This window comes from Magnolia sinica, chromosome 2 (assembly GCF_029962835.1).
Source record: "Magnolia sinica isolate HGM2019 chromosome 2, MsV1, whole genome shotgun sequence".
Classification (NCBI taxonomy): Eukaryota; Viridiplantae; Streptophyta; class Magnoliopsida; order Magnoliales; family Magnoliaceae; genus Magnolia; species Magnolia sinica.
Genome location: NC_080574.1, coordinates 22898082 through 23042260, shown reverse-complemented (window position 1 = coordinate 23042260; position 144179 = coordinate 22898082). Strand labels below are relative to the sequence as shown.

At 38.8% G+C, this 144179-nt stretch overlaps 6 protein-coding genes across 14 annotated transcripts in view; 1 reads left to right on the top strand and 5 right to left on the bottom strand.

Moving 5' to 3' along the window:
* The window catches only part of LOC131236646 (ferric reduction oxidase 6-like), a 24679-nt gene extending 23434 nt beyond the window's left edge, over positions 1-1245 (bottom strand). The window contains exons 1-3 of the mRNA XM_058233961.1: positions 892-1245; positions 689-779; positions 230-427 (exon numbers count right to left, since the gene is read on the bottom strand). Coding sequence (XP_058089944.1) covers positions 230-427; positions 689-779; positions 892-1123 — 521 coding nt within the window. The 5' untranslated portion in view covers positions 1124-1245. The remainder of the gene's footprint in view (positions 1-229; positions 428-688; positions 780-891) is intronic.
* Positions 1246-14550: 13305 nt separating this feature from the next.
* Positions 14551-36244, bottom strand: LOC131236645 (putative DEAD-box ATP-dependent RNA helicase 29). Of its 5 annotated transcripts, none has more exons than XR_009166817.1 (12): positions 35741-36236; positions 33684-34845; positions 33397-33454; positions 25089-25193; positions 21465-21516; positions 21018-21094; positions 20714-20766; positions 19675-19756; positions 19535-19591; positions 18339-18474; positions 14858-15180; positions 14585-14703 (listed from the first exon to the last, which is right to left on the bottom strand). XR_009166817.1 is itself a non-coding variant. In XM_058233958.1 (11 exons), the coding sequence occupies exons 1-11, from the start codon at positions 36105-36107 to the stop codon at positions 14957-14959; spliced, it is 2373 nt and encodes a 790-aa protein (XP_058089941.1). In that variant the 5' UTR covers positions 36108-36236; the 3' UTR covers positions 14585-14956. The 5 variants fall into 5 exon arrangements, 3 of the variants coding, with proteins under 3 accessions (XP_058089942.1, XP_058089941.1, XP_058089943.1); XR_009166818.1 differs by having other exon boundaries at positions 14585-14700; XM_058233958.1 differs by having other exon boundaries at positions 14585-15180.
* Positions 36245-54663: 18419 nt separating this feature from the next.
* On the bottom strand, positions 54664-62520 carry LOC131236644 (ferric reduction oxidase 6-like). 2 transcript variants are annotated; one of them, XM_058233956.1, is made up of 10 exons: positions 62496-62520; positions 61651-61885; positions 61232-61322; positions 60293-60490; positions 59846-60080; positions 58072-58399; positions 56982-57222; positions 56583-56838; positions 55771-56209; positions 54664-55062 (listed from the first exon to the last, which is right to left on the bottom strand). In XM_058233956.1, the coding sequence occupies exons 2-10, from the start codon at positions 61841-61843 to the stop codon at positions 54893-54895; spliced, it is 2151 nt and encodes a 716-aa protein (XP_058089939.1). In that variant the 5' UTR covers positions 61844-61885; positions 62496-62520; the 3' UTR covers positions 54664-54892. The 2 variants fall into 2 exon arrangements, with proteins under 2 accessions (XP_058089939.1, XP_058089938.1); XM_058233955.1 differs by having other exon boundaries at positions 61651-61888; positions 62499-62520.
* A 14326-nt stretch (positions 62521-76846) lies between these two features.
* LOC131236643 (ferric reduction oxidase 6-like) lies at positions 76847-119167 on the bottom strand. 3 transcript variants are annotated; one of them, XM_058233954.1, is made up of 10 exons: positions 84123-84278; positions 81329-81569; positions 81112-81202; positions 80827-81024; positions 80518-80752; positions 79912-80239; positions 79230-79503; positions 78579-78834; positions 78050-78476; positions 76847-77276 (listed from the first exon to the last, which is right to left on the bottom strand). In XM_058233954.1, exons 1-10 carry the CDS (start codon positions 84201-84203, stop codon positions 77107-77109), a joined length of 2301 nt encoding a protein of 766 aa, XP_058089937.1. In that variant the 5' UTR covers positions 84204-84278; the 3' UTR covers positions 76847-77106. The 3 variants fall into 3 exon arrangements, with proteins under 3 accessions (XP_058089937.1, XP_058089935.1, XP_058089936.1); XM_058233952.1 differs by lacking the exons at positions 76847-77276; positions 78050-78476; positions 84123-84278 and adding an exon at positions 119075-119167 and having other exon boundaries at positions 78495-78834; XM_058233953.1 differs by lacking the exons at positions 76847-77276; positions 78050-78476; positions 84123-84278 and adding an exon at positions 81680-81697 and having other exon boundaries at positions 78495-78834.
* On the bottom strand, positions 106003-119215 carry LOC131236642 (ferric reduction oxidase 7, chloroplastic-like). 2 transcript variants are annotated; one of them, XM_058233951.1, is made up of 11 exons: positions 119075-119214; positions 117870-118005; positions 110517-110759; positions 110307-110397; positions 109991-110188; positions 109636-109870; positions 108986-109313; positions 108378-108651; positions 107702-107957; positions 107182-107617; positions 106003-106437 (listed from the first exon to the last, which is right to left on the bottom strand). In XM_058233951.1, the coding sequence occupies exons 3-11, from the start codon at positions 110746-110748 to the stop codon at positions 106268-106270; spliced, it is 2220 nt and encodes a 739-aa protein (XP_058089934.1). In that variant the 5' UTR covers positions 110749-110759; positions 117870-118005; positions 119075-119214; the 3' UTR covers positions 106003-106267. The 2 variants fall into 2 exon arrangements, with proteins under 2 accessions (XP_058089934.1, XP_058089933.1); XM_058233950.1 differs by lacking the exon at positions 117870-118005 and having other exon boundaries at positions 119075-119215.
* Positions 119216-137527: 18312 nt separating this feature from the next.
* LOC131236641 (glutathione S-transferase 2-like) lies at positions 137528-144160 on the top strand. The gene is made up of 10 exons (XM_058233949.1): positions 137528-137644; positions 137760-137862; positions 138772-138828; positions 139826-139911; positions 140042-140113; positions 140357-140410; positions 140793-140868; positions 141907-141968; positions 142915-142974; positions 143929-144160. The coding sequence occupies exons 1-10, from the start codon at positions 137588-137590 to the stop codon at positions 144028-144030; spliced, it is 729 nt and encodes a 242-aa protein (XP_058089932.1). The 5' UTR covers positions 137528-137587; the 3' UTR covers positions 144031-144160.
* Positions 144161-144179: the final 19 nt, after the last annotated feature.

Here is a 144179-nt window from a genome sequence, read left to right as displayed (position 1 = left end):
CCATTTGGGAGCCTTCAACTAGTAACAACTGATGGACCCTCCACTAGAATAGAAATCCTAGAATAGCCCCAAAATCCACATTATTTTAATTCTTATGGCAGATGATCTGGGAAAGAAACACAAATTTATAGGACTTTAAAAGCATCAGACTATAAGAAATAACACCTAAAATGCCATGTTTGTCTGACAAGCAAAATACACGACTGATTGACCAAGTTAAAGAAAACACCTTTTCTCTTTGAAAGGCAGGGGAAATTTAGATATTCGTTGCTGAATTTGTATTGCATAAGCAGAAACTGCCCAGATAATGTATGCAGAAAACAGGAGTATCCCAATCAATTCTGCAGCAGAGACGACACCAAATGGTCCATCAACAATGACAGGAAATGTCCATAAACGGAACCTTGGAAATTTCGGTTTCTTCATCCTGTAAGTGAAAGGATGCTCTGTGAGTAACGAGATCGTGTCTAGCAAAGCTTAAGCAAACATATTCATGCTGTATAAAGATGTGATTCTTCTCATCCTTTAAATAAATAAATAAATAAATTTTAAAAAAAAATTTCAAAATTTTTTTAAAGGCAAAGAGGATTCTTCTCGTCCTATTCATTCCTACAAATAAAAAATAGAACTGATGCAACTTGGAGAATTTTATACTGCCAAGTGCCAACTAAATGATGGGAAACCATACTCTTCATTTTCACTTGGGAAAGCGGTTACATAGATGAACGCTAGAAATGCAACAATGAGAATTGGAGCACCGAATATCAGGAATATACTTCCTGCAGTGCAAACACAAACAAACATTACCAGTTAAACATAATTCTGTTCAAGGCTCCAAAAAAAAAAAAAAAAAAAAAAAGAAAAAAGATGAAGAACATCACTGGTGCCTACCTGTGACCCCAAAGACAGTTTCTCTGGTTGCTCCAAGCCATTTCTGGTACAATCCTCGCACAAACTCACTAGGGAAGAAAAACATAAGAGCAATCCATGCAACGAAGATCCCCCACATCAAAATTTTGAGTACCCATTTCGCTAAAGATGCTGAGAAGGGAGTCCTCTTGGTGATACCATGCTTGATATCTCCATTCAAAAGAAGAGGTTCATGGGATGAAAGTTCAGCCATGGGAAGATCTCACTATTCTGAGTGTCAGAGTAGAATACACCAAACTTATCCTTCCCCTCCTGATCCTTTCACCAATTCCTGACGGCCCACATCCCATTAAATACTTATAAGACTAGAAAAAACAAATTCCTTGGATAAAATTACCATTTCAATCATGTAATTCTATATCACTAGCAGATGTATTTTTTTTTAACCCAAGTGAAAGATACTTGAAACGTAGTAATGGGTGTTCATTAGTTCACAGAGAGGAGAATTAATAGGTAGAGATTTTCCTCTTTTTCTCCAGTTACTTTCAACCATCGATGAATAAATTAAGTTAAAAACCAAAACCCCAGTTCAAGAGAGAGAAATATCTCCTCTATTTGAGTCTTTACTGCCATTGAAAATGACAACTAAACAACCAGAAACCTTGGAAAAGCAAATCCTTCACAAGGAAAATTTTCGATCAGTACCCAAATTTTCTCAAGGCTCCTTCAATCTCTATCAATGGGGAGAGTCCTTGTCCAAATAAATGCATAGCACCTGTCCCAAATTAATACCATAAATGCCAGAAAAAAGAAGAAACACTTAGCCACAGAAATTCCAACCAAACCAATAGGTACAGCTTAGTTGAAAACTGCTTATTTCATAACTACCCAAAAAGAAAAGAAAAGAAAAAAAACTCTCACCAGTAAGCTTTTTTCCTGAATAGCTATCACCCCTTTCTCTTTGGAGATAACCTTTTCGATATACAAATTAATAATGCACACCACACATTCTATAATTAACAAGATAAATACTGGTAAGAGAGGGAACAAAGAAAACTACAAAGACACTCCAACAAAATCTAAGTACAAAATTCAAGAAAAATGAAGAGGATATATGAAATAGGTATCCCTCAAAATTTCTAATTTAAGATAATAATAGAAGTAAAAGAGGGTAAGAACTACAAAAACATTCCAACCAATCCAAACTACATAATTCAAGAAAAAAGAAGAAAAAATATGAAATGGGTATCCCTCCCTCAAAATTTCAAATTTACCCACGAATTCAAATTATATATTATAACAACAAAAAAAGAAAAAAAGAAAAAGAAAAAAGAGAGGAGATAATTTCAGAAATGGGTGTACCTCAAAATTGAAAACCATCAAAATTAAGAAAAAAAAAGACAAAAATCTCTCATCAGTAATTATTTTGTCATATACGCATCACTCCAATCTATCCAGTGTATTATATCTGATAGGAATCTTTTTATTAGAAAAAGGAGAAAATGATAGGCGTCTATCACCTCTGTCAGTGGTGTCCATGTAAATGGGATGAGTAAAAGACACTGCATTGAAAGAGATGCAAAGGAAACGAGGCAAAGAGAACCACATGAGTGTAGAGAAGATGGAGATTTCATCTGGGTCTGTTTGGCAATGAAAATGAAATGGATTGGAATGAGCGGTTGAAATCTGGAGAGAGAGGGAGAGAGAGAGAGTGGAATCTGATAAAGAGACAGTCGCTTTCCTTAGGAAGTCAGTAGAAAGATCCATCGTTCTGAAGCCGTACGAGTTTGTGTTTGCATGGGACGCGAATTAGCTACTGAAGTGACGTCACCAAGTTCTGTGGGCCCCACCATGATGTATGTGTTGTATCCACACCGTACATCCATTTTGAGAGATCATTTTAGCGCATGAGAGAAAGAATGAGGCAGATCCTAAGCTCAAGTGAACCCCACCACAGAAGAGAGTGGGGACAGTGACGCCCACCGTTGAATCCTTCCTGGGCACACCATGATGTTTATTTGAGATCCAACACGTTCACAAGTTAACACAGACATGGAAGAATGGAAAACACAAATATCAGCTTGATCGAAAACTTCTGTGGCCTCAATCCCTACTGTTTTCTGTGGCGGGGTCCACTTCAGCTTTGGATGTGCCTCATTCTTCGGTTCTTGTCATAAATGATCTCTCCAAACGGATGGACGGTGTGGATACAACAAATACATTATGGTGGGGCCCACAGAACTTGGTGACGCCACTTCACTAGCAGATTAGCTACTGATTAGGGGTCCTTACTCTTGCTCGGGTGGTAGACTCTCGGGAGTTTCAACACCGGGTCAAGGGTTCGAGTACCCATAGGTGGTGAAATTCCACTACAGTGTGTGTGGGGGTATGTGTGCGTGTGTTTTCTTTTTTATTTTTTTAAAAAAGAAGATTAGCTACTGATTATGTCAGTAGCTGAAGTATCAGTGTGCTTGGTTTTTCAGGTGAGACTCATCAGACCCATTGTTCAGTAATCCAGACCATTGGTCTGTTGGGTGCCATCGTGGATGGATTTGATACAAAAGTATAGATGATTGAAAATCCTACACGTTCATTTTCTGACCTATTAATAGACGGTTGAGAAGAGAAATCCATTGCAAGATTGGTGGGATTTTTTGGGTATTGCCCACTAACCGCTGTACACAACAGAACAATGGCGTGGATCACTAAAACACGGACCCCACTTTTCGGAACTGAAAACCCAAGACTTAAATTGCTCTGAGAATACAAAGTGGTAGTTGGGTGTTCATTTCGACGTCTTGTCGATGGGAGTTATTTGTTACTCTGGCAGCGTACGACGTTTGATACACAGGCACTTAAAAGTTATACACGTGGCATGCGTTAATGCAACCTAAACTGATTAAATTGAAGAACTAGGACATGCTGGATACCATGTCCACGCACTCTCCATGTGTATGGACCGTTGATTTGAATGGGCCAAAAAACAAAAATTGGAGAAAGGGAGGAGATGGTAGTGATAGTCTTGTTTTGTTATAATTTAAAACTATTTGGATTGTGAATTACAATTGTAATGTAATAAAAATATTATTATTATAATTTTATAATATTTATTTAAACACATAATTTAATGGTTACACACACACACACACACGAGACAAGTAAAAGACTTTATAATAACTATAAGTTTACATTGAATATCAAATTAAAATTCTCATATTCAAAACATGCATTAATGTTTTTTCTTGTTAATTTAACATTTTAGTAATGTTAAAGTGTTATTATTATGATTTTTTCACACCTATGAAAACATAAGAATTATTGATTAAATTATCTATTGTAACGCCCTGAAATTCGGGAGTCGAGTATAACTCAGCTCCCGAGTTTCGAAACATCACTTATGCAACATACGTAATGATGAATGTATGTTGTCTGTATTAGTGCATAAAACATGAAGTAGATTAAGCCAAACTGCAATCATAATCCAGGGACAGGTAAAATATGCAAGCGGAAGACTGAATAAATATATATAAGTCCCTGAAATATGTATGCTCTGCCAGGTCATAATTACAAGTGTTTGTTTCAAAATACATGTTTCAAAATGAAATAAACTACTGCAACAATAACCCTGAATCCCCGTAGCTCAGGACACGGCTCATATGAATCCGCCTGAGAACTGCATAAAGGAGAACGCTTCCTCGTCATCCTCATACTCCTGCTCTACCTCGTGGGTCGCATCATCATCTGCATCTAAGATAGAGTCTGGTTAGTGTTTAAACACCGTCCCAGAACGTGGGAGTGAGTAATCAATTCAGTGGAACTATACAGTAAAAGTTAACATGTTATCAATTTAATCAAGCACTAATGATAAAGCAATACAATCAAACATGTCCTAATTACTCTTGTTGATGCAAGGATGTATGTAGAAATGATACATGCCCTCGCCTGCACTCCCTCAGCGTCTTCACTTACGGTACACATAACAACCTCCCGCAGTGCTCCACAACGCCAAGGCATATGCAATGCGGTGCATGAACATGATTTCCAAGTTGCTATTAGTCCTTTTCATACAGCAGGATTGAGAAGCTAAGGTACCTTCCTTATATCAATCCCCAAACAGTGATCCATTCTAGAGTCGTCAGTTCTAGACAATCTCATACGATATTATGGTTCTAGGTCGCTGCAAAGGGCTTGTCATCAATCAATGCATACCTAATCATACCTTAGTTGCTATAATAAGGCTCATCTCCTCAATGCAGTATCAAGGTATGCCCGAGGTCACTACAAAGGGCTCGTCACCAATCAATGTAGGCCGACAGCACGAATATAGTGTCTCATAACACCATAATCGGCTCACGAGTCTGGATTGCTCACTGGTCATTACGGGGAGGCTCGTCACCCCAGCGTAGGCCGACAGCTCGACCACGGTGTCCCATACCACCATGCCCAGCTCATGAGTCTTAGTGGATCAAGGTACCATGGTTAACGGGATTGCATTGGTAAGTTTGGTACCCTAGATTCAAAGAGTAGCGTTCATATATGGTGAACATCCACCGGGACAATCGGGTTACTTGACGAGCTCGACTAGCACGAGCGCACGTTGAGTTGAACGATATGAGTGCGCAAACACTCCGTGTGGCCAAATCACTGCCGACAACTCTAATACGACTCGGGTTCGTCAAACATGTCCTACGTGACGAAAGCGACCTTAGCCACGAACTCAAAGCTTGTTACCGATTGCCTAGACCATAACGTGGCCCCAAACACATTCAACCATAATAGCAAACATATTATAAAATGCAAGATAACGAGAATCCATTCATAAATAAGGCGGTAAAATTAACAACTTGCATGAAGGAAATCAAACACATAGTTAACATGGATAGTTAGACTAAGAAATTGATGGAGGAAATAGTACATATAAGGAAGTAGTTGGGATTTTATATCTCAACTCCCTCATAATTCACACCTTACTAAATATGAACTTATTCAGGCATTTTCACAAGTACTTAGACTACACTTGGCAACATACATCACATATGTCAGCCGTATTACATAATAGGACAAATCCTTTTGACAAGGAGTTATCGCATAAATAACAATCATATTCCTATGACAATTAATCATGGCAATCACAACGCCAAATTTCAAATGTATACAAACATTTCAATAAACACATGAATCACACTACTTAAAACATAGATTATCTATATACGTAAAACAAAACAGATATCGCATTTGGCATGTGAAATGGCACCCACGTCAGTAATAAATCATTAACTGACATTGAAAGCTTTGAAAACCATAACCTATATGAATATAGTCCGCACCTTAAACCAGAAATTGCGCAACGGATTCGATTTAGACGATAAGTCTTCGTCAACGGCGAATAGGTAACCTAAGGCATGAATGAGATGAGCTACATCAACACTTAAACTATTCTAAGTTCCAAAACAGGTTAGGGTTTAATTGACTTATCCAAAAATGAGATTAGAATCGCCGGAATAACAATTCAGATGTGATGGATTAGGTACACAGGGTAACTGGAAAGAATTCCAAGATGATTCACTAACTTCTCTCTCACTTTCTTTCTCTTTTCCTCTCTCTCTCTCTCTCTCTCTCTCTCTCTCTCTTAGATAGGGTTTGGAAAATTCGTATGGAATTTGAGAGTAAGGGTTTAAGGTCTTTATATAGGCCTAAAATTGATGGAATTAGCCCCATGGCCAAGGTATACTTAGGTTATAACTAAATCGGGTCTATTTCGATTCAATGGAGCGTTTTTTGAAGTTCTTTTTCTAAATACGGTCGGACTTAAGCTCACTAATATTGGATCTTAAGCAAGTTAAGTTTTCAGTCCGATCGGGTTTCCAGATCGCTCATGGCGGACCAATTTCAATTCAACGGTCACCGAAACGCGATCAGGGCCACAAGCACTTTGACATGTGTGGGCCATCTTCCTTGATCCGAGGGTGAATTTGGGTCAGAATCCAACGATCAGAATGCTTATAATCGATGCGCAAGCGACACGATTCAGATTACTTAAATTCATATTTAATTTTTAAATAAATTCACCTTTCTCACACTCTTCACTCCGGATTCATGTAAATCGTCTCAGGACATCATCTGGACTTAATTTTCGAGGTGATTGTCAAGCCCAACAAAGTGGTCATAATTGTCTAAGTTTATCGCTATTGGACTTTCGACGTGCGGTCCGGGTCCGATACAAAGTTTCCAAGTACTCCCGAGAGCAATTGAGTTTAGCGTTGAATCCTAGATTTCAGGGTAATATAACGTTAACGATTCTACAGGTTTTGGGTCTTACAGATCTTATTTAACGAGGTTGGTGCTAATTTTCACAAGTAATCGAGTTTAGCGCTAGTTAATTCACATTTAATTTCTAAAAGATTGAGTCCTAAGAGAATTCTAGTTGACGTGGTGCTTGGGTCCTTGTACGAAATTTTTCGGGATGTTACATCTATTTTTCAAGAGAGACAGTAATGCCATTTGTATTCATTACACTTTACATTAAGGCTATAGTTTATAATTTATTTTATCAATCATAATAATGTAAAGAAAATGTATAATAATTATAAATTACTATATTTGATAATTGATTTTCATATTTAGTTTATCAATGATAAAGTTATAATGATAATATTTTTACATTATTTTAATAACAAATCATCACGAAAATACAATGAAATCACTAATAGTGAGTTTTCCTAATAATGCCATGAGAAAGTACGATGATTATAAATCTTTTTAATACATCTACATTTGATTGACAAATCTTATTTGAGTGGTTGTAAAATTATAATAATGACTATTTTACTTTACATTTTTAGAATAATTGATAAAAGAAATAGGCCCCAAATCTTAGTTAAAGATTTTGTGAAAACATAGTGCATAACCTCTGTCTTCACATTGCTTGTAATTCAAACATGTGATGCGGCAAAACCTAATTTACTCCTTTAATCACTAATCCTTTAAACTTCTTAAATTTATTTTTTTAAAGCCAAAAATAACATTTTAAAAATATAAAAGAAAACTTTATTTTAAGAAATTCATTTTTTTTTTGAAAAAATAAAAACACTCCCAAATAATTTTAGAAAATATCCAACATAAACTCCAATAGTAAATAACAAAGTTCAAAGAAAATCATCCAAACCATTCATGGGATTTCAGTGGCCTGAATTTTGATTGGTCTAACTTGTGACCAAGTTACCAAAAGGTGTGAAGGGCCCATTTGCATGCACCCTTGAAAAGGTAGTGAGTATTACTTCTACTTTCATCACATGCTTTGCGTGATGAGCTCGTTTTGCCTCCATCACGTGATGCAGGATTCACCGTGTGTTGCCTACCATTGAGGCCTACATGCTTACTGCTCGATGATCAGAACCATCCACATTGTGGGCTCTATGCTACATGGCCCACCGTAATAAACTTACACTGAAAGGATACTTGTAACCATCACTATCTATATAGATTAACTCACACCAATGAAAGGAAAATTTTCAGTGGCTCGCATTTAACTCTTGAAAAAAATAATAATAAAAAAAAGGCCAGGATAGTCCCTGATGTGTGTTTGAATGATCTTATTTATGGTATAAAGAGAATATGGACGGTTCAAATCATAGGAAATGTGGGCTCCAGTGAGTGTGATCGACGGTGGATCCTGAGCCGGGCCAGATGCAAAACGAACACTTGCCTGACTATGGATACAATATTAAGAGAACTCCACAACGTTTTTAGTTTGTTTTTCTATTTCTTTTTACCAATGTTGTTGTTACGTTATCGTTGGGATCATCTTGCTTAGGTACCATCCACAAGGAATCGATCCATGGGGACCGTACAATTGTACGTCTAGATGATCTGAGCGGTCCATTCAGTGGGCATCATCATCATGGATTGGTAATAACCAGAAAATTGTAAAGATTGGACATCTGGATTGATGCGGATTCCATATAACGGAAAAACTCTGCTGGGCCCATCGGCAACGTGCGACATCCATTCCATCCATCATTTATGCCAAGCTGATTCAAAACTCAAGTGGGCCACACCATAGGGAAAAGTAGGGATGTGAAGATCTACCATTGAACCTTCTTTGGGCCCACCAAGATGGTGCAACCATTGCCGTGGAGCCCGCCTTAATCAATGTATTCTATATCCACACCATCCATCTGTTTTTCCATATCATTTTAGGACATTATATAAACTGAAATTAATCCAATTATCAGGTGGACCATACCATAAGAAACAGTGGTGATTGGCCATTAATGGACGACAAAAGTTTTGGATCAAGCTGATATTTGTTTTTGCCTTCATTTAGACTTATATGATCTTATCAACAGATTGGATGGCAAATAAACACTATGAAAACATTAAGGTATGCCCTTAGAAGTTTTTAATGGCAGGGCATTCAATCACCACCGTTCCCTGAGATATCCTCCATTTGATAATGGGATCTTCTTCTTCTTTTTTTGGATAATACCCTCTGCTAATGGATCTGTTTTATTTTTTGGATTATATCCCATAATGATATGGAAAAATGGAGACGGAATGGATATAAAATACATCAAGGTGGGACGCACCTTAAGGGTCGGACCGTCTTGGGTGAGGACGCGGATCGGTTACTACCTCCACCGGGACTAGGTAGAGATGGTACCTAGTTAGAGACGGATGGTCCTAACAGGGGCTCTGTGGGGTCCACTGTGATGTATGTGTTTCATCCGTGCCGTCCATTCATTTTAATGGATCAGTTTGGAGATGATCATAAAAAAAAAGGCAGATCTAAGGCTTGAGTGGACCACACCATAGGAAATAGTGGTGACAATGACACTTACCATTGAAACCTTCCTAGGGCCCACCATGATGTTTTTTTGTCATATAACCTGTTTATAAGATCAGACTGACTCGGATGAAGGGAAAACATGAATATCATCTTGATCCAAAACTTGCGTGGATCCTAAGAGGTTTCAACGGTAAGTGTTCCATTCCCACTATTTCCTGTGATGTGGTCCACTTGAGCCTTAGATATGCCTCATTTTAAAGATTATTCCCTGAAATGATCTGTCAAAATGGATGGACAAGATTGATGAAACACATACATCAAGGTGGGCTCACGGAGCCCTACATCCATCATTGCAGGACTCACACTATGAACAGGTTGGATGACATATAAATATCATGACGGGCACCTAGAAGTTTTCAACTACAGGCATCCCATCCTCACTGTTCCCTGTGGTGTGACCACTTGAGTTTTGTACATACCTCATTTTTAGGCTCAGGTACTAACATGAGCTGACACAAACGATGAATGGAGTGGATGTCACTCACGCATCATGGTAGCCCCCACAGCTTTTTGTTGCATGGGCTCCCAACAAGCGTGGTAAGAGCTTCTCGTTTTGGGACATATCAGTGCAGCATCAAGTGGGCCCATGATAAAGATGCCCATATAGAAAAGAACACATATCAGTGCAACATCAAGTGGGTCCAGATAAAGATATGACCATATAGAAAGGAACACATATCAGTGCATCATCAAGTGGATCCATGATAAAGATGACCATATAGAAAAGAAGACATATCAGTGTAACATCAAGTTGACCATTTAGAAAAGAACATCTCACCAGATTGAGGCAGTGGATCAGCTCGCATTGTTGGTTGCAATCAGATGAAAGCAATTTGTACGGCGAGAAAATGGGCCACATACCGCACATTGCAGACAAGTTTTTACTTGATCATCTCAGACCATATATGGAAACTTCTTATCACCAAATGTCCGGGGCGACGTGTCGTCCGCGGTGCCCCTTGTTACCAAAATCCTCCTAATTGGTATTTTCTTGAAATAATCATCAGACTAATATCTACATTAAAATATACACAATAGTTTTCAGCTTTTAGCAATGTAGTGCCTGTGTATATTGTATTGAGGTTTTAAGCCCCCCTTTGGTGGATTGAAATTTAAAGACCAAATCTGAAATCTGAAGCTTGAAGTTGAAATCTGAGGTCAAAAAAATTATTTGATAATTATGGCTGAAGTCTGAAAATTTAGTATTGAATTTGAAACAACCTATTTGTTAACAAATATCTTAAATGTCTGAAATATGTTAATTTGACACATTTGCACCTATCTCTCGTTTGGAAATGTTTTATATTATAAAGAAATTATTTTTTATTAAATGAAAATAAAATTATTATATTTAATTTGAATAAACTAAAATACTTATCATTATTCATAAGGCCCTCAGTTACTTTTAACGGGAAGATTGGTGTGTACATGAAGTTGAGCTAACCTCAGCTTGACTCGGCTCGGCCACTAGCTGACCTCAGCTTGAACTCAGCTTGGCTTGGTCCTTGAGCCTGATTGGTCAGCTCGACTCGGTTCGGTCAGCAACTCGGGCCAGTTCAAGTCGAGTTCGAGCCAAGATCGAGCCGAGTTCACCATTGCAGTATTTCCACAAACACCTAGACTGCACCTTCAAAATCCCACCGTTTGTAAAACAGAAGCAATAGTTTTACAGGTATTTTATCAAACACCTACTAAGCAACATAAAAACTAGGAAAAAAAAAAAATATTTGTTTCATGTACATACCTTCCTTGCCACAAGCCACACTTCATGAAGTCATTTCATCAAACACTTGGTGAGCAACATCAATAGCAAAGTAACCGAGTCATTGAATTGGTTCGATCCAAGTTGGATTCGATCCGAGTCGAGTTGAGCTGGGCCAGCTCAAACTCATTTTCGAGCTAAAAAAACAGCTCGACTCGGCTCAAACTCAGCTTCAAACCAAGTCGAATCGAGCTTCTTTGAGTCAAGTCGAGCCGAGCGAGCTAACTGAGCTAGCTCGGTTTGTGTACAGCCCTACGCGTAGGGTTGAGCACTAGTAGCAACAAAACTTTCAAATAAAGTGGATCTTGATATTTATATGTTATCCAAACCGTTTATAAGGTCATTCCTAACTGGATGAAGTGAAAACACCTAAAATGTAGCTTGATACAAAACTTTTACGGCCATAAAAAAGCTTCAAAGGTGCTCACTAAATGCCCACTATCTCCTCTTATATGGCACCCTTAAGTGTTTTATAAACTTCAATTTTAGTCACACGTTCTTAAATGACTTCACAAAACGGAAGGAGGGGTGGATTTCTCAAAAACATTGCCATGGACCCCACCCAACTTTGTGAAAGGCTTTGCAGGAATTCCGCGTCCGGTTACTACTTGGACCGAAGCAAATTGGCTGGTGTACCACAAACCAGCTATATAGCTACTGTAGGTACGTGTCGTGCGAAGGCGAGCACGGGCGCTCCTCGAGCTCCGGGTTGTACTAACGGTTCAAAGGAGATCAAAGTTACATGGCCCCACAGTGATGTATTTATTATATCTACACTGTTCATCTATTTTTAGAGATCATTTTATCCAAAAAATGAATCATATCCGAAGATCACATGGACCACACCACAAATAGCAGTAGAGATAATAATTTTCATTGTTAAAAACATTCGTAGGGCCCACCATAACGTTTTTTTTTTTAATCCAATATGTCCATAAGGTCAAAAATACCTGTACGAAGAGGATAAAAAAATAAATCATATTGATCCAAAACTTCTGTGACCCCAAAAAGGGTTTCAATGGTAGACGTTCAATCCCCCGCTGCTTTTTGCAGTGTGGTCCACTTGATAGCTCTATATGTCTTATTTTTCATCTCAAGCCTTAATATGAGATCTCCAAATGGATGGACGGTTTGGATATAGCACATACCTCATGATGGGACCCACAGAAGTTGCTGACGACAATACAGCATCTATGGGCGCGGATTAGTAACTACCCCCGCCTATTCGGAGCTCCGGACAGGCGGAGGCTCCGAGGCCCACTGAGGGGACAGTGTGATGTATTAATTTTATCCACACCGTCCATCTCTTTTTTCATATCATTTTATTGATATTTGAGAAAAATAAGATAGATCCAAGGCTCAAGTGGACCACACCATAGGAAGAAGCGGTGCTAAAGATGACCACCGTTGAAACCTTATTAGGGCCCACTGTGTCGTTTAGTTTCTATCCAGCCCCTTTATATGGTCATATGCACGTGGATGAAGTGAAAAAACAAATACCATCTTGATCCAAAACTTCTGTGCTCCTTAATAATTTTTCAACGGTAGGAATTTAATCCCCACCGTGTGGCCCTTTTGATATTTAAATCTTCTTTATTTTTGACGTAATATTTTAAAATAATGTGAAAAAATGGATGAACGGTGTGGATGAATTTCATACATCACGGTGGCCCCTCAGTGGCCCTTGGAGCCTCCACCTGTCCGAGCTCCCAACAGGCGGGGTTAGTACCTAATCTGCGCGCAGCAGCTATACCGCTGGTGTGAGGGACACCAGCCAATCCGCATCCAATGGCTGATGGTCGGTGCTATGTGGGCCCCACCATGATGTATGCATTTCATCCATGCCGTCCATCTATGTTTCTAGATCATTTTGGTATGAGACCAAAAATGAGGTATATCCGAATCTCAAGTGGACCACATTACAGGAAAACAGTGTTGAATGAACATCGACCATTAAAAACTTTTTAGGGGCCATAAAAGCTTTGGATCAAGCTGATCTTTGTTTTTTCCATTCATCTAGGTCTATATGACCTAATCAACAGCTTGGATGTCAAATAAGCAGTACATTGGGCCTTGAGAGAATTTTAATGGTGTATATCCAATTACTATTGTTTTCCTGTGGTGTGGTTCACGTGCGATTTATATTCCCCTCATTTTTGGTATCAAGCCCTAAAATGATCTTTAAAAATGAATGAAACACATACACCACGGCAGGCTCAGAAAAGTGGCCTGTGTTAAAAATTGGAATGTGTATTAGGGAAGGGAGAAAATCTCTCTCGCAAAGGATAATTTTGTGTTAAAAATTGGAATGTGTATTAGGGAAGGGAGAAAATCTCTCTCGCAAAGGATAATTTTGGATTAAAAAAATAATAACCCCCGAGTGCATTCTTCGTTCTCCATTAAGCTAGACTCCCATCATGGAAAAATTTCAACATAAAAGACTCCCTTCACAAAAAAATTTCAACATAAAAATCATAGAGCACTTTCCTTATGCGTTGACAAACACCACTAAACATAGAATATTTTCCAAATTCCACTAAGTACAAAAATTCAGCGTTAACAAACAGGCCCTTAGTGTCATGCTTCCTCCTCGCCTTGAATCACGTGACTTCACGTATTGACATGTTTCAGCTACTCCAATAGCAATGAATTTCTCAGCATATCTCATGTTACTCTCATTCCCTCATTACTGTTGTTATTATCATGATTATCTTTGTATGTGTGATCCACCAAAGCTTTTAAATGACACATCAGATCACCAATCACTGATATGGACTGCTCATTTGTTCATAGCACTGGGGACAGGTGTTTGCTGTGAAAATCACATGGATCAGAAGAGACTGATCATCAATAACATGAAAAGTGGATAGTCTAGATTGACAGGAGAACAAACATAGGTCTATTGATCACCTTGAAACTTCTATGTCAAGCCTGGTGGATTGCTTATGATTCGAAAGCACTTGGGTTTAGTGATGCTAACCATCTAATCTATAGAGTAATCAAGTTTCAAAATACTGTTCCAACATACCATATCACCATGTGAATGTTTATTATGAATGATATATGAATCTTGGGAAGAATGCATCTTTGTTTCGTTCAAGTGATGATGAAAACTGACATGAATGATATTTTCCAATGCATCAATGTCTCGATAGAAATGTTTTCATCAGACCAACCAATCAAGATCAAAAACAGCTCGACAGAGAAAGGGAGCATACCCCTTCTGAAACAAAAAAGAAAATGAATACAAAAACAAAAAAGTTGCACAAAGAGTCTTAATTAATTAATAAAACAAAACTTGCCACGATACAGAAAGAAGAAAGAAAGAAAAATGGCCTGAAATGACACGGCCACATGCGAACAGAGTGAAAGCTTACTGCTCATCTCTTTCTAAGGCTGGCTTTGGGACCGTTCCTTTCTCTTTCCTTGCGTTGGCAGACCTTCAAGGCTAGAAGTCACTTATGAAGGATCTGAATCTATGGCTTCGAAGACTTTCTGTTTCCTCTTTTCCCATTTTTTCCATACTTTTTCCCCTTGGCAGATTTGCTCTTCATGTAAGATACTCTATTAGCCTTTTGCTGACGCCTCTTCCGCACCTGCTCGGGATCTCTCAGCTCTGATGGCACATGGGCATTAGGCACTGCATGGTATTTATTTGCCCCTTTGAAGTGTCTGTTATTCCCCTGCATCCGACGATTGGCTGAAAAATGCATACAAGTTTGAGACGGTCACGTTATGCTGTTTCTGTAGGCATTTTCTTTTTCAATATTACAACTTCCAAGAATGTGAATGTACACAAGTATGCGTGTCTGGATCGCAGAAGAAACAACATATGAGGCAACACAAGAATTTATGAATGAATGCTGAAACAGAAATTACGAAAGAAAACAAAGGATTGATGACTAGCTTACAGCCAGTTGCAGGTGGTTGTTCCTCATTTACATCCTAGTGACAATGCCTTTCAGATGCATGAGAAACAGCATTGAATGTTTAAACATATTTCTTGTTGATCAACATAAACAGGATCAAACACACCAATGGTGAGAGAGCTCGAATAAACAGATAGCAAATGAATGATGGTGATCCATAAGGATGCACATAATGGGAAATCTGAAAGAACATGTCAGGAATACAGAGTAACAATTCCCGCAAGTTTTTTATTTACAACTCAGGCTTAACCATAGTTAGCAGAACTCCATTTTGAACTCCGTAATTTGAAAGGCAAAAAAAAAAAAAAAACCCTCATATAATTGATTAAACAGAGGCTTGCACTATAGGGTTGCACCAGGGATTGGCACTGAGCATTACTTTTCGCATTGGTTATGGATGAGTTAATGAGGCACTGGCAGGAAGAAATCACATGGTATGTTTGTTTGCAGATGACATAGTTTTGATTGACAAGATGAAGGACGGCATAAACACAAAGCTTGACTTTTTGAGTGTTTAGAATCTAAATGATTTAGAATCAGTTGGACTAAAACAGAGTATCTGGAGTGTAATTTTAGTAACAAAAGGAGTGAAAACGAGGAATTAGTTAAGATTGCTAACCAAGCAGTTTCCCAAAAATACTGCTTTTGATACCTTGGCTCAATAATTCATAAGAGTGGAGAGATTGAGAAGGATGTTGCCCACAGAATTTAAGCTGGGTGGAAGAATAGAGTTATGCCTTGGGAGTTTTATGTGATAGTCATCTGCCACTCAAACTAAAGGGAAGATTTTATAGAATAGCTATAAGACCAGCCATGCTTTATGGGACAGAATGTTGGGAAGTTAAGGAACAACATGGGATGAGCGTACCTGAATTGAGGATGTTAAGATGGATGGGTGGCAAGATAAGGAATGATAGAATTATAAATGAAGGCATTTGAAGGAACTTTGAACTAGCACCAATAGGTAATAACATGGGGGAGGGTAGACTTAGATAGTTTAGTCATGTGCAATGGAGACCAAGAACTTGGATGGAGGTAGCAAGGAAAGACAACCTAGGGTCCAACTGAAGGTATGGCCCTTGACAGTGTAACAAGATTCATGTTGCCAATCCCAATTAATTGGTATAAGGCATAGACAATGATGATGATAATTGATTACACTTTTGAAACTCCTTTTGGAAAATAGGCAAAAAAAAAATCATTTTTTTGGGCAAAACCAAATCAAACACGGCCCCTCATAAACTCTTCAAAAAAGAAAAAAAAAAAAAGGTTTTATTCCGAAGAATTATTGGAGGCAACTTAAAAAGCAGAGATTGGTGGTCGCCACCATTGATAAAATTGAGTAGGTGTACAGTTTTAGCAGAGATGGACTGACTGATATGCGGATTACTAGAAAAGGAAGGATATGACAGATGCAAAGAACACCATTCAACTATCTACATACATCATTTTTCAAACACAGAGAAATTCTCTTTATAAAGTTTTCTATTTTAACCTTATTTATATATAATATATTAGACCCATATATGCACGCATAGATTATTATTTTTTCTTTAATTCCGTTGTTTTTGAGTCCACACCTTATTAAATCCATACTTCTTATCCTCCAAATTTTCGGGGTTTCCATTTTTTGAATGATATTCCCATATTTTTAACGATTAAGGCTAAATTAAACACGAACATTTCCCGTATCATTTTTTTGCTGTATTCCATTTTCTGGCTAGTTAAGAATGAATACTGTTAAAATACAGTGTAAACCTCTACTCCCTCCCTTCCTTACTAGCATCAAGGATTAGGTCCTCCCTCCCATAATTTGCTCCATTCCCTCTAATGTTACTACATGAGATCATTTTCCTGTTAATGCATCCTCAGCCTGTCTTCACATATAATTTGAGTAGAAGAATGGCATCCTGATACCTAAAGTTTAAGAAACCATCATATGCAACTGACGCGAACAAGTAGCAAAGAAGGGAATTCTTGCAGTGCACATCGGGTAATATATTGTAATGGCATGATTATGGAACACATGCCATCTGAGAGGGAACTAACTAGTGTTATTTGAAGTGAAGCCGACAGATACTTAAGCACTAAAACCAATGGATCCTTACTCTTGCTCGGGTGGTAGACTCTCAGGAGTTTCAACACCCGGTCAGGGGTTCAAGTATCCATAGGTGGTGAAATTCCACTACAGCGTGAGTGTGTAAAAAATAAAAATAAAAAAAAATAATAAAAAAATAAAGAAAAAGGCGCTAAAACCAAGGACTCAGATTGAACCCACATAGAGGAAGCAGTCATACCTCACAGAAAGTTTGCATGCTTTCCAACAAATTAGTCCAATGACAGTAAATTACATGAATGATGATGGAACCAAGCAAGAACTTCGAAGAAATATATGGTTATCCAGCACGGAAAGAATTTTTATCAATAACACATACAACCGAAATACTCATGATATGATGACAAATATATATATATATATATATATATATATATATATATATATATATATATATATATATATATATATATATATATATATATATATATATATAAACACAATAATGATCTCAACCAACAGTTGGCTGAACATTGGCTAATGTATTTTGACTAGCCAACCAAACTGCAGATCATAAACTATATATGTCCACATGAAGGCTTTATTATGAAGAATGTCTAAAATTCAATGAAATCTTCATGGAAAGTTGTCAAACCACACTTTCTATGACATCATTCTTAAAGATCAAAAGATTGATGAAGAGAAATCAAAGAAGACGAGATTCAATGTATGTTTGTATACCAAAAGACTATATATTTCATTAATGAAGTAACATACTCCCAAACCAAGTATTAAAAAAGTTCAGTCAAAGCTCACAAGAAAAGCAGCAACATGCTTCCAATAAACAGGATTTTGTCTGCTTTCAGGGATTACCTGCTAAACCAGTACCCTCAGCATTGCTGTCAGTGGCCATTCCATTAAAAGAGATATTATTGTGTGACCGTTCTTTCCATTTCTTGTATATCCCTGTCTTGCCAGCTTTTACCTTTGCACCACTCTCTGTCTTGACCTACGTTACAGGAATTAAGAGACACAGTAAGGCAGAAAAACAGTTTATGCACTAATAGGCATTCCTGTAGGTAAATAAAAGAGGAACATATCGCGTGGAAAATTTTGCAGAATTAGCTCCCAATAATGTGAAATTAGATTTCTTGCAAAACAATGGACTTGGAAATCATCAAACTATCAAATAACTAGAGAAAAAAGGAGTTGAGAAAATTGTTCCTGTATCCAAACAGCCCCCAAGAGCCTATATTTTGGTTGATGTATGAGACCATTGGGCAAACCAAACATTTCATGCCATCTCCTACCTTGCACAGGGATGAGAAAAAAGGGTTGAGAAAGAGGCTTCTTGGATTAAAAGGAGTCTTATGGGTGACATTGTCAGCAAGTGTTGAAACTAGAACACTCACAAGCAACGTTTAAAAACTCAATGACCCAACTTGAAAGTCTGCTAAATCAACTCAGTTTCGTGTGGATCCAAGTGCAATTGTACAAATCTGCAAGTTATATATATATATATATATATTCACACGCACTCACACACGCCCATGCACTCGCACACCCCACACGCCCGTGCACTCACACCATAATGGGTGCCAGAACCCATGACCTGGTGTTAAAACTCTTGTGAGTCTACTACTGAGCCATAGGGTCGTAGGCCTGCAAGTTATATTCAAATCACACAAAGTTGCTCTATTCAATTTGTAAAAAGGGTCAAGGTGATGCAATTCCTGCAGAAATCACGAATTCATTTCGATGATAGGTTATGCTTCACATTTGGTCGCAACTGCTCCCATAAGTAAAGAAGAATAAGACAAACATTGTAGCTAGCTCTGGAATCAATTGCCCATCTATATTAACCTTGCACCATAGTTCCGGTAATTTCAATGATGAAAAGAAAATTCCAGAAAAAATTTATTGCACCATACTTGGAAAAACTGCATTGGAGAATATAAAGCTATCAAAATATTTATTTATTTATTTAATTCTGGAAATCATAAATCCAAAAACCAAACACAAAATACTGCTTGGTTTGCATTAGTTTACAACAATGTACAAGATGATACCTTTCCAGAGGCCGTCACACGTTCACCATTGTTTAACTTGATGTACTTTTTACCTCTCTGAAACCAAAGTAAATCAAAACTTTACAAATTTGGGATTACTTTTAAGTAAGAAAAGAATTAGGTTTAAGTGTTGAAAATACCTTATCCCAGTGATAAACAGATTTTTGTTTCTGCAAACCAGCACTGTCATCTGCTACTAGATCCAGAACAGCAGCTTCTAGTCTGTAAGAGTAAATAGCATCAATAGCAGCAAACAAAAGAGGAAATATGCCAAACTCTTGATTTACCACTGCAGATCAAAGTATTCCAAAATGGTTATGTAATGGCTGTAATGGAAAAAAAAAAGACCCATAACAGCCCGTTACCCGACCAAATAATAAATAAAAATAATAATAAATAAAATAAAAGAAGAAGAAGAAGAAGAAGAAGCCGTACTAGCCTGCACTGTAACGGTAATGGCAGGGGCCATTATGGCCACCGTTACCGTTATGGATTACCTTGCTCCAGATGTGATCACAGTGCTTAATGGAAAATAAGGACACATGCAACAAAAAGTCGTGCTTAATGGAAAATAAGGACACAATAAACAACATTTTGAAGAATAGTACCCAGAAATTCACAACTATCTCAAGCTCTCGAATGGGATGCAATGAATAGGATCTAAAAGCTCTCCCTCCTTCCCTCAAGTTTTCTGTTCTGGCCTTTGGCCTCTAATGAAATTTCATCTTTCCAAATAAAAAATAAAAAAATTCGATAGATGGAGAAGTGGCCAGAAGTATCAAGTTATCAACAGATACAGTTTTTTTTTTTTAATATAAATTTTAATATTTGTTTTAAATATAATCTTCAGATATTCGTGTATGACACTGTTCACAACATGTGCTTGCAAAATAATATTGAACTCAATTTTTGTATTTAGTCTTCCCACCATCTCTCAAGCTTCTCCTGCTCCACTAAATATTTGTTTTAATCACTGACAGGGCATTATATCTCATTATACTGCTTTGATTCGCTATAATATGTGCTGAGTGATTATAAGTTTATAACTATAGCTGATATCTGACTCTTCAAAACATCACTGTTAATTATTGTAATCAACCAATAGGAGGAAACAAGCAATATTGAAATCAGCCCCTTGTTAATATGAGACTATGGGAGGAATACAAAGCTTTAAATTACCTGCTTGATCCAAAGCCCTCGTTTGCCTTTACTGCTAAACCTGCCTCCAGATGCTGGAAAGTACAGACATTGAACCCTATTATTTATCTTTCCAATGTTTTAAAATAATAGGAATTAAAAATAAAAATAAAAATTCCTAGAGTATCTGAGAAGAAACTAAATATGCGCCATGGACCCTAAACGTGTAACTTGATAAAACTACCAGACATGGTGAAGCCCCAGAGAAGAAATATATTACATGATACAATCACAGGCTTAGCACCATCATGATGAATAAAAGATAATAATAATAAAAATAACCTACTTGATTTGTCGGTATTGAACTTATGTAGTACTCCTCATCCTTAAAGCTCTCTGCCTTTCTTTTAGAACCGCGAACTTCTAATATGGATACCAAGAGAACACAGCAACAGTTCAATTCGGTGTTTGCTTTTCTTTTTCTTTTTTAGAATTTCAAAAGATAATTATCCCAGAAGTACACTAATATGAATAGGAGAGGCCAAAGGATGAAGGGGGAGAAGGAAAAAAAGAAAAGAAAGCCAAAGGACAACACAAATGATGGGGGTTGTTATGGTTCTATGAAGCTTATTCTAAAATCACTATAAAAAAGAAACAGGGCAGTGGAGAGTGTTTACCATTTATCACCTAAAGAACAATACAATAAATGTGGGGAGCCTTTATGAAAAAAAGAAACAAAAAATCGAGGGTCTTATACTTGCACTATCAAGATAAGATTAGGAAAGGACAAAACCTTTTATCTCCCTTTCTTCAGGAAATATGCTATCCGACTTTATGTCCTGCATCTGGAATAATAAAGAAAATAAATTGGTTAATATCAAGTACAAAGGAAAACCCCCTAAAAGATGCAGTAACTTTTCATTTACAAGAATATTCCAATCAGACCCTGCATTTAGATGTATTTTTTGTTGAAATGCAATTGAAGATAGATATTGGCTAGCCATACAAAGATTGCCAGCCATGCCAAAGAGTATGCCAAAATTTTGGAGCTAGGAGGCCTGATCTCGTTTGAATAAATAAAAGCCTATCCTTAAAATAAAAAATTTGACACCTGATCTTATTGATAATACTGCCAGCAAAAGTAATCAAGCAGCTTGTATATAGTTCATCAAAGTACACTAAACGTTCCAAATCTAATGCAGAGAAAAGTCAATGAGGAAAAGTAGTGTGAACTCGATCAATGAATGGAAACAAAATTCCTTAAAAGTTCGACACACAATACTCAGAACTTGAGTAAGCCAACTTGGTTATGACATTGACCAAGCAACACTGATTTATTAGAAACAATCAAGACACCTTTGATAGGTACGGGGTACTGGTAGTGGTACTTCTAGTACCACTACCAGTACCACTACCAGTGGTACTTCTAATAATGCAGAGAAAAGTCAATGAGGAAAAGTAGCGTGAACTCGATCAATGAATGGAAACAAAATTCTTTAAAAGTTTGACACACAATACTCAGAACTTGAGTAAGCCAACTTGGTTATGACATTGACCAAGCATCACTGATTTATTAGAAACTATCAAGACACCTTTGATAGGTACGGGGTACTGGTAGTGATACTTCTAGGACACTGCCAACACCATAAACAAAATGAAATGTTTTGGCACTCATTAATTTTCAAAAGGAAAAAAAAAAAAAAAACAATAATAATAAATCTTCATTGGCTCCATTATCTCGTCATGATAAGCAGAAAGAGTACTAACCTCATATTGGTGTGTACTTAAAACCTCAGATTAGATTTCAGTTTTCCTTTACTGTCAGAAATTTATATTTTGGTTCACTTAATCATGTGGTTATGAGCCTTTGATACAATCAGGCCCCACCATCACATCTCATATCAAAAGATGGGACCCAAGCTCCATACAGATGAAAAAAAGATGGTTCCAGACTTCCACATACGTGTACAAACTGACCCACATCATCCAATCATTGGATTGGTCCCAACCTGTCCAACCAGATTAGTTGGCCCGATATGAGGCCTGATCGATTGTGGACCCCAAACACATGGACTGTCTATGTGAGCACTGAGCACATGTGCCTTATTCACATGTGTGCACTGTACACATCTATACACAGATCGTTTAGAATAAATAGCAAAGTCAGTTTCCTACTTCCATGCAAATTAGTTCATTTCCTTTACTTTTATGAAAATCAGGAGCTAGAGTCAAATTAGGAAATTTATTAACCAATAATCTATATAAATACCTGTATTCAGCCATACATTTGAAACAGATTTATTAATAAAATGTCAGCTCTTTTAGTAACATACACAGTTTCTGAACTGGGTTTAGTTTAAGGGTTCGAGCTCCTATTTGGTGGAGTGATTCCACTTGGGTTTCTTGATTGGAGTGATTAATTTCCAAGAACCTCTTCGTACAACTGTTCTTTTTTGTTTATCTGATTGTTGCACTCAATACTGGCTTCAAGATTTGATTGATTGGAAACCAATGGGGGCTCTAAAGTTCAACCATTATTTTTATTTTTATTTTGAAAGATGATGATATTGAATTAAGAAACAAGAAGAAAATACAGAAATTGGAGAGAGGATCCGCTGAGAAAGCAGACTCTACTAGACTCAAATAAAAAGAAGGTCAAAGCCCTTCAAAAAATCTACATGAACAGCCCATTCTATCATTAACCGCATTGCCTTTGAAGCAACAGCCTCTACGGAGTTCGAAACATCCCTAATGCATCTCCCATTTCTTTCTTCCCAAACCGACTACCAAACTGCAAGGATAGCCATCCTCCATAACCGAGTCCTTTTCTTGCCTATGCAACAACCATTATGCTTAGTGAAAATCTCAATATACAGTAATCATCTGAACTTCCTACATAGGTTCTTGTTGCAATCATTGTTCGGAGTATCCCCGGTATTATCCCTATCTCCGGCTCAGTGATACAGATAACACTGGTAGTATAAAAAATTGCAAGTATCGGTGATGTATCGCTAAGTATCGCCAATGTATCACCAATGTTTTCAATTGTGTAAATTCCAGGTGTCGCTTGTATCGACAATGTATCGATATCTCCAATGCATCGCCAATATTTTTTATTGTGTAAATTCCAAGTGTTGCTTGTCTCGCCAGTGCATCGGCGATATTTCTATAATATCGTTAATGTATTGATATTGCCAAAAGTCCGTTTATTAAAAAATTCCATTTCAAATTTTTTTTTATTGACGCGTGGCTGTATGTAGTGATCAAATTGTCAACAATATTATCATTAATGCATCATGGGCAATATTGGGACCATATTCTTTCGTTCCCTTTTCAGTTATCGACGATTTCTCGGCAAAATATCATGTGTTGTCGATATTATGAAATATTGATGGATATTTGGATGGAAGTTAGGATGGTTGGATGGATAGATGGGATGGTTGGACTAATTGCTTACAAAAACACATGCTTTTAAGCCCCCTGTGAGTTATCATGTGTGCGTTCTTTTTGCAATTTTTTTAATTCCTAACTATGCAAATATATGTATTTTAGCATCTCCTGAAGTTTCACTGAATTTTTTTAAAACAATTTTCCCATGTTTCCCTGCATTTCCAATTATCAGCGATATCGATATTGTTTCTATATCCCCGACCAGCGAAACTTGTAGCGATACCGATAGTTCGAAAACTGGTTGCAATTGATAGCCGATTGTTTGGTATTCTGCTGCATCACGCAATGTTTTTCTAGCCATGCTCACTGACTATGTTTTTCAAAATAAAATGTCTGGCCATGCCATTTACCAGATAAATCTAAAAAGAAAAAGAAGAAGTGAATGCTAAGATTATTTTTGTTCTTTTCATCGTCTAGGAACTGGTCACGCTGCACTTCCTCAACCTAATAAAGATTATCTTGTGAATGACTTAACATGGCTACATACATTTTTCTGTCACATGTCAAATAACCAGTATCTGTACTGTATTCCTTCCCACCACCCGTAATCAACTAATATTGCTATGTTCAAGATGATTCCTTACTCGTGAATCACATAAAGGCCAAGCCACTTTCCAATACTGTATGCGGACAGAGGTCCTCTGGCTGCCACTTTTCCATTCAATGAAGACAGTTGCATGATTTCCACAAGGATCTGGGAACCTTTGCACACCCTAGAACTTGTAGAGATAGTTTGGAAACTAGAACAAAGAACAATGGGAATCATAGTGACAAATGAAAATTGTTGAAGTTCATTCAACCAAAATTATGTTCGGGACATATTTTAAGGTAAGCATCACATCAAAATAATTTCTAATTCTATGGAAGTACTTCATGGGAACATTAGAAAAGTGATTTGTATTGATGAATTTTAGGTGTGAATTCAAATGAACAAGATTGGCACGACAGTTAATAAAAAAAGACCTACCTTTGCCACCTGATCACTAGATCGTTGCTGATGCACCAAATTGATGACCTCTTCATGAATAGCCCTTTTCTTCTTCATGACATCAACCCATTGACTAGAAGGACCCTGTGATTTACATTTATAAAACAATTTTATAAACAAAAATAAATGCCTCTCGTGGAATAAGATTAAGGAATTAATGTTGGCACTCTACTCCAAACAATGGAAATCCTACATGACTAAGATTATACTCACCTGTAAGTATTATCCTTGTGAAGACAAGGACAACCATCATATAGTACAAAGACGCAATAATTGCCCTATGCAATATTGCAAGCATGCTCTCAGTATATAACATTTCATACAATTAACCAATGGATCTTCACTAAGGAAGAGAAGAGTTGAAGACAGTGAAGCAAACCAACAGACAAAAATTTACACTTGAAGAGTTAGTAAATGTTGTAGGAATTATATCATATATCTATCAATCACTCACCCCATCTGGTAGCCAAACGGTTCATGTCATAGTGAGCTTCTCAGAGGATGATGAGATACAATACCCTTGCCGTAAGGAAAGCTCCAGAAAAAAAAAAAAAACATTTCTGAATGAGATGTATAATTCCTCATCTTTTGAACAATCAAGTGCTTTTGAAACCTTTTTGACAACAAGGAGGAAAGAGCAATGGATATTGATTTCTTAATTTGCAGAGGGATATTTTGGACATTTTCTTAACCCCATGAAACTTTCTAATGCTTGTTAATTAGATACTGTTTGGTCTTTAGTAGTCAAAATTATTTTGGAACTAATAGTTTTGTTTATAGTCAATTTAGGACCTTATAGGAATGGTTTAGATGTTTCTGAATTGGATTTTACAAAGACTCCTTTGGAGATTAAAGTACCAACTAGTGAAAGCCATTTAAGTTAAGAGTCTTACTAAATTTTGTTGTTCTAGAATTTTTAGCAACTAAAGAATTTCTTATCTTAGGAAACAATAGTAGAATGGAAGTCTAAGACTGAATTGAATCAAGGGCTTCCTAGAAGATTTTTGGCTAATACGGAGAGTTGCAAGTGAGCATGCTCATGCATGTTCTTTATTGCAGGACATGTACAGAGTTGATGATAAATGAAATTGAGAAATGTAATTTAGAGTTTCCCCTTATTGATTGTTTTGATGCAGTAGACTTGTGATCCTCTTCTTATATTTCTGTTTCTACACTGAATCTTGCGTCGAATTACACACGATTCAATTTTTTTATTTGCATGAGTTGGTATTACAACTTTCCGTCCGAGGGTTGTGATCTCGGTGATTGTTATGAAGGCGAGAAGAGATGTACTGGAGGTGTTTCAAGAGCGATCCTCCAAGAGGCTACCATAAAATGAGGCTTTTGAAGAATCAAGAAGATAAGTCAAGCAATCACTCCATCGTCAAGGCAATTCCAAAACACGAAGACTTTGGTGATGGGTTGTGTTGTAGAGATGAGGGTGTTGAGATTAGTGTGTGGGAAGACCAGTAGGTATTCAATTGAGAATGAGTTCATTTAAAGCAACCTAAGAATACCCCGACAGGGATTGAGATGGCTTGTCCATCCATATGCTAAGAAAATAGGAGCATCATCGTAATGTGTTCAAAAGAAATTAGGACACTTTGACATCAACAACTTTCTAGCTAATACATAATTCGACTAATTATAAGTCACAACTTGTAACATATTGAATTCCCAAATCCTCATTCAACCCCACCATCTAATAACTAGCCAAGGTATTCTGTATCGATAATGGTGGCCGTAATAGCCACTACCGTTACCGATACAGTGTATCGGCATAATGGCCGATGTGGGAGGCATAACGGCTGTTACGCCCTTGTATCAATCAATTTTTTTAATTTTTAATTTTTTAGCCCAAAAAATATGAACAATTATCCAGAAAAATCCAAAAAATCTAAATATTCTAAATATGTATTCATTTTTTGTTTTGAATATCTTTATGGTGGCATAACGGTCCACTCTTTGGTGAGAGTGTTATATTGGGTTGTCTGATAAATTTATGAACCTGTCAACCTGCGATTTGACTACAAAACTCCTATATTTAATTTTCTAACTATTTAATATAAATGTTAAATATATTAGGATATGAATGTAACACCAAAATATCTCACATTGAAATTTTTTAAGAAATTTTGAAATTAATGGTCCGGATGAATGTGTTACAGCTTAGTAGGTGAGGCCCTGATCATGGGGCCCAACCCAATGTATGTGTTACATACCCATGTTGTCCATCTATTTTGCCAGCTTATTATTATTATTATTATTATTTTTACGGATAACTAGAATTATATTGAAAAAAGGAGAAAGGTACAAAAGAGAGAAGAAGTCTGCTGAGATGGCAGACAACTAACAGCCTAAAAAAAGCATATCAAAGTCTTTTTGCCCGTTAACAATGCCCGCCCATTGAAAGATATGAAATTTAGCTCTTGACCAAACTTCTTGGACTGAAGTAGAATTGTCGTTGAAACATTTGTTGTTTCTTTCCTCCCATACTGACCACCAGACGGCGAGGATCACCATTCTCCAAATGTGAGTGATGGATTTTCCTATCTTGATTCCATGCCAAGCCGAGAGCAAATTGCAGGAGGACATCGGATTACACCAGCTAATTTTGTATCGAGAGAAGAATTCAGCCAAGATCTGAGAGATGAGAGGGCAATGGACAAAGAGGTGGTCCACTGATTCCTCATCCTTCATGCAACATAAACAGATGTTGACGATGAACATGCCCCTTTTCTTCAGATTGTCCATTGTGAGAATTTTGTTTTTGCCTACTAACCATGCAAAGCAGATGTATTTAGGGGGAGCATCGTACTTCCAAATATGCGAGGCAGCTGGGTTCAAAGGCGAACGCGGGAGGGATAGCTGAGCGTAGAAGGATCAAACCGAGAAGACGCTGCTTTTGTCTCCAGCCCATAAGATCTTATCAGGAGTAGAGGGGTCAGGCACAACTTTGGAGATGAGGAGAAGAAGCACCGCATACTCTAAGATCTCCCAATCGTGAAGATTTCTGAAACACTTCACGTCCCAGACGATACTAGCGTTAGAGATATAGAAGTAGTTAGCTACTGGAATATTTTTTTTAGGACTTAGACGATAGATGTTAGGGAATCGGTTCATCAGTGGCTCCTCCCCTATCCACAAGTCTTCCCAGAATCGAATGGAGTGACCGTTACCTAGCTCGAAGCTGATATTGAGAAGGAATTCCTTTTTGGAACGTATAATGTCTTTCCAACCCTATGCGCTGACGAGTCTTTGGTCCACCAACCTCCAGGGGAGCAGTCGTATTTTCCTTTGATGATGGAATTCCAGAGAGTGCCTCCTTCCGTTCCCAGTCTCCAAATCCACTTGCCAAGAAGGGCCTGGTTCATGATCTTCAGGTTCTTGATGCAGGCGCCACCTTCTTGGTAGTGTTTACAAACTTCCTACCAGTCGAGAGGGTGGAACTTCTTCTGGTTGTCCTTTTCACACCACATAAAGTCACGTCGCAGCTTATCAATAACCAACAACACTGAAGAAGGGCATTTGAAGAGGGACACAAAATATATGGGCAAGTTGGACAAAGCTGCCTTGATAAGGGTGAGATGGCCCCCTATCGAAAAGTATTTGCATTTCCATCTAGCAAAGGATTTCTGGAATTTGGCGATGACTTTGTCCCACATCAATTTTGGGGGAAGACCGATAGCAAGAGGGAGCCCCACAAAGAAGGAAAAGAAGCTGAGTGGCAGCTCATGGACTCTGCATATCTGGCAATTTCTGAATCCGACAGATTCACTCCATAAAGTTTCGATTTGGCCATATTAATTCTTAGACCGAAAACCGCTTCAAAGCATCGCAGAGTTGTGTGCAGATTATCAATGAAAGCCTGGGATGCCGCGGAGAGAATAAGGGTGTTGTCAGCGAACTGGATATGCGAAATTGGAGAGTGCACCCCCCGGCATCTTAATGCCGCAAAGAATACCTTCCTTCTGACCTTTGTGTAGCATTTGGGACAAGGCCTCACCAATGACTAAAAAAAGCAAAAGGGATAGAGGATCACCCTGAAGAAGCCCTCTGGAGCTGCTGAAGAACCCTGTGGGAGTGCTGTTGAGGAGAACCGAGAAATGGGCTGAACTGACACAAGCGCTGATCCAACTTCTCCATCTAGCTCCGAAACCCACGCGGCGAAGCATATAAAGCAAAAAGTCCCACTCCACATGGTTGTATGCCTTTTTTATGTCCAGTTTACAGAAGACTGCCTTTTCACTAGATTTGTGGCATGAATGAAGAACTTCGTTAGTTATGAGAGCGCAATCAACGATCTGTCTGCCCCTGATGAAGGCGTTCTGGTTCGACGATATGAGTTTCCCCATTACTTTAGAGAGGCGAGTGGATAACACCTTCGCTAATGTCTTATAAGGGCCTCTTATCAGACTGATAGGTCTAAAATCTGAAAAGGAACTAGCACCTGACACCTTGGGGATTAGGGCTATAAAAGACGCACCTAGTCCTCTAGATAATCTACCTCTGTTGTGGAATTCGAACATAAATTCCATAATATCTGCTCGGATGATATCCCAATAGGATTGGAAAAACGCTATTGGGAAGCCATCAGGTCCTGGAGATTTCTCTTCCCAGCTCGTGAATAGCCAGTTTCACTTCTTCTTCAGAGAAAGGGGCTTCCAGAGAATTAGCTTCCATCTCATCCAGCGATTGGAACTGGATATTATCGAGGAGCGGTCTGGACCAACCTTCTGAGGAGAGGAGGGATCTGAAGTGTTGAATAGCACGATTGGATATCTCCTGTCTGTCCTCTATACTGGTGCCATCGATTGTGATGCTTGAAATGGCATTAGCACGGGCACGCATGTTTGCGATGTTGTGGAAAAATTGTGTTCTTGATCCCTTCTGCAATCCATCTCACTCTGGATTTTAGCTTCCAAGTCGTTTCCTCCTGCAGAGCCTTGGTCACTATATCTTGAATTATCTGAATGCGTCTTCCCACCGTAACCGAAGACATCCGGGAGCCCTCAGCGTCCACATCTATTTGTTGGAGTTCCAAAAGTAATTCTGCCTTTTTTGCTTTCTTCTTTCCAAGTTCATCTGCTTTCCATTCCTTCAGTTTCCCCTTTAACATTCGAAGTTTGCATAGGAGTTTGTGGCCAGCGAAACCATCGACCCGAAATGAGGGCCACCATTCTGCTACCCGTAGATTGAAACCGTCGATACCTATCCAGGATGAGTTGAATCGGAAAGGTTTCGGCCCCCAACTTTCGCCTTCCAGTCTCAGTAGGATCAGGCAGTGATTTGAGGTAGTCCTGGGGAGGGCTAGTTGGGAGGCAGACGGGAAGGCCTCCAACCAATCTGTAGAAAGAAAGAATCTATTAAGTCTGGGTTGGATGGGGTGCGAGCGCCCATTTGACCAGGTGAATCTAGCCCCAGACAAGGGAAGATCAACTAATTCATGAGATTGAATCCAATCAGAGAAGTCTTCCATGACTGAAGTGATTCTTCTCTTCCGAGAATGTTCCTCTGCGAACCTAATGATGTTGAAGTCTCCAACAATGCAGCATGGACCTGAGAAGGATTGTCTGATATTAGCTCAACCCAAAAAGCTGGTCTAGCAGAAGACAAGTTAGGACCATAAACTGATGAGATTAAGCAACAAAAATTCGAGGACTTATCTTTTAAGATAACTGAAACGGAAAAGGATACCATGGAGGATGAAAGAAGATCCCATTTGGAAGATTTCCAGGTTAGGATGGCGTTGAGGGGAACCCATTTGGCATCCTTCGCTCTCCAGAGGGTGGCCAGAAGTCTATCGTTGAATAGGGGGACCTTAGTTTCCTGAAAACAGATAACGTCTGGATCCCGTTTGCCTATAGAGTCTTTGAGCAGGCACCTCTTCAGCTTATTGTAGGGCATGATCCAAAAAATGATGCATATACAAATCTCAAGTGGACCACACCACATGAAAAAGTGGTTAATGAATGCCCGCCATTAAAAAGTTCCTAGGGTCCAACGTAATGTTTATTTGCCATCCAACTATTGATAAGGTCACATAGATCTGGATGGACTCAAATTTGAAAGTCATACTACCAATTCAAGATGGTGCTGGAAAAGCTCAGTGGGCCCCACCATGATGTATGTGTTTTATCCACTCTGTCCATCCATTTTGCGAGCTCATATTAGGGCATGAGCCAAAAAGAGACGGATCCAAATCTCAGGTGAACCACACCACAAGAAACAATGATGATTGAATGCGGACCATTTAAAAACATCCTAGGGCCCACTCTAATGTTTAGTTGCCATCTGAACTGTTGATTAGGTCACACTAAATTGGGTGAAGGGAAAACAAAAATATTAGCTAGATCCAAAACTTTTGTGGCCCTTAAGAAGTTTTCAATGGTGGGCATTCAATCACACCATTGTCTCAGTTTTGGGCTCATGCCTTAATATGAGCTCACAAAATGGATGGACAGATTAGATAAAATACATATATCATGGTACGGCCCATTGAACTTTTCCAGCACCGACCAGCATTGGCGGTGTCACTACCGAATCTGAGTCCCTGGGAAACAAAATTAGCAGCTTGATCCAAAACTTTTTGACCCCAAGAAGTTCTTTCACACAGCCCACAGGGTGGCGGCCTACGCAGCTCCAAGGCCTTGTGCCGGCCCACCGAAGATAACAGTGTCCTACCACCCTGATTCAAGCAGAACAGAGGGAATCAATTTGAGGCTGTTAACAGCCCTAGACCATTGACCAGGAAGATAATGTCATTCTACCTATCCATGTTGCTCATAATACCTGCAGACCATTTTCCATAAGATATTGCCAACCTGACCCCATGCAAATGATGCCAGCAACCACCCCATTCAATGAGGCCAGCATCAACAAGGAAATCCCACATTCTATAGGACCCCCACCCAAAGTTTGGAAGCAAAAGGACAGAAGAAACAGGTGATTGACTAATTCTTCTCCTTTGCAACACATAATGCACCTGTTTGGGATTTGCATACCACTCTTCCAGAGATTATCCACTGTTGGCATTTTCTCCAACAAGCAATCAAGATGAAACCCTGAATTTTTAGCAGCACCAGAACATTCCAATTCTCTATGAGGGAATGATGGAAGATAAACTTTCTCACCCAAATGAAGAGTCAGGGACCTGACCAAGAACCGATCACTTGATTCCAAGGTCCATGTTCTCTTAGCAGACCTATCACTGGGGATATATATGCGATCTGGCACTAACACGGGCACTGGAGGGACAGAATCTCCTCATCCTTCAGATTCCTAAAAAAAAAAGGGCTCCAAACTACTCAACAACCCATCCTATTGATGACCTAGTTAACTAGAGGTCCAGAACTACTTTTGTTGCAACCACCATGTACAAGTCTTCAAAGATATTGGAAAGCAGCACACGACCACATAACAAATCCTCCCAAAATCTGACCAAGCCCCATCCCCAACTCTGAATCTTGTGAGATGTTTGCAAAACTCTTTAGCCCGGAAAATCCCTCTCCACATGGAAGACCCATGAACATGCCTTGCCCTCAAAAAGTAGCAACACCGTCAAGTAATCCAGTGGGCCACGTGTATGCTGAATGTAGACCGTAGCCTATCCTTTTTTCTAACTGTCCATTGTTCTCATAACATAGCCCTGATGAGTGTCTAGTCCCAGTCACAAGTTCCTAGAACGTCTCTTACAGAGGGAGCCCATGCAACAAATACAATAGGGCCCATCTCAATGTCTATGACATCCACTCTGTCCATCAGTTTTGCCAACTCATGGTAGGACGTAAGCTAAAAAAATGAGGCAGATCCAAAACTCAAGGAGGCCACAACATAAAAATTAGTAGGGACAGAAACACCCACCATTGAAACCTTCTTGGGGCCAACCATGATGTTTATATACCATCCAACCTGTTCATAAGGTGATCCCCACCAGGAGGAAAATAAAACACAAATATCAGCCTGATCCAAAACTTTTATGGGCCCTAAGAAGGTTTCAATGGCGGGCATCCCAAACTATTTCTTGTGGTATGGCCCACTTGAGTTTCAGAGCATCAGTGCATCTATACAGTTACGAGTAAATGGTACTGAAACATGAAAGGATAATGAGATTAGAGTAATGATGCCTCTTGAACGTTAACTACTTCATAATTCATATAGCAGGAACAAAAACAGAGACTTCATCACTGAAGTACTGAAAGAGATTTCGCAAACAGAAATGTAACAAGTACATCAAATTCATCAAAAACAATTCTAAAGACAAAGTAATCAGAGTGAAAGATGTTACTCGCAAATGCTTTGCTTTAGCAGCTTCGCCTTCAGCCTCCAAGATGGTCTGCTTCGGTCTAGCACATGTTTTCCAGCACCAGATAAAACATTATTCAATAACTTTTGAATTTGGAAGCTACAATTCTCCTCAACATATATGAACCGTCTAATGAAGCATGAGCAAACAAGATGAGGAAAACCAATTTATCATTGCATCATGAACAAACACATTTCAGACGTGAAAATCAGAAATTACCTCTCAAAATGCAAATGCCATAACAATTTTAGAAATCAGACAACGCTTACCTAAAAGCTTTTAAGCGCTCAGAGAATGCCATCGCTGTTAACTCGCTGGATCCCAGCACATTTTTAAAAATCGGGTGCAATCCTTCACAGGACATATCCTTCGCTCTTCTAATGGATTCCTTTGCAGGCAGAGGCTTCGTCTTTGAATACAAGCGAAATGCATTTGTGCACGACTTCTGCAAGGTAATCAGCTCTGTACACCCATCGATAATTTCCCGAACTCTGTCAGCAACAAGATCTATAACAGTCTGGGGAAAACGTCCATAGACTGTTTCACCATTTGCAATTGCCTGATCAATTTTGGATAATACTCCATCCATGTCTTGCAGAACCTCCTCCTCAGTGGGTGCAGGCCTAACTGGCTTTGACAGAAATAGATGAAGATCCAAAAGATAAGGCATGTCCTCTGATGTAACAAATGAATACGCAGTACCAGTTCGACCAGCTCGGGCAGCTCGTCCAACTCTATGGACGAAAATCTTGGGCTTTGGGGGGAAGTCCCAGTTCACGACATTATCAAGCAACGGAATATCAATACCCCTTGCAGCAACATCTGTCACAATTAGCAGCATAGTCTTCCTAGCTCTAAATCGCGAAATGTGAATTTTGCGAGCATCTTGATCCATATCACCATAACAAACAGATGGCTCTATGCCGTCTTCTCGAAAAAGAATATTGAGGAACTCTACATGATGCTTCGTAGAGACAAATATCAAAGTTTGCTGATCAGAACTTATCTGCTCCCTAATTAAATACAACAACGCAGCATGTTTTTCTTCCTGGCGTAAGGTGAAAAAGGCGAGCTTCAGGTCAGGGCTAATCCTTGTGTCCAGATCAAGCCGCACAAGTTGTGGGTCCCGCAGACCAGCCTTGGCAAACTCAGCAAGGGCGCTTGGTAAGGTTGCACTGAAAAGTAGCGTTTGTCGTGTCTCACTCAACTGCGAAAGGATTTTATGCAACTGTTCAGCAAAGCCCATTCCGAAGAGACAGTCAGCTTCGTCGAATACGACATACTCTACAGTGCGTAAAGACATTCCTTCAATCTCAGCCAAATGATGCATGAGCCGACCAGGGGTCGCAATTATAATATCTGGGTTTTGTGCAAGTTCTTCAAACTGACTTTCCATGCTATCACCACCAACCAACAAGCTGATACGAATGTCTGTGTGAAAATAAAATACGCAAAGCAACCACAAATTAAAAACTGAATCATCCTATTGACCAGTTGGGATCTTCCAACTTATGTAACTTTTGGACCATAGCCCATCCATGGTGGGACCCAGCACATGAATGTACCATGCATCCCCATAGAAATTCATGTTATTTTTCGTTCGAATATACTCCTACGCAATCAACATTCTTCATCAAAGAAACTATAATATGAGACAAAGCATTGGACCCTGAATATGTGGGGTAAGGCCAACATAATCCAAAGCCTTCACCTCGTGGGGCCCGCCATTGATTATCCATGGCCCAAAACCCACGCCAGTTCAATGACCCTCACCATTCTATTGGAAAGCTTTTGCTCATTAAATGTGGACCCATTCACATCGGACAGCTAGGATCATCCTATTAGTCATCTAACTTTAAGGCTATAGTTAATCCATGGAAGGGCCCAGTATATGAATGGTCTTAATTTACATCTAAATCCCTATAATTTCACATAAGTAATTTGACTCCTGTGATTGTTCACCAACATTTTTAAAATGGTGGTGACTCTTCAACCGTACACATCATATAGTTGTATGGCTGTCCAGACTGACCAAATCAGCGACTTGATTGCCGATGGACCATAACCAAAACGATCGGCAACAATCTGATTTTTCCATTGGCATTTGGTCCACTCACTACGTTTTACTCTTAACCATCCATTCGACAGCCATCAATCGAATGGTTAGGATTGCTTAATAAGTCTAAGTTTAGACGACAATGTGGAAAGGCAGCAGTACATGAGCATGCGAGGGAGATAAGTCGCCACCATTTTCAAAATGATGGTGAAATATCAACGGAGTACAGCCCATGATCTCATAATTCAGCATTGGCAAAAGCGAACTGACCTGTATATCGGCCGAGCTCTTTGGTGAATTTCAAGGTCTGGAGAGCGAGGTCGCGGGTGGGGGAGAGGATGAGAGCGCGGACGCCGCCTTGGGGGAGGTGCTGGTTGAGGCGGTGGAGCATGGGGATGAGGAAGGCGGCGGTCTTGCCGGAGCCGGTGCGGGCCATGGCGACGACATCGGCGCCGGAGAGGATGAGGGGAAGGGTCTTCCGTTGGATAGGGGTGGGGACACGGTAGCCCTTGCGCTTGATGCCACGGAAGACGTTAGAGCTGAGGCCCAGCGATTCGAAGCCGCCCGATTTCGCTTTCTTCTTCTGCTTCTCCCTCCTCTTGAGCTCCGCCTTCGAGCTCACGTGCAGTGCCACCATCTCTCTCCCTCTCTCTCTGCTGCTACGACAAGGAAGGAAGACTAAAACCTCTACGAAAACCTCTCTGCTGTCAAGACGAGGAAGAAGAAATAAAGGGAAAAATGCCCTATCCCATTGGGAGTTCTATGATACTCGGGATCCGAATGAACCTTGATACGCAGGCACTAAAGAATTGTACACGTCACGTATATTTAAGGGAATTTCACATAGAACTATCTAATTATTATATAATTTACACTCCGATGCCTTTTGAAACAAAAAAAAGGTTTTCAAACGGCTACATATTATAGTCCTTCTGTTAGAATTTTTGAAATGGCTGGTTGGTTGTGCGTATGAGCAAATGGGTCTGTTGCTCGGTGGGTCCCACAATGATGTTTAATGTTTACGTAAAATTCATCCCAACCCTCAAGTGCCTAGTCTCAGATTGGCAATGGGACAAAAAATCACTCTATTTATGATTTAGGTGGACCACACGATTGGAAAATTTGTACACGACAATGATCACCCTTCAAATTATTTTCCTTGGTAGGACCAACTTGGGTCAGAGATAAGATTAAATATGTGTTTCATCTCATGGTTAGAGTGAATTTCACACTATTATCATAGTTGGCCCCATAAAAATCAAGGGTGAAGATCTCTCTCCCAACTATTTTCTTTGGTATAGCCTACCTAAATCATAAGTCATCCTATTTTTGGGATATAGGCCTACACTAGTATTACATGTCTAACTGTCCGAATAGATGTAACATAAACATCACAGTTGGCCCCGCCAAAAACCAATGTCCCCTTATTCCCATTTAACTTTCGGGAGTGTAATAAGAAAAAAACTAATTGCATTGGATTGGGCTCTTAATTTTGACAGGGCCCACCATAGCGTTTATATAAGATCTACTTTGACAATTAGATATTTAGTACCATATAAGGCCTAGAGGAAAAAATTCGGGTTGTTTTGTGTTTATGGTGGACCACACCAGAATAAATAATTGGAAGATGAAAGCTCACCCTTGATTTATATGAAGCCCGCTGGATTATTATATGAAATCCACTCCAATCATTAGATCCTACACAAACATTTAGACCTGTCTCCGAAAACTCATACCTATACATGATTCACATGGGACACACTAATGGAAATAGTTTTAAGGTGAGCGTTACCATGCATGTTGTTTCCAATTATGTGGTCCACCTGAATTACAGATGGAGCTAAGTTTTGGGCTCTTGACCTAACATGGGGTGACACACATGATGGTTAGGGAGATTTCACGTGAACATCACCATGGGCTCACCTAATCCACCCACCCATTTGCTCTCAAGGAAGATAGTGGAATGATAATTACACAGAGCCTTACTTTTTCAAAAAAAAAGAGTACAAGATCGTAAATTCCATATTAATTTAGTTTTTTTTTTTTTTTTTTTAAATTCCATTAAATCAAATAAAACCCACTAGATGCTCCTTACTCGATACTCTTACAATACTATGATTATAGGTTCGAGTACCATTTAGGTGTGGTGTGGGTGGGTGTGAGAGTGTGTGAAAAAATAAAAATAAATAAAATCAATTAGATTTTGCAGATCACTTTGGACAAGTCACAATCCCAAGATCAAATTATTTGTGCAATCTCAACCTTAGATTCATGGACAATTGTTTGTAGAGATAAGGACAGTTGGATTTTCTTCATTTTCAATTGTCCGGTAAATGTCCACCTATCTGAAGTCAGATGATAAAATAAACTTATTTTTCATTTTGCTCATGAGACATCTATAATGGGTACATATAGGAATGTTTAATTTAACTACTTGTACGCCAGGTATACAATTTTTAAGTGCTTATGTATCATCCATCACACTCTCTCGTAATATCAAAGTAACTCTTTCCTGTTGAGGTTTGGGGCCATTACATCCTTATATACTATTATAAATGGAACTTTAATGTTGAACCTGAAGGTGTCTTTCAATGATTCAAACTGTCCATAAGATAAGGCATTCTGCACGGTGGAATGATAATAAATAAAATCTTTCATTTAAATTATCTCAGCCCTATTTGAGAGTTTGGGGTTTTTGTTTTGAACATGAGCAGTCACCATAACCTTCTTATAATCAAAGGTTTGAAATAATCAATTTGAGAGTTTTTGGAGGCATCCCTCATATGCAAATCCTGTCAAAATACTATATTGTCATATACATACCACCTTTCAATTTTTCCATGCACCAAAATACCATATTGCTCTTTCAATATTGTCAGACAAACTACTCTCTCTCTCTCTCTCTCTCTCTCTCTCTCCTTTGAAGGCTAAATTTGACTATTAACTATATGAAATAATATTTTTATTCCCAAATTTGTAGAAATGAAATAAATTTTCATTTGGACAAGATTAATTCACTTGTTAAGTTTGTACCTGATTTAGAACATCTAAGGGTGGACCATCCATGACATTTAATCTACATCATTCAAAATATCAATCAAAGCCATTAAAACACCATACATAACCTTTTTGTGTTTATTTGGGGTAAAAATGAGATTCTCTTATCTCTACAAAGTTAAGAAAAAAAATATTATTTCATGGGATTAATGAATCAAATTTAATTGTGGATGGTTTCTTTTAATGGTCAACTCACTACAACAATTTAGCCTTTTAGCGACAAGTCAACTCATCGCTAAAACCTCCAAACTCGTCGCTAAAAACTTTTAGCGACGAGTGTGCTCGTCACCACGTTTGATGCAGATACGGCGTCACCAATTCTATTTCACAATGGAAACGGCAACTCGTCGCCAATAATTCAACTATTTGCGACGACCTAATAACTTATCTCAAAATATAGTTAAGTAGCGATGAGTTGACACGTCGCCATTGCATATCGTAAAACGTCGCTAAATATGAGACTCGTTGCGAATAAAGACATGTTGCGTTAAGTCCTCGTCGTCGCTAATAAACTCGAATTTGTCACAAAATTTTTTTTACGATGAGTGTTGCTCGTCGCCACATTTGATGTAGATACAGCGTCACTAATTCTATTTAGCGAGGAAAACGGTACTCGTCGCCAATAACTCAACTATTTGCGACGACCTAATAACTTGTCGTAAGATATAGTTAATTAGCGACGAGTTGACACGTCGCTATTGCATATCGTAAAACGTCGCTGAATATAAGACTCGTCGTGAATAAAGACGTGTTGTGACGAGTCCTCATCGTCTCTAATAAACTCAAATTTGTCACAAAAAGTTTTTTGCGACGAGTGTTGCTCGTCGCCATGTTTGATGTAGATACGGCGCCACTAATTCTATTTAGCGAGGGAAACGACACTCGTCGCCAATAACTCAACTGTTTGCGACGACCTAATAACTTGTCGCAAAATATAGTTAATTAGCAACGAGTTGATACGTCGCCATTGCATATTGTAAAACGTCGCTAAATATAAGACTCGTCGCGAATAAAGACGCGTTGCAACGAGTCTTCGTCGTCGCCAACAAACCGAAATTTGTCACAAAAAGTTTTTTGCGGCGAGTGTTGCTTGTCGCCGATGTTATTGTAAATAATAATTATTTGCGATGAATAAATACATTGTCACTAAATAAAGTTTATTTGCGACGAGTTTACACGTCGCCATTGCATATCGTAAAACGTCGCTAAATATAAAACTCGTCGCGAATAAAGACTTATTGCGACGAGTCCACTTATTACTAAAGAAATCATAAAGTCGTTGCAAAAGTCTTTGTGGCGATGATCGTTGATCGTCATCAATTATATCGCAAATACAATGTCACAAATTCTCTTTAGTGACAAAAATAACAAGTCGTTGGTAATGATTTAATTATTTGCCATGAACTAACAACTTGTCACAAAATATTAACGATGAGCTAATACGCCATCATTACATATTACAAAATGGCATCAATTTTTTTTTTGTTTGAACCAACTTGATCAAACAAAATAACCTGTATTAATCAATATTCATCATCATCCATTGAAATATAAAAAGTAACGAGATCAAACAAAATAATTAAATTTATAAGTATCTAGAACATAAAAAAAGTACACATGTCCAAATTGCCCAATAAAAATGAATAATAAAAAAAGAAATGTGCGTCATTGATAATGTGGTGCGGCTTGGGAAGATAACACCAATCTGCAGAAAAATCTGTAAAATTATTAAAATAAAATATTATTAGTAACTATTTTATACTACTTGCATAATTTAAATATGGCATTCAACTTACCACTGAGGATGTGATTGGGGCTGCTGTAACATGAGGGTATGCAACATTTCCTCCAATTGAGTCTATCGTGTCTCATATCATTTATCATTTCTCGCAGCTTAGCCGACGTTGCCTCTGCCTGCTCGGCCCTCCTCGTAGCCTTATCCAAATCAACATGGATACGATGGGTTGATGCAAGCACCATCAGTTTCAATCATTAGGGCTTCATCAGTTTCACCATGATAATAGCACCAAGTATACGTCATATCCATCCCATTATCATATAAATGCGCCTGCACTTTGTTTATAGCTTTGTAGTACAAATTGTTGCACTTGCGACACGAACATCGGGTGCTATTAAGTCCGCCTATATGACGTCTTGTCACCTTTATGAACTCCTCGATTCCTTCTATATACTCTTTTAAAGCCCTATTTCTAATTTGTATCCAACTATTATCCATGTTTGTCTTCCTATCACAAGTTGAATAAATACATTAGTCCCTACATATGTGGAATTCTACACATGTTTAACTAAATGTGAATGAGAACAAAGTCTTCCCAATCCAATTATTCTCACGGGATATTCATTATCCAATGAATAGACAGTGAGAGATTGAGGCACGTGTCCACAATGGACAAATATTCTTTTCCTTTACAACTAAAATTCTCAACTGTCAAAAAATTATATACATGGCAGGCATTAACTCAATAATCAAATTATTTAACTCAATAATCAACTGTCCCATATATATCCGCCCAATCTGATAGACAAAAAATCAATGCCTGTAATATGGGACCCATAATTGGGATGGTCTAACATGAATCTATTTTATTCCACCTATGCAATTTCTAAGTTTTGGGGACATCATCCATTACACTCTATGAAAACGTGGATAAACAAAGTGGTTAAAACTAATACATCACTGTAGGCCCCACAAAGCCTCACACGTTTTAGAATTTTTGGCACATGAGCTGCATGTGGATGTGAAGGGCTCCTGCACGCGTGTGGAATGAGCAAAACCTCTATCTTATTTTGCATTGTGTCGATTATATGGTAATAGGGCTGTACCTGTAACACTATGCTAATTTTACACCATTTAAAAAATGGCAGTGACTCTTCAAACCTGCACATGATGTAGTTGTAAGGCAATCCAGACCGTCCAAATAACTGACTGAACTGTGAAAGAAGCATAACCAGAAAGTTGCACTGAGAAGATAAATTTTTTAACCATCTGATTCCCTTTCAACCATAATTTGATGGTTACAATTGCTTGATTAGTGTGATTTCGGTGATATACTTCATCTACAATGGGGCCCACTATTTGGATGGTCTAGGTGGATGTACATAGGTGCCGCGTTTTAGATGGTGAAAAAGTAACATGAGAATCTAGCCATGGAAATATTTTTAGCTAGCTGTTCATTATTAAGTTTATTAGAGATGTGTTGTTTTTAGAAACATTTGTGTTGTTTGTCCACTGATAGTAAATCTAAAAGTTTCAATTCTGTTCATTGTTTTAAGAATAGTTCAAAGACTAAGGAAAATTCTATATTTGAATAGCCCGAGTCGATTCTTTTATGAAGAACTTGTTTTGGTCAAGACTCAGCCAAAACTCGTCAAAAATAAATAAATAAATAAATCAGCATAACTCCATATTTAACTTGACTAGGCAAAACTCGACATTTTTTATATTTGCTTTAGGCTTTTTTAAATATTAAATATAACTTAAAAAATCATAAGAATTTTCGAGTTTTCATGTTTTTATAATATGGTTTTAAAGGCAGTTAGTCAGATAAACTCTTCATGTTTGGCAACATACATCAGAAGTGTTAGTATTTCTATTGAAGAAACATAGAGTGATTCCTTAGGCTTGGAAGTATCTTGGATGAAGAGCAAGACCAATGACTCAAACGGGCGGGCTTTCTCATTTCATATCATAGTTTTTAAACTCAGTGACATAACTTGAGACGAGAACTTGAGCCGAATCACTAAGAAACTTGCAGACTCGCCACTTGACACAACAATACCGAGTCACTCTCTCTGCCATATGGTTGTTGAACCAAAAGGTGAATGTAGGTGGCGGAAATTTGAACCCAAAACCTCACAGAGGTGAATCAGCAACATCCACTAGCAAGACACGTGCAATTCTTCACAATTTAGTAGGCAAATTTTTTACTCATACTACACTGAATATCTATTATATATTAGTTCTTCATTCTTCCTAGTTTAATTGTTAAACACTGAGTCGAGTGTTCGAGTTGACCCCCATATATATATATATATATATATATATGACTGGTATCTCTTAAAAAAAAAAGGCAAATCATTCATATAGTGGGGTCTTGCGAACATACCTGCCTTGAAATATAGATATAATTCAAAACAAAAACACGTACAGAGATCATCAGTTGAACCTGACCACCGCTTTGATGCTGCCTTCTCTTTGAACTCTACTGTTTAAAGCTTCTTATCTTCTTTACAGGAGGATGGAGAGTTGGATGGATATTTTTCATTTTAGGGAGGATGGAGAGTTGATGAATATTTTTAATTTTAGAAAGTATAAGGAATAACATCTACTCAAACTTGGGAAGCGGAAGAGTCTCTTGTCTTACCATAGATGCTCTTTCCGTTAAAGCTTCTCTCTTTGGCAGTGCACAAACACGGATTGTGTTAGGGATCTGTGGGGCCCACCGTGATCTAAGTGTTTTATTGTAACACCCTGAAAATCAGGGGTCGCGCATACGCTCAACTCCCAAGTTCCAGAGAGTCATCTTTAACAGATTTTATTAATATGCATTCAATCCGTTTTAGTTGCGCAGCCTGGAATTCCTGGAACATGAAACATAATCACGCAAGTCTACTAAAATGAAAGAGATCTATCATATATACAGGTCCAAAATATAAATGGGTCGCACATAGCGTTGCCCAACCAAAACAACAAAAGAATACGATGTCCAAAAAAATAATACGGCTGAGCCCACAGCCCAGAAATCCCGATCCTGCCCATCAAGCCGATGGAGAGCCGTCCATCAACTGGAAATAAGATAGCTTGTCCTCCTCGTCGAGGCTCGCCTCACCAGGCTCCTCCAGTCCTGAGTCACCTGCATCTATGAATGGGTCTGGTTGGTGTGTTAAAACACCGTCCTAGAGTGGGAGCGAGTGATCAACTCAGTAGGTGCTATTAATCTTAAGTTATCGCAGGCATCAACTTTAATATGATCTTAATGAAAAACAGTCAATCATAAACATCTAACTAGTCTTATTAATGCGTATGTATGCAGGATGATATGATGTATGCCCTCACTACAACGCTCCCTCGAGCGACTCCATCTAACGATCGCGTATGACAACACTCCCTCAGTGCGACCTCGACTGCCGAGTCGCCACCCTAGCTAATGTGATGCAATGCGATCGTGTTAACCGAGTTGTTAGTTAGGTCCTTTCATCCAGCAGGTTGGGGATTCTGGTACACCCCACGTATCAACGCCCTAAACTGAGTGTGAGGCCAAGACCCTCCAATGCGTGAGGCCGAAGCCCCGCGGCCCGTGATCTCATTGGGTTCCTCATCCCCGACTTCAAGCACATGAGGAGTGCCGAGAGAAAAGGGATCGCCCGCGGTCACAACGGGGAGGCGCGGTACCCCAGCGTAGGCCGACAGCTCGGACACAATGTCCCATTCTACTATGCCCAGCTCACGAGGCTGTGGACCCATTTCAGGTGGGTTACTATTGAGCTACAACGGTTGTGGGGTGTTCCAGGTTCCATATATGTGTGAGCAAACTGGGTTAACAAACAAGGTTGGTCAGACAGTAGACTAGATTGCACGAGTCAGGCGAGCATTAGGTGAGTGACTTCAGGCACAAGGGACCCATGTAGTCGAACTACAGACACCCGAGCACACCCGCCCAAACCCACGAGTCAAGTCATAGCATAGTCCAACCGATGGGACTACCGCCTCTTCTCAAATTCCTGACCAACCCAAGGTAGGAATAGTGACTTGTAGTATGCCAACAACCAATGCAACATCAAGCATATTCAACACCATGTTCTCATGTTGCTCAACATATAATCCAACTTTCTCTAACAAGCAACTATTAATATCATGAATAAAATGTATGTGTGTGGTGTGGGTTGGTGAGGAAGTTAACACTTCTTTCATGTTGAGAAATCATATGTATAAGAGCAATGATCATACATCCTATGAGGGTACAACACATGAAAAAATCACACAAGGCATGAACATATAATCATCCATACACCAAATCATGTGAGAGGCAAAAACAATCATCATAAGAGTCAACCAACAATTCCATATTATTTCAACAAACCTACAATTTCTAAGGTTTCTCTAAATTCTCCAAATATAACATCCAAGCAATCAAAATCATTAATCTCGTATTAAAATTGGTGTTAGGCCACCTAAGAATAATAGTCCGCACCTTCGGATTCGTTGGAGGCTCGGGAACGACTTAGGAGCGGGGATTTTGGGATCGAATTGCCAGAATCCCTAAAGCATACATTTATATGTTAGAATCCCATGTAAGTCTCTCCTCTACACAGGGGTTTCAAGCAAAAAGGGATGAAGGATCTTACCTAGATGATCAACGGACGATTCTTAGGGTTGTAGTGTTGGGTTTTCCCTTTGGAAGAAGGATAAGGAGATGCAAGATCGGCTTCCTTAGCCCCCCACCTCGATCTAGGGTCCACCTTGAATCTCCCTCCTTCTCTCTTCCTCCTCTTTACTCTCTTTCACTCTCTTTCTCTCTTGGTGGTTGTAGCAATTAAGGGAGAGTTATGAGAGTTAGGGTTTATTCCCTAGACTTGGGCCTTTTGGCCTTAAGTTTCCTCAAATTCTCAAAATAGCCTACTAGGACTCATTCTTGGAGTTGGTGTGGCCCTAATACTCCTTTGGCCACCAAATTTGGTGTATAGGTGCCCTATGGCCCGATTAGGGCCCGCATAAAATTTGGGAACAAACGGATGGACGGTTGTGGGGTTTGAGTCAACGGTTCTGATCTTTAAACGGCCTTTAGGGGTCCATTCTGGTGATTGGGGTGGTTCTAGTGGCCCTCTGGCTATGAAATTTCTATGATAGATGCTTCATGGCCCGATGAAGGGTCATGCAAAATTTGGGGACGATCGGGTTTGGGGTTTGGTCGTACGGGTCCGATTTGTGATCGACGGTCACCGTTCCACGATCGGGTCCTAGAGTCGGTGGACGGGTGTAGGAAAATTCATTAGACCTCTACCATAAATGTGGAAGAGATCCGACGGTTGGATAACCTGGCATCTTGGTTTCATTTGCATGCGCCAGATTTAGGTCCTGGCATTGGTGGGGTGCATTATGTCCGTGCTAGATCCCACTTCTGGGTATCCGCTGGGTCCGTGGTTCGCGATGGTCCACAAGCCCAGTGGGATTTATAGTTCCCTTTATTTTTAGAATTTTCTGACCTTCCTGTGTCACGGTGTAGCCCATACGGGCTGTCGCTAAGGGCAAATGAGCCATCTGGTTCGACGGCCCGCATCGGGTCCTGTCATGACCCGACCGGCTTAATCTAATAGGCTAATCCTAGGTTGATTTGCTTGGGGTACCTCACCAGGCATGGTCTAAATGATCGGTCCTGCGAAAAATCCTACGTGGACGCCCCATGACACTATACTGGTTGGACGGGTTGTTACATTTATCCACGCTGTTAAATGATTTTATCAAATCATTTTAAGATAAAAACTAAAAAAATGAGGCAGGGACACCGCTCCAATGGACCACACCAGATGAAGCTGGTGTGTTAATGACACCCACCGTTGAAGCCTTTCTAAGGGCAACCGTGATGTTTTTTTACCATTCAACCTATTCATAAGGCTATGTAGACGTGGATGAGGTGAAAACACAAATATCAGCTTGATCCGAAACTTCTCCAGCTCCCAAGAAGTTTTTAATGGTATACATTCAATCTTCACGTTGTGGTCCACTTAAGACATAGAGTTGTCTCATTTTTTGGCTAATACCTTAAAATGATCTGAGAAATGCGATTAACGGCGTGGATAAAACACTTACATCACTGTGGGCCCCAGAGAGCCCTACCCCGTCCAGTCGGTGGTAGGACGCAATCCGCGTCCACGATATCAGGGGACGCGGATTTCCTCCGAAAGCGTTTCGCATGAAGTTCCGACGCTGTTTATGAGAAATCCATCCCGTTCATTTCTTTTACCACATGATTTTAGGGATTTATCTCAAAAATAGAGTATAACCAAACCTTAAGTGGACCACACCGTCAGAAACAGAGTGAATTGAACATTTATTGTTGAAAAATTCTTGGGGCCAATCGAAGTTTTAGATCAAGCTGATATTTGTGTTTTCCTTTCATCCATGTGTTTATGATCTTATGAACAGGTTTGATGACAAATAAACATCACCGGGGCCTTAGAAAGTTTTCTACGGTGGAAATCAATAATTCCACTTTTTCCTGTGGTATGGTCCACTTGATCCTTGTACATGCATCAATTTTGGGTTGAACCCTTAAAATTATCTGGAAAAACGAATGGACGGCGTGGATAAACCACATGTATTCACAGTGGGCCCAACAGAGTTTAATACTACTTTGAAAGGCTTTGGCAGGAAATCCATGTCCCATATATACGGGAAACGGATTGGCTACTCCTTGCCATATATACGGGAAACCGTGGTGGGTGCTCCGTGGGCCCACTATGATGTATGTGTTTCATCTGTTCCGTTCATCCATTTTTAAAGATTATTTTAGAATTTTATACCAAATATTAGAGGGATATAAATCTCAGGTGGACCACACCATAGGAAAACAGTGGTGATTGGATATCAACCATTAAAATCCTCATAAGGCCCACTGTACTGTTTATTTGACATCCAATCTGTTGATTAGGTCATAGAGGACCAGATGAGGGGAAAAACCAAAGATCGGCTTCATCCAAAACTTTTATGGCCCCCAAAAGTTTTTTAATGGTCCACGCTCATTTAACTTTCCTGTAATGTGGTCTAGTTGAGATTGGGATATACCTCATTTTTGGTCTAATAGTATAATTATATGGAAAAATAGATGGACGGCATGGATGAAACAAGTACATCATAATGGGGCCCACAGAGCACCGACCACCAGCCATTGGCCAGTGGCAGGGGGAGAAGCCAATCCGTTTCCCCTCTATTTCGGGCGCGGATTGGATGTTAGTAGCCAAATGGCTACTGAAGTGACGTCACCAAGCTCTGTGGACCCCACCATGATGCATGTGTTGTATCTAGAGCTGGGCAGAATGGGACCGATCCGGCGGATCCGACTCGGTCCACCCCGATCTGACTCGAACAGATCTGAACCGAAGGCCACAATCGGGTAGGATCGAGCTGGACCACCAAGATTCGACCATTAATCGGATCGATTTCGGATCAATGGTCAACCCGGACCGACCCGATCCAGAATCCGATCCGAATGGATCTGATCCGATTCGATTCGATTCGATCCGCACAATATTTATTCACCATTGTTTTCTGTAATGTTGTTCACTTGAGATTGGGATATATCTCTTTTATATATATATATATATATATATATATATATATATATATATATATACACACACACACACACACACACACCATAAAATGATCTAGAAAAATAGATGGACGGCATGGATGAAGTAAATACATCATGGTGGGGCCCATAGAGCACTGACTTACCATCCTTTGACTAGTGGGATGGGAGTACCCAATCTTTCTTCTCATACGGCTCGAGGTTCCTCGATCAGAGCTCCTGACGAAAAGCAAGTCTTTCACCTTTCTTGCTTGGAATTTTAGGTGGGTCCCACCGTGATGTTTATGATAAATCCACACCGTCCATCCGTTTTAGGAGCTCATTTTAGTACATACTGCCAAAAATGAATTATATCCAAGACTCAAGTGGCCCTTACGAGAGGAAACAATGTAGATTTAATGACCACCTTCCTCTACCATTGAAATTCTTTTAGTATCAAGAATGTTCGATCCGAACCGTATATAACCCGATCCGACTCGATTTTCCAGACCAAGTCGGACTCGGTTCGAGTCAGGCCAACAATACAACGGATTGGATTGAGTTAGAGGACCCGGACTTGGTCCCGGATCTGATCGGGTTCGGGTCCGGTACTAAAAACTTCGGACCGAAACAAGTTGGGGCCAATCCAGTCCGACTCGACTCGATGCCCACCTCTAGTTATATCCATACCGTCTAACCATTTTTAAAGATACATGTAGCATATTCGGAATTAATAAAGATGGATGATGACACATGTGACATCTTGGAACAAGAAATGCCATGTAGTGTAGGACATGCATTGGCACATTTGATATGTTGATTAGAGCTGGACACAAACCGACCCGATCCAGCGAATCTGACCCGATCCGAAGGCCTAGATCGGTGTTGTTCGAGTTGGATTAGTCAGATCCGACTGTTCATCGAATCAAGTTCGGATCGTGGTTAATCCGGACCGATCTGAACTGAATGGATCCGATTAGACCAATCCGATCCGGAGTTATTCGCATGAATATTTATCACATATATTTATCTTATGAACATGTTGGATGAAAAATAAACATCACCGGGGCCTTATAAATTTATCAGCGGTGAAAAACAATATTGCTACCTTTTCCTGTGGTATAGTCCACTTGAGCTTTGGATATGCATCAATTTTGGGTTCAACCACTAAAATGATCTGGAAAAACAAATGGACAGCGTACGGAGTGAAGTCTGTGGGGTCCACCATGATTTATGTATTTTATCGGCTCCGTTCATTCATTTTACAAAATAATTTCAGGGCTTGAGCCCAAAAATTAGAGATATCCAATATTCAAATGGACCACACCACAGTAAACCGTTGAATTGAACATCTACCGTTGAAAAATTCTTGAGGGCCACAGAAGTTTTGGATCAAGCTTATATTTGTGTTTTCTCTTCATCCATGTATTTATGATGTTATGAATAGGTTGGATGACAACTAAACATCACTATGGGCATAAAAAGGTTTCAACGATGGAAATCATTATCTCCACTGTTTCAAGTGGTATGATCCACTTGATCATTGGATATGCTTCAATTTTGGGATTAACCCCATAAATTAGATGGAAAAACGGATGGACGCCGTGGATAGACTACGTACATTCAAGGTGGGCCCAACTAAGTTTACTCAGTACGATGAGAGCGTACTGACTACTGAGTAACTCAGTAAGCAATTCGATTTGCAACAGCTTACGGGTTGTAAGTTGTAGCCTGCAGCTGGTGTATATATACATGTCGTACAAAGACGGGCGGTGTGAATAGAATTCATACATCTTGTTGGCCACTTAGTGGCCCATCGGAGCCTCATTCATCTCATCCCCCATCCAACCATTTCATCCCCCCATCAAACCATCCATTCATCTCATACAATCATTCAAACATCCATCAATCCAACCATTCCATCCATCTATATATCCAATCATCCAAACATCCATCCATCCAACATCCGACCATCTCGTTCATCAAACATGGTTGATCATCCCATCAATCATCAAAACATCCATCCATCCATTCCATCTATCCATTAAACATGGTTGACCTTGTGATTTTCGGTGATGTGCAACATTCGATTGTTGATTGGAGATTTAATGAAGTGATGCACGATGATTTTCACCATCCGATAAAGGATTGAAGGTTAATTGGATGGTCAACAACACTTTCTATATATCGTTCGATTGTTGATTGGAGGTCGATCAAGCGATTGTCGATGGGTACCATTCTATCGTCAATAAGAAAATTGATAACAAGATTTATGTTGGTTTGTACCATTTAATCATTAATTGGAGGTTCATCACATGTTCAACAACACTTCGTGTCAAAATTAAAATTTTGAATTGGTGGGAAACATTTTAGCGACGATAATTATAGCGCATCGCAAAAACATCGACTATTTGCAATGATTTACAATGTTGTTGCAAGTACTCTAACATTTTACAATAAAACTACGTTCGTCGCAAAAAGTTTCAGTTTATATTTGTCGCAACGAGTTAACCTGGTCGTCGCTAAAACAGCTTAGTTGCAGCAACTTTCATGTCGTGGTAACAAATAATGTTTTGCTACGACACTCAATTCGTCGCATAAAGTGGACATTAACAATAACCATGGAAACGCGTGGCGAAATGTTTTTCCCGCCATGTAATTTTCTCGGGAGAAATTGGTGGGAAATGTTTTTAGTGACGACAATTACAACTCATCGCAAAAACGTCGACTATTTGTGATGATTTACAATGTTGTTGCAAATACTCTAACATTTTGCAATGAAACTACGTTCATCGTAAAAAGTTTTAGTTTGTATTTGTCGCAACAAGTTAACCCGGTCGTCGCTAAAATAGACTATTTGCAGTGACTTTTGTGTCATGGCAACAAATAATATTTTACTATGACACTCAATTCGTCGCATAAAGTGGACATTAGCGATGACCATAGAAACGCGTGGCAAAACGTCTTTCCCGCCATATAATTTTTATGGAAGAAATTTGTAGAAACGTTTTAGCGATGATAATTATAGTTCGTCGTAAAAATGTTGACTATGTGCGATGATTTGAAATGTTGTTACAAATACTCTAGCATTTCACCATGAAACTACATTCGACGCAAAAAGTTTCAGTTGGTATTTGTCACAACGAGTTAACCTAGTCATCGCTAAAATAGACTATTTGTAGCGACTTTTGTATCGTTGCAAAAAATAATATTTTGCCACGACACTCAATTCGTCGCATAAAGTGGACATTAGCGATGACCATAGAAACGTGTGGCGAAACGTCTTTCCCGCTATGTAAATTTTTTCAGGAGAAATTGGTGAGACACGTTTTAACAAAGATAATTATAGCTCATCGCAAAAATGTTAACTATTTGCGATGATTTATAATGTTGTTGTAAATACTCTAACATTTGCCATGAAACTACATTCGTCACAAAAAGTTTCAGTTGGTATTTATCGCAACGGGTTAATCTAGTCATTGATAAAATAGACTATTTGTAGCGACTTTCGTGTCATTGCAACAAATAGTATTTTACCACGACACTCAATTCGTCGCATAAAGTGAACATTAACGATGACCATAGAAATGCGTGGCGAAACGTCTTTCCTGCCATGTAATTTTTTTGGAAGAAATTGGTGGGAAACGTTTTAGTGACGATAATTATATCTCATCGCAAAAACGTTGACTATTTGCAATGATTTACAATGTTGTTACAAATATTCTAACATTTCGCCATAAAACTACATTCGTCGCAAAACGTTTCAATTGGTATTTGTTGCAACGAGCTAACTTAGTCTTCGCTAAAACAGACTATTTGTAGCGACTTTCGTGTCGTTGCAAAAAATAATATTTTGCCACGACACTCAATTCGTCGCATAAACTGGACATTAGTGATGACCATAGAAACGCGTAGCGAAACGTCTTTCCCGCCATATAATTTTTTCGAGAGAAATTGGTAGGAAACGTTTTAGCGACGATAATTATAGTTCATTGCAAAAATATTGACTATTTGTAATGATTTACAATGTTGTTGCAAATACTCTAACATTTCGTCATGAAACTACATTCGTCGCAAAACGTTTCAGTTCGTATTTGTTGCAACGAGTTAACCTAGTTGTAGCTAAAAAAGACTATTTGTAACGACTTTCATGTCGTTGCAAAAAATAATATTTTGCCATAACACTCAATTCATCGTATAAAGTGGACATTAGCGATGACCATAGAAATGCGTGGCGAAACGTCTTTCCAGCCATGTAATTTTCTCATAAGAAATTGGTGGGAAACGTTTTAGCGACGATAATTATAGTTCCTCGCAAAAACGTTGACTATTTGTGATAATTTAAAATGTTGTTGCAAATACTCTAATATTTCGCCATGAAACTACATTCGTCGCCACAAGTATAATTCAGTAATTTTTGCAATGAGTTGAACTAGTCGTTGCAAAAGCTACTATTTGTGACAACTTTTGTGTCGTCGTAAATTTTTTTTTTTACAACACTAAGTTGTCACAAAAAGTGGCTATTAACGACGACTAGTTAAGATCGTTGTAAAAAATTCATACGAAAACTTTTTGCAATAAGTTTTGCGACGATAATTGAAGCTCGTTACAAAAAAAGTTAACTATTAGCGACGATTTAAAATGTCATTGTAAATAATCTATATTTTGCAATGACTTGAAATGTCGTTGTAAAAAATTGCATTTCCCAATGAAATTCGACTCGTCGCTAAAAAAAATTGTTGCAAAAAGTCTAATTTGTTGTAGTGACTCTTACGAAAGTTTAACATATAACCATATACAAATTTATTTTTTTTTCAAAGGATTATTTGGTAATATTAAGAGCAAAGGAAGTTATTTGGCAAATGGCATAAAAGAGAGGGTGGTAAATGTCAAAAACTCAAAAGCTTTTTCCTTAATTATTTTAATATGTTTGTGTCCACCTAAGTTGTGAAATGGCCGGTTTCTTATTCTAATACATCCAAACAAGAATGCTGGTGATCCATGTGGGGAGAAAGGAATGGGAGATGTTTAAGTGGTATTACCAATTCGGTGGAGTTTATTGTTCATAGGGTGAAGCATAATAGTTGAGTGGGCCTCCTCTATTGAAAAGCTTAAGGTATGTAATTTGCTCTTTACAGGAGAGTAGCTGTTTCGCTATCTCAGCTGTTTAGCTCTCTCCTTGTCCTATATTTCTTTTGCATTTGATCAAGTCTACGTCATTTTTCAAACAAAAATTTAGCTAGCCAGATAGATTAGATATCACACGCGTGTTATACTATTGACATGTCGGGCGTGTGAAATTAGCAAACTTCCTTCATTGATTTTTGGTTATGTAACTTATGTTGACCTCGGTGGGTCAGGTCTGACCCGATTACAGTAAAAGGGTTGGGTTGAGTCCAAGTTAGGCCTGAAACATTTTAAGTGGGTCAGGTTAGGCCAGAGAGTAATGGGTCGTGGGTTAGGCTTAGGCTGAAATTCTTGGCTTATTTAGTAAATGGGCCACACTCAGGCTGATCTAGAATGGACCAGAACCCGGCCTTTCAATAGGATGATCCTAACCTTTCAAATTTTCAGAATGCAAATTAATGGTTAGGATCAGAAGTAAACCGTCAGTCCACACTCAACTGACAGAAGGCAAAAGATCAGTGGCCAGGACTAGGATATCTTATTCTGGGATGTCTTTGGACCATGGTTAGGGTTGCAAATGGGTCGGATCGGGCTAGGTAGGGTCCAGACATAACCTATTCAAGAATTGGTCAGAATTTTTAACATATGATGAGGTTGATCACCGTCTTTCTCAAGGATAACTACTTCAAATCTATGGAACTTCTTTGGACTCCTCATAAAGACTTCTCAAATCCATGAGGAAAGAAAGCTAGAAAATAGAAATAAATTATAATAAATTCGAAATTTAACTGATTGATGAATGAAATAAACGAGTTCACAACTCTTTAAATAGGGATACTAAGCAATGAGAGAAAAATCAGAAGCAAACTATAACTAAAACTCCCTAAAATTTGTAACTTACTATAAATAGTAAAATTACATTTATAGTAAGTGTCCTGCGTGGCTTAACCACGCTATTCTTATAATTATTCTAAGCACCTTTTATGTTAGACACAACTCCTAAAGCCCAACGGATGAAGAATTATAATCAAACAAAAACTTACTATTTATAGTAAAAATAGAACTAAATATGGAATTCGACCGTCGATATGATGGAATCTCACAAATTCGGCGTGGGCAACCCAGCATAGCCAGGGTGGTTGGCTAAAGTAGCTCGTCCTACCCCAAAATCATATATGGTACGTCAAGTAACTCATTCCGGTTTACGAGATATGCCTGTTTTAATGTTCTGATGGTCTTGATGACTTCTGCCTCTAATCGGGCCTTCTCTGGTCCATCTTGGGCATGAAAGTGTCCGCGATCTATTCTACATCAGTCCCCTTAACTTCAAAAGAACTCGTCCTCAAGTTCTCGTGCTGCTTCAGTTCATGATACTCGATCTGGTGCGCCGTAACGACACCCGATCAAAAGTTATAATCAATTTATGGTCCACCTTTTGGTCCAACCATGCTAGGAATGTATCTGTGACACGTTCTACATCCATTTTGGACTTAGACCCAGCCGATTAAAATTCAGGTCGGGTCTATGTAGGGCTTAAGTCAGAAATAGCGACCTATTTATTTAACGGGTTGGAACTGGGTACAGGAGGACTCAAAGCCGACCCATTTATCACATGGTTTGCGTTTGGGATGGGCTTGAGTCAGGCCTTGGTTGAATATAGAAATTACAATTGTTGAGTTTTCACATGAGAAATGTTCCAAATGATCTAATTGCTGCTGACAATCAACTAACAACAACTACCCAAATATAGCCAATTCTATCGCATTTGGATATTGCAATAACGAAGCAGGCCAAACCGCATCAGCCTACTGCAAGTTCGAATTTGAAGCTTCAAATGATTGCCACAAGACCTTAGATGTGCTCACAATGTTTCGTTCCCGACGTTTGATGTGTTACTGTTTCTCATCTTTAATATATTAATGGAAGGTTTCTATAACTCAAAGTTGTGGTTGTTGAAGTGGAAGATTGGTCCATTAGATGTGGCCCATATGGTTCGTGATCTGCACTCTGCTGCAACACTTGATTGAAGGCTTGGCGGGCCGCAAGCGACGACACCCACATCGACTTTTCCCCAATGCTCAGCAATGGAGCTGAAAATCACTGAAAATAGAGCAAGAAACACATTCAGCAGTTCATTCAGATGCCACACTAGCTAGCCAAAGTAATGTTGAAAGGAGGACAGTTGGAAGGGCTGAGGTTGTGTTTGGACACACGATCGCATTGAACCACGAATAAGTCTAATGAAGCAGAAGCAACCAAAATGTGGTTACCTTCCTCAGCATTCATATTGTGGAACCATTCCCCAAATTGCAATTGCATTACTTTCAAGTTGGATTTCAAAAGAATCTATCTGTAATTTGAGGGCTACTTTCTCATCATGAATACAAGGAAATCGGTAAATTTTTTGTCAGTTCCACTTGTTCGAAACTGAATGTTTGGAATTCATATGCTTGTGCATCCAAACACAGCCTAAAGGGTGCGTGCCTAAGGGTGCGTTTGGTTGCGCTGAATTTAAAATTTAAAAAAAGAAAAAAAACCTTCATGATATTTCATGATTACCAAACAAGCTCCATACGTAATTTGATCCATGAAATTTGGTGCAACCAAACACACCCTAAACTATTATCTCTAATACGTAATTGATGTTAACTAAAATGAGCTGAACTCATTTTTAAGTGACATCCAAACATGCCCTTAACAAATTGTCTCAAATTCACAAAAGTCATACTTCAAATTAAAACAACAGAATAGAAACCTTTGTGAGTGAAATATGCATCATTACCAATTAGAATTGTATAGTATCATTACCTTGAAAGTTTGGCCTGCATCCATAGTGCAGATTGGTTGTGCTAGCAAGATCTGATTGAAATGTATCCGTTTGCATTCTCCGCTCGCAATACTGTGTTGGGTCATTCTTGTCATTGCTGTTCATGCTTTCCCTGCAGCTCGAAAATCTTGTTTCCCACCGATTCCATAAGAAGATCACTGGACCTCCAAACAGGACAATGCCTGCAATCATGCATGCTAGGAAGAGAAGGCCTTTGAACCACCAGCATTTTGGATTGGAAGGTGTTATATAGAAAGCTTCCATCAAGCCCAACAAGATTAAGAAGCCAATTATCGATGATACGACATAAATTCCAGACCATATGTTACTGCCTGTACCAACCAAACCCGACATACTACTACTTCTGTCGGTAATAGGCAATGCAGAACAGCCCAAACTCTTGCAAAGCTTGCCATCTTCCTGAAATTAGAAAAGAGAAGGGGAGGGGATTAGACAATGTGAGAACTAGTGCGCCATAGCGCGCACATCCACTGTTCTCTGGCTCACTTGTACCTCAATCCATTAGTTCAAATCGCGTTCTCTCTGTGGATTGAGCATGACCCATATGTCAAACTGATCAAACAATCTTAACTGTTGATTTTTTTATTTTTATTTTTCCCATTGAACTTAGGCCTGTTTGTTTTGGGAATTACTTATGTAATTCAGACGGCTAGGATCATTCGATCAGATTCTGGTCGGTCACGTCAATGTGCAACATATGGCAAGTGAGAGGTGGATCTGTTCGAGTGCAATTCTTGTTGTGGAGAAATGCATAAATGGTGTTCAAACCTACCAATCCAGGTTCTGATTCTTGGGTGATATAAATTTGAATATCTAACTGCAATTTATCAGAGAAAGATGGACAGAGAGATTCTGCATCAACCATGGACAGGAGAGAAATCTCCTCAGATCTCTTCACAGCCCAAACAACCAATACATTTTTCGGCGGACAACATTCGTTCTTTCTAATCCGGTGCATGATGTCTCTCAAGATAGCCAAGAAAGGTGAAATCCCAATACCACCAGCTATCAAAACAAGGTTTTCATACCTAACAGAAGAAATTTCCGAGTGGGTAAGCTTATCTTCACAAAAAAAGAAAGGACTCGCCTGATAGCACTGGTGCGGCGGCGCTACTCATATTGACTCAACATGATTATCTAGAGCAGTAGAACAAAGGAGGAAGAGCCGTACCTTAAATGATGCATCGATTCATGCCCATATGGCCCTTCAACAGAAGCCGTTATCTTAGGCCGCTCTGAATTTTCGATATTATCTTTCAGCCTTCTTGTCCAATCTCCGAGAACCTTTATAAGAATCGAAAGGTGATGTTTCCCATCCAAGGGACTCGATGAAACGCTGTAGGGATGCCATTGCAACTGAGACAATTCCCGCACTTGAAGGAAGATAAAACTGAGAGCATTGTACTGCAAATCTGAAATACCAAGATGGTAATAAGAACACATCTACCTCGATCAATCACTCAATGGAAGAAAATGGTCACGAAACTATCTGGGTAAGTTAGTATTTTTCTCTCTTGTTTTCATATCTGACTTTTCACTTTTATTTTGTATTTTTTCAATTTCTTATATGATATCAGAGCTAGTTCTATCATGCAGCAAGATAATTTAATATAAAAGACTAAAATTATTGTTGATGTCTTAAATATGTAAGCAACAGGGTGGGTCTCGATGCCATATACAGACCTCTCGATGCCACTGAGCAGATGTCGATGCCACTGATAGGTGCTCGATGCCATCGGAAAAATTCAAAAAATCCATGTCAACTGCTGAAACGTTTTAGTGTTTCCACTTGATGTCATCAAAGCAAGTTCAACACCATTGAGGTTTTTGGTGAGTCTGTCTATACCATCGAAGTCTTATTGAGTGCACACAGAGTTGCTGCTAAGTGTGGAATTTGTTTCATATTATGATTGTGATAAAATATGATATTATATATATAGGGTGTAATCGGGATTTGTGAAGGAGAAGAGGAGTTCTAGGGCTTTTTAAATCATTCCTAAGGGTTTCAAAGTCACGTCATAGTTTGGGCTTGTGAGGTAGATTCAAGGCTTGTTCGAATTGGTAACTCTCTATCCCTTGTAACTTTGCTTTCATACTACATATTCTTTGCTCTGTGCCATGGTTTTTTTCGCATAAAATTTGGACTATTTTTATTTGGACTTGGTTGTGCGATCGTGAGTACTTTGCTTGATTTAAACAATTCCCCAACAAAAATACCCTCTGATATGTAGATTAAATTAGAATTTAAGATGAAGTAGTACTTGATGGTTTGGGAAGAACCAATTCCATTGTCCCACATGGAAGGGATGTTGCAGAAACTACTTGGACGGTTCTTCTCGACTGGCAAAACCTTAAGAATCGGTCGATAAGGAAGATTAGTATCCCTCCACAAGCACAACTGAAGACAGAATCACCAACGTGCAGAACGAAGAAGACGATGAATACTGCATATAGCTGGTGGGTGTAATAGAAGAGCTCGAAACGCTGTTTCCTCACTCGATGCAATGATGTGATCCACATCAACAGACCCGTTACGAAGGCCAGTGCTCCTGGAAGATGAGCGATATTGTTACATTGCCACCGTGATATCTGCAAACATAAAAATCAAAAGCATTGATGGAGAAACAGCAATGGGATCCGCCCTCGAACAGTATGTGAAAATTCACAAATGAGAGGAATTGTGGAATGCTTGTGGTTCTTAGTTCTAACAAGTGATCTAGACCATTGGTATGTTGTGATTGTGTCCCACCCTGGATGAACCATGTCCCGTAAACCTTATTGATGGGAGGACGATTCAAACCATTCAGTTTGTGGATTGTGTCTTGAAGGTACTTGAGAAATACAGAAATAGTCCACATTCAACTGTCATGGGTCCCCAGATTGGTGGCTAGAACATTCCAATATGGGAGATGTTGGGAGCATGGTCCATCAACGGGGGCGAACAAACCAATGGTCTGGATTACCAAACCACATACCGTGCAAAGATTCAGGTGGGACTAGAAACAAGTCCCCTCTACTTTCTAGTTACCACATTGAGAGATCCGATCGAACCGTTTACGAAGGGGTGCTGCAGTGAATTATGTGGACCAGCAAGCCTCGGCTGCTCCACTAATTTCCAACATCCAGAATGGTGATAGGAGACACACAACTAGAGCTGGGCATCGAGTCAAGTCAGACCAAGTTAAGGCTAATCCGGCTCGATCCGGTTTTGAAATAGGCCTGACCCGAACTCGACCTGACTCGATACCAAGTCCAGCATGCCTGACCCGATCCGAGTTCAGATTTGGCCTTGACTAATCTGGACCGAGTCCAACCTGGTCAAAAGTACCGAGTCGGGTCAAGTTGGCACCGAATCGGATTGAGAGATGAGGGAGGGGGGGAGTGGATAGGAGAGAGAGAGAGGAGGAGGAGGAGGAGGGTGGTGATGGTGGTGGGTGGTTGCCGGGCTTGGAAGATGAGGAAGATGAAGGAGGGAGAGAGAGAGAGAGAGAGGAGGAGGAGGAGGAGGGTGGTGATGGTGGTGGGTGGTTGCCGGGCTTGGAAGATGAGGAAGATGAAGGAGGGAGAGAGAGAGTTTGGGATCGAGTTGGAGTCGGGATCGGGTGCAGTGGGTAGGGTTAAAGATACTTAGAAATTAAGGTTTTATTATTATTATATATATACTTGAATGTGAGTTGAGTTAGGTTTCGGATCAAGTCGAGTCTAACCGGATTGAGTTTAGGGTTGAGTTAGGTGAAGTTACTGGGTAACTTAGACTCGATTTGGGTTGAATTTGGATTGGCCAAAGCCTACTCGGTTCGGACCGATTCACCCATTCAGCTTGGATCAATTTGAGTTTGAACGAGTGGGACAAGTTGAGTCAAGCGAGTTGAGTTGTCCCGTGCCCAACTCGACACACAACACAACCTGGTTCTTGGGCGACGGCATCAATGCATTTGGGCCCACCAGATGGGATTAACACACGTTTGCCGAACTGGCACACTTGAGTGAGCATGTACGGAAGACAGGTTCTAGACTACAAAGTTCTAAACTCACCTCATGTAAGAGACGTCCTTGGAGTGACCATAGGAACACAAAACAAAGGGCATGCAACGTAAAGATCCACATCATGGCATGGCCCGCCCAAACGTGGTATCTGATAGCGTGCTCCACAGGGACATCTATGAGTCGCAGGAGTACGGATCCCCTTGCTACTGGCAGAAATAGAAATCCCATACAAAACAATCCTACCGAACCTATCCGCAGCCCTACTTGTGTCAGCATTTCATAACTGCAAAAATCAATCCCATTTCATCCAAGCAGATATGAATTCATTCTAAAATCTAAGCCATGATCTGATTTATGCTTATTTTCCAAGTGGCCCACCTATGATCAACAAAGACTATTGTGCTAAAAAATAATCATCGGTGCAGATCTGAACCGATCATCATGCAGGCTCTATCATGGATGGGCCCTGACATAAAAATCCTGAATGAAATTTACCTCTTTTCTTTTGAAGGCAATGGCAATCGAGATATGGAACGATGGTTTTGTACTGTATAAACACACAATGCCCATATAATGTATGTGCCAAACACGATTATCCCTATCAATTCTGCAGCGGAGACAATGCCAAAGGGTCCATCGACTAGGGCTGGGAACGTCCGAAGTCGGAGTCTCCAAAATTTCGGTTTCTTTGCCCTGGAATTAAAGCAATCTGAGCTTGTTATGCATTTCCAACAAAGCATAAGAAGATGAGATCCGCATTACAATTAAGAAGAAACTTACAGCTTGATAAGAAAAAGGTGTGTTTGGATGCACTATCGAGTTGAACTGCAATTTAAGTTTAATAGGGTGGCAACCATAGTTTGCAAACCAGGCGGGTCAACTCGGGTCGTGCCCGACTCAATGTGGGCAAGATGATGGGCCTAGTATGAGGGTCTGCTGGACCAGACAAGTCCTGATTTCTAGAAACTGGGCCTTGATTTAACTCGACTAGGTGGGTTGGAAGATTTGCCTGTTCTGTCTCCGAGCTTTGTGTTCTAACAGCTCAAACTAGAAACTTGTTCTGATCCTCTGATCACCTCAGCTTCGAGACACTTTCCTCGTAGTTGGTCGTTCTTCCCACATTATAAACCAGTTCGGTTTTACCCACAACAGTGTAAATAAATATTTATGATCCACTTGGTTGACTTGAGAGTCACCAAGTTGATCTATTGAGTTGCTGAGTCATGAGCCAAGTCCATGGTTTCAAATTGCAATTTTGCTCTCTCAAGTTGGATTGGAAGCAACCCAATAGCTATTTGAAGGCTATTTGTTTCACATACTAAAGAATGTATTCACTGTCAGTTTTTTTTGTTTGTTTGTTTGTTTGTTAATAATTCAATTCAATTGTGCATCCAAACACATCATAAATTCAAATAAAGATATCTTTTGACCTACTTGGGATTTTCTCTAGGAAAGGCAGCTACATATATGGCTGCTAGAATTGCAATAATGAGAATCTGGCCACTGAAAATCAGAAGCACGCCTCCTGCAAATTCACAAACACAAATGTTAGTCGTTTTGACCTCAATTTAAATTTCTTTGGCGACACACAAGAGACAACAGTCCAAACTTATGTGGGATCTGGCCATTCATCCTGTGGGGCCCATTATGGTGCAAAAATCAAGCACCAAGTGGACGGAACATGTAGGGTGAACGTGTACTTGCACCATTTTTATTTTTCTAACCATCCATTTTTTTTTTTTTTGGTGCAGTGCGGCCCACCCGATGGGTCGATGAGCCTGTTGTGTGACCATGGCATGTTCAAGTGGGCCCTACCTATCACACACCAAGAAGAAAGCATTAGTTGCACATACCTATTGGTCCGAAAAATGTCTTCCCAGTAGCTATAAGAACTTTAAAGAAAAATCCTTCCAAGGATTCAGTTGGGTAGAGGAAATACACAGCAATCCAAGAAACGAAAACTGCCCACATCGCAATTTTCAGTCCCCATTTCATCAAAATCACCATCAAAGGTTTCCACTTGACAATATCACAGCCAGCAACCATTTCTCCAATTGGAACTTCTAGCCGATGGATGATGAAACACTACACCGAAAATCAAAGTGAAACACATGCTCTTAATCTTCCCCGTTTCAACTTCTCACCATTATCATAGTACTAAATTTGCCAAAAATAAATAAATAAATAATCTCTTTATATTGAAAATCATTACAAACAACCATTGTTGATTGATGTATTAAATTTGTAAATCAACTGCCTGTCGATAACAGCTCGATGCCATCAAGCAGACTTCGATAGCCATATCTTTCCTATTAGGTGGGCCACACCATGAAGATAACCTGGGGTGATCCACTCATTGGACTGGCCATATACTCATATCAATGAACAACTGATGGTCTGAGTCAATGTAGATGTATGGCCCACCTAATGATCGGATTTGCTTGATTTCCATGGCAGATGCTCTTCAAGGTGTGGACGGCCTATATGTGATCATTTCTCAATTAGTTAAGGAGCATCTATTGCTTATTTCTCAATGATATTGCACTAGGGTGCAACATACCACATAAAAATGCTACAAAGGTAGATAGAGGAGCTGCTTGAGCTATGAATTTCCAATGCATGAATAAGCTCTTACTTACATGAATTCAAGAGAAACATATCAAGAAATAGGAAATGGGATGTGGGTTTTATGTATTCTAACTCAATCCAGCAAGTATGATATCCTGCTCGTTACCACTTGCGGATTCTTGGATTTTGATATCAAAGTCTTGCGGAGTAAAGAGAGTTTGAGATTCGTAGCGAAGTAAGATGCTGACCTCATTCGTCCAAGATATGGATGCTATCAGAATCTACTGATGGAGTCTCGCCGATTAGAAGGTTTAAAGTCTCAGGCTATCATGGCTGAGCTCCAAACTCTCGTATCAAAAGAGAAACATCTCTGATTGCTTTGAGTTTGCTAAACGGTTTTTCGACAGGCATAGATGAAATAAATCACACCATTAAAGGGACTAGATTTGAATAGGCTGTGCAAGTGAAGAAAGAGAACAAAAATGAGTGGATATGAGAAGGCACGTGTGAAAGCGAAGAAAGAGGTTTCCGAGAAGTGAGGAATAAAGGCACCATACACGACCATGTTTTCATTCTGAGAACTATGGTCAATGGATCGTTAATCTAGACCGTTGGTTGGTGGTAGCATACCACGAATGGACCATCCGTTCAAAATCTTATTAATGGGATAATCATAACCTTTCAATTTGTGGCCTATAAATATACTTCTTGCTGTCCGAGTTCAACTGAAAAATTCCCAAAGATCAGTGGCTAGGATCTTGAAACCCGTTTTTGGATCAAGGTCCATCTGTAGTGGGCGGAAACTGACCAATGGGTGGATCGGTCAGAAGTGGGCCCCACTTGTCAGACTCAGTGACAAACGTATAATGTATACAGACGCGCGTAGCGGATTGGATAATTCCTCCCAAGGTCGGTAACGTGCTCGAGTTCAGTTGCAATGAGCTTTCGGTCCCTATGCGTGTTGGATTTTTCTACTTTCCCGGCGAAGGATGGTGGATTTGCCGTGCCTCTCTCTTTCTAGAGTCAGTGTCACGAAAATAAGGAATCCTACCATCCGATCCTGTGGTCCGAAAAATTAATGGTGAGAGAAAAAGCCTACATTCAACCAAGTATAAATGACGACCATTGGACGGTCCAAGTTGTGCGATTTTGGTCTTGAACTCATCCACATGGTGTCTAAGAAGATGAACGGTCCCGATTACCTAGAATATTTTCGTGTATCGCGATAAACGCACTGCATATAACTTTGAGAAAAACTTGGATACTCTGGCAGAGTGTGATGGATGATACGCAGGCACTTAACAATTACTTAGAAATTACACAGGTAGAGTACAAGTAAATATAAATTCCAGATTACATGCATCATGGGCCAAAATTACGCTTATTTTATTATCAGGCCATGGACAGTTTATTGGACGGTTAGGAATGAAAAATATTCAAATATCTCCATTTTGAAAAATAAATCTGAATGATCAAGAAGTTAGGATTATTCAGCCAATCTGATTTTGAGACTGTGACTTGAGACGATAAGCACTTACAATTGAGTCCATTTAGTTTGAGTCAATTGCTCGTGTATGAAGTGTCGCACTATGCCGGAGTATCAAATACCTACCCGGGAACTTTATGTAGCGACCATGATGAAGCCATTCACATTGGTCAAATCACTCCAAAGAATGCCGTGTCATACTAGCCTATTCTGTTGCCAGAGACATACAGAGGGCTTTGCGGAAGAGATCCTGGCCATTCGTCGGTACGATTCTAGCATATCACCACGCTTTTATTTAAAACCAGGGCCGGTATTTTTATGACATCATTCAAAAGATCACATTGAACTTGGACCGTCGGTAATTTCTTTCCTGGTACAAATGTGGTCCATCAATTGAGAGAATGATTTTCGTATGAAGGAATATTCAAACCAATACTTCTCTGATCAACAGATCAGATTTTGTAATCATATGTAAATATGATACTTATTCCGAGAAGCACTCTGTCATTCTGATGCGAACAAGAATACTTAGCATTCACTTAAGGAAGTGCGTTAAGAAGGGGGCAAGCCGCCTTGTCAATTGTCATAAAGACTTACAAGTCAGCGACCAGGCACGTGACACGTATCACGCATCCGTTCGAACCGGCATCCCCGGCAACACCTGTAGCAGGGAGCTGGTGCCAAAAAAAAATAAAAATGTGGGGCCTACCGTGAAGTGCACGTGTCGCATCCATTCCGTCCTTCAAATTAGTACAGTTCATGTTACGATGTGATAAAAAAATCATGCCTATCCAACTCACGTGCGCCACACCTCAGGGAACAGAGGGATTTGAGACGTCCACTATTGAAACCTTCATGGGTCCAACTTGATATTTACATGCCGCCCACTCGTTCATAAGGTGAGTCGCCCAGGATGAAGGGAAAAAACAAAATATCAGCCGGCTATAAAAATTAGGTGAGCCTCGGGAAAATTTAAATGGCAGGAGTTGTCATCCTCCGTGTTTCAAGCGGTATGGTCTACTTGAGTTTGGATGGTCCTGTTTTGTGGGTGTTTCAAGTGGTGTGGTCTACTTGAGTTTGGACGGTCCTGTTTTTTGGATTGTGTCCTCCTAACATCATTTCATCTATAGTAGGCTTGTTGTCAATGGTCTATGTAAGTGCTATATTGAATAAAACACGTATTTATTTGTCAAATTTCGTTTAAACAAAAATAGCTTATGAAGTAGTCCGTCTAATGTGGATCAAGATGGAAAGTTCAAGACCTTACTTCAAGTCAAGATAGTTCAAAATCTATTAAGTTCAAGACTCTACTGAAATTCAAGTCATGAAATAGATCAAGATGGAAAGTTCAAGCTTTACTAAATTCAAGATGAGTGAGTTCAAGTTCTACTACACTTCGACTAGAAGATAAAGCTCCATCTTCAACTACAAATTCTATTGAAGAATCAAGTAGAAGAACAAGTTTTATGAAGTTCAATCATCTTATTTACTTCAATGTTCATTCTTTTCAGGTATAACAAACCCTAGAAAGACCTTAGGCTTAAGTTCTTTCAAGATACAAACTTATATGAGTTTTTATACTTATGTTAGGCTATATTTCGACTAATCTAAGCTTAGGTTCGACTAGTCTAAGCTGTGGCTTGACTAGTTTAAGAAATCTTCAACCAGTTCAAGTTTAAACTAAAAAAAAAAAGAAAAGGATTTTTCCGTTACTTCTTTGACCAGTCGAAGAGAGGCCTTCGACCAGTCGAGGGTTACTCAACTCGAAGTCCTGCAACTAAAATCTGGCACCCTCGACCAGTTGAAGCACATGCTCGACCAATCGAATAGGGCCCTCGACCAGTCGAGCAGGGCCTTCGACCAGTCGAAGTTCTGTTTTATCCGATCGTGCTCAAAATTTGAAAATTTGTTAGACCTTAGATGAGTCGAAGAATGTCTTAGACGAGTCGAAGCAACAACTTTTCAGCCTATAAATAGAGGTCTTCTCTTAATCTAAAATTACCAATTCAAGTTGATTAAAGCCTTCATCAAGAGAGAGAAGTCCTCATTATTGTCAAGCTATTGCATGATATTTTAAATATTTCTTTAATAACTTTTTGGTTTTAATTTATAGATCTCCTATTTTATGAATCTTATTCTATAAAGAGAGTAGATACTCTTATTTAAGATCTTGAGGAATTCAAACAAGTATCAGTTGGTTTGAATCTATTTAAAATCAATCTAGAACCTAAAACCGTTATTTATATCACTAGACATTGAACAATCTACTTCAAGAGAAGTGGTTATATAGGATACATTAAGAGATACGTCTTTAAGATAAATAGAAGTATATTTTATCTTTTGTATTTTGGTTTTATTGAGATAGTCAGAAAATTTCATCTGTTGGTTTTTCTAAGATAGTCAAAAAATCTCAGTGAGGAGTTTTTTTTTTTTTTTTTTTTTTTTTTGTGATAGCCCTTTAAAATTACAACTGTATCAGATTTTAAGGTAACCTTGTGAAAACCTTGTTTATAATGAAAGCCAATATCACGTGGATAATGATTATTGAGAGTGGAGCAGGTATGACTGTTTCAGAATAGTTGTTGTACACACCGAACCACTATAACTCTTGGTGTTATGATGAATGTTTACTTTTTGTATTTGTGGAGAATAGTTGTAATTTTATTTATGCAAAAGTGGTGAATGTTTGTAATAAATAGCTTTATTTTCTCTTGCTTGGTTTGAGATCTTGATCCTTATGATCGTTCGTGAAATAAGGTTGTCCTACCTAAACTTTGTTTTGGGTGTAGGTTGTCCTACGAGCTAGTTTGAATCAATTTTTCAATACTAGTGCGATTGAGTTTTCTAATTTATTTATTATTTCAGCACTTTAATTTTTATTTGGCATAGTCCTATTCCCCCCTCCCCTCTAGGACTGTTAAGCTCACCTTTTTTAAATGGTATCAAAGTTAAGTTGCTCATTTTTATTTATTTTTGGATTAATTTCCTTAATTTAAAAGATCTATAGCTTTCATAATGTCAAATTTCGATAGCTTGTCTATTACTAGGCCATCGCCTTTTGATGACTCTAACTATGCATATTGGAAAGCCAGAATGAGAATTTTTCTAAAATCCTTAGATGAAAGTATGTGACAAGCCACTGTAACCAAATGGAAACCTCATATGACTGAAGTATTAGGCAGTGGTGGAACTAAATCTATAAGAGAAACTGCATTCTTTTTATGAACTGCAGCTCAGAAAAGCGAAAACAGTGCTAATGCTAAGGCCTTAAATGCCATGACTTATGCTCTATTACCTGATGAATTCAAGAGAATTATTTCATGTGATATAGCCAAATAAGCTTAAGACATTCTTAAAATGACACATGAAGGAACTTATATAGTCAAGAAATCAAAAGTTTAAATCTTCACTACTAGATTTGAGGAAATTTGTATAGAAGAAAATTATAAACTTTCATGGTCTTTTATACGAAACTAAATGATATAGTAAATTCCACGTAAGGTCTAGGAGATGGAATCCTAGAAAGCAAGGTCTGTGCAAAAATATTGTAATCTATTCCTGAGAGATTCAATTCTAATATAACACTACCATTCATGAATTAAGAGATACTGATTATATGAAGGTTGAGGAGTTAGTTGGTTCTCTCCAAACGTATGAGTTAATTTTTAAAGCTCTTAAAGGTAAGTCCATTGCTCTTAAATCGTCTAAATCTGTTTCAAAAGAAAATTGTGTTAATTCTGATGTTGAAGATAAATAAGACGATATGGCATTACTTGCTAAGAAATTTTACAGAAATTTCAAAAACAAGAAAAAATTAGATTTTCAAAAACCATCTAACAAAAGAAAATGAAAATCTAAATCTTCGAAATCTATAAAGGATAGTTAATGTTTCAACTGTCATAAATATGAGCACTTGACGAATAAATGTCATAAAAGGGATAAGTAAAAAAGAAAGGGCATGATAGCTACTTGGGATGAATCATCTGGCTTTGAAAGTTCTTCTGAGTCTGATGAATCAGAACAAGAAAATACAAATGATATAAAAGCCCTGATGACTATAGCCAGAGTCACCTCCTCAGATAACTGTAACTTATCTGATTATGAAAATCTCAAAAGTTACCCTGAAAATGAGAGTGAAGATGATCTTTAAGACGCCTACAATGGCTTATACAACAAAAGTTGCAAAATTGATGTTAAACTAAAAATTCGAAAAGAAAAATATCTTAAGTTAAAAGAAGAACTTGAAAACAATGTTTTAGAAAAATTTCATCTTTCAAATTGTTTTGAAAAAACTAAACTAAACTTAAATTTCAAAACTTCAGAGTTAGAAAAACTCAGAATTGAAAATGAGAATTTAAAACTCGAAGTTTCTTTTCTTTTGAGTTCTAAGGATACTTGGAGATATGCCTACAGAGACCCAAAACTGGAAAAACTGTTAACCTCATCCAGAAAATGTGGTGACAAATTGAGTTTGGGTTATATTAAAGATAATTCTTAGAAAAACAAGAATTTATCTCCTATATTTATAAAAGGAGAATCCTCAAACTCTTAAGGTAAGAATTTGAGAAATTATGGTTGAAATGATTTCAAAAATCTAAAACCATTTCAAATTTCTAAGATTAATTTTAATGCCATCAGCTATAGAAATCAAAGATATAACAAACTTCCTTTAATTAAAAAAATAGTAGACTTACTTAAGGAGCTTTTAAAATCCAACTCAGATGGAATTTGAGTAAATAGAAAGGGGAGAAATTCCAACTCTCAGAAACAGAGAAAATCTAATGAAACTCCTAAACCTAGAACCATAATGAAATGGGTTCCAAAGGTTACATGTCTTGTTACCCGGATAACCTTCAAAACCACTAGTTATTCAAAATGGTACCTGGATAGTGGATGTTCAAGACATATGACAGGTGACGAAGCAATATTCACCAACTTCAAAGAAGTAAACGACGGCTCAGTTACTTTTGGTGATGGAAACAAGCGCAGAATCATATGCCAAGGTACTGTTCAACTCTCTAATCTTTCTCTGTAACACCCCATACTTTTCGGTAGTTGGGTGTTACCGTGTAACCTAACATATTATAAGTAACCACACAGCTGATGTTAACATTGACCTCTAATCTAGCCTAAGTAATGAATGGTCAAATCACTCCAAATGAATGCCGTGTCATACTAAGCTTATTCTGTTGCCAGAGACAAAGAGAGGGCTTTGCAGAAGAGATCCTGGCCATTCATCGATACGATTCTAGCATCACCGTGCTTTTATTTAAAACCAGGGCCGGTATTTTTATGACATCATTCAAAAAATCACGTTGAACATTGACCGTCTGTAATTTCTTTCCTAGTACAAATGTGATTCAACTGTTGAGAGAATGATTTTCATATGAAGGAATATTCACACCAATACTTCTCTGATCAACGGATCAGATTTTGTAATCATATGTAAATCTGATACTTATTCCGAGAAGCACTCTGTCATTCTCATGCGAACAAGAGTACTTAGCATTCGCTGAAGGAAGTGCGTAAAGAGCGGGGCAAGCTGCCTCGTCAATTGTCATAAAGACTTGCAAGTGGCACGTCTCACTCATCCGTTCGAACCGGAATCCCCTGCTCACGTGGGCCACACCTCAGGGAACAGAGGGATTTGAAACGCCCAACATTGAAATCTTCCTGGGTCCAACTTTTTTGTTTTTTTGTTTTATTTTTATTTTTTATTTTAACGTACGCACACACACCTCCACACACTCAGGCCGTAGTGGGATACCACGACCTATGGATACTCGAACCCTTGACCGATTGCTGAAACTCCTAAGAGTGTACCACCCGAGCAAGAGTAAAAATCCTTCCTATCCAACTTGATATTTATATGCCGTACACCCGTTCATAAGGTGAGTCGACTAGGATGAAGGGAAAAACAAAATATCAGCCGACTATAAAACTTAGGTGAGCCACGGGAAAGTTTAAATGGTGGGAGTTGCCATGCCCGTTGTTTCAAGTGGTGTGGTCTACTTGAGTTTGGATGGTCCTTTTTTTATGGGTGTTCCAAGTGGTGTGGACTGCATGAGTTTGGATGGTCCTGTTTTTTTTGGGTTGTGTCCTCCTAACAGGAGTTCATCCATGGTAGGCTTGTCATCAATGGTCTGGATCTCCAAACGATAGGCCCCACTTGTACAACTCAAACCTTTAAAACACTACAATTGTCTCATGTAGAGTTGTAACCACTTGAGTTAGCTCACAAAGTTTGCTCTGATTGGCTCCATCTATCATGATTTGACTTATCTTGAACAGCGATTCGAGGTCAGCCAAGTTTTATATGATCAGCTTGTTTGAAAACAAGGCCAGATCGAGTAGAGTGGAGTTTATATATATATATATATATATATATATATATATATATATATATATATATATATATATATATATATATATATATATATATATATAAACTCTTAAAGGCCATCGTACCCATATTATGGCAAAATAGCAATTAATGATGGACTCGGTCTGTTTGCTACGTCGCAAAAATTAAACAACGGATGGGATTCGTTGCAAAAATTAAAAATCTGTTATTGGACTACAGAAAAACTCACTTAATTTGTTATCATAAAATTTGGCGACGGATACGGGACCATTGCTTCTCCCAAGATCAGCGATGGATTGTCATACTTATTCAAAAATTTATGACGGATTTGATCCATCGCTAAAATTTCCGCAAAGAAAAATAGCATTAGATTTGTTTGTTTGTTAGTTAGTAAGTTAGTTTTTTTTTTTTAATAAAATAAATTTGTTACAACGATAGTCATGCAAAAAAAATCACATGATTATTTAATAAGAATCTCATTCATAAAATTCAAAAGATTGGCCTAACTATAAAACCAAACTAAATATCATTTTGGGTGTGTTTGGATGCTCAGTTGGCTTGAATACAAAACTGAACTAAATATGTAGTAAATAGCCAAAATCGAAATGTGGCAGCATTGCCATCTTACCATTTAAGCATGTATGTCAAACATGCATTAATTACGAACGTCTCTTATATATTATGAAAGGACTCCCTTAAGTTTAAAGAATATGCTCGAATCTAGTGACTATACTTACCAGCCCCATATCACCATGATTGTGCTTTTAGGCTTCTTAATACTGTGATTAAAGTCCGAATGACAGAACCAAAGCAAACATTTCGTTGGGGAACCTCCTATGATGGTATGAATTCTATCGAATTTCAATTTTCTCATTTGGGTATGCGAAACTCATCCACAAGTCCCTATATAGCAGCCAATCCATGAATTAATTATAAGGTTGAATTGATGAAAAGAGTATAATAGCTTACATCCTATAATAATGTACTGACACAAAAGATACATTTCAATAAGATAATTGCTCGAAGGATTAGATTTTTTTAACATGTTCTCATGTTGGTTTGATTGAAAATCTCAAATGATGAAGGTGGAAAAGAACAATAAAAACTTAACAAACCCGTTTGATTTGTTTTAATATTATTCTATTTAATTTTAACCACAAAAGGATCTCCAACTAAGATAATTGATTTCTCTTGTTTTCCATTAATTTGTGATGATGCCAATTTAGCTGAATTTGAAAATTATCCGAATGCCATCAATGGTAGAAAATAGTCATTAATATATTTGAAATAATTAGTTTATGTGTCTTCTTAAAAGATATCATAATACATGAAGCCCACTAAAATAGGCATTAAAATCCTTACTTTGAAAGAATTAATTTGTTGTATAATAAGTATTATGTTCTAACATGTATAATGCATTTTTATACGTAAAGACTTTACTTGTAATTTGAAATATGACGTTTTTTTTTTTTTTTTCAATATCAGGTTTCAGATTACAACTTGATGTAGGGCGGGTCGCGGACAGTTTCATGGCCAAGATAAATCAGAAAAGGTTCGATTGACGACAGAAGTGATCCAGACCGTCAGGCCTTAGATCAGGCGTATCTCACAATCCGAAATGAGTTATAGGGCGTAAAATATATGATTTTGGGGGTAGAACGAGCTACTTCAGCCACCCTACCTGATATGCCAGGTTGCGCAAGCCGGATTTGTGAAATACCCCCATATCAATGGTCGTTTCCCTATTTTAATTCCGTTTTTACTATAAATAATAAGTTTAAGTTTAATTATAACTCTTCATCCGTTGGGCTTTAGGAGTTGCACCCAATGCGAAAAGAGCTTGGAATAATTAGGAGAACAGCTTAGTGAAGCCAAATAGGACACTTACTATTTTGGCCGAAAACCTTGCGCACTAGTAGACATCACAACCATCTCTAAATAATAAGTTCCGAATTCTAGGAGTTTTAGTTGTAGTTTGTTTCTGATTTTTCTTATATTGCTTGGTATCCCTATTTAAAAGGTTGTGAACTTGTTTATTTGAATCATCTATCAAACTATGAATTTATTAGAATTTATTTCTATTCTTCTTGCTTTCTTTCTTTGTGGATTCGAGAAGTCTCTGTGAGGAGTCCAGAGAAGCTCCGTGGATTCGGAGTAGTTATCCTTGAGGAAGACGGTGATCAACCTCATCATGTTCATCCCTGCATTATAACTAAACGCTATAATCTATTTATAGCTAAATGCTATAATCTGTTTACAGCTAGAGGTGGGCATCGAGTCTAGTTGGATCGGATTGAATCCAACTTGACTCGGTCCGAAACTTTCAATGCCCTGACCGAACTCAATCCGATCCGGGACCGAGTCTGGGTCCTTTGACTCGATCTGATCTGTCGCACTACTAGCCTGACCCAAACTGAGTCCGACTCGGTTAGGGAAACTGAGTCGGATCGGGTTGGGTACGGTTCGAATCAAATCCTCCGTTTCAATGGTAGACGTTCAACCCCCATTGCTTTTTGCAGTGTGGTCCACTTGATCTTTGGATCTGTCTTATTTTTCGGCTCAAGCCTTAAGATGAGCCCGCTAAATGGATGGACGGTTTGGATATAACACATACCTCATGATGGGACCCACAGAACTTGCTTATGTCAATACACCAGTTGCAGTTGGCATGGTGCATGGTACACTTGCCAGTCTGCTTACGTACACCTGCCAGAGGGGTTACAGTTACCCTCCCATTAAAACATCATGATTATTTTTTGGGCCCACCGAGGTGATTTGTAAACCATCCATTATGTGTGTCCCACTTGGATGAGGGGTCAGACCAAGTTTCAGATGCATCCAAATTTTAGGTGGGCCCCACCAAGTGCTTTTATATGTTTTAGGAATGTCTTCACATGATTTTAGATGGTATGGCCCACCTGAGTTCCATATATGGCTGATTTTTGGGATATCCCATAATTTAAAGGGGACCCATCAAATGCATGGTGTTGATGTTCAATATACATCACGGTGGGGCCCACATAGCTCGACCTTACGGGAAGTTCCCATGAGCTGGACGACATAGAACCTATTCCCCTGCTATGTGTAGCTCGGTGCTCGATGCACCTCAAGCCTTGAGCATAGCAGAGGGATTGACTACTCCTCCTTCCACCAGCTAATGGTGGATAGTCGGTGCTCTGTGGACCCCAGCATGATGTCTTTATTTCATCAATGTCGTCCATCTATTTTTCTAGATCATTTTATGATATTAAAGTAAAAATGAGGTATATCCTAATCTCAAGTGGACAACATTACATTAAATAGTGTTGAATGAACATTGTGCGGATCGGGTCGGATCGGATCGAATCGGATCCATTCAGATCGGATCGGTCCGGATTGACCACGATTCGAACTTAATCCGAAAAACTATCGGATCTGAATAGCCCTACTCGATCCGCATTGATCCAGGCCATCGGTTCGGTTCGAATTTGGTCGGATCCACCGGATCGGGTCAGACATGCCCAACTCTATTTACAGCCTATAAAGCCTTTACAGGCAAATGCATGCATCCAAAGAGCTCCTTAATTAGATTACTTATAATCCCTTTACAACTTAAGGAGTTTACGGGCATCTAAATGACCCCAAATAGAAAATTCCGTGTCTAATAATAATAATATATAATAATACAAAAAGCAAAAATTACCTACTGCATCGTTCATGACATGCTCCGAGAAAACAATGAGTTTTGGTCGTTTTCTATATAGAGAGTAGAAGAGCAATAAGCCATGGGTGAGGAAACCAACCAACCCAGGCAGTAAAGAAACTCCAAAGAACATAACTAGTCTAATTGTCAAACAAGAAAAATCCGAATTCAACTAAAAGAACTCCGTGCCGAGGGTGGGTGTGAGTGCAATGTAGCACACAAGGAGAGCAGATGAGTCTGTCACGAGAATAAGGCCAGCCTTTTCAACAATCCAGCAAGAATATGGCCAGCCTTATGTTAGGACTCACGCTCTAGAATATCTAAAAATTTGATGGATGATGTGGATCTGACACACAAGTCATGATGGGGCCTAAGAAGTTCCATACATTAAAAGTTGGCCGGTATAACACACAATATATCTTGAGAGAAAATAGGCGTGTTTTGTGAGCAAGGATGTGTATTATTGAGAAGCGACAACCAATGAGCTCCTTGTGGGAGTGGATTTGGTGTTTTTCGAGTAACATCTTAGTAGCTGTTATCCTTACCCTGGGGCCACCTTGATGATCTGTCATATATCCATGCTGTCCATCAGTTTTTCCAGTTCATTTTAGGACGTGGTCCCAAAAATTAAGCAGATCCAAATCTTAATTAGCAAGGGTAGTGAAGACTAGAGCTGGGCATGGAGTCGAGTTGGTCCAAGTTAGGGCTGACTTGACTCGACTTGGTTTTGAAATAGACTTGACCTGAACTTGACCCGACTCGGTACCAAGTCTAGTATGCCTGACCTGATCAGAGTCTGGGTATGGCCTGGACTAACCCGGTCCGAGTCCGACCCGGTCACATGTACTGCGTCGGGTCGAGTCAGCACCGAGTCGGGTCGGGTGCGGCGGGTATCCGCGGGCTGAAATCACAGTTGAGAACCTATGTGCACTTGCCGGAATTGTAGCCTCTCCATCAGCTACACACAATCTCAGATCTGAAATGTCAAATCTAGGTTTTTATTTTTTAATGTACGAGTCGGGTTTTGGATCGAGTCGAGTAAGCACCGAGTCAGATTTCGGGTCGAGTCGAGTTACTGGGTGACCCGAACTCGACTCGGTTTGAGCTCGGATTGGACAAAGTGTACTCGGTTCGGATTGACTCACCCACTCAATTCGAGTCGAGTTGGGTATGAACAAGTCAGATGGTTCGAGTTTGTCGAGTCGAGACGTCCCGTGCCTAGCTCTAGTGAAGACGGCTCATTCCAAAACCTGATGGGGTATTTTCAAAGGCAGTTGAAAAGGACACAAGATTAACCTTCCAATCTGTTATATAAAAATGTGATCCACCCATGTATGCACATCTAAAACCAAGAGAGAGGATTGATATGCGTGAGGGCCAATGTGAAATAGGGGAAGCAACGAGAAGGAGAGATGAACAAGAGTATGAGAGGTAGACAGAGAACGTTAGGAAGAAGGATCGAGAAGGGGGCTGACAACTTAGGGTTTTGAGACACCTCACCATTAAATTTTAGCTTTAGTCGTTGATTTGTTTACAATTAAACTTGATGAACATCTAATGGTTAATATACAATGATCCATATTTTAGGCCGGCATGAGATATTAGCTGAAAATGTTGGCCATGGTTAGTGGAAGAATTTGAACAGTTGGGGTGCATGGTTAAGACAAGATCAATAACTTTTAATGCAGTAAGCCATATTGAAGTTTGTTGGGTGGTGGATAAATGATGTAATTTTCATAAAACTTTAGTTTATCTTTATAAATAGATCTTATCTTAGAGGAAGATAACATATACAATAGAGAGCAGTTGGACTTCCAAGCATGCTAAGGGCATCACCTTGAGAGAACAAAGAGAGGGAGAGAGTGTGTCTCTCCCTCCTTTGCATTACAAGGTCTCCCACATGGACGGCTCTTGCATTTGGCCCGCCCTATTCCAATGCTGACATGTGGCTCTGCTCCTCTTCATTTGGGATAGATCAGGAAAAGACTTCCAATATTGGAAGATCAACAACGGTAACTACCATTTTTTTAATTTCCATGCTTTTGTTGTCTTAGAAACTTGAGATTATCAAAATGACATTGATAGGGTTAATCACATGATCTAAGCTTTTGAAAAACTTTTAAATTCCACTATATTTCAAAAAAATCTAACACCACATATATGCCAAATGTGGATCATTGTCACTCTCTTTAATTGTTGCTTTTTCGTACATGGGTGGCCCACCTGATGCCATTTGTAGGCCATGGCATGCATAGATGAGTGAAAATTGCACATGCACATACAAGGATTTATGTTCAGAGAGTAGAATTCTGGAGGCTACTCTCATAAGTGGCCATTGGATTTCTCCTTCGAAGAAGACTGTGTAATCAATGACGGGGAATTTGTTTGAATTCTACAGGAGAAAGTTCTTTCAGTTATTCACAGCTGGAGAAGTGATGCTTCAAACGGAGTGAACTTAGAGGTGATTCACAAGGATGAAGAGAAATATACAAAAATCAAAACTCAAGAGGTTTTAGGCACAGTTTTGCACTGTTTTCTTTGGTGTAGCCAATCTGAGATCTTTTATCAGATTGATTTTTTCAATTAGGATGGCCATAAGGTTCTAAGCTGATGGATGGAGTGGACTTCAGATATACAACTTGGTGGCCCCCACAGAGCTTGGGTGTGTTGTAGAAGATTTCAGTCTGTTTGGACATACCCCAAATCGCGATGGACATTCACATTATGGAGGGGTGATGGTTTCCCAGGAGGAATATTTTGTTTTCTGCCTTTCACACTCCAAATCACCATTCATTGTGTTTCAGAGCGCCAAACAATGATTGTTGATCTGTTGGAAAGTTGTCCCGTGCAGTCCCACTTTGCAATGCAAGGGACATCCAAACACCCTTGTAAAGCTGGGCCAGATGGTCCACAGTTGAATTAGAAAACAGTTAACTAATAACAATATGGTGAAAACAAGCTGGCTGATTCCAGAATGTGATGAAACATGTTCAGAGGCAGTTCAAAGAACACGAGATACTGATATTCTTACAGAATTCTCTAAATACAAACCATCTACATAGCTTGTAATGATACACTTCTGATAAATTACAACTTACGATAACTGCCATGGTGGTGGACGGTTCATGCCAATTTCAATACTGAATTTGAAGATTCGAATGAGTTATATATGACCTTTATTTGTAAATGTACATGATAAGAGGTGCTGACTACAGATCAAAGCTGTGCATGTTGAAGTGGAAGATTGGTTGGTCTCGTCTGCCCCATATGTTTCGGGATCTGCACACTGCAGCAACACTAGATTGAAGGCTTGGTGGGCCGCATACAATGACGCCGACATCGTTGTTCCCCCAACGGTCTGAGATGGAGTTGAAGATCTCTGAAAAGAGTTTGGAAATTTGAGACGGATCTTGATTCATTGATCATTTTGAAACTATTTAAAAATAGAAATATAAAATTTTCCTAATCAGATGCTTAAATTCCAAGTGTTTTTTTTTTGTTTTTTTGTCTGGGTGGAGATGATGAGGCTAAAGTAGCAGATGGGAATTCCTTAAGTCTACTCATTGAAGTATCTGATATGCAATGAACGTATTCAACTCCGAGGATATTAGTGTTTTGGAAAATCCCACCTTGAGACAAGAATTCCCCCATAGTCAATGGTTGGGATTTTGGTGACAAAAGGCCTGACTACAGCTAGTCGAAAGATTAGCCATCTGCATTCTATTCTTCCCAAATCTGCCACATTAGGTGGGCCCCGCCATGTATATGTAGTAGCCTGATACTGTTTGGGTCATGAAGTAGGCCCCACTGTGTATGTACATTGAATGTGGATCACTGTCACTCCTTAATTGCTGCTTTCTCATACATGGGTGGCCCACCTGATGAGATTTTCTGTCCATGGCATGTGTAGATGAGAAAATATCTAACAAACACATACATTAGCCAATTTTCGGGGATGGGATTTGTTTCAATTCAACAGGGGCAAGCTCTCTCAGTTATGCATCATCAGTTGAAGTGATACTTCAAACAGAGGTTGTCTATCTAGCTATGAAAATCTAATCATAAGCCAAATGGGTATTCCAAATGATCAAGGACTATTTTTCAAGTTCATGATTTCTTGAAAAAGACAGTTAATGTAGGTTTTATAGTTACCTTGTATGTTCGGTCGGCATCCGTATTGTGTAGTGCTTAATCTATCAAGATTTGTATTGCACAGGCCAATCTGCAACTTCGGCTCATTGTAACGTGTCAAGCCACTCTCCTCACTGTCATCGCTAAATTTCTCGGAGCTCGAAACCCTTTTCTCCCAATGGTGCCACAAGTAGACCACAAGAGCTCCGAATGTGACGATGCTTGCAACCATGCATACAATGAATAGAAGGCCTTGAAACCACCAACTTGTTATTTTGAATGGTTTTATATAAAATGCTTTCATCAGAGTCAAGTAGACAAAAAATCCAACTGTCGACAAGGAAAAATAAAATCCAGACCATATGTTATTCCCCGTAGCGACCAAACCGGAAATGTGACTTCTATTTTTATTGTGGAAAGAGGAGCAGTCCATGCTTTGGGGAACGTCCTGCAATTGAGAAGCAGAGATTTCAGATTCTGTTTATTGAGGCCTCAAAGTATTTGTAGCACATTGAAGAAATTCATATAGTGATGGGAAGTCCATATATACCAAAACAGGTCCTTGTTCTTGAGTGACGTAAGTTTGAATCTCTAAATGCAGTTTAATGGAAAAAGATGGACAGAGGGATTGTGCATTGATCATGGATAGAAGATAAAGCTCCTTGGATCTTTTCACAGCCCAAATGATCACTACTTTTTTCGGTAGACATGGTTTCTTCTCCCTAATCCGGAGCAGGATGTCTTTCAAGATAGCCAGAAAAGGCGAAATCCCAATGCCTCCAGCTACCAAAATAAGGTTTTCATACCTAAGAGAGAAGAAATCGTTGAGGTTGTCAGTTTATCTATCAAAATGAATGCGGTGAAAGACTTGCATAATTCTCAACATCTTGGGTTTTCTACATCTCATGTAATAGTTTTGCGAATAATTTAAATAGGTCTCATAACAATATAAGGAAATTTCTATTTTTTATGTGAGTATTCAGTAGGCTTCATTTCCATTCTAAGTAACGGTATCAAAGCCAAAAAAGATTTCTCCACTGTTTTTTTTTTTTTTTTTGTGCAGCTTCAAGAAAATTCTTTCAATTTGCAAGAAAGCATTGCAACAGTTGCAAACTTCTATCAAGAACTAAAATTTCCATCAACATGCTAATGGAAAATTCACAGACGTGGAGGAATGGAGTTGTGAAAGAAGAGTACATACATTAAGTGATATGGAGATTCATGCCCGTATGGCCCCTCGACCGAAGCTTTTATACAAGGACGAGGTTGAAATGGTAACCCTCTTTGAGACTGGTCAGGAGCATTCAAGAGAGCGTCTCTTAGTTCCTTTGTCCATCGCCCAAGAACCTTTACGAGAATCGAAAGATGATGTCTGCCATCCAAGGGACTTGACGAAACACTAAAGGGATGCCATTGTAGCCAAGATAACTCCCGCACCCGAAGAAAAATAAAACTGAGAGCATGGTAATTCATATCTGGAATTACTGAGATAACGATTAGAACATGCAACTCAACATTCCTACTCATCACATACCAGCATGGCATGCGTGTGAGACACCTAGACCATTCATCAGGTAGGCCCTTCAGTGTATGTGTGTCTCCATGAAAATCAGGACTGTCAGGCCATTGGGTGGGCCTTCAAATGCAAACTGTTGGTCAATTCCTTTTGGCCATCCATTTCTTTGAACATTTGTTCCCCAACTGATGATCACACTGCTTTTTTGGGCCACCATATACCTACTGCAATGTCCACTTGATGAATGGCATGGATCTCGCATGCAAATGGGAAGTGCACTACCATCCATCAGATTTCTCCAACAGCTCAATACAAAATTACCAGAATAGTTTTACATTGAAAGTATTGAGATGTTCGCGAAGCATACCTCTTGGCTTCGAAAGAACCAATTCGACTGTCCCACATGGAAGGCATGTCGTGGAAATTACATCGACAGCGCTTCGTGATTGGCAGAACCTCAAAAAGCGATCGAGTAGGAAGATGAATATCCCTGCTGATGCTTCACTGAAGATGAAATCTCCAACGTGCAATGCGGAGAATACGATGAAAACCACATATAGCTGATGGGTGTAATAGAAGAGCTCAAAATTCCTCTTCCTCACTCTCTGCAATGATGTCACCCACATCAACAGGCCAGCCAAGAGGCTAATTACTCCGGGGAGATTGGAAATGCCGTCGCTTCGCCAATTTACCATCTGCATACACAAACCAAATTCACTAATTGGTGTTTGTGTGTTCATGGTTCCCAAGGTTGATAAGATGCACTAGCATCAAAACATGGTTGAAAAATCTAATTGGTGGTCCACCCAAATGCTACCTTAGTTAAGAAGGTAATGTGGAACTTAAGTGTCACTAATTGCAATTTGGAATAAAACAAAAATCAAAGAAACCAACATTCTTTCACATCATGATTACAAAACTCAAAGAAAGAACAGTCATATGCATAGCTGATAAATCTACAAACAGAACTTACTTCATGTAAGATCTGACCCTGCATTGCCCAAGCGACAATATAAAATATGCCATGTAACGTGAATACTGCCATTGTGACATGTCCCAACCAAATATGGTACCTTGTTGCTTGCTCAAAAGGGACATCTATGAGACGGAGCAGAACCGATCCTCGTGCAATTGGGAGAAATAGAAATGCCAAGCAATACATTCCAATTGTACCCAAACACCCCCCTGAATATTCCAGCATTAGGTAACTGCAAAAAGCAGCTATGGATTAGTCCCCACATAGAGAATTCTATGGGAAATAGTTTTTCTTTCAGTAATTTACCGTTTCTCCATAGAAGTCACTGGCATCTTAGATATCAGGCGATGGTTTTGCATCGTATAAGCAGAAAATGCCCAAATAAGATAAGCAGCTAGTACGATTATCCCAATCAGCTCAGCAGCGGAGATGATCCCAAATGGCCCATTAATGATAACAGGGAATGTGGATAAGCGAAATCTCAAAATTCTCGGTTTCTTTGTCCTAGAATCATACAAGGAAAAAGCTGATTATGTTCGGGCAGCATTCAAATCTTAGTATCAGAATAATTGAGTACATCAAAGCACATACTTATGGTATTCTTTTTGAAAGGCAGTTACATAGATACTTGCAAGAAATGCAATAATAATGACCGGGCCACTGAAGGTTGGAAATAATATTCCTGCAATTTGCCAACATGAATGAATTTTCAATCTCGAGGTCTTGAAATCGCAGCTTAGACAGGCTAAAAAAAAAAGCGATTAGAGTGAAATTTCTAATTCTATTTCAATATGCAACTAGCACTTACCAACATATCCATAAAAAGCCCCTCGCTTATCATCATACCATTTGCGAAATATTCCACTCATGAAATCACTAGGATAGAGAAAAATCAGAGTGACCCAGAGAATGAAAATCAGCCACATTGCAATTTTGAGTGCCCATTTGGACAGCAACACCAGGGAGTGCCTTTGCTTGAAAAATCTCTCATAAAGCCTTGTGTTTGAAATAACCACATTGCTAACCGAACTTTCCGCCATAGTATCAATCTGCAAATTTAAAAATAAAAAACTAAAAATGAAACACTACAAATTCCACCTTTTCAAGTATGCCAGTGCTGGATTGATTGATGGTATACTTCACAGACTTATTTATATACCAATAATTAAGAACTTCCTGCATTCAGAAAATTAGAAAAAAATTAAGATCATTAATTGTTCGAATTGTGCGATACATATTCCTTGTTTCTTGATGGTCTGTCACCTGAGCACATTAATTCACTAAAAATTCTACTAAGATAGATTAGAATTTTGAAATATGAACTTCACATGCATAAGAAACACAGGCTTTTTGTATGAATTGATAGATATCCATTACTTCTTTCTCAATCATCTTTTACTTTTGAAGCTTAGTTCTAACAAAAATGCTACCAAGCTAAAAAGATTACCTCTTCAACTTCGAACATCAAATGCATAAATAGAAACTAATAATGGAAAAACTAATATTTATGTCAATTTGATAGATACCAAATTAATTTTGATGATCTTTTACTTAAGCTCATTAATTCAGGAAAAAAAAAAAATTTGTTACCATTTCAGGTAGGTAGCCTGATGTTGGGTCTTTCAGTGCATGATTAACCACTTCCAATCGTCTACGCTAAAATATCAAACTTGCTTCCTTTTCTGAATTGATGAGGAACTTCTTTTTAATGGATGATCAGTCACTTGATTTCATTGATTCAGATAAAGATTCTACCAAGCTAGTAAAACTGCAATGACCCTCCTCTGAATTGATAAAATTATCTAATAATTGCCAATGGTAAAATCTCTATTTTGAAAGTTTTCCTATCCCAATCATGGATTACCCATTACTTCCTTATGAATGAACTCTTAATAAATTACATTAATTAAGATACAACTGTTACAAAGATCAACGGATAAGATCTTCTAAGTTCTAATACGCGATACTAAATTCTCCACAACCATGTTTTCATTTGGATTGGAGAGTACCCATTACTTAATTTTATATTTAACTTGACCAAACTTTTGGTTGGATTTGATTATTGAAAACAATTTAGACTATGTAAAATAAATAAAAGGACAGTTAAAAGAAACTTATCGAGTTGTTCGGTCGAGGCGTACGTGATTTGAATCACTCGGCTTGAAATCAAATTTTCCCTCCTTGGAGCGTGTCCTAAGTGCAACATGATTCTCTAGGCAATTGACCTCCCGTATACAATGACTATGACCTAGTCTCAGCAATGCACTCACTACATGCGAGCTCAAATCATGTGCAACCTTAACCCGAAAGTATTGAGTTAACTTAGAAACAAACTCAGTAAATAAAACTCAAAGAATCAGAGAATTTTTCAAGAGACAGAGAGAAATTTGATAATTCTAAAACTGGATTAAGGAAATCGATTTATAGACTTTGAGTAGGTGTTAAAATACCATTTCAAAAGAGTTATGTCTGTTGGGTTTAAGCCCAATTGGTGCGACCACCTAAACAGATATATTTCTTTGTTTTAAAAAACAAAGGGACATGAGTGTGAGTACACTTGCATTAGACCATGTGCGTGTGTATGCACACTACGCCCAAGCCTATGCACGTCCAAGCATACATGCATGTGCATGTGACACGGCTCTGACTTGGCTCGGCAGGCATGTACATTGCAAAGAGACGATCAAACACAAACCCCAAGTCCCCTTGAAGCCCCCAATCCTTCTACATTACATCTCACATATAATCTCTTCACATTTTTTATTTTTTATTTTTTATATTTTTGATGTAGAACTATTTCCAATGCAAGATACATAAGGGACAAGGAGTTAAAAATAAATAAATAAATAAATAAAATTGAAGGGAAAGTTTTGACAAGAATTTTGAAAACACCAAAAATTTAAAAACACCTTAAAATTACAACACATTTGCTAGTTAGATAAACAGTCATTTGAACTTTGAATTTATAATTCACAAAAAAAAAAAAAAAACCTCCATTTCAATGTTTATATCCAAATAGATATTACTTACTCGTGCTGACTTCAAATAAAAACGCTGCTACTTTATATAGTCAAATCTTTTGAAATTTCAATGCACAAAGTGGGCATTAATATTGCATGACCCTCTAGAACACCAAAATGTCCAATTGCAAATTCGTTTGCATGTATTTTTTTAACTTTTGATGTCCTTTCACTTTAGTTCATTAATTCATGGAAAGATTACAACCGAGATTACAGTTTATCATTGAACTTACTTTCAATGTTCAAGTAGACATTAACAAACAGTAATACTAATATCCATATCTAGTAGTCCTTTTCTCTATCTATATCAATGAATACTCATAACTTTTTTTTTTTTTTTTTTTTTGCACCGATGTTTCACTTAATTAGAATATCTAACGGTCTGGATAAATATCTATTCAACTTCCAATGCAAAAATAAAACAGTAGCTGGATTAGATAGCCATTTGAATTTTAATCTTCCCATACCATCTAATAAGAAAATAATAAAATTTCTATCAGTAAAAAATCTTGTTTGAATTAAATAAAAGCTGCTAATCATTCCTTGAGAAGAAGAAAAATTCATGAGAGTACTGAAAGATACATAGAAAAGTGAGAGAAACCCAGTTGAGATTTGAACTTGTAATGCATAAATCAGCACACTTGGAACTGATGCTTGTGACATTAACTTATAATGCAATGATGGAATTTATACAAAATGGGAGATGGGATCTTCCTTTCTACCTTAGTAATTAATGGAGATGAGATGATGATGATGGTGAGGTGGTGGTGGAGATATCATTGCTGAGGAGATGTAAATGCCGTTTGAAAGGGAAAGGCTGCATGGAAAATGGCTGTCGTAATGAGGGAGCTTGAATAAGTGGCTTGTAAGGAGGAGATGATCAGGACTCGGATTGTGTAGTGTAGAACACAGTACCGACATCTGTACTGTCTTTATGTGGCAAAGCTATGTGGTCCTCACCATGTGTTTTAACCACCTGTCCATTCATATGCAAATATTTTATGACATAAGCCCGTAAACAAAAGCATGTCCAATGCCAAGTGGACCACATCACGTGAAACAGTGGCATTGAACGCCGGCCTCTGAAAATTTATTGACACGGTGTAAGTTTTGGATCATGGTTATATTTGTATTTTCCTCTTTGACTATGTCAAAGTAACCTTATTAACAAGTTGCATGGCAAATAAATATCAAAGTGGGCCCTAAGAGGGTTTCAACTGTTAGTATAATTTTCTCTCTACTATTTTTATTAGTGTGGTCCACTTGAGCCTCAGATCTATCTTATTTTTTAGTTAGAAGCGAATTGACTGGTGTACCTCACATTAGTTATATAGCTGCTCTATTAATGCCAACAAGTTCTAATCATGAGATATGTGTTATTTCTATATTATCTATCTATTTGGTGAGATGGCCTCAAGGCTTGAGAGGAAAAATAAGACAAATCTAACTATCAACTGGACCGGGAGTGGAAAAATAAGATAGATCTAACTATCTATTGGACCACACTGCAGAAAAGTAGCAAGGGATTGAACGTCTACTATTGAAACCCTTTTTTGGGGTGATAGAAGTTTTGGATAAATCTGAAAGTTGTTTTTCCTCTTCACAATAGATTGGATGGAAAATAAACGTTATGGTAGGCCTTAAAAATTGTTTAACAGTGAAAATCATTATCTCTGCTGCTATTTGTGGTGTGGTCGAGATGATTTTTGAATATGAATTATTTTTTGTACAGTGCTCTAAAATGATCTCTAAAAATAGATGAACGGTTTAGATATAATAAATATATTACTATGGGACATATAACTTTGATCTCCTTTTAACTGTTCGCACAACTGGGATCGCCTTCGCACAACACGTGCCTGCAGCAGCTATATAGCTGGTGTGAGGTTCACCAGCCAATCCGCCTCCTTTGTGCTAATACTTAAAAATGATCCGGCAAAAATGAATGACGAAAACATGCGTCATGGCGGAGGTGGGCAACCACGTATACACACTACGCACGTAAGTACTGCTTTCACACTACGCGATCCGATTCCAGTTTACTAAAAAGACAAGTGGGGCCCACTGAGACTTGTCGAATTCTTTTAGTCGCCTTTGACTGTGAACGTGACTTTCGTCGTCGTGCATGATGATTATTCTTTTCGCTTTACGAGTTTTTGATAGACTGGCAGGTTACATAACTATTCATACGGATGCATGCAGCTACTCTATAAATTGAATTTAGTATTAATCCAAACTGTCCATTTTGTGGGGTCCAATTTATATTGATATATCAAGAAAATAATGTTCAGGAAATAATTCTAAGTGAAAGATTGGTATACTTTAAATGGGCGGTTTTGAGAAGACATGCAACTATCTGCAAATAAGTATCCGTTAATTTAATAAAAAGACTGTAAAATCAATTTTTTAAATTAATCTAAGGAACAGATTCAAGTGGCCAATGATCTGAATGGTTTTGATTGGTGATGCATGCATGCCTATGCATGATCATGCTTTGTATACTTGTACGGCACTTGTGACACACGTTGAGCGAGGGCGAGGGGTAAAATGAGAAAAGGGTGCCGAACGGGGACGCGGATGGCGTCCTACCCCCGCCCGGACGGATCTGTAGGGCCCACCGTTATGTAAGTGTTTTATCCACGCCGTTCATCGCTTTTTTTAGATCATTTTAAGGTGTGGTACTAAAAGTGAAACAGGTCCATAAACTCCAGTGGACCACACCAAAGGAAGTTATAGTGATAAACACCCGCGGTTGAGACCTTTCTAAGGGCTACCGTGATGTTTTTTTTTACCATCCGACATATTCATAAGGTCATGTAGACGTGGATGAAGTGGAAAAAAAAATATTAGCTTGATCTGAAACTTCTCCCGCTCCCAAGAAGTTTTCAATGGTGGAAGTTCAATCCCCAATTTGTGGTCCACTTGATTCCTTTACCTGCTTCATTGTTTGGCTAATATCTTAAAATTATCTGACAAAAGCGATGAACGGCGTGGATAAAACACTTACATCACGTTTGAGCCACATAGCCCTGCCCGGACGGATTAACGTCCGGGCAGGGGTAGGACGCAATCCGCGTCCGCCGAAAGGGATGCGGTGCGAAAGCCTTTCGCTGGAACATCCTGCGACGAGAAGATAGATGGGGCTCAGTGTTATGTTTATGAGAAATCCACCGGTCCATCCGTTTTTTCAGATCATATTAGTTCATGAACACAAAAACGTAGCAAATACAAGACTAAAGTGGGCCGCACGACAGAGTATTTAACGTCCACCGTTGAAACACTAATAGGCCACAGAAGTATCGAATCAGGCTATTTTTTTTGCCTTTTCAGTTCATATAGGGAGGAACGACCTTACCAACGGTATGTATAGCGTATAAACGTCACGTTGTACCCACGGAGGTTTTAACGGTACACGTTTTCCTACTCACGTCTTCCTGTTAAATGGCTCTCTTTAGTGTTGGATTTGCATCATTTTTTTGACTTATGCCCTCACATGATTTGGGTAGTAAATTTTCAAAAACATGGACCCCACCTCGCTTCCACGAAGTTGCAGCGGAAAGCTTTTGTACGGTATCCGTGTCCGCTGGGGGAGATGTGCGTTAAACACGCAAGTATACGGAACCGGTTTGGTTGGTGTACCACACACCAGATATAAAGCTGGTGGGTCCTATCATGAGGTATGTGTTATATCCAAACCGTCCATCCATTTGGAGAGCTTGTTGTAAGGCTTGAGAAGAAAAATAAGATAGATCTAACTATCAAGCCGACCACACTGCAAAAAGAAGTGAGGGAACGAACATCCACCATTGAAAGCCTTTTAGGGTCACGGAAGTTTTGAATAGTATAAAATTTGTTTTTCCTCTTCATCTAGATATTTGTGACCTTGTGAACAAATTGGATGGAAAATAAATGTCATGGTGGGCCTTACAAATTTTTTAACGGTGAAAATCAATATCACCTCCTCTGGTTGTGGTGTGGTCCAATTGATCTTTGGATATGATTATTTTTTAATAATGCTTTAAAATGATCTTGAAAAATGAATGAACAGTGTGGATATAATAAATACAACACCGTAGGGCATGTAACTTTGATCACCTTTAAACGATTCTTCACCACTCAAGAGCTTGCGGAGTGCCAGCTTTGTCTTCCCGGGACACTTACCTACACTAGATATACAGCTGGTGTGTGATACAGCAGCCAATACGCTCCCCAAGGTGCGGAGGCGGATTAGCTGGTGTATCTCACACCACCAATAGCTGGTGTATTGATGTCATCAAGTTAAGTGGGTTTGATCATAAGATATGTGTTATATCCAAAGTGTTCATCCATTTGGCGAGTTCATTTTAAGGGTTAAGATGAAAAATAAGACAAATCTAACTATCAAGAGGACCACACTACAAAAAGCAACGAAAGATTCAACATCTACCATTGAAACTCTTTTTTGGGGTTTCAAAAGTTTTGGATTAATACGAAATTTGTTTTTACTTTTAATTCAAGTTTTTGTGACCTTACGCATAGATTAGATGGAAAATAAATGTTATGTGGGCCTACGAATTTTTTAGCGGTGAAAATTATTGTCTCAGCTTCTATTTGTGGTGTGGTCTAGGTGATCTTTGGACACGATTCATGTTTTGAATTATGGTAAAAATAATGTCTAAAAATAGATAAATAGTATAGATATAATAAGGCTATGTAACTTCGATATCCTTTTAACTGTTCATACAACTCAGAGCTGGAGGAGCATCAGTGCTCGTCTTCACTGGACACGTACCTACATCGACTATAAAGCTGGTGTGTGTTACATCATAAGCGGATTGGCTGTACTCACACCAACTTTATAGTTGTTGTATTGGCGTCAGCAAGTGCCGTAAGTATAATTATGAGATATGTGTTATATCTAAACTATCCATCCGCTCATCTTAAGGCTTGAGACAAAAAATAAGACAGATTTAACTATCAAGACCTCAGTGCAAAAAGCAGCAAAGGATTGAACATCTACCATTGAAACCCTTTTTGGGTCAATATGAAATTTGTTTTTCCTCTTCGTTCAGGTCTTTGTGACCTTATGAACATATTGGATAGAAAATAAATATTATGGTAGGCCCTACAAATTATTTAATGGTGAAAATAATTATCTCCGCTGCTATATGTGATGTGGTCTAGATGTTCTTTGGATATGATTCATGTTTTAGATAATGCTCTAAAATGATCTCTAAAAATAAATGAATAGTGTAGATATAATAAATACATCACTGTGGGGCCACGTAACTTTGATCTCCTTTGAACCGTTCGTACAATTCGGAGCTCAAAGAGCATCAGTGCTCGTCCTCGCATGACACGTGCCTACAGCAGCTATATAGCTGGTGTGTGGTACACCAGCCAATCTGCTTCCGTTTTATGTGACATCCGTACGCAGCTATGATGTATACCTAACTGTGGGCCCATCAACCACACTTCTAAAAACCATGGTGATTGCCACCATTAAAAACTTCCCATAAGCTACCATAATATTTATTTACCATCCACAAAGACCTAAATGAAAGGACCACGCATCTGATTTTTGCGCTGGTGCATTAAAATATGGACATCGTGGGTATGGTACAAATACATGACAATCAGCCCCACACTCAGGGATCCAACTAAGCCGCCTGTGCAAAATCCATAGCGCTTGTCAGATACCATGACTCAGTGCCCATGTGATGTGCGTTGGTGAGTGTGTACCAAAAAGAAAAAAAATCTTTTAAGTAAATTAATCGGATACATCCACACTTAGATGGGCTACACCATATGGGATGGTATAAATGACATGCTGACCATAGGTTTATGCATTGAATGTTGTATTTGATGTCTTAAATCGAGTCGGATATAGGGTCTATTGATGCCATTGATAGCCTGTTCAATGTCACTTTCGATGGCATCGAACAGTTCTCGATCCCATCGATATTTTCTAGATTTCCTTCGTTTGGTTGCTGGACTAATTGGGCACTTTTTCGATACCATTGACGGAATTAGTTCGATGCCATTGACAGGGCTTCAATAGCATCGATATATTCTGCGGGGGATTTTTCGCAAAACTGCGAAATTACGAGATTTGTTTTCGATTTTGCAAAAGTTTTGTCAAGGCTATATATGGGTGTAAATGAAATTAGGAGGTATTCTAAGGGTTTCTAAATCGTCCTAGGGTTTTAAAAGAATGTAGTAAGGGTGAGATTCGAGGTTGTTCGAATCGGATAAGCATTCGCTTTTTGTAATTTTTGCTTTCATAGTGATTATCCGTCACTTTATGCTATGGTTTTTTTCTCAAAAGGGTTTTTCCATGTTAAAATCTGTGTTCAGTTTGTGTTTGCTTGGTACTATTGGATTGTTATCCTAAATTCATCTCTGTGTACTTTCACGATCCCCCAACGTGGACAATCAAGTCAAAGTCATCAAGATGAAGAGAATATACAAAAACCAACTAATTAAAACCCTCAAATGAGAGGGTCGCATGAACTTGGAAATTTTGGAAGCAAATTTATATTGTTTTCATTGATACAATCCATATAAATACTTGTATGTGCATTCAAATAATGAATCTATCATGTCATTACATGTATGACATGATAGACCTTACGGTCTATGCACAATTTACTTTTCATGCCGACTACATATCCATGGAGTAGAGGAGAAGTTGCTGATTATCTTAAAATAAATAAAGGAACAAATTAAATCTTAGCTATTAAGAGATATTTGCAGGTGAAATCTTAACCATAGGCTGATAAGCATCTTTTTAAAATTTTAGGCATGTTTAGTACATGGTATTAGATGAGATTAAGTGATATGGAATTGTAGTTGGTCCCGTACAAATTTCATTGAGTATTTGCAAATGATGGGAAGGACTAAATTAATCCCCGTGCCATGTCATCCATAGCCAATAGTACATATTGCACGATTTTAGGTGAATTTTGAAATCCAGTACATTTGTGGGGCTCACATTAATACGTGTGTTTTATCTACACCCTCCATCCATATGTGCCCTTTATATGTGATATTCAAGTTGTATATGTATATATGTGATTGGCATTGGTTGTGAAATGTGATTTGTTGATTATAATTCTATGGTCCACCAAACATAGGCTTCACTTAATACAACACATTTTCTAACGAAAGAATTTGATCCTAATTGTGGGATTGGACATTCAAAATACATGATATTTTTCATACATATAATTATTGTGCAATAATAACATTAATTCCAATCTAATACAATTTCTTACCATTTAATCCTGCGGTCCAAATGGGAGTGCATTAGGTGTTACTCTTACCATGAGGCACACCTTAACGATGTGTTATATATCCATGCTGTCTATTCCTTTCTCCAAGCGATATACTCCAAAAAATTAAGTAGATCAATCCTGGGTGGACCACACTATTAAAAATTCCAAACTGCACATCGTAAGGTTTTTGTAATATTTATTTGTCATCCAACCTCTTGATAATGTCAAGAAGACCTAGTTGAAACGAAAATACAAAGATAAGCTTGATCCAAAACTTTTATGGCCCACAAAAAGTTTTTAACAGTTATTCATTATTGTTTCTAGTGGTGTGGTTTACTTGAGATTTGCATCTTGTTAAGGTTTGGGATCACATCCTAAAATAAAATGAAAAAGAAATGGATGGCTTGGATATAAAACAAATACATCAAAGTGGGCCCCTCAAGTTACGGTACCAATCGTAACTTCGTAGCGTACCGAGTAAACTTTTTGGGGTCCACCATAATTTATGCATTTTATCCACTTTGTTCATCCATTTTAATAGATAATTTTAGAGAGTTTAGGGCTTGACCCAAAAAATGAAGTATATCTGGAGCTAAGTGGACCTCACTAAGGGAAACAATGTGAATTGAAATTCTATCATAAAAAATTCTTGGGGCCCATAGAAGCTTAGGATCAAGCTGTTATTTGTGTTTTCCTCTCATCCCTGTTTTGTGTGATCTTATAAATAGGTTGGGTGACAAATAAATAGGGGTGCACATCGAACCGGTAGAACCGAAGAACCGGACTGGAACCGATCAAACGGTCCAGTTTGGTCTGGTTCTAGAGTGCACCAGTTCCGATTCCGATTCCAAAAAATAAAGAACCGTTTAGTTCGGTTTGATTCCAGTTTAGGGGTATGTAGAACCGTGATCCGAACTATGGAACCAAACCTAGAGGCGAACCTGGAACTGAACCAAGAACCGAACTTTAGTGTTTTTTTTTATAGAAGAAAACCCTAAGTCTACCCAACCCAACCCTGCTGCATGCGGCTCTCTCTCTCTCTCTCGTCCCTCTCTTGCTGGCCCTCTCTCTCTCATTGTTCCTCTCTCTCTTTCTCGTTGCTCCTCTCTCTCTCTCTCTCACTGCAAATGGGTGATGTTAATGGTTGTCGGAATTCATACCAATTGGGCTGGATTTTAAAAAGCCCATAATTGTGGAACCAATCCGGAACTTGTAATGTATTGGATTTTTGCCAGCTTGGAGTTGGACGTCCTTGGGCATTACCTTTGCTTTAACGAATTGAGTGCATGTCCATGCTTGCATTCACATATCTTCAAGACCAAATTGAGTGATGAGTGGTCCACTAAAACTGCCCGAAAGAGTGAAAGTTTAAACTTTAAAGAGTGGGGACCGACCTTGGCGGCACATAAGCCAAAAAAATGCATTTTACGACAATCCTAGGAGGTGCCACTGAGGAAAATGGACAGCAAGGGGCAGTTCCACTGCGGAATCGGCGGTGCCACCGTGCCCCCTTGTTCAACAACTTTCTGCACTTTCGGATTTTTACATTTTCGATGCACTGATTTTAAAAATTCATATCTTTTGATTTATAACTCTGAATGAGGCGATTCAAAAGCCAGATGAAGCTTGATGAGTCTAGTTTTATATAAAAATAAATAAATAATAAATAAATATTTAAAAAAAGTAATTTTAGGGCGTTTTCAAAATTGTACCAAAAATCTTAGTTTCGGATAGTTGGTACTTCTGAAATTTTTAGAATTTTTTCTAGAACTTGAAATTTGGTGGAAATAAAGTACACATGATGATGAACTACTAAAAATATAATTAAGATAATCTAGTAACTAAAAGTGCCAAAAATATTATACGAAATAAACCTATTGAAACCGAACAACTTCCGCAACTACACGTTGTCGATGGGCTGTGTGTATCTTTTTCATCTTAGAGTTTTTATACTCGGTGTCTTCTTAGAAATTACTTCTAATCATACTAGAAATCATCCTATATGATTAAATTTAAATTTTCTATTTTAGTATATTTTACTAAATCAAGTAGTTTAAGTATAGTTGAATTAGGGTTCTTGATTAAGATAATTATGACCGAATCATGATTTTCACTAGTTGTGAATAGTCTAAATTATGAACTTAGCTAATCCAAACCCTAATCATTTCTCACAAGAAATCTCGATACTCAATTCATTCCATAAATGCCCTGATTATCCAAACAAGCTCTATACCACTCGTTAGTGGGCTACTAAATCCGAGATTATAAAAAGACATTCGTCTTAGTGGGCTTAACATCCATCGCGGGACATCGAGCCGAGATCATGCCTCGAATCGCTCAACTTGGACTCACAAGGTAAGTGCCTGGGTTGTGCGAATACCTTATATGAAAATCTATAACTTAAGTGAAACTAGCCAGTTTATTCTTTTATGAAGTTGTAGCTTTTGGACCATCGATTCATGGCCAAAGTTGGGATACCGACTAATGATATTTCCGCAAATATATCCATATAACCGTGACACCGATTGACCATCGGTAACCATTGAACAAACTTCTAATCATATCTGTCGATCAATGCATCCAAATGGTTGGCCGATTGTATCTATGCATAGATCATCACTAGGGCCAACTATCCTACGGTGGACGTCTACCCCTACGCCTCATAATGGCCCCCAAAGAGTAGAAACACAATTCCTAGACTAGTATATTAAAAACCCAACCCTTAAGGCCATTTGTACCAAATTTGGTGCTATAAATAGGTCATTTGGGGGCCTCGTTTGCTCCCATACGAATTTGCAAAGCCAAGGAGAGAGAGGAGGAGAAGAAGAGAGGAATGAGAGAGATGGTGGGGCCCAGTGCCAGATCACACCATCCAATCCCCGTGCTCGCCAAATTCGTGCAAGACCTCATTTCTATTCCCGATCTCATGTCTTCCGCAGATGAAATTCGAAGATTTTGGGTTGGATTTTCCACTCTCTTGCTAGGTAAGAGATTTTCCTACATGTCTTTCCATCTATTTCTTTCATTTCTTTCATTTTGAGCATTAGGGTTAGAAACTCTATTTTGTTTCCGTCGATTCTCGTAAACCTTAATATTAGGATTGAGTACGTTAAGGCTTTAAGTCACAATTATCAATTAGAGTGGTTCATACTCTTAAGGGAGCCGTAATCGTGCCCCATTTCATTACGGTTTCGGTTGTACGCTGATTACGAGTCTCAATTCGTCGAACCGAGTTGATGGATCAATTGAATTGAGTTAGTTAAGCAATAATTTATTGTTTAATATTTAATTATGACTAAATCCATGTAATTAACGATAGTCTTATGCTTTAATTTAGGTTTCTCAAAATTTCTAATGTTAGGGCCGCATCTGAGTAAATAATTTTGACTCAAAGGTGAAGATCTACCCCCAAGCTTCTGCTTGACATTTTAGAATAATCAAATGCATTTATTTACTATTTGATTAATAATCTGCTCAACGAAATGCTTGAATAACATGAAACTCTTAATATTATAAAATTCTTGAATGTTGAACGCTTAGAAATACTAGGATTATTGAATTGTATGGTTGTGGTGGACCGAGCTTCACAAATTATCCAAATATGCGGATAACCCGCTTTAGGGAGGCTATCCCAAGCTTTAATAGTCGACCGGGATTGAACACGGACAATCGGCAATAGTTGGAGCTACATGGTGATTGTATAACATTCAATAGAATCTAAGATACCTCGTTCCCAATGGATGTGTTCATTCATAACCGTTAGTGAGATATGATCCCACGAAGATTTATGAATCAGGCATGATGGTATGAGACACCATGTCCGAGCTATCGGCTTACGTTGGGGTGACGAGCCTCCCCGTAGTGACCAGTGAGCAACTAAGACTCATGAGACGGGCATGGTGGTATGGGACACCGTGTCCGAGCTGTCGGCTTATGATGGGGTGATGAGCTTTCCCGTAGTGACCGGTGAGCACTGATGGATGAGATAAATCATTGTTTAAATAGCCCTCATCAAATTACCTGGCCGATGGTTGCATGTCAGAGTACCATTCGAACGACTCGGGCGTTAATGGAATTGGGTGACGCACCATTTCCTTTGTGGTGACTTGGTTTTATATGATAAACCCACACCTCTAATGCCCCAGCCACTATTCATCCGGGCTATAGTCTGAGCATGGGTTGGGGTGAGCCGTTTGATCCTGACCCCCTTCGAAAATAGAGCTTTAGTCGATCAGGGCAGCGTGCTGGTCAGCGGTACTGAGTGATCATACTCGGTTTGCGTGACGACCCATACTGGGTTGATCCTTATACATTTAGATATTATACCATACTTTTAGAATTGTTGATTTGTGAGATAAACGGGTGACACCTAAATTTAGATCAAGAGACACTGGTGAGGAGTCGCTACGTACGGTAACGAGCCATGTGATCCGGATAAGGATTCGTGATATAACGTCGGTATTTTAAATTCGTCAATATGCTGGATGAATTGAACTTAATAATTACTCGGCTAACATGATCATTCACTGCATCACATTAGTTTAGAATGTGGCGAAACAAGCATTGAACTTGCATGTTGAGGAAGTGTTGTCATTTGCGAACTAGGTGATTGGAGTCGCGTGTTGAGGTAGTGTCGAATGGTGAGAGCATGCATCATGTCATATCTTCATATGTACATTTAACAAGAGTATTTATAAAATATTTGATTTCTTATTTTATCATTACTTGTGTTGACTGGGTTAATAACACGTGTAACTGCTTAGTATCTGTGCATTAAATATAATATGCTTAAGTATATTACATGTATGAATATGTATTTGTTGTGAACCTTTTAATCCCTTAAATGTCCCAAGTAACAATCTTGGGGATATTTCTTCACTATGTTGGCGTTTGATGCCTCCTATTTGACATATATAGATGACTCAGAAATATGACCAATCAGTGGTGCGCTCGGGATGCCTAGTAGATCTCTTGCTTCTTCCCGCTTGGTAGTTATTCTTCTCTTCCCATCGTAATTATTGTGATTTGTATAATTCTTATATGGATGGTTACCAGTTTTGATATTGTAACTTTTGGACATTAGCCTTATATTTTTAGATTTTCGTTATCTATACCTCACTTTGGATGCACTAAATTGAATTCCGCAATTTTGATTATCTGTGTGTGAAATAAATGTGAATCTGAATGAGGTCACGCGTGCGTCTTCATTTGGTTACCACTTAAGAACTCGGGATCAGAGTTTATATACTCGGGTGCCGATTTTCGTGGCGTTACAGAACTAAACCGGTTTTCACAGTTTGGTTCTGGTTCTAGGGTGCTAACGATTCAGTTGTGGTTCCAAAATTCTTAGAACTGTATGGAACGGTTCGGTTTTGGTTTCACCTTAAAATTGGACCAAGCGACCCGTGTGCACCCCTACAAATAAACATCTCTATGGGTCCCACCAAATTTTCAATGGTGAAAGTCTTATTCTCATTGTTTCCTATGGTGTGGTCCACTTAAGCTTTGGATATGCTTTAATTTTGGACTCGACCACTAAAATGAGCTGAACAGATGGATGGACGGCGTGGATAAACCACGTACTTTGACAGTGGGTCCAGCTAAGTTTTGTATGCAAAAGCTAATCCACTCCCGGGCAAACAAGCGTTCTCTTAGTTGGGAAAAGGTACTATGCGCTTGACCTCACGAGAAGCTCCCGTGAGGTTGAGCTCTGTGGGCCCCATCGTGATGTGTGTCAACCATCAACACCGTGCATTTGATGGGTCCCCTTTAAATTATGGAATATCCCAAAAAACATCTGTATAGGGAGCTCGGGTGGGCCATACCATCTAAAATCATGTGAAGACACCGTTAAAACACATAAAAGCACTTGGTGGCGCCCCCTGAAATTTGCATGCGTCTTAAACTTAGTCTGAACCCTCGTCCAAGTGGGACACACATAATGGATGGGATGGATTTGCAAACCACATCTCGGTGGGCCCAAAAAATGGTTATGAATGTTTTAATGGTGCATGGCCCCTCTCGACTTCTTTATGTGGTGTGGTCCAACAAGTCACGAATTGACTTGATTTTGAGACCTAGGCCCACGATGGAATGGTGCATCTGACTGATGGGGTAGATGTTCGAAACGCATCACGGTGGGGCCCACACCTCATGGGACGGACTCGTGAGGTCGAGCGCATAGTACCTTTTCCCATCTTAGTTTATCTATAACTTTATAAAATGTATTTTTGTAATATACGAGACAAAAAGGACCACCGTTATTCCTACTGCTGCGATGAGGATGAAATCTGAATTAGACGCGTATGGTTTCTGTCACATCCATTCAACCGCATATCATGATGGTTAGTCGCAGGGCACTTTTTTTACACAAAAGTCCGTTTAGTCATACATCTCTTGGTCTTGCATCTCCGTCAATGCCGGCTGGCGTTTGGCGAATCAGGGAAACTTTGATGCTTGGGAGAGTGTGATGGTTGACACGCCGGCACTAATAAATTGCACAGTTGTCATTTGTTTAAATTAATATTAACCGTCCAAAACGTGGGTCCAAATTTAAATTATCTGTATACTAAAAATTATACTGATCTGATTTCTCTATTGATTGATTAGTGGACATTTAATGGACGGTCTACATGGAAGATTGTCAACTGTCTTAATTCGAAAGGCAAATGCACGCTAATCAATGTTTGGATCGTTTAATGAAATATGAATTTCGTATGACTATCTATCTACAGTGGGTCCCGAAATTTGGACGGCTCAGTTTAAATTAAAGTGGGCAAGTGTACAATTTTTAGTGGCTGTGTATCAACTATCGAGAATGACTCGTGTTGGGCGAATAAGCATTTGAAAACTTTAGAGAATTTTGCGACTGTGGACGCCACCTTTTATCCAATGGTTTTTTAAAACAAAACACAGTTAACTAACGAACTTAGACCTTTCCGTACGGACAGCGATTTTGAGGACGAAAATACCCCTCCCTTCCTAAGACGAGCGCTGACACTCCTCCTGCTGAGAGTTGTACGAACGGCTCAAAAGATATCAAAGTTACATGGCCCCACAGCTATGTATTTATTATACCTACAACGTTCATCCATATTTCGAGATCATTTTGGAGCATTATCAAAAAAAAAAAATTCATATCCAAAAATCAACTGGACAACGCCGCAAAGAGCAGCAGGAAAATTGATTTTCAACGTTAAAAATTTTGTAGGGCCCACCATAACATTTATTTTCCATCCAATCTATTCATAAGAACACAAAGGCCTGGATGAAGAGGAAAAACAAATTTCATAATGATCCAAAACTTCTGTGACCCCTAAAAGGATTTCAATGGTAGACGTTCAATTCCCCACTGCCCTTTACAGTGTGGTCCTTGATGGTTAGATCTGTCTTATTTTTCGTCTCAAGCCTTAATATGAGCTCGTAAAATAGATGAACAGTTTGGATATAACACAGACCTCATGATGAGACCCAAAAAAGCACACACAGAGTAAAAAAAAAAAAAAAAAGACATGATTTTGGAGAACTGCTAAAGTTGCTTTTTTGGGTCCCATCATGAGGTCTGTGTTATATCCAAACCGTCCATATATTTGGCAAGCTCATATTAAGGCCCGAGACAAAAAATAAGATAGATCTAACTATCAAGTGACCACACTGTAAAAGGCAGTAGGGAATTGAACGTCTACCATTGAAACCCTTTTAGGGGTTACAGAAGTTTTGGATCATTATGAAATTTGTTTTTCCTCTTCATCCAAGTCTTTGTGACCCTATGAATGAACTTAGTCGGGGAGGATTTCTCACAAACATCATAGTGGCCCCCTAAAGGTTTCTAATGGTTGACGCTCATTCAACACTGTTTCCTGTAATGTGGTACACTTGAGATTTGGATATACCTCATTTTTGGTCTCATACCATAAAATGATCTAGAAAAATATATGGACGGCATGGATGAAAAGCATAGATCATGGTGGGGCCCACAAACCACCAACCATCCGCCATTTGGCTGGTGGCAGGGGGAGTACCCAATCCGTTTCCGTGAAAGGGGGGCATTTTCATCCCGAATTTCGCTGTCAGTACGTGGAGGTCTAAGTTTGCAAGGTAAATTTGTATTGCTTCAACAAAAACCATTGGATAAAAGGTGGGTCCACAGTCACAAATTTCTCAAAACTTCATTGCATGGAACAGAAACATCAACGTCATCTGCAATTATTTCAAGATTCGCTTCAGTGTGGGCCCCATCCGCCACCAACTAAAGTGGCTGATTTAGACCGATGCTCTTTTGTGGGCCCATTTACGACTTTGATAAGGGTGATGTTATCCTCGGTCCGCATGTGACAACGTGGCACACGAACGTTCACGGTTGGCTCTGATGGCCCACCTGATGGGTGGTCCTGATTAGAGCTGGGCATCGAGTTGAGTCAGACTGAGTTAGGGGTGACCTGACTTGATCTGGTTTTGAAATAGGCCTGACCCGATCTCGACCTGACCCGGTAGCAAGTCCAGCATGCCTGACCCAATTCAAGCCCGGGTCTAGCATGGACTAATCTAGACGAGTCTGATCCAATCACGAGTACCGAGACAGGTTGTGTCGGTACCAAGTCAGGTCGTATACAGAGGGTATCCACGTGCTAAAATCAAAACTCAAAACTTAGATTCACTTGCCAAAATTGCAACCTCCCCGGACCAACCTCTTCGTCAATTCAAAACTTAGTTTTAATTTTTTTAATATATATATATATATATATTGGATTTCGGATCAAGTTGAGTCAAGTCACTGGGTGACTCGAACTCGACTCGGTTTGAGTTCGGATTTGAAGAAGTCAACTCAAATCGAATTAACTCATCCACTTGGTTCAGATCAAGTAGGTTCTAAACGAGTCACACGGGTCAAGTTTGCCGAGTCGAGTCATCCCATGCCCAGCTCTAGTGCCATCCAGCATTGTGTTGCAGCGTTGGTGGCATGGCGGAGATACCGAGACCATGAGGCTCCTGCCGGAAACATCAGGGTATACCCTGGGATCTAGACCATTGTCGGGCTCAAGATTATATACCATTTGGACTCGTGCCAAAAGGGCACATGTTCCAGAAATGTGCCGTTCACCATGTGGGCCCTACTTAGCATTTGCTCTGACAAAAAACATAGGCCAAGCTCCCGTCATGAAATAGGACAAACGGATGGTAGCGGTCCTCAATGCTAGGCTCTAGGGCCAAACTTCAGCCACATAGACAACACAGGTGGCCCACACCACAGGGAATAATGGAGATGGTTGCCAACTATAACTTTGTGTGTGGGACTACCATGGTGTGTATCTTTCTTGAAACCCGTTCATCGAGGGTGACTCACAAGGATAAATGGATTACTGATGTAGAGTAGGTAGCAGACACTTTCATAGCAAAGATGGACCAGAGAGGGCTTGATTAGAGACAGAAATGATCTGGACTGTCAGAACCTTAAAACAGTCGTATCTTGCAAACCGGAATGAATTTTTCGACGTATCAGATATGATTTTGGGGTAAAAGAAGCTACTTTAGCAGTAGCTGGGATGCCCACACTGGATTTGCAAGATTCCATTATATCCACGGTCAAAAGTCCATTTTATTTTCATTTTTATTATAAATAGTAAGTTTTAATTCGATCATAAATTTTGAGTTGTAGGAGTCGTGTACAACATGAAAAGGGCTTACAAAAATTAAGAGGATAATGTGGTTAGGCCAAATTGGACACTTGTTATTTTTGGCCAAAAATTATGAAGTCTAGTAGTAATGATGATTGTTTATGAATAGTAAGTTTACTATTTATACTAAGTCACGTTTTTTTGAGAGTTTGAGTCTAAAACTCTGTCTTAGGTTTGCAATCATTATTTGACTGATTGTAATTTTGTTTTTATAATCAATCAATTTATTTTCAAATTCATTAGAAATTATTTCTATTTTATCCCTCATGAATTTGAAGAAACTCAGGGAGAAATCCAGAGAATTCCATGGACTCGAAGTAGTTATCCCATAGGAAAACGGTGATCGACCTCATCATTTCCTTTCCTGCATCAATTACACAAAAATCAGCCTGATCGAAAACTCAAGTGAGCCACACTGAGTGAGCTTGGAAGGCTTTAGGCATAGGTTTGCACTTCTTTGATTGGTGTGCCAAATCTGATATTTTTTATTATTATCAGGCTGATCTTTTGAATTAGAGTGAACATAAGGGTTCTATGCTGATGGATGGAGTGGACTTCACATATACAACTTGGTGGGCCCCACAAAGCTTGGGTGTGTTGTAGATGATTTCAGTCCGTTTGGATGCACTCCAAATCACGATTGACAATCACATTATGGGGGGGTGATGGTTTCCTGGGAGGAACATTGTGTTTTCTGCCTTTCACACCCCAAATCACCATTCATTGTGTTTGGGACCTCCAAACAACAAACATTGATTTGAGTGGAAAGTTGTACCTTGCAGACCCACTTTGCAATGCAAGGGACATCCAAACACACCCAAAACTAATAACAATGTGGAGAACACTCGATGATATCGTTGGTAAGTCATCGATAATATCGATCAATAGTATCAATAACTAATGATTTATATCCATTAAGGTAGATGGAAAAACTTGTATTGACATATATAGACGACCATTCGATAGTATCAAACTCAATATATCTCAATATATCGACCAATGATTAATAATATTGACTTTGCTTGTAAACTGTCTAGCAAGCAAAATTGAAAATTGCATAATTTATCGATATATCGAGAGTGTCTTGATCATATCAAGATTCAATCTTCGATATATCGAGCGTTGCTTGATAATATCGACTTTGCCTTTGAAATGTTCAGCAGCCAACAATAAAATGCTGCTAAGATGCTTGAGGAGGTTGGGACGTATGGATAAATATCAACCACATTTTGATACTTGTCTTTTTTGATACATCATATATTGAGTCATTTCAATCAAAACGTCAAAATTCTCAAGGACAGAGGAATCTATGTTCTAGTATGTGTCTTATTCTTTAATCGTTGGAGCTTAAGAACTGTTCTTCCTAAAAATAGTTCAAGTTAATACATGAGCTGTGTTTGGATGCAAAATGAAAATAGATTGAATTGCAAACATTAGTTTAATTAAGAAAAAATGGTGAAACTAATGTTGTTTTCCTTATGTTCATAATGAAGTAGTCCTCCAATTTTCAGTTTGTCTCGCTCAATTTCTAGTTTGCCTCACTCAATTTGCTGTTTGCCCCGCTCAATTATCGGTTTGCCTCGCTCAATATCTAGTTTGCCTTGCTTAATTTTCAGTTTGCCCCGCACAATTTCTAGTTTGCCCCGCTTAATTTCCAGTTTGCCCCGCTCAATTTCTAGTTTGCAGCACTCAATTTCTAGTTTGCCCTGCTTAATTTCCGGTTTGCCCCGCTCAATTTCTAGTTTGCCCCGCTCAATTTCTGGTTTGCCTCGCTCATTTTCTGGTTTGCCTCGCTCATTTTCTAGCTTGCCCCGCTCAATTTTCGATTTGCCTCGCTCAATTTTCAGTTTGCTCCGCGCAATTTCTAGTTTACCCCGCTCAATTTCTGGTTTACCTCGCTCAATTTTCGGTTTGTCTCGCTCAATTTCTAGTTTACCCCGCTTAATTTTCGGTTTGCCCCACTTAATTTCTAGTTTACCCCGCTCAATTATCAGTTTGCCTTGCTCAATTTCTAATTTGCCCCGCTCAGTTCCTGGTTTGCCTCGCTCAATTTCCAGTTTGACCGCGAAGAGAATGAAATGGATCTTCGACCATTGACCCGATGGAATCTTGGAAAATAACTAAGTTGGTTGGCTAAATCAGCTTCTCCTACCCCAAAATCATATGTGGTACTTTAAGTAAATCATTCTAGTTTAGGAGATATGCTTGTTAAATAAATAGACAAAGAAATGAATTAAAAGATAGAAAAATATTTTTATATACTTATATATACATATTTATATAATTATGTATTAGAGAAAAATGTAAGGAAGAAAAAGTTCTCCTTCTAAATATATATATATATATATATATATATATATATATAGAGAGAGAGAGAGAGAGAGAGAGAGAGAGAGAGAGAGAGAGAGAGAGAGACTGTTTTTTTTTTCTGCTGTGTTGCTTTTGTGGGTCCCATCATGAGGTCTGTGTTATATCCAAACCGTCCATATATTTGGCAAGCTCATATTAAGGCCTGAGACAAAAAATAAGATAGATCTAACTATCAAGTGGACCACACTGTAAAAGGCAGTAGGGAATTGAACGTCTACCATTGAAACCCTTTTAGGGGTTACAGAAGTTTTGGATCATTATGAAATTTGTTTTTCCTCTTCATCTAGGTCTTTGTGACCCTATGAATGAACTTAGACGGGGAGGATTTCTCACAAACATCATAGTGGCCCCCTAAAGGTTTCTAATGGTTGACGCTCATTCAACACTGTTTCCTGTAATGTGGTACACTTGAGATTTGGATATACCTCATTTTTGGTCTCATACCATAAAATGATCTAGAAAAATATATGGACGGCATGGATGAAAAGCATACATCATGGTGGGGCCCACAGACCACCAACCATCCGCCATTTGGCTGGTGGCAGGGGGAGTACCCAATCCGTTTCCGTGAAAGGGGGCATTTTCGTCCCGAATTTCGCTGTCAGTGCGTGGAGGTCTAAGTTTGCAAGGTAAATTTGACTTGCCTCCAAAAAAACCATTGGATAAAAGGTGGGGTCTACAGTCGCAAATCTCTCAAAACTTCATTGCATGGAACAGAAACATCAACGTCATCTGCAATTATTTCAAGATTCGCTTCAGTGTGGGCCCCATCCGCCACCAACTAAAGTGGCTGATTTAGACCGATGCTCTTTTGTGGGCCCATTTACGACTTTGATAAGGGTGATGTTATCCTCGGTCCGCATGTGACAACGTGGCACACGAACGTTCACGGTTGGCTCTGATGGCCCACCTGATGGGTGGTCCTGATTAGAGCTGGGGCATCGAGTTGAGTCAGACTGAATTAGGGGTGACCTGACTTGATCTGGTTTTGAAATAGGCCTGACCCGATCTCGACCTGACCCGGTAGCAAGTCCAGCATGCCTGGCCCAATCCGAGCCCGGGTCTAGCATGGACTAATCTAGACGAGTCTGATCCAATCACGAGTACCGAGACAGGTTGTGTCGGTACCAAGTCAGGTCGTATACAGAGGGTATCCACGTGCTAAAATCAAAACTCAAGACTTAGATTCACTTGCCAAAATTGCAACCTCCCCGGACCAACCTCTTCGTCAATTCAAAACTTAGTTTTAATTTTTTTAATATATATATATATATATATATATATATATATATATATATATATATATATGAGTCAAGTCAGTACCAAGTTGGATTTCGGATCAAGTTGAGTCAAGTCACTGGGTGACTCGAACTCGACTCGGTTTGAGTTCGGATTTGAAGAAGTCAACTCAAATTGAATTAACTCATCCACTTGGTTCAGATCAAGTAGGTTCTAAACGAGTCACACGGGTCAAGTTTGCCGAGTCGAGTCATCCCATGCCCAGCTCTAGTGCCATCCAGCATTGTGTTGCAGCGTTGGTGGCATGGCGGAGATACCGAGACCATGAGGGTCCTGCCGGAAACATCAGGGTATACCCTGGGATCTAGACCATTGTCGGGCTCAAGATTATATACCATTTGGACTCGTGCCAAAAGGGCGCTTGTTCCAGAAATGTGCCGTTCACCATGTGGGCCCTACTTAGCATTTGCTCTGACAAAAAACATAGGCCAAGCTCCCGTCATGAAATAGGACAAACGGATGGTAGCGGTCCTCAATGCTAGGCTCTAGGGCCAAACTTCAGCCACATAGACAACACAGGTGGCCCACACGACAGGGAATAATGGAGATGGTTGCCAACTATAACTTTGTGTGTGGGGCCACCATGGTGTGTATCTTTCATCAAACCCGTTCATCAAAGGTGACTCACAAGGATAAATGGATTACTGATGTAGAGCGTGTAGCGGACACTTTCATGGCAAAGATGGACCAGAGACGGCTTGATTGGAGGCGGAAATGATCTGGAATGTCAGAACCTTAAAACAGTCATATCTTGCAAACCGGAATGAATTTTTCGACGTATCATATATGATTTTGGGGTAAAAGAAGCTACTTTAGCAGTAGCTGGGATGCCCACACTGGATTTGCAAGATTCCATTATATCCACAGTCAAAAGTTCATTTTATTTTTATTTTTATTATAAATAGTAAGTTTTAATTCGATCGTAACTTTTGAGTTGTAAGAGTCGTGTACAACATGAAAAGGGCTTACAAAAATTAAGAGGATAATGTGGTTAGGCCAAATTGGACACTTACTATTTTTGGCCAAAAATCATGAAGTCTAGTAGTAATGATGATTGTTTATGAATAGTAAGTTTACTATTTATACTAAGTCACGTTTTTTTGAGAGTTTGAGTCTAAAACTCTGTCTTAGGTTTGAAATCATTATTTAACTGATTGTAATTTTGTTTTTATAATCAATCAATTTATTTTCGAATTTATTAGAAATTATTTCTATTTTATCCCTCATGAATTTGAAGAAACTCGGGGAGAAATCCAGTGAAATCCAGAGAGTTCCGTGGACTCGGAGTAGTTATCCCAGAGGAAAATGGTGATCGACCTCATCATGTTCTTTCCTGCATCAATTACACAAAAATCAGCCTGATCGAAAACTCAAGTGGGCCACACTGAGTGAGCTTGGAAGGCTTTAGGCATAGGTTTGCACTTCTTTCATTGGTGTGCCCAATCCGATATTTTTTATTATTATCAGGCTGATCTTTTGAATTAGGGTGAACATAAGGGTTCTATGCTGATGGATGGAGTGGACTTCACATATACAACTTGGTGGGCCCCACAAAGCTTGGGTGTGTTGTAGATGATTTCAGTCCGTTTGGATGCACTCCAAATCACGATTGACAATCACATTATGGGGGGGTGATGGTTTCCTGGGAGGAACATTGTGTTTTCTGCCTTTCACACCCCAAATCACCATTCATTGTGTTTGGGACCTCCAAACAACAAACATTGATTTGAGTGGAAAGTTGTACCTTGCAGACCCACTTTGCAATGCAAGGGACATCCAAACACACCCAAAACTAATAACAATGTGGAGAACACAGCTGGCTGATTCCAGAATGTGACGAGACATGTTCAAAGGCAGTTCAAATAACACAAGAAATACTGATATTCTTATAAAATTCTCTAAATACAAATCATAAGACAGCTGATATTCTCATAGAATTCTCTAAATACAAATCATCCACATAGCTTGTATGATACGAATATCTAATCCACCCATCATGGTAAAATTACAACTTGTGATGACCGCTATGGTGATGGACGGTTCACGCAAATCTCAGTACTGAATTCGAGGATTCGAATGAGTTATATATGATCTTCTATTAGTAACTGTAAATGATAAGAGGTGCTGATTACAGATCAAAGCTGTGGATGTTGCAGTGGAAGATTGGTTGGTCCCCACTGCCCCATATGTTGTGGGACCTGCACACTGCAGCAACACTAGATTGAAGACTCGATGGGCCACATACAATGACGCCCACATCGACGTCCCCCCAACGATCTGAGATGGAGTCGAAGATCTCTGAAAGGAGTACATAAATTTGAAATGAGCCATGATTCATTGATCATTTTGAAGCTAGTTAAAGATAGAAATAGAAAATTCTCTTAATCAGATGCTTAAATTTCAATTTTGAAGGTATTGGATACGCAATGAAAGTATCGGACTCGGAGGAGATTAGTGTTTTGGAAAATCCTGCCTTGAATGTGGACAGGAATTACCCCACAGTCATATGGTTGGGATTTTGGTGACAAAGGCCTGATTACAGCTACTCGAAAGACTAGCCATCTGTATTCTACTCTAAAATCTGCCACATTAGGTGGGCTCCACCGTTTATATGAATTAGCCTTGTACAGTTTGGGTCATGAAGTAGGCCCCACTGTATATGTACATTGAATGTGGATCACCATCGTCTCTTTAATTGCCGCTTTATCATACATGTGTGGCCCACCTGATGAGATTTTCCAGCCATGGCGCATGTAGATGAGTGGATATCTAAAAAACACATACATTAGCTTATGTTCAGAGAGTAAGATTTCTCCATGGCAGAAGAAAGGCAATGTCAATTGGGATTTGTTTGAATTCAACAGGAGCAAGCTCTTTGAGTTAGTTATTACCAGTTGGAGAAGTGATACTTCAAACAGATGTTTTCTATCTAGCTATGAAAATCTAATCATAAGCCAAATGGGTATTCCAAATGATCAAGGACTGTATTTTTCAAGTTCATGATTTCTTGAAAAAGATAGTTAATGTAGGTTTTATAGTTACCTTGTATGTTTGGTCGGCATCCGTATTGTGTAGTGCTCAATCTATCAAGATTTGTATTGCACAGGCCAATCTGCAACTTCGGCTCATTGTAATGTGTCAAGCCACTCTCCTCATTGTCGTCACTACATTTCTCAGAGCTCGAAACCCTTTTCTCCCAACGGTGCCACAAGTAGACCACAAGACCTCCGAATGTGACAATGCTTGCAACCATGCATACAATGAATAGAAGGCCTTGAAACCACCAACTCGTTATTTTGAATGGTTTTATATAAAATGCTTTCATCAGAGTCAAGAAGACAAAGAATCCAACTGTCGATAAGGAAAAATAAAATCCAGACCATATGTTATTCCCCGTAGCGACTAAACCAGAAATGTGACTTCCTTTCTTATCGTGGAAAGAGGACCAGTCCATGCATTGGGGAAGATCACCATTTTCCTGAAATCGGAAAGCAGAGATTTCAGATTCTGTTTATTGATGCATTGAAGATATTGAAGACATTCATCTAGTGATGGGAAGTACCAGAACAGGTCCTTGTTCTTGAGTGACGTAAGTTCGAATATCTAATTTCAGTTTATTGGAGAAAGATGGACAGAGAGACTCTGCATCGATCATGGAGAGAAGATGAAGCTCTTTGGATCTTTTCACGGCCCAAACGATCACTACTTTTTTCGGTAGACATGGTTTGCTCTCCCTAATCCGGTGCAAGATGTCTTTCAAGATAGCTAGAAAAGGTGAAATCCCGATGCCTCCAGCTACCAAAATAAGGTTTTCATACCTAATAAAGAAGAAAGGGTTGAGCAGGTCAGTTTATCTATAAAAACAAATTCGTTGAAAGACTTCTGGAATTCTCATGGTTGTGGATCTCAGAAACAGAAGTAGGTTGGAAATTAGTCTATGATGTTGATAGTGATTTCTGCTTCTCTTTCAAGTAATTTAAATAGACAGTATCCAAACAATTCAAGGATTTCTTCTATATCTTATAAGAGAATTTAGGAGGCTTGTTTTCCTACAGATGGTTTCAGAGCCAAAATAGACTTTCTCCACATCACTTTGCTACTTCAAGAAAATTGTTTCTACTTTCACACAAGCAGCTAGTTTTCATCTCCAAGCATATGAATCACAAACTTCTATCGAGAAGTTCTAAAATATCCCATTGACGTAGTAAAATTCAAAGATTATCAAGAAGAGTGCATACATCAAATAGTATGGTGATTCATGGCCATATGGCCCCTCAACAGCAGCTCTTATCTGAGGATAAGGTTGAAATGGTAACCCTTTTCGAGGCTGCTTGGGAGCATTCAAGATAGTGTCTCTAAGATCCTTTGTCCATTGCCCAAGAACCTTTACAAGAATTGAAAGATGGTGTCTACCGTCCAAAGGACTCGAGGAAACACTGAAGGGATGCCACTGCAGCCAAGATAAATCCCGCACCCGAAGGAAAATAAAACTGAGAGCATTGTACTGCATATCTGGAATACCAAAATAGCAATTAGAACATATAACTCAACAGATTGAGCTCTGCAAAGCTACTCGCCAGATCAAACAAACCCATCCCACACCATTGTGGCATGACTGTGAGAGATCTAGACCAGACTGCTTCTTGGGCCACCAATATCTGCAATGTCCATCTGATGAACAGTTTGGATATTGCACACATGTGGGGAGTATAATACCATTGATCAGATTTCTCTAACAACTCAATATGAAATTACCAGGAGAGGTAATGACTTGGATAAGAAGAATGTTCGACCCGTGGATAGTAGTTTTTCATTTCTCTAGTATGGAAATGTTTGGTAAGCATACCTCTTGGCTTTGAAAGAACCAATTCAACTGTTCCACATGGAAGGCATGTTGCAGAAATCACATCGACGGTATTTTGCGATTGGCAGAACCTCAAAAAACGATCGAGTAGGAAGATGAATATCCCTGCTGATGCTATGCTGAAAATGAAATCTCCAACATGCAATGCTAAGAAGACAATGAAAACTACAAATAGTTGATGGGTGTAATAGAAGAGCTCGAAATTCCTCTTCCTCAGTGGAGGCAATGATGTCACCCACATCGACAGGCCAGCCAAGAGGCTAATTACTCCGGGGAGATTGGAAATGCCATTGCTCTTCCACTCTGCTATCTGCAGATACAAACCAATTGCATTAGGGAGTGTTTGGTTGTTCATGGTTCCCAAGGTCAACGAATGCACTAGCATTAAATCATGGTTGAGAACAGAACAAGGCCTCCCTTTTCTTTCTGAACCATTTACTGGCTCGATTAATGAGAGTTTTCTTTTCCATGTCCGAAAACCGCACTTGTAGAGTTTGGGTGGTGTTTGGTAAACCCAAACTCTACAAGTGTACTTAATGTACCATACACAATTCTCTCATATCATGGTTACAAATCTCAAATAAAAAAGAACAGTCATATGCATAGCTGATAAATCTACAAACATAACTCACTTTATGCAAGAAATGACCCTGCATTGCCCAAGCGACCAAATAACATGCGCCATGCAATGTGAAGATCGCCATTGTGACGTGTCCCAACCAAATGTGGTACCTTGTTGCATGCTCAAAAGGGACATCTATGAGGCGGAGTAGAATCGATCCTCGTGCAATCGGGAGAAACAGAAATGCAAGGCAATACAATCCAATTGATCCCAAGCGAAACCCTGTAAGTTTCAACATTCGAAGACTGCAAAAGGCAGCTAAAAATTAGTACCCATGTAGCGAAATCTCCAGTAAATGAGTTTTTTTTTTTTTGTCTGTATCCAAACAATAGAAGACATAGCTGATGAATCCATACTAGTTTTACCTCCTCTCCCTCGAAGTCAGTAACATCTTAGATATCAAGAGATGGTTTTGTATTGTGTAAGCAGAAAACGCCCATATAAGATATGCGGCAAACAAGATTATCCCAATTAGCTCAGCAGCAGAGACAATCCCAAATGGCCCATTGACGATCACAGGGAATGTGAACAGGCGGAATCTCAAAATTCTCGGTCTCTTCGTTCTAATCATATAAGAAAAAGCTTATTACATTCAAGCGGAATTAGAATATGGAATTCGATATTATTCACAAGACGATCTCAGCCTAGGAACTGAATGATTGAGTGCATCAAAGGACATACTTATGGTATTCTCTTGGAAATGCCGTTACATAAATAGTTGCTAGAAATGCGATAAGAATGACTGGGCCACTGAAAATGGGAAATAAACTTCCTGCAATTTTCCAACACAGAAAATATCAATCTTGACATTTTACACTGTATTTTATTTATACTCTTAAAAGAATCAGGTAACTGAAATTACTACTGTTTTGATTTGCTGGTAATGCTTACCATCAAGTCCATAAAAAGTCCCTTGAGTTAACTCAAACCATTTGTGAAAGATTTTCCCCATGAAATCGCTAGGATAGAGAAAAATCAAAGCAATCCAGAGAATGAAAATCAGCCACATTGCAGTTTTGAGTACCCATTTTGCCAGCAACACCAAGGAGCATCTCTGCTTGAAAAAACTGTCATAAAGCCGTGTGTTTGAAATAACCACGTCATCACCTGAACCTTCCGCCATAGTATTACAAGCTGTGGGATGAAAATAAAGAAAAAGAAGGCAAGTCTTAATATCCACTCACTTCCACCTTGTCACCAATTACTCAAAACTCAAATCTGCAGCTAGAAGCATGAAAATGCTAAAATTCCTTCACCTTTTCGAGTATGCCAGTGCTGAATAGATTTATGGGTATACATGACAGTTATTTACCAATAATCTAGAGCTATTTTCATTCAGAAAATTAGAAAAGAATACTAATAATTTAAGATAATACGTTTGAATTGGTGCATACATATGTTGTATTTTGTTTCAAAATATACATTAAAATTGAATTTCAAATATTTTGGTTTCCCTGACATTTAAAATTTTTGGTACTTTTGAGTTGTGGGTTTTGTCCCACATCGAATTTGACAAAGGAAAATATCTTATATATAAGATAGACTTTTTGCCTTGGAGCTTGAGCCACATTCAGGGGGCATGTGAATTTGGTTTCATGGGGCTATGCCAATAACTCTAATCTATGCCATTGACCACACACGCGCGCGCGTGCACGACGCGACAGGCTGGACTTCATTTTAAACCAGAGAGGTGTGTCTGTTCCGGTTGGTTTGTAAAGGTTGCTTATGCACCACTTCGGATTCTATATAAAGACTTCCGATTCACATTTCAAATACAAAAAATCCTTCTCTTTTATAAAACATTCTATGATAGTCTGTTTTAAAATTTTTAATTACTGAGTTCGTCGCTGAGTCAACTCAGCACTTTCAGGTTAAACTGTAAGTAGTTCCAGCCCGCATACAATGAGGGCATCGCTGGGACCGGGTCATAGTCACTGTATCCTGGGGGTTGATTGCTCTGGAAACCTATTGCACTTGGGACACTGTCCAAGGGGAACAAATTCGATTTCAAGCCGAGTGACTCACATCATGCCTCGACTCAATTCAATAAGTCCTCTTTTTTTTTTTTTTTTTTGTTCTCGATTTTAAATAGTCTATTTAATTCAACCAAAAATTTCCAACTATCTTGAAATCGAATTGTTGAATTATATAGACTAGAACTACTGTAATAGTAAATGCTTCTGCGGAGTTAACTAAAATCGAACTGTTCATTGGACAATGCTTTAAACAGTGGAAATAGAAATTGATGTTCGCACTAACCACCCTTAAAGTTTCATACATACTATCTGAATCATTTACTATAGATCCAGCAAATCAAACCGAAGTAGAAGATGAAAATAATTGTAAAAACTATATTTTAAACTCTTTGTTCAACGAACTATATGACGTATATGCTTCTTATGAATCCACTAAAGACATATGAACTGCTTTAGAAAAGAAATATATATTGGAAGATGCAAGTGCTAAAAAACATGCAATTGTTAATTTCCTTTACTATGAAATGACAAACGATAAACCTGTCACAAATCAGATTCATGATTTTCAAAATCTAGTTCACGAACTATCGATAAAAGGAATTAAGTTGGATGAAGTGTTTCTGTCAGGAGCGCTAATAGAAAAGTTACCGCCCTCTTGGAAAGAATATAAGAATAGAATGAAAGATAAAAAAGAATGGTGTTTCTTTGGAAACTACTATCGTATACATACGAATAGAGGAGGCCAATAGAATCAAGGACCAAAAAGAAAATGAAAATGAAATAAATTCAAAGGCGAATCTTGTAGAATCAAGTTGGAAAAATAATTAAAAAATTTTGATTTGTCATAATTGTGGCAAACCTGGACATTATGTAAATTAATGCAGCTCAAAAAGAAGAATGCAAACAATCAATTAAAAAAAAATAAAATTGCTACAACTATGAAAAAGCCTGGGCATCACATTAAAACCCGCGAGCTTAAGAAAAATAAAAATAAGCCACAGGCTAATCTTACATAAACAGGCAATGTGTCTGACATGGTAGTAGCTATGGTGTCAGAAGTCTTCCTTATAAATAACTTAGAGTAGGTACTAGACACTAGTGCAACTAGGCACGTGTGCAAGGATCGTCGTATGTTTACTTCCTACCAAGTATCAAGAGATGATAAACATGTGTTCATGGGTAATGCTATAACATTCTCAGTTGTATGAAAAAGGGAAGTACTTCTGAAACTCACTTCTGGAAAGACTTTGATATTTAATAATGTCCTACATGTACGTAATATTAGAAGAAATTTGGTCTCTAGTTCGCTCCTCAATAAGGCTGATATCAAGTTAGTATTTGATTTAGATAAGCATGTAATGACTAAGAATGTAACTTTTGTTTGTAAGAAATACTGTAGTGATGGTTTATTCATTGTAAATGTATCCAATAATAATAAAAAGAAGACATCCAGTTCTATTTATATCGTTGAACTATTTTATCTATGACATAGTAAATTAGGTCATGTAAATGTAGTATCTTTGAAGAAAATGAAAATATTAGGTTTATTACCTAATATATCTTATGAAGAATTCGATAAATGTGAAACATGTGTAGAATTAAAATTCATTAGAAAACCTTTTAAATGAATAGAACGATCGTCTGTTTTATTAAAGTTGATACACAGTGACTTAGGTGATTCTAGAAATCATGTCTAGAGGTAGAAAAAGATATTATATAACTTTCATAAATGACTACTCTAGATTCACTAGAGTCTATCTGTTAAGAAACAAAGATGAAGCTTTAGATGCTTTTTCTAGATATAAAATTGAAGTTGAAAATCAATTAAATATAAAAATTAAAAGACTTAGAACAGATAGATGAAGTAAATATGAATCTTCTCAATTTAAAGAATTATATGAAAAAAGTAGAATAGTTCACGAAACTACAGCTCCCTAGACACCAGAATAAAACAGAATAGTAGAACATAAGAATAGAATTCTAAAGGAAATGATGAATGATATGTTAAATAGTTCAGGCTTACCCTCAAATATGTAAGGAGAAACAATTCTATTTACTTGTTATATCCTAAATAGAATTCCTTCTAAATCTTCTGAACAAACACTTTATGAACTTTGGAAGAATCATGTTCCTGGTTATAAATATATTAAAGTATGGGAGTGTCTCGCTAAAGTAGGTTTACCTGAAACTAAGAAAAGAAAATTAGGTCATAAAATAACCGACTGTGTATTTATAGGTTATGTATAAAATAGTGCAGCCTACACGTTTCTAGCTAGTTTTAAAAACTAAAGATAATATTATATATCCTAATACAATTATAGAAGCTAGAGATGCAGAATTCTTTGAGAACATATTCCCTATGAAATCTAAATCTATAGGAATAGAGGAATTTAATGAATCAGATACCGCGTTTACTAGTAAAAGTACTTGCGAGCAGGTAGTAGAAGAGATACAACCAAGAAACAGTACTGGACTTAGAAGTGAAACTAACATAGGAGATGGTTTTTTCACATTCTTAGTAGAAGATGATCCTACAACTTATACAGAAGTAATTAACTCTCCAGATGTAACCTTTTGAAACGAAGCAATAAATGATGAATTGGAATCTATAATATCTAATAACACTTACGAAATTGTAAACCTACCATCTGGAAACAAGCCAATAGGTTATAAATGGATGTTTAGAAAGAAACTAAAACCAGATAAGACTATTGATAAGTTTACGGTTAGGTTGGTAGCGAAAGGTTTTAAATAAAAGAAATGAATAGATTACTTTGATACATATTCCTCTGTAACTAGGATTACAATTATCAGGGTCTTAATAGTGATAGCCTCCATATATAAACTGGTGATATACCAGATGGACGTTAAGACAACTTTTCTAAATGGAGATTTAGAAGAAGAAATATATATAGAGCAACCTGAGGATTATAAGATATCGGGTAAAGAGAATAAAGTATGTAGACTAATTAAATCACTATATGGTTTAAAACAGGCTCCTAAACAATAACATGAAAATTTTGATGGTGTTTTAAAATCAAATGGTTATCATACAAATGATGTACATAGATGTGTATATAATAAAATTTCTGAAAATGATTATGTTATTATATGCCTTTATGTTGATGACATGCTTATTTTTAAAACTAATATTAAATTAGTTATTGCAACTAAAAAATTCTTGTCATCTAAATTTGATACGAAAGACTTAGGAGAGGCTAGTGTAATCTTGAGTATTAAAGCAACTAGGAAAGATAGTGTTATTGTATTATAACAATCTCATTACATTGAAAAGTTATTGAGAAAGTTTAAACATTTTAACTGTTTACCTGTCAGTACTCCTTATGATTATAGTGTCATTCTCATGAACAATATAGGAAATAGTATGTCTCAATTAGAGTATTTCAGAATAATTGGTAGCCTCATGTATCAAACAAACTGCACTAGACCAGACATAACTTTTGCAGTAGGAAAGCTAAGTAGATATATACATAACCCTGTAAAAGAGCATTAGAATGCTTTGTCTAGAATTTTGAAATACTTAAAAGGTAGTATGGCCTATGGTTTACATTATATTGGTTTTCCTTCTGTATCAGAAGGATACAGTGATGCTAACTGGATCAGTGATTCAGATGAGACAAAATTCACTAGCGGATATGTCTTCACTTTGTGTGGAGGAGCAGTCTCTTGTAAGTCTACCAAGCAGACATGTATCACTCGGTCAACTATGCATGAAATTCGAGTTTATTGCCTTAGAAAACACTGAATCAGGAGTCAAGTGGCTTAGAAATGTCTTAACTGATATACCATTGTGGCCAAAGCCTATATCGGTCGTGTCTATTCATTGTGATTGTCAAGCAGGTATAGCAAAAGAAAATAGTAAAATATATAATGGAAAGAGCAGACATATTAGACTCAGACACAATATAATAAAACATATGTTGTGTGATGGAGTCATATCTATTGACTTTGTGAGGTCAAAAAAGAATTTAATAGATCATCTAACCAAAGGACTATCTAAAATATTAGTCAATAATACATCGAAGGGAATGAGGCTGAGCCTAATATATGAGCTACCAGTGTTAGTAACCCAACCTATACAAGTGGAGATCCCACAAGATAAGTTTAATGGGTAAACAACAAGACACGGGATAGACGATTGCACTAAGTTATGAGAGTCCCTTGTATGGTATATAGTGCGAGTAGTAACGCAGAAAGATGAGTTTTTTAAAACTCTTAATAGATCTATAGTCATATATTTGGTGGTGTATACAATTACTGCATACACTTGATGAAATTTATCTATATGGGTGTAGAGGTAGAGACCGCTTCTTATGAGAATCTAAGCGAATTCTCTAGAGTACTTATGAAATTCAGGTAATGATGTATGTTTAAAACGCACCAAACCACAGAATCACTTGCAGAGGAAGAGTTGTGTGAGTGACATGTACTTGCGATTTACATTAAAAGGATTCATGTTCAAGACTATGGTGTCACCTAATTCTTATAGACTTGTCTTGCTTACTCTAATGTCAGTTGAAGTCTATGGTGATACTGACACCATTGCACAACTATTACACTTTAACTCGAAAGAGTTTTATTTTGAAACATGTGGAGGATTGTTGTATTTTGTTTCAAAATGTACATTAAAATTAAATTTCAAATATTTTGGTTTCCCTCCACATTTGAAATTTTTGGTGCTTTTGAGTTGTGGGTTTTGTCCCACATCGGATTTGACAAAGAAAAATATCTTGTATATAAGATAGACTTTTTGCCTTGGGGCTTGAACCTCATTCAAGGGGCATATGAATTTGGTCTTATGAGGGGGCTATGCCAATAATTCTAATCTATGCCATTAACCACACATGCGCACGCGCTTTGAGCCATGCCGTGCCAAGCCGAGTCCAAGACTAAGTTCGTTTCCGTGTGCTGGGCTTGGCTAGGTTGGGCGTGGGCATGAGTGTGGTGTGAGTGTACTCGTGTGGGTGTGTGTGTGTGTGTATGGGCATTCGCGGGACTTTATTTGCAAGTGTACTTGCATTTGCGCATTTTCGTTTTAAACTAGAGAGGTGTGTTCGTTCCGGTTGGTTGCATCTATTGGATTTAAACCCAACGGACATAATCCTTTGTAAAAGGTGCTTATGCACTACTTCGGAGTCTATATAAAGACTTCCGATTCACATTTCAAATATGAAAAATCTCTCTCTTATAAAACAGTCTCTGATATTCTGTTTTAAGAATTTTGATTACTAAGTTCGTCGTTGAGTCAACTTAGCACTTTCGGGTTAAACTGCAAGTGGTTTGAGGCTGCGTACAGTGAGTGTACCGCTGGGACCGGGTTATAGTCATTGTATCCTGAAGGTCGATTGCTTTGGAAATCTGTTGCACTTGGGACGCTGTCTAAGGGGAGCAAATTCGATTTCAAGCCGAGTGACTCACGTCACGCCTCGACTCAATTCAATAAGTCCTCTTTCTCAAAATTTATTTTCTTTTTTTGATTCTCGATTTTAAATAGTCTATTTAATTCAACCAAATTTTCCAACAATATATCCCTCATTTCTTGATGATCCGTCATGCGAATACATTAATTCAGTAAAATTCTACCAATTTAGACAGATTAGCATTACAAACTTTGAACTTCCAATGCATAAAGAAATACATGTTTTTTTTCGTTTAATGAATTGATGAATACCCTTTACTTCTTTCTCAAAAACCATCTTTTTTTCCTTGTGCAGATTAGTGCAAATAAAAATATTACCAAGGTAAGCAGATAGCCGCTTCAACTGTGAACCCTGAATTGATGAGTATCTGCTACTTTGTGGATGATAAATCACATTTCATTGATTCAGATGCTGATGCTACAGTGCTAGATAACTGCTATGAACCTCTAGTGCAATGGCAAACTCTAACAATTACCAATGCTAAAATCTCTATCTTGAAAGTTTTCTAGTCCAAATCGAGGATTACCCATTACTTCCATTGCCAAAATCTGTCTTGAAAGTTTTCTAGTCCGGATCTAGGATTACCCATTACTTCTTTCTGAAGGAGCTTTCATTCAAGTACATTAATTAAGTAGTAACTGTTAGAAAGTTAGATGAATGGATGTTTAATTCATGAGCTTCTAATTGCTAAATAAGATTTTCCAACTTCTTATCTGTGTTGGAGAAAGAAGGAAGAGGGGAGAATCATGGTTGAAAGTCTAGCTCTGATACCATGTTATAAGCGCTATGAATTTGGGAAAATCTTAGAATAGGGGAGAAAGACAAACCCTATTTTATTAAACGGAATGAGATACAAGTGGTCCACTGTCCTGAGGGAGCACTGAAAATAATAAATTAGACTTCTTTCTCCAACAATCTGCAGTACAAAGTTCTCAAGATTACTTCTTTTCTGACGATATTTAACTTAAAAAAAAAAAAAAAAAAAACACGTCAACCAGTTAGATAAACGGCTGTTTGAACTTCAAATTTGCAATTCATAAATAAACACACCACTCTAAATTCCAATACTATTACTCTTATCGAAATAGATTATTAATCTGTTACTAATTTCTTAATAATTTTGAACTAGAGATAAAAGTGCTCCTACTTCCGATAGGCAAATCTTTAGTATTTTGTTAGAAAATTTCCTTTTTAACTTCTATTGTTTAAATAAATGCCACTACTCAAGAACACTAAAATCTTTATATTGCAAATGGGTTTGTATTGATTTACCACTTTTTCGATGTTCTTTCACTTGAGTTCATTAATTCAGAGAAAGATTTATGACTGAGATTACAATTTCACTGGATAAATATCTATTCAAACTTTCAACTTCGAATGTTTAACTAAATACTAGCCATTTGAGGTTTAATCCATATATAGTTTAAAAACTGAAAATTCAACTCGCCTCGATGTTCATTTGGGTCAGGTCAACTCAAAGACTCGACCTGAATCAACTTGATTATTATGTTTCTAATTGTAAGGGATATTTAAAATAGTTGAGTTTATTTAAGTATATTATAAGATAAGATATGTAACAAAAAAGTGATGACTGGCATAGTTGTAGAGGTGTTGCTACATCTCACTGGCTTGAACCACTGTGAGTCACGGCGAGTTGACTCGAAAGTCTTCCTGAATCCGGGCCAAGTCAGTCTCAATACCATGTCTCCTAAAATCTGGCTGAGTTGAGTTGACTCGGCCGAGTTTCAAGCAAGACGGCGAGTTTTAGAACTATGCTTTAATCTTCTGATACCATCTAATAAAAAAGTACTAAAATATCTAGCAGTAAGATTTCTTGTTTGAATTAAATACAAAAGCTGTAATCGCTCAAGAAGAGCAAAAATTCATGAGACTGATAGATATGTAGAAAATGAGAGAGACCGAATTGAGATTTGAACTTGTAATGCATAAATCAGTACTTGGATAGATGCTTGTGACATAAACTTTTAATGAAATGATGGAAGAAAGACAAAATGTTGCTCTTCATTTTTACCTTAGAAAATGGAGATGAGATGATGATGATGATGTGTTGGTGGAGGAGACATCATTACTGAAGAGATGTAAGAGCCACTCAAAAGGGTAAGGCTGCATGGAAAATGGCTGTAGAAATGAGGAAGCTTGAATGAGTAGTTGGTAAGGAGGAGATGATTAGAAAGTAGAAGTGTGGCCAACTCAGCACTGTTGAATGCTTTCAGTTGTCTTTGACGGTGGAACTGACTTTTGTCGTCGTGCATGATAATAATTCTTTTAGCTTTACCACTTGTTTGATAGACTTGCAGGGTGCATGATCTTTCATACGCATGCATGCAACCATTGTACGCGCGACATTTATGAACATTCAATCCAAACCGTCCAATATTATGTGGATCGATTGTGGATTGGTTTGCCAAAAAAAAAAAGTGATATTCAGTCAAACAATTGTCCAAATCCAAGTATCTACTAGGAATCACTGTGAAGTACTAATTAAGAAATGCTCACTTAGTTGTGCATTAAACGGTTTTTAAAAAAAAAAAAAAAAAAACCAAACAAACTATCTCTATGCAAATGTAATACTCCTATAAGAGATTATATAATGTCAAAGTCTTTAAATATAGTGAGAATATATGTCAAAGATTCGGCACATTGATCAAATAAGACCCACCAATTAAATATCATCTACTAAAATTTAATAAATGAATCTCATTACTAAAGCCACACGTATGTCAAATATCTTACCATTAATTATATATATATATATATATATATATATATATATATATATATATAGAGAGAGAGAGAGAGAGAGAGAGAGAGGGGAACCTGCACATGTGTCATGGGCGTCTAATTAGAACAGTCCATGTGATGCGGCATCCCATCATGAAACCCCAAGTACCAATTTTCAGCCTGATCTAAAACTCTGGGGGGCCATATATAACAAAGAGAGATGCAAATCAAGGGAGAAGACTGTTTTCTTTTTCCTTCAGCCTGATCCCATCATGTATGATGAGTTCTAAAAAAGTTTACACGAGTTCCGTGGGAACTGGTGTACAACTGAGCATTTGGTGTGTGTGTGTGTATTTTGCATGTATAAAACTTTTAAAATATAAGTCTCTCATTAGCCTAATTTCAATTGAAAACAAGCATCTTCTCTCTCTTCATTTAAGGTTATCTCTCTCCCTTGATTTACTACACACTCTTTCTCTCTCCATTTCATTATATTCTTTCAACTTTTCTAGCAGCTCATTGGATTCTTTCAGGGAGATTCTAACTTTTTCAGAGCTACTTGTTATGTTGTGACCCCATTTTCTTATCAATCCATATTATACGATAACATGTGGCACTAACATCATATATCATCTAGCAAAATAATATATTAAGAGAAATGTTAGGACATGTGTGTAAACATGACACACATGTAAAATATATGGGCTAGTTTTGGAAGGGTCAACCCTATGAATTCCCCATACACTCATGAAGTGGTAATGCGAAAAATAAACAGTGAAAAATGACTATGTTCCATATTCAATGCATAAGTTTGGCCTACCTAATGTTTAATCGACCTCTCGTTTTCTCGATCAGGGTGGTCTCTATTTGATGAATGGCTCAGATCTCTTACAGGTATACCACTTTGGAGGGTGTGAAAGGAACTAATTCTTTAGCATCTCCAATCCATTGATGTTGTCCTCTTTGTGGGACTCACTCAATGACCATGGGCGACTATGGTTTTAAGTTTCAAACTAGATTTATCTACACTTACCATAATGAGGAAGACTTATACTCTTCTTTTTTTTTTTTTTTGTTAGCTTGTTAGTACATCCACTGTCAGTTCACACTTCACTGTTAGCCACCCCCACTCGGAATCGATACCAAGACTTCAGTGTTAAAACGAAGTATCTTTCACTCTGTCTACTACTTGAGCTATGTGAGGAAGACTTATACCTACAACCGGGTGCAAGCTACAATGTACAACCCTTTTTCTCATGCCTTTGGATCCATGCAATGTTTATAGGATGTGCTTTAAACTACAAATCAAAGTGTCGGGCCCACATGACATTTTGGTGATATTCAATCCCTCCATCATGTGTGTCCGTCCTGTTCTCCTTGGATCTCAAAACTCAGGTTAATCTCAGATTTGCCATACCATGTAAATTCATACTTAAAACATCTTCTGAATGAATTACATGGTACATATAAAATATGGCGGGCCCCACATAATTCTAGAAGGTTTTTGGTGGTGGATGTTTCTATCCCAATAAGATTATGCCTTGAGGTGTGTCCTACTCCAGTTTTGAATTAGGCTGATTTTTGGGTTTCAATGAGAAAATTAGGGGACATAAATGGATTTATTGGATGCCATTAAAACATCATAGTGGCCCCACATATTGATTTGTACAAGGGAAAGTAAGTGGAAAACTACAAGCATTTGGCCTTTTGCCCATTCAACGTGATGGTAGCCAAAGCCCAATGGCCGTTTAGAAAACCAAATCATGAGTTCCACTAATCAAACCATAATAAACTCCCATCATTAACAAAAAATAAGAAAGTTACAATCATTGACCAAAACTAAAAGGTGAGAAACCTTTAGGAATTTCATAAGCCACATGCTTTGATGATAAATATCCTAATGAATAATCTCAACCACATCCTTAAAAAAGTCAATCTTGATGGTTGCATAACCTATTTAGAAATTGGAAGCACTCAACAAAAAGATTACACACACTTTCCACATCATCAATCTTGATCACTGACCAGTTAATATCTACATAATCCTACAATGTCTTAGCTGAATGCACAAGTAGTTGAGATCCGCATAACATTGATACCACAAAAACAGAAAATGCCCGAAATCTTACTTCAAATCCGAGAACCAGGAATATAAAAGAAAAATTACTTACTCAAATAGGTGTGAATAAGATAACAAAAGACATGCATGCATCCGTCATCATGATGTTTCACCAATTGATTTGTTGTACTCGCAAGCCATTTTTCTACCATTTTTAATCTTTCCCTTAATCATTAGAACAATATTATTATCTCTAAATTAGAATTAGGAAATAAGAAGCCCTCTTCCATATAAAAGTTAAAGTTAGTTGGTTCACATACAACATATGTAAAAGCTCGCTCTCCTCTTACTCTTTAAATAAATTATTTGTTATCTTTTTGTCTCCCCCTTTTCTCTTTTCTCTACACTCTTTTTTGTTTCTTACTTATACATGGATATCAAGACTCTCCTCTCCATACCTTTGCTTGTGTGATTTTCTATAGTCTTTAACAATTACACATCTATTAATTTAATTACTGTCAAATAACTACTATATCTAAAAGCTCGAGCTATTAGAGGATGGGGTGTTAATGTTCTAAAAGTTCAAGCTGTTAGAGGATGATGTATCAATGTATATCAAGGGACTTTAACAATTACACGCCCATGTAGTCTTATAGACATATAATGAGTCCACTGTTTAGATGGTTTTGATTGGTGTGTGCATATACCATATTTCCAAAGGTTGCTTAAATGCTTTTAATGGTTGCTCTCTATAATTACCAAGGTATCAATATTTTCCTCCGAAAATGAGATAATTCTAAATACCTCCTCTCCATTGTGAATTATTGCAAGTACCTCCTGTCGACACCCCTAGGCGGATAATTAAGTTGATTAAGGATTAGACTAACCCCATCAACTTGATGGCTAATCCTAACCTAAACCCTAAACTCGACCCAGCTCAACCCAATCAAGTAAGTTGATATAGTCCTTAAACCCTAGAACTCTAAATCCTAGAGCCTTGAGACAACTCAATGAGTCAACTCACTAAGTCAACTCATCCGGTCAGCCTATTGAATCTACTAACCTAGCCAACTCACCTAGTCAAACCCAACCCAAAACTAGGCTTGAGCCAAGCCCAAAACCAAGCTCAGTCGAAGTTTAAAGAGAAACAGCAATGCAACACTCTTTTCAACAAAACCTCCACACAAGTATGGGAGCTCAGCAAAACACCCCACATGTGGCTAGCAGTGCTCGGGGTACTGCCAGCCACATGGCACGCCTCCTCTCTCGGCAGGTACCATCCAAGCGTGCAATTTTTTTCTTTTTTAAACCTCAAGTGTGCACTAATATGTATTGACTTTGGTGCCCCTATCTTGGACCTATATTTACCATTTGACTATCCAATTCAACCATTGAGATGATACCATGTGGCAATTCCAAATCCAGACCTTTTAAGCCCATTTTACCCCGAATTTGTCAAGAATTATCAGAACATCAGATTTGGAGGCTATAAATAGTAACAGCTCCTTCCCATTTAAATCATTCAATAGATCTTAAGGGCTTGTTTGATTTTCCAGTACATTGGTAAATACCCTGCAAAGGGGTTAATAATTATTTCCCTGTGCATTTACAACATTTTCACCTGTACTTGATTTGACTACCTACTTTTTGAATGCGAAAATTGAGAACATTGCAAAATATCTATGGGTCCCACTGTGATGCATTTCGCTTATCCACACCGTTCATCCATTATGCCAGCTGAATTTATGTCATGAGCCAAAAAATGAGGCATATCCAAAGCTCTAGTAGACCATGCTACAGAAAAAAAGTGAATCAAACACTTACCGTTAAAAACTTCTAAGGGCTACTGTTTCTTTTGGTGTGAGCCACTTGAGTATTAGATTTACAAAAAATTTCGGCTCATATCTCAAAATGTTGTGGTAAAATGGATAGACGGAACAGATATGTCTACATCACCATGAGGTTCAAAAATTTTAACTAGCACTTTTGAACCAGTTTCCTAGGTGGGAATTCCCAAAATTTTCCAAAGAGGTGAAAGTGTCATAATTAGTCATTTACCATGTATTTACACTTGCATTGAAAAATCAAACAGGCCCTAAAAAATCCAGAGCTTTAGAAAATCCCTTAAGCCATTCATAGACTAGCCATTCCATCCCTTCACCAAGGAGAGTAAGAGTGAAAAAGAAGCCCGATTCTAGGCCTAACCAAAGCCCAAGCTTTCAAAGCAACTTGAGCACTAATCCAAGCCATTCGATCTAGCATTTGAGATACTATTGTTCATCCAATCATTTGACCTTTAATAAGCTTCATTCAACCCAACATTAACATAGTGTAACACTCATTTGAATTTATCATTTTCGTATTGCATTACATCACTTCTTACACCTAATTGGCTTAGGCATATGTTCCGTGGCTTGTATATATAATTGGATCCTACCCATAAAAAACACAACCCATTAACTCACACTTCATTATAAGCATTGCATTGCACATATACATCCTTGCATCCAATCAATACAAACGTATGATCTATGGCTTATCGATATAATCGGATCATACTTATAAAAAACACAACCGATTATGTCACACTCCATTATAAGCATTGCATTGCACATATACATCCTTGCATCCAATCAATGCAAACGTATGATCTGTGACTTGCCAATATAGTTGGATCTTGCCCATAAAAAACTTATGCTGATTCATATTTAATACTATCCTATACACCATTGCATCATCGAAATGTAAGAATCGAAACTAATCCTCGAAGATAATTTAATCATGCGAAGTAGAGAGAGTACGTTAATAATACGGGCATGCAGAGGTGCCTAACGCATTCCCTATTTGTAACTGCGTTCCTTACCCTGCATCTCTGAATGCAAATAGTCATCTGGGGGTGGAGAATCTTCAGATCCTCTTTCCTAGCATTTTTATAAGGTCTAGCCAACTATAGAAATGAAGTAACTGACTAGTGGCAACTTTAGTCAAACATAACACCTATTCAAACTTACTAGCATAGCTCGAAAGAGGCACCCGTGAAGCCGCAAGTCAATTTCATTCGGGAACCAATGTCCATACCTCCCATTTGCCACCATTAGAGAAATCCGGATGGAATGACAAAAATATCCTAACATGAAGAGTTAATTTTGCATGCCTGGAAAGCCCACTCTGATGTACAAATAACATCCAACTTGTCTAGTAGAGTTGCTCCAATGTAAAATTGCACACCCAAAATTTAGATTGATCCAACTAGCTTGTGTGTTGCACCATATAAAACAATAGATTACAACCCCAAAACCTCCAAATTCACATGGTTAGCCACCGTCAGCTTAATTTTTGTAGTGTCCCATTTTCACAATGGTGTGAGCATATTGAACGGTTGGGTGACATGCATGCAGTACAATAATCCCAAATGTCTGCAAATAGTTATAGTATGAGATAGGGGTTAAATCAAAGTCAATTGCTTTTGTGTGGGGAATTTGCAACAAAATTGTGAAACAAATGAGAAGCATATGTAATAATCCAATATAGAGGGAAGGTTTATAATTGCCATAAAACAGAAGGAGATGTTTATAATTAGCCATTAATTTAGGTGAGAAGAGCATGAGGAAATGTACTTTGCCAAACATGCAATTTCCATCCTAATTTTTATACACATACAAGTTCTCTAAAAACATGCTGCAAGGAGCTTGAAAAAAAAAAAAAAAACAAAAACAAAAGAGGAGAAGAAGCTTTGTGGACTCACCATTGAGGGTGGCAATGGGTCGTGTTCGGACTGAGTTAGGTCAGCCTGAGCTTGGGGTTCTCCGAGGAGTTTCAACATGAGGTCTTGGGTTCGAAACCCATAGGTGGTGAAATCCCACTACGGTGGTGTACGTGTGTGTATGGTGGGTGCATATGTTTTTTTAAAAAAATTATTATAAAAAAAAGAAAAAAAGAAAAAAAAGAAAAGGGGGTCAGCCTAAGCCTAAGTCATTTACTAAATGGGTCAATAATTCTTGCCCAAGCTTGACCCACGACCCATTATCCTTTGGACCTGACTAGATCCACTTAAAAATTCATCAAGCCCGATTTGACCCATTTAATTATTAATGGGTAGGGCCTGCGTGTGGCTGGACTGAACCGACTCAACCCACCACGACCAACTTAGGTTTAAAAATGAAATAAAACCCTAAGGCTATGCACAGTCTAGTCCAGCCAAGAAATTTTTACATAGACGAGGAGATTCATATATACTTTTCTTTTTTATTTTGTTTAAGGTTTGAATGGGACCAATGCTCTCACCCAACACATTAATAACCAATACGGGTAAGTTCGGGTAGGGTAGGGTTCAACCCAAGCTCACCCCAAAGGATGCAGATTGGCTAGTGACCTTGGTGTTCTGTGAGCCCAGCAGGATGTTTGTGTTTCATCCACTCTGTTCTTCCATTTTTTCCATATCATTTTATGGTATTAGCCCAAAAATGAGGTAGACCCGATTCTCAAGTGGACCACATCACAAGAAATAGTGTTGATTGAACTCCCACCGTTAAAATTTTCTTGGGGCCACAAAAGTTTTAGATTAAGTTGATATTTGTTATTTTTCCCTTCATCGAGGTATTTATGACATAAACATTACGGTGGACCTAAGAGGTTTTTAATGGTGGACATTCAATCACTACTGTTTCCCAGTGGTGTGGTCCACCTGAATTTAGATCTACCTCATTTTTAGGATCAAGATCTAAAATGATCAGTAAAAATGGATGGACAGTGTGGATAAAACACATACATTATGGTGGACCCCAAAGAGCACCGACCACTAGCCAATCCGTGTCCCCCATTTACTTAAATAGGTCACATATATAGCCTGAGCCTACTTGCTGCCCATTTATCCTGGCCTGAACCCATCTCAAAAGCAGGTCCAGCTGGTTGACCCACTGATCACATTGCCATGCCTACCCACCTTCGTGCCCGGGTGGCATCTTACTCGTCCATTAATTTTGGCAGATCATGTAAAGACATGAGCCCAAAAATCAGGCAAGAAGAGTAAACTGGACCCAATGGACGGTCCAGATAGGTCATGCGGACGCCAATAAATCAAAAATGCAACTAGGTGCACGGTACGGCTTCCTTATAGTAAGTACACTGGATTATTTCTCTTTTCCTATGCCGTCTTCTTTGACAATCGGAAATCCGCGATCAGGGGCGTATGATTTTATAACTCCTATGAAAGAGAGTTAGATGGGCCATCACATCCAATGTCATACGAATGCGATGATGGTTGGTGGCATGGAGCCTTTTCCAATTTCAACACTCGGCTACTTCGGTCGGACATCTCTAGCTATCTGGATGGACTGGCCGACACTTCCCTTGGCCCGCTGGTAGAGGAATCCCTTGAAACCTTAGGCTCTGTGGGGCCCAACGTAATGGATGCGTTATATCCACTCTATCCATGAACTTTTCAATGGTTGCTGTTCAATCCCACTGTTTATTTCGGTGTGGTCTACTTGAGTTTCGAACCAACCAGATTTTTTATTTTAAGTTCTAAGATGGAATGACACAACCGATGGACGGAGTGGATATAATACATACTTCGTGATAGGCCTCACAGTGCTTAGGGTTACAGGGGATCCCTCTAGTCACGTGTTGCATGGAAGTCAACATGACAGGTTGTCCATCCGTTTTTCCGGATAGGACATGGGAACAAAAAATAAGGCAGGTCCAAAACTCAAGTGGCCCGAAAGTCAAGATACATCGAGGATTATTGAACGTCCACCGTTAAAATATTTGTAGGGCTGATGAAGTTTTGGATAATAATTTTGTGTTTTCACTTCATCCCACCGGGATTGAACTTTTGAACGGTATGGATGGCATATAAACATCAAGGTGGATCCAGGGAGGTTTCAACGGTGGGCATTTCAGAGACTAATAAAATTACATACTTGGCATACACGTTAGTTAAAATAAACCGTCCAAATCGTGGGTCCCAACTCAACCAGCTCGCAAACTAAAATGTATATTAATTCGATCGCCTAATTGGCTGATTGGTGGCCATTAAATGAACGGTCCATATGAAGGATAGTCAACTATCTTATCCAAGAAACAAGTTCGTACCATTCACATGTTAGGATCGTTCATTCAATATGAATTTTGGAAGACTATCTATCTCTAGTGGGTCATAAAATCTAGACGGTTTTGTTTGATGTAACGTGTGCCATGTGCACATGTTTGAATCCGGTGTATCAACCGTTGTGCTTTTCCTGAGCATCAACTCCTTTGGCTTGCAAACAAAAACATAAGGTTGAGGCATCAGCGTCAATAGCAATTTACCATGTCTATGTCTACTTATTCCAAGATTCCCTCAAGTGGACCCCACCCGTTGTGCTCCATACACTAGCAACCTAATTAGCTGATCTAGATGGACGCGGATTGCGTACTACCCCGGCAGGGACGGTAATCCGTCCGGGAGGGGCTCTGTGGGGTCCACTTTCATGTAAGAGTTTTATCCATGCTGTTCATTGTTTTTATCAGATCATTTTAAGATATGAGACAAAAAATTAGGCAGGTACAGTGCTTAAGTGGACCACAAAGTGAGGATTGAACGATCTACCATTAAAAACTTCTTAGGAGCTTGAGAAGTTTTGGATCAAGCTGATATATATTTTTTTTCGCTTCATCCACGTCTACGTGACCTTATGAATAGGTTGGATGGTAAAAAAAACATCAAGGTGGCCCTTAGGTTTCAAGGGTGGGTGTCATAATCACTTCAGCTTCCTTCGGTGTGGTCCACTGGCTTTGTGGACCTGTTTCATTTTTAATATCCTACCTTAAAATGATATGAGAAAAGGGATGAACGGCGTGGGGTAGGACGTAATCCGCGTCCCATCTAGATCATGTTGTTTTGTGGGCCCATCGACAACCTTGATAAGGAAGCGGATTGGGCGGTGACCCAACACTACCCTGAGTGGGGCCCAGTTGATGTATGTGTTCTACATCCACACTGTCCATCCATTTTGCAAGATCATTTCAAGGAATGAAAGCAGATCGGAAGCCCAAGTGGTTTATAACAGAGAAAATAGTGGATGATGAAGCTAACCTTAATGTTTATTTGCCATCCAACATGTCGATGAGGTCACAGACCTGGATGAAGGGAAAACACAAATATCAGCTTGATCCAAAACTTTCCTTGTCCCAAGGTTCGTACTGGTTGGCTTATGGCGTTTTATCATCACTGCTTCCTGTGGTGTAGTCCACTTAAGCTTTTGATCTACTTCATTTTTGCACTCGTGCCCTAAAATGAGCTGGGAAAATGGACGGACGGCTTGGATAAAACACATGCATCACAGTAGGCCTCACGGCGCCCAAAACCAACTCCTCTTAGCCTGATGGTGTTGGGTCACCACCCAATCCTTTTCCCCTTGGTAAGTGTCATGCTATGCTAGGCCAGATGTCATAACATGTAACACGTGTGCAACGTCTTTCGTCAGGTGGGTTCCACTATTAACATCGCCTGGTCCAAAAAAATCGGGCGAGCACTCTCGCCAAATGGGTGACATGGACATTAGAAAATTGGACACATAGGAAACAATGAACCGTCAGTCAATGTCAACGTTACGGCTGTACATCCAGCCAAGTTGGGTCCGCGTGGGCCAAGCTCTCCTCGAGCTTGAGCTTAGTCTTGACCTTATCATCGGAGCTTAGCTTGTTTGCCAAACCTTTCAAGTCGAGCCGTCAGCACCCGAATCAACCTAACAACCCGTCCCAACCCACACCCACTTCAACCCAGCCACTCGACCCAACCTAGCCACTCGACTCAACTGACTCAACCCACACCCGACCCAACTCCCTAATCAAATATTCAGGTGTGGTGAGTTGGGTAAGGAAGGAAAATGGTAAGAAATAGATTGATAGATAAAATAAGGTTTAAGTTTTAACTTTTTTTTTAAATATAATGTAATATAACATATATTCGAATTGAGCCGAGTCGAGTTCAAGTTAAGTCTGTTTACAGAAGATGTCTTCACTCTTCTGTATTTTTCTTTTTTCTACGCTGCTCGACCGATCGAGGGTCCACTCGACCAGTCGAGGCTCGTTCGATTCGAAGTCCAGCGGCTATGTTTTTCGCTATTCTACGCTGCTCAATCAGTCGAGGAGCTTGCTCGACCGGTTAAAGGTCCACTGACTAGTCGAAGGTTACGCAGATTGTGCACGGATTTTGCACGGACTACGTAAATTTGAAGCAGTTTAAAAAATGTGCCCCAGGGCATGCTAAGACTTTCTAAAGTTATTCCAATAATTCCTAAAAGGGTTTTAGGATTTCTAAAGGGTGTAGCAAGGGTGAGATTCGAGGTTGTTCAAATCGGGTAAGTCATTTCTCTTTGTAATTTCTATTTTCATTGTGCAATTTTGTTGCTTTATGCCGTAATTTTTTTCCCACAAGGATTTTTCACATTAAATCTTTGTGTTCTCTTGTGCTTGCTTGGTGTCATTGGATTGCTATCTTAGATCTAGATCTGTGTGATTCCGCAACACAAATCCCCAACAGAGTCAAGTCAATATCCACTGTGATTAAACTCATCTCGTTTTCACAATGAGCGGGGTCACATGAAGCTTGGCTCGCTTCGAGTCATTGTTCAAGCCGGGCCGGGCCCAGCCCAGCCGCTCTTCGAATTAAGCTTGGCCCGTGTACAGCCTTACATAGAACTGGGGGAATGATTGCATGCGCTCAAACCTATGGTAATCACCATACATCCGAGCTGTCTGAGGCCCACATGTTCTGCTCATGTGGAATCTAAACCTTGAGTCTGGTGGGACAACTCATGTTCACCGTACATCCCAAGAATCAACCTGATCCAATACTCCAGAAAGTTACACCACAGGGAGTAAGCACAATCAATTTAAAACCCATATGTTCACCTGTTGTGTACCATGTAAGTTTTGAAATCCTTTGACTTTCTGTTTTTCACTTCATCCCGGTCGTTCCTACCTGTTGAATGGGTTAGATGATAAATAGACAACACAGGGACCGTCAGTGTGGCCTTCTTGAGCTGTGGATCAGGGGGTTTTTTTGGATCTGGATCAAATGGACGGTTTGGATGGCACTCAAACATGGATGCCGATTACCTGCGACACCATGTGGCAGGAAGTTCTTGCGGTTGAAGCTAGGTGGGCCCACCGTGATATTTGTGAGAATTCATGCCATCCATCCGTTTTGCCCGATCATGCAAGGACATGAGCCAATAGGATGCGGATTAGCTACAGACCCAATTTGGCTACTGAAGTGACGTCACCAAGTTCTGTGGGCCTCACCATGATGTATGTGTTGTATCTACACCGCCCATCCACTTGGAGAGATCATTTTAGGGCATGAGCCAAAGAATTACGCAGATCTAAAGCTCGACTGGACCCACCACAGAAACCACTAGGATTGAACGCCTACCATTAAAAACTTCCCGGGGCCACGGAAGTTTTCGATCAAGCTGATATTTGTGTTTTACCTTCGTCCATGTCTGTGTAAACTTGTAAGCAGGTTGGATCTCAAATAAACATCATGATGGCTCAGGAGGTTTCAACGGTAGGTGTCACTGTCCCTACTGTTTTCTGTGGTGGGGTCCACTTGATCTTTGGATCGGCCTCATTCCTGGCCTCATGCGCTAAAATGATCTCTCCAAATGAATGAACGGTGTGGATACAACAGAGACATCGTGACTGGCCCAGAGAACTTGCTGACGTCACTTCCGTATCGAATTCGCTGTCAGTAGCTAATCCACGTCCCCCAAAGATGTGGCGAGTGGGCCACACGACGGGAAAATGTGATCAGGGAAATATCTACCATTGAAACTTCCCTGAGTCTACTGCAATATTTTTATGCCATCCAAACCGTTCACAAGGTCATTCCTACTGGGATGATCAAAAACTAAAGTATTAGACTGATCCAAAACTTTAGTTGCCTATGAATGTTTCAACAGTAGACGTTCAATCCTCACTGTTTACTGACATGCGGCCAGCTTGAGTTCTAGATCCACCTCATTTTTTGGTTCATATGGTAACTTGATCTGGAAAAACAGATGGACGGGGTGGATTTCTCACTAACATTACAGTAGGCCGCATCTAGCTTCTGACTGCAGGAACTTCCTGTCAGACAATGTCACAGGCAATCGGCGTCCCTTAAACATCAAGGTGGGCCCAACGCAGCTGGAATCCTATGGTGATTAACATAGATTTGAACGCTTGTGATCATTGGTTGGGTCCATTTGATGAGTGGAATTATCCCTCAAACATCAAGATGGGTCCCACACAGTTGAAATCATGTGGTGATTAACATACATTTGAACGCGTGTGATCATCACTTGGGTCCACTTGATGAGTGGAATTGTCCTTCAAACATCAAGGTGGGCCCCGCGCAGCTGGAATCGTATGGTGATTAACATACATTTGAAGATCTGGCTCGAGTGCTTGTCATCTCTTCACATTGGGCCTCATCAGGGCCCAGTTATGGGCCCATCATGGGCTCTGGCCATATCTGGGCGCCGATGAAGCTGCACGAGTGCTTTGCTAGCAAAATCCGCCTGTTAGGAAAATAAATAAATAAATGAAGGCTAAAAATTCTGAAATTTCCCCTAATTGTACACGTGGCAAATATGTCCGATAATGGAGACATGTTTCAGGTGGACCACAACATGCATAGTCCATTCTCCAGTGACCTGCAAAAGAATGATTTGATCACCGGCTCACATTCAACCAAAAAGAAAAACAAAAATCTCAATAATAGGATGGTAACAGTTTTCCTACCATTAGAAGTTTTAGCAGTAGCCACTCCAGAAGGTGGCCCACCGGATCGACATTTTCCACTAAGATGGATATTTCCACATGCACATGGATATGTGAGAAAGGTAATTTATTTCCACGAACCTGACAACTCGACCGAAGTCGGTTTGGGCCAGTCGGGTTCAGGTTAACGACTCAAGCACGAGTTACAGCTCTAAGTAGCATTCCTCAATAGACAAAAGAGGAAGATGCTCCAACATGTACACATGAGTAAGATGTTTAAAGCCTTGAAAACAAGGTTATGAATATCTTCCTAATTAGAAACCGTGGATCTAGTCAAAACATCAGCTGCAGCATTAGCTTCCTTATATATTTGCTGCACTTTTCATGGGCCACATCTGCTCTGCAAATCCTAGCATTTTCCACGAGAGATCGGAGTCTCCATGGGTGGTAGATATATATGATTAAGCAAGCAACATTTCGTAGAGATCAAGTCTCATTTGATTTGAAGGCACAATTGATTAAAAGAAAAGTGATTTCTTTTGATTCAATAAAAATATTTGTAGAAACGTGGGAGAAGTAACCATTCACTATAAAAGCTCGAATTAATAGACCCTGGCAAATCAATCCCTTTATCTCATAGCTAATACCTTACTTCACATGAGTTAAGCCCTCGGTCAAATCTTCTCATGGACCCCACTTCACATAAGTTCCGTCTCATATGAGCCACTTGCCTCATACGGGTGGGACCCGCCTCACATGAGCCACCCGCCTTATACAGGCTGCCAACCCTGACTATGCCCCTACTTCATACAGGCCACCCGACTCGACCTCGGTGTGAAAATGCTAATACATTACCTTATGCACTAGGAGCCCCTCCACACATATATCCCACCTAAGTAATGGTTATTGTCATTATCATTAAAGCATTATTTCAATTCGCAATTGATTAACGTTGGTTATATAAATCTTATTCATCTTTCTATTGCAACCTTCCTTTATTTAGGCTTGGGATAAGAAATTAGTGCAAAAGTCCCACTAACAGAGTTTAAGGCTCTTTTTAGAATGGCGATAATAGTTGCATATTGTCACAATGTAGATAGGTTTCAATTCTTACAAGTGAAGCCATTAATTGGTTTGTTGATTCTCAAAATGAATGGAGCATGCCCACAAATCTCTAAATTAAAAGATCCTAACCACCAATATTGGGAGTTCATTGTACAACTCTTCTTGACCATCTTCTATGAACTGCAAATACAAGGGCAGAGATTCTCCTTGCATTAGATTTTTTTTCCTAATATATCATTGACATTGAACATAATAGAAGGCCCACTAGTCATAATTGAAAGCTTATGCTTAATGTATAATGCAAGCCATAAGGTTGTTTTTGTTGATTAATGTCTTAAATCTGTAAATCAATAGGTCTGTCGATAACAGGTTCAATGACATCAAGCAAACTTCAATACTATCAAAGTCCTGCTTGATGCCATCGTAAAAATTCAGAATTTTTTGTGATGGTTGCTGGAGACTTCGGGTTTCTTGCTCTATGCCATCAAAAGAGATTTGATATCATCGAAGGTTATTCGATGACATTGAAGGCTTGCTCAATGCCATCGGAAAAATTCAAAATTTTCATTATTTATCGCTGGAACGTTTTATTGTTATGTTCAATGACATCGAAGGGTTTTATTGTTATGTTCAATGACATCGAAGGGATTCGATGCATCGAAGTCTCATCGAAGGTGCCATCAAACTATCGCGCAGAGTTACGAAAAGTTGTGTATCTGCAAGATTTGTTTCCTATTCCAATTGTGATTCTCCTAAATGCTATAAATACGAGTGTAATCAGGATTTTGAAGTATCAAAGAGCTTTCTAATTCGTTCATAAGGTTTTTAATGGCTTGTAAGGAAAGATTCGAGGCTTGTTCGAATCGGGTATTTTATCTCTTATAATTTCTGCTTTCATAGTGATATCTGTTGCTTTATGCTGTAATTTTTTTTCCGAAAGAGTTTTTCCATGTTAAATTCGGAGTCTTTGTGATTAGGCTTGATTGTACAATGGGAATACTTTGCTTGATTTATATTTGTATGCTTCCTCGGTCCCTCAATAGTTTTGTTGGAATTAGTGGCCCACTTATGGCATTGTTGGCCAGAGTAATAGAGTGGACAGGTTGGATCATTGGAAAAGAGTTAGAAGTGGAGCCCACAATTTGTGTTATGTACAGACTACTCATGTTCCATTAGAGTACTATACTTATTGTGTAATTTGAGTTATGATAGGGTTCTCTATCCCTTACAAGAGGTGATTGGGCGATGAAGTTGACAGCAAGCTGATGATGGGTAGGACTTTGCCACCAATCCTAAATCAATATAAAATAGAGACCCCGGTCCCCGACTCAATACCTATATCTAGATCTCGTTTTCCATAAAGAGAGAGGGTATCTTAGAAGGAAGATTTTGACGCTTCTACGATTTTCGGCGAGCTCCTATTACCGGTGTCAATGGCAAACAAGCCACCCTCGCTAGTTAAGAGCATGAAATCCTCTTTAGACATATTTTCCCATGACACATTGTTGGAACGACAACATGTTTGGCTTGAATTCGGTTATATGATGCACGTGTGCAGTGTGGAGCATGCCAGAGCCTGATGTGGCTCGATCCGAATTGAATGCTTTTGACCTCAAGTGTCGTGATCAGTTGAGAGACTGAGAACATATATAGCGATTTGGCCGTCTATTCAAACCATTGTAATAAAGACTAAGCAATTTGGGTGTAAAGAACAAAAAAAGTATTTATATTTGTTTACAAAAATAAACATTTACAAATTAAAGAGAAATCTCAAGCGATCCAATAACTGTGGCATAAATGATAAGGTCCTAAAGCTTAGGTCATCCTTACCTACTGACTTGGGCATAAACAAAGGGAATTACACTACACTTAAGCTAAAGTTAATCTACCGTATGAGCGTAAACAAACTGGATTATACCACAACTAAGCTAAAGTCGGTCCACAGACAATAGAGATATATATATAGATTGGATTAGACAACACTAAGTTAAAGGTTGTCCATCATAGAAGTGTAGGTGGAATAAATTAACTAAAGTCGTTCCACAGACAATAGAGGTATATATAGATTGGATTAGACAACACTAAGCTAAAGGTTGTCCATCATAGAAGTGTAGGTGGATTAAATTAACTAAACTAAGATAAACAATGTTACGCTCTATAATTTTTTTGTGTTGAGTTGACAAGGGGCTAGAACTCTTTGATTTCCTCATTTTATAGAATTTCTGGCTGGTTGCCGGTGAAAGATCTTCATATCAACTTCTTACACCTGTTGACTTGTAAATAACTATCTAGGCTCGCAAAAATGTGGCCCATCATGCAATGCCATGTGCATAAGTTGTTTGTCGTGAGTTTACCATTGATCATGCGCACATCTCCAGCTCACTATATGTGTGAGAATTCGAATTCTCCGTAAGCCATCTTGTATAGATAACTGTTATCTTTTCTTTTGCTTGAATATGTATTGTTGGTTATGAAAATTGGCCAACTTGATGTTATTGTTATGTCACTTTAAAACCCGTCGAGTAACTCTAGCCGAAAAGGTCTTTTCTGCATCATACTAACAATGCATTGGCCAAATTAATCACTAGTCATAACTATATTTCGGTTCTTACCCATTATAGTTCATTATATTTCATGATGCCACCAAGGTAAGTAGTCTTATCTTTTTTGACTTTTCAGATTTTGATTGCATCCATTTGGCTGTGAGGGTAGCCAAAAGAAAACAGTAGTCTCATCTTTTTTTGGACTTTTCATATTTCGATTGCATCCCACCAACGCAAGTAGTCTTATCTTTTATTTGTCTTTTATTAAAATTTTATAGCCTTTGGAGGCATCATCTTTGATATAAGGAATAAATAATGGTATGATTTCCTTGAAAGCCATCTATAATGTGCATAGAAAACCTTAGGGGTCACCATGCGTAATGACGTAACCTTGTTTTCTCAAACGTTTTTTTTTCTTTTCTCAGATATGATCCATGGCTCCTATTTGCACCGGGATATTTGGACAGTCCAACTGATCGATCTGAACTCTGAACTATTTCACTCTACCCCCCTTTTCATGTGCTACAATGCCAAAATCATAATAATCCTACCATCCTAACCGTCTGATCAATGGCCTATACAATGGATGGTCAAGATTGGCTACATAAAAAAGCCGAATCAAAAATTTGAGTCATCCTTTTATCAAGATCATCATTGAGTGGTCATTTTTTTAAAGAACTGCTTTTATCCAGCAACCCTGACCATCTCATCCAATGCTTTGAAAATGGACGTCTACAAATAGTAAGGCCAACTAATGGATGGATATGATCATTCGATTGGCATAATTTTTGCATACTAGGCTATGAAAAATATGATGGACCTAACCAACAGCCCAGATTAACAATTGGAATGTCCAAGTGTCTCATTGCAACTAGGAGCACTGTAACTTATGTGCTGTCTGGGAGTATTGGATCATCTCTTTTCTTTTTTAAATGTTTAAAGAAAAACTTTGATACTCTGGTGGAGTGTGATGAATGATACCTAGGCATTTAGAAATTACTTAAAAATTGCACACGTGGAATTCAAGTAGCTTAAATTAAACAGTCTAAATTATGGGTCCCAGTTCCTGATATATCATGAATCAGTAATTAATCATATTTTATTATCTAACCATCGGATTGGTGGATATTTATTCAACGGTTCATACTGCAAAAATCCAACGGTCCTATTTCAACAGAAAAGTGTCCACGAATTAGAGGTTTGGATTGTTCAATAAAAACATGATTTTGGGGATTTGACTTAGCGACAGTGGCTTCCACAGTTTAGTTGGTTTAATTTGAGTTAATATATATGGGACAAGAAAAATTCCTGAGTGCTCGAGTATCAAGCTTCATACGCTACCGGAGTATTAAATATCCCCTTGCTATAAATAGCGAATGCTACAGTTATGGCAGTTCTCCTCAGGTGTTGTTTGACGAAAATCTCGATGGCTTCTGATTCCACTGTATTTCTTTCTTTCATCTTCTCTTCTTCTCTCGTTTCTCTCTAAATAGCGAAGGCTGCAGTTATGATTGCGTTTGGATAGCGAATTTCGATTTGTAATTTTTCTTATTTTTTAGGCTGTTTCTACCGAAATTGCCCTTGGGCGTACGAAACTGCAGCTGTATTCCTTCTGCCGTAGCTCCTGCTCTTGGCGCGTTCGTATTGCCCTCAACTTGAAAGGTGTGATTTAGATCTTTGTATCTTTCGTCAGAAACTTTGATACTCTGCTTAGTGTGTGATGGATGATACGCTGGCACTTAGAAACTACTTAGGAATTGTAACGTGGCATACAAGTAATTCAAATTAAACTGTGTAAAGATTGTTCAACCAAGTTGTGTGGTTTGAGTTAAAACTGTGCCACGTGTACAACTTCCGCGCTCCTGTGCAGCAACCTCAATATGCTGTCAGAGTATCAAATAACGGAACGCGGTTTGGGTATACCCAGAGACGGACGGTCCTGTCAGAGGATCTGTGGGGCCCACCGTGATGTATATGTTTTATCCACGACGTCCATCCATTTTGAAAGATCATTTTAACGGATAAGCTCAAGAAGGAGGCAGATTGAAGGCTCAAGTGGACCACACTAAAGGAAGCAGTGGGGGATTGAAAGCCTACCGTTGAAAACTTCTTTGCGGCCATAGAATTATTGGATCAATATAGGTCCATGTGACCTTATGAACAGGTTGGATGTAAAATAAACATCACGTGGGCCTTAAGAAGTTTTCAACGGCAGGAATTCAATCCCTGATGATCCCTGTGGTGTGATCTACTTCAGACTTCGATCTGCCTCCTTTTTGGGATTATGCCTTTAAAGGGTCTGTTAAAATAGATAGACGGCGTGGATAAGACATATACATCTCAGTGGGCCCCACAGGGCTCCTGACAGGACCGTCCGTCTCTAGCTAGCACCCGGCGAGGGGTAGTGCCCAATCCGCGTCCCAAAATAACGGCCCCTTATCTTTTTATGTACACCCCATCTTATTGCTAGAGTCGTCCGACATTTCTGATTTTGGTGTGACCATAGTACAAATCTGTACTTTCAATTGGACTAAGTGGAAATTTTAATTTTTGTGTTGTTGGGTGTAAAAGGTCTGAAATATGAGTACAAGGCCGTGGACATTTATAAAGGGGAGCAGTTCAGTCCAGGTGAGTAACTGAGACCTCAAAAATCTATTTGCATTTGGCCGCCTCACGTGATAACATGTTACACTCGTATCGGATCCAGGCCAGTCATCAGGTGGGATGACCCTGAACATGCCCTACCACCTTCATGTTTGGGCCAGGGGTTGTTCTCAGTGAACTCCACCTGATGAATGGCCCAGATCTTGCACAAGTGTACCATGTTTCCACGTGCGCAGCGTATCCTATCTTCGTGTTTGGTCCATTGGTTCGGGGACCCACACCGTCGATGTGAAGAAGCCTTTATATGTAAAAAGTCTGCTGGGTTGGAGGATAAAGCATTGCATCTGTGCCCTACAAGGTGATGATCTGAAGCAATGGTGGTAGGTTGGACGAATAGGATCATCCCATCTCAAATTTTTTTGTGACATGCTCAATCTTCGGTCCAACAGTGCACGGAGATTCATCCACCACAACTTTTCCTTTGTATGTTTTAAATATCTCCACGTATTAACCAAGGCAATCTGTCCATCCAGGACACTTTGTTATTATAATCTATAGTTGAGATCATCTAGATTAAGATGGTGATAATAGCATATTTGTAAGTGTGAGGAAGAGTGGGCCTCAAGATCTGACAGTCTACATGATATGGAACCTCCACAAAGCCAAGGATGAATGGTCCATATCTAGCGGTCCACCTAACTATTAGACCCCTTTGATTCTACGGTATAGATGGACTTGGATTACGATTTATGACTTATATAGTTCAAAGGACAAGTTAGATGGACAAATATAAATCTCTCAATTTTATTTATTTACTCTTGTTTTATTTATAAGAGAAACTCTTTCCATTTACAAGGAATGGTGGAGAGTTTGAATGAGACCAGAGACAAAGCAATCTTATCTTATCTTGTAGTCTAAATATCCATTTAACGTTGAATTTGTAATTCTTAAAGAAAAGGATTGCCTACAAGTGGGCCCCACGGGCCTATGTCCAACACTATTTGCTTCTTTCAAATTGCAGAATTTTCAAAGTTGAATCCTCTCGGTTTTGTTCCGGTGCTGGTGGATGACGATGTAGTAATTTCAGACTCTTTTGCCATCATACTGGTTAGTGAATACTGATCTCCTTGTCCAATTTTATATTTGGGTCTTAGAATTCAATCAGGAGAAAATTAGCCACAGAAAAAACTAATATTCTTTTGCTTTGTGTTCTTCATGGTTTGATTGGATTGGACAGTACTTGGAAGAGAAGTATCCTGAGCATCCATTGTTGCCTCGTGATCTTCAGAAAAGAGCCATCAATTTCCAGGTTTTAAAAGAATGATGCCACTACATTGTTATTTCAAGCTCAGTGCTTTCCTATATTCCATGATTTCATAATTCAATATGCTAGCTTAGATGGTTTCTTTTAATACAGTGGCATGTACTATCCAAAACTTTTTTTGTGGTGTGTGAGTGTGTGGATGGGACCTTTATCGTGTCACTAGCAGACGGTTGTTGTTTTAGGATGTGGAGCACTAATCCAGTTTTTATCATTGTTCTCTTGTTCTAGGTTGCAAATATTGTCTGCTCAAGCATACAGCCTTATCAGAATATTGGTGTCCTGGTATGTTTTTGTGCGTGTTTGGATGCTCAATTGAACTGAATTGCAAAAACCCAATTCAATATGGAGGGAAGCAGCTCCATTTTAGCTCATAATGAGACCCTTTGGTGCATTTCTACATGTTTTAAGTTGTACTTGAGATAGTTGTAATTTCGATATTGGGGGTCGGTGCCTCGTTATCAATCGAATGGGGCTGGCCCCACTTTGGACATTTCCGCTTCATTGAATCCAATTGTTGCAATTCAATTGAAGTGAGCATCCGAACACAGCCGTAATTAGTAGTGTTTCTTCAAGTTCCATTTTCATTTTCTGAAATTTACTTGATTTCTGGACTTATTCCAAGACAAAAATTTGGTTTGTCTGGTTCCTGCTTCTCAATTTGCAGAGCTACATTGAGGAGAAAGTTAATTACGATGAGCAATTTTCATGGGTTCGGCATCATATTGGAAAAGGCTTCACAGGCAAGCCTCTGTTAGCGCTTGCACGCCTTTGTATTTTGAAATATGCTCGCAAGCTTCTTGATGTGGATTGAACAACTTGTATGCAATAATAATCAGAATGGTCTGGATCACTGAAAGTGGGCCCCACCTGGATGGAATAGTGATCCAAACCGACATGCTGCTGTTTCAGACCATCACTACATATTTCCTATGTGACTCCAACTTCATTTTTCTTCCCCGCATTTCACTGCATTTCTAGAAAATAAAGCTATAAATGTATGGTCTTATGCATTATTAATAGCCATTCTTGCCCGTTGAACTAGTGATGCTAAGGGTCCGTTTGGATTTGAGCCAAGTTTTGTCACGATGAGCTATCCACACACAAGCTGCCGGGACTTGTTCATGGACATATTGTCACGACTAATTGTTCCATTCGTTATTTGTCAAATACCTTAGAATTGGGAGTAAGGATGGATTGTAAAACATGTAAAGGGCTTAATATGGATAGAGGTACATTAACACATGTGCCTCATTTTTTAGTGCTTGAAGATTGATAGTGGCAAATGTGCACATGTGAGGTGTTTGAACTTGATGGTTGCACATGGGGCAGAACATGGGTGAAAGTGTTCCTTACATGCAATGAACTAGGGACAAAGAGTTCCATCCCTTTAGCAAAGAATCAATCCATGCTTTGATGGTTAGGTCTTGGATTCTTGTTAAAAAAATACCTGGGTTCTCAAGCATAAAAGGAGTAGACTAACTATGGACTAGTACTTGTGTCCTGACTGCTTGATAATAACACAATTTTGACTGAATCCAAACAACCCAAGTTAAAATACTTCCAATTTTTTATTTTTTTATTTTCACTTTTCTGATTCTCTAATGTGCATTTACGGACTCCCTGCAGTCCATTAATGCAAAGCAGGCTTGTAGTTGCATCAATTTATGAGTGAAGGAAGCTGTGTTCATTTCTAAATTTTAGATGCAGTAAGAGTGGGTGCTTTTTCTTTTTCTTTTGATCTATGTTCCCTCATGATTTTATTTGCCCGAATTTTTCAGCTCTTGAGAAGCTTTTAAAAGGCTTTGCTGGGAGATATGCGACAGGAGATGAAGTGTTCCTGGTTAGTGTTTTCAACCTCTTTTTTTAAAGACTGTGTTTGGAGGTACAAGTGAATTGAAATGCGAATATTTAGAAACTACTAAGGTGTCCTTGTATTCATAATTAGCAAGTATCCGTCAATTAGCGGTTAATTTCAAGTTGGATCTGAAAGTAACATAATTGCCATTTGGAGCCCATTCCTTCAATGCGAATGCGAGAAGGAAACCGCAATTTGGTCTTTCCACAATTATACTAGAAATTGCAGTTCACTTTTGCAGTGTATCCAAGTAGATCATTACTCTGCCTTGCTAGAAAATGGAATGCCATGTTCTCCAACTGATTGGGCTACCTTATGTATATGGGAACTAGTGCAGATGGATGACCACTAAAACTCCGTCATCTTCAAAAATCTATCTTGAGATCACTTCGGAACAAAACAAGCAGATTTGGTTTGTCATTCCTGGCCATTTTGTTGAGGCAGTGCAGCGTTATAAGCATGGAATGCGTATTTGTTTCCTGATAAGAAACAACAGTCGTGGAGACATGATTCCTATATTTTGTTAACACCCACACCACACACAAGCATACCAAACGGGTACTCAAACCCATGATCTCAATGTTGAAATAGAGTCTGTCTGCCACTGAGCCACGAAGCTCAACCCCATCCTGTATTTTCTTGATTTCATTAGTTTTAGTGAATAAGGAAGTTCCATGTTGTTGCTCCATGAAGTAGCCAAAATTACCAACCCATGGAAAACCCTATGCCTCTTCATCTCTTGTTTCTCTCTTTGCCTATTGGGTTTTTGTTTGTTTTTTCTTGTTTTTTGCTATGCTTGCATTGATTGTGTGCGTTGCTGTCCACGTGGTTGCCTGTTCTTCTTAGCCGGTTGAACCATTTGTAACATTGACCCATACTACACTCTACTGTCAAATGAAAGTTGATGCAAAATGATTCTTCTTACTTGCAGGCAGATTTGTTTTTGGCGCCTCAGATTCATGCAGCGGTACAACGGTTCAACCTCGATTTGGTAAGGCTCTTCTAATAGAATACAAAAGGTTGAAACTTTCCATAGATCTTATCATTTACTCTCTCTCTCTCTCTCTCTCTCTCTCTCTCTCTCTCTCTCTCTCTCTCTCTCTCTCTCTCTCTCTCTCTCTCTCTCTGAAGTCATTTGACAACCTGGAAAGGTAGCTGCAGGAAATGGAATCATTAAGTAGGGCAAATCCCTCATATTAAGCTTTTGATTGATGTCTCAACAGTTGAGCAACAAAAACATCCAACAACCAATCATGTTATTGTTGTTAGATGTCTTCAATCTGACTGAGATCAAGGGTCTGTCGATGCCATCGACTGACCACTCAATGCCATCGAGAAAATTCAGAAAAATCCAAATTGCTCGCTGGACAATTTTGAAGTTGCTACTCGATGCCAAAGAAGGTGGCTTCAATGTCATCGACTAGTCTTCGATGAATGTCGATGCCATCGAAGGTCCCATTGACGGTGCGCGCGGACCTGCATAAGTGCCCAATTTGTTTTTAATTCCGATTGTGAAAGTATAAATATCAGGTATAATTGGGATTAGGGTATTCTAAGTGAATGTTAAGACGCTCCTAAGGTGTTCTAGAGCAAAGTTAGGGTTTTGAAAAGGGATTTTGAGATTGTTCGGATCGATAAATTTATCCATCTCTTGTAATATCATTTTATAGTGAATTACTTGTCGTTTCATGCCGTGGTTTTTATTCCGCGAGGGTTTTTCCATGTAAAATTTGTGTTCTCTGTATGCTTTTGCTTGTGTTTGATTTTGCTTTGTTTGATTGAATTCTAGTTTGCTTCTACGCAATCCCCAACAATTATCTATTCTATAATCACTCTAATCTTAATGTGTTCTATTCCCTTTTGTTTTTATGCTTACAAATGACATTCAGACACCAAACCCGCTTCTCATAACAGAAACGGTCCATGGCTTCTTTTGTTTGTGCAGTCAGAGTTCCCTCTTCTTTGTAGGCTCAGTAAAGCTTATGATGAGTTACCAGCATTTTGTGCCGCTATGCCAGAAATGCAGCCAGATGCTGTAAAACTATAAGATAGCAGCGCCATTGGTTTGTATATGTTCCAGATGTTCTTTTAAATGATAAGATGAAAATCAGTAACACTTGAAACTGACTACCAGCACTTCATTTTCTCGACCATGTATGAATTTACTGCTCTGTTCATCTTAGAGCTGCATTGTTT

What these genes read in the sequence shown, in the direction of transcription:
- LOC131236645 (XM_058233958.1), bottom strand. Translation starts at nt 36,107, where the DNA reads ATGGTGGCACTGCACGTGAGCTCGAAGGCGGAGCTCAAGAGGAGGGAG. An exon ending in GTTCAATACCGACAAATCAA is followed by an intron (nt 20,767 to 21,017) that starts GTAGGTTATTTT and finishes TGTACTTTCCAG; the next exon opens with CATCTGGAGGCAGGTTTAGC. An exon ending in GTGTGACGGCCTCTGGAAAG is followed by an intron (nt 18,475 to 19,534) that starts GTATCATCTTGT and finishes CCTGTAACGTAG; the next exon opens with GTCAAGACAGAGAGTGGTGC.
- LOC131236644 (XM_058233956.1), bottom strand. Translation starts at nt 61,843, where the DNA reads ATGGTTGCTGGCTGTGATATTGTCAAGTGGAAACCTTTGATGGTGATT. An exon ending in AAGGACGTCTCTTACATGAG is followed by an intron (nt 58,400 to 59,845) that starts GTGAGTTTAGAA and finishes TTATGTTTGCAG; the next exon opens with ATATCACGGTGGCAATGTAA. An exon ending in GGTTCTTCCCAAACCATCAA is followed by an intron (nt 57,223 to 58,071) that starts GTACTACTTCAT and finishes TTGGTATTTCAG; the next exon opens with ATTTGCAGTACAATGCTCTC.
- LOC131236643 (XM_058233954.1), bottom strand. Translation starts at nt 84,203, where the DNA reads ATGTCACAAGCATCAGTTCCAAGTGTGCTGATTTATGCATTACAAGTT. An exon ending in GGCTTTTTATGGATATGTTG is followed by an intron (nt 81,203 to 81,328) that starts GTAAGTGCTAGT and finishes GGCAAATTGCAG; the next exon opens with GAATATTATTTCCAACCTTC. An exon ending in TTTCAAAAAGAATACCATAA is followed by an intron (nt 81,025 to 81,111) that starts GTATGTGCTTTG and finishes GTATGATTCTAG; the next exon opens with GACAAAGAAACCGAGAATTT.
- LOC131236642 (XM_058233950.1), bottom strand. Translation starts at nt 110,748, where the DNA reads ATGGCGGAAGGTTCAGGTGATGACGTGGTTATTTCAAACACACGGCTT. An exon ending in TTTCCAAGAGAATACCATAA is followed by an intron (nt 110,189 to 110,306) that starts GTATGTCCTTTG and finishes TTATATGATTAG; the next exon opens with AACGAAGAGACCGAGAATTT. An exon ending in GGTTCTTTCAAAGCCAAGAG is followed by an intron (nt 108,652 to 108,985) that starts GTATGCTTACCA and finishes TTGGTATTCCAG; the next exon opens with ATATGCAGTACAATGCTCTC.
- LOC131236641 (XM_058233949.1), top strand. Translation starts at nt 137,588, where the DNA reads ATGGCAGTTCTCCTCAGGTGTTGTTTGACGAAAATCTCGATGGCTTCT. An exon ending in CGATGGCTTCTGATTCCACT is followed by an intron (nt 137,645 to 137,759) that starts GTATTTCTTTCT and finishes CTTATTTTTTAG; the next exon opens with GCTGTTTCTACCGAAATTGC. An exon ending in TATTGCCCTCAACTTGAAAG is followed by an intron (nt 137,863 to 138,771) that starts GTGTGATTTAGA and finishes TGGGTGTAAAAG; the next exon opens with GTCTGAAATATGAGTACAAG.